The sequence below is a fragment of the Ischnura elegans genome, chromosome 6 (genome assembly GCF_921293095.1).
Source record: "Ischnura elegans chromosome 6, ioIscEleg1.1, whole genome shotgun sequence".
In the NCBI taxonomy this organism is placed as follows: Eukaryota; Metazoa; Arthropoda; class Insecta; order Odonata; family Coenagrionidae; genus Ischnura; species Ischnura elegans.
The window spans coordinates 34,519,478-34,637,702 of NC_060251.1; the positions used below are offsets into that span (position 1 = coordinate 34,519,478).

General features: G+C 38.0%; 2 protein-coding genes and 2 non-coding genes across 9 annotated transcripts; 1 reads left to right on the top strand and 3 right to left on the bottom strand.

Moving 5' to 3' along the window:
- The first annotated feature begins 22,939 nt into the window (after positions 1 to 22,939).
- LOC124160561 (cuticle protein 19.8-like) lies at positions 22,940 to 43,390 on the top strand. The gene is made up of 3 exons (XM_046536428.1): positions 22,940 to 23,246; positions 25,285 to 25,395; positions 42,430 to 43,390. The coding sequence occupies exons 1-3, from the start codon at positions 23,232 to 23,234 to the stop codon at positions 42,976 to 42,978; spliced, it is 675 nt and encodes a 224-aa protein (XP_046392384.1). The 5' UTR covers positions 22,940 to 23,231; the 3' UTR covers positions 42,979 to 43,390.
- Positions 37,226 to 37,312, bottom strand: Trnastop-uca. The gene has a single exon. It is a non-coding gene; the product is annotated as a tRNA-Sec (tRNA).
- Positions 43,391 to 48,046: 4,656 nt separating the features above from the next.
- Trnastop-uca lies at positions 48,047 to 48,133 on the bottom strand. The gene has a single exon. It is a non-coding gene; the product is annotated as a tRNA-Sec (tRNA).
- Positions 48,134 to 59,490: 11,357 nt separating this feature from the next.
- LOC124160329 lies at positions 59,491 to 112,855 on the bottom strand. Of its 6 annotated transcripts, none has more exons than XM_046536162.1 (19): positions 112,838 to 112,855; positions 111,761 to 112,176; positions 99,840 to 100,775; positions 97,416 to 97,649; positions 96,291 to 96,381; positions 91,602 to 91,760; positions 86,867 to 86,969; positions 85,950 to 86,192; positions 83,096 to 83,269; positions 82,781 to 82,957; positions 79,388 to 79,539; positions 79,211 to 79,302; positions 74,501 to 74,617; positions 73,347 to 73,580; positions 72,870 to 72,988; positions 66,617 to 67,116; positions 63,372 to 63,490; positions 61,993 to 62,212; positions 59,491 to 61,298 (listed from the first exon to the last, which is right to left on the bottom strand). In XM_046536162.1, exons 2-19 carry the CDS (start codon positions 112,024 to 112,026, stop codon positions 60,552 to 60,554), a joined length of 4,683 nt encoding a protein of 1,560 aa, XP_046392118.1. In that variant the 5' UTR covers positions 112,027 to 112,176; positions 112,838 to 112,855; the 3' UTR covers positions 59,491 to 60,551. The 6 variants fall into 6 exon arrangements, with proteins under 6 accessions (XP_046392118.1, XP_046392117.1, XP_046392119.1 ...); XM_046536161.1 differs by lacking the exon at positions 112,838 to 112,855 and adding an exon at positions 112,656 to 112,805; XM_046536163.1 differs by lacking the exon at positions 112,838 to 112,855 and adding an exon at positions 112,533 to 112,805 and having other exon boundaries at positions 79,211 to 79,290.
- Positions 112,856 to 118,225: the final 5,370 nt, after the last annotated feature.

The window sequence follows — 118,225 nt, forward strand, 5'->3', positions numbered from 1 at the left end:
GCTAAAACATATATCAATGAACTATCAGAAACACTGACTTACCAGCCTCAGTGGCATCCGGGTACAGTCGCCGCCTGTCAAACTGAGGGTCGCGGGTTCGGGTGCCGTCTATTCATACATTGTTATTTGTTGTACCCTCTGGTGTACAGGCCAAATAGTGCTATTTTCAGGATGATGAAAATAAATAAATATCTATGCACTGGATAGATACATATTTTCACAATAATTTCATATCTGGGCACCATATCTGGGGGGCACTCGAACCCGAGACCTTGTATTTCGCAGGCAAGGGCTGTACTCAATCGCTACCGATGCCAAATGTCCGTTTTCACAGTTATATTGAAAATAATATTATATAACTTATAATAAATTTTTAACTTATAATAAATTTTTAACGTATAATTATAATGACTAAGGACACATTTACGCTTAGGCATGAACATCTTAAGCAATTCTGACCACTCATTGAAAAAAAAATTGAGAACAGGAATTTTATTACATGCGTCCATTTAAATATGTATAGCTTTTTGAATACCATTCAAACATTCTTGCTTTATAATTTCCCAAGAAAATAACTGGACTCAGTACGCAGCATAATAATTTTTCGGAAAAATGGAAAAATGCAAAAGAATAAATTATTACCATAATTAATACAATCTTAATGAGAGCATAAGACTGTATTATGGGTAAAATGAGAAGAATTATATTTGCTAATAATGAATTGAACGAAGAAAGAATAGATGAGAAAATGTAATAGAAAAGTAGATCCACAGTAGAAAATTTCCGTTCAATCGAGAAGCCGGATCCAATTTTGATTTAGGAGATTTTTTATTCCCTTTCGAATTAATTATAAAATCAAAGACACTAGAGCGTGAAATATATTCGATTCAATTTTATTAAAATGTTGTTGCTTAAAACCACTGGTTCCAGGGCAAATTTTCATTATTCCACGATGATGCACACATGAATCAGCAATGTTTTCACTGACAACTCCTGATGTTATCATTCATACTGTTGAATCGGAATAAGAGAACTTGGATTATTAATGCGAACGAGGCAAAAACCGTTGAGTGTCGGAACAGTCGATCCGAAAGGTGCGGAAAAGTGAAACTACCGCTCGGAAGTCGAGCGAGCCTCTTCATTAGTACGGAAACGGAATTGGCGAGTGTTCAAAAACTCCCTGTCGGCAACATTTCACCTCCCTCCCTCAACAAATATAGTCATTCTGTAACATCGACAGCCGATTGGTTCGCTATATCGCTTTCATAAGATGATGAGTCAATCGATGCCATCTGGACATGAAAAATCTTCATCTCTAAAGCGGGAAAAAAACACACTCAAGAAAATTGAGCGATACAAAACATCTGTCGGGAGGAATGTAAAAATGTCTTTATGAGGAATTTCTTTACCTCCCTCTCGACCGGTTGAATTTTGTCTTAGTTGGTAATGGATTACTCTCATTAAACGTGAGAAGTTACCTTGAAATATTCGCGGTAAATGAAGTAGGCCCTGGTAAACATTTTCCTGTCTCTATATTATAAAACTTTTGCGTCTAAAAAAATTATGGCATAGTATCCAAAAGATGATGTCCCGCTTGAGATACGAACATACGTTATACAGGGTCTACTTTATATACCGTGAAATTTTCAAGATAATAATGTAAGAATTATGCAAATTGCCAAAAAAAAGTCCGGTCAAGTATATCTTTTGCCATTTATTTATCAATTCCTTCAGAATTAATTCCGAAAAAGTACAGCCATGCAACGTATTTAATATGTGACTATTTTATTCCGAATAAACTTTAAAATGCAGCATAAGTCCATTAAATGAGCTAATTTTAAATTTAAAGGGGGCAACACGAAGCTCAATCAAAATACATAGACTTAATGGATAATGTAACTATTTAAGGCTACTATAGTAGAATAAAAAATAAGTAACATAACAGCAATATCTTCAAGTAAGGAAATTTAGTATGTACCTATGTATCGTAGTACCCTTTAGCAGCCTTCATACCAATCGAGGTAAATATTTCCTTTTTGACTCCTTAAAATAGATGTATGCACAAAAGAATTCGAGGTAAAGTTTCCAAATTACGAATGCAAGGGAATCATTAATACTCTCGATATGATATTTTATCCCAATTATTGTAAATTAAGTAATCTTGTTAGTTGTATCTGTAACGAAAATGAATCCGGGGACCTGTTATGACAAGGACTAATCCATCAAGACATCCGTGCATCCACAACCGTTATAGGTTGAGACGATCATACTCAAGCTTCATAATCCCCCGCTAATCGCATGAAATGGCTGCCTTCAGCATAGTCTTATTATATGTATTGATACACTCATGACCTGAATAACAATCGGTATCGTGAACTCTACAAAATGCTTAAGACATTTTAAAGCCAGCTAAACCAAATCAAAAAGATCACTATCACTAAAGGGGTTACACATGTACATATTTCTCTGTAATAAACTGATAAAATCTGGCCTCAATCTAAAAACTCGTGAGCACTTGGCGGATATTATGCAATTCACTGAAAATCGAAATTGTGCAAATACTACTCATACAATATACGATTTCAAGCGGTTTCACCTTCAGAGTCCCCCAGCCAAAAACATTGTTAAAGTAATAATAAACAGATAAATAAGACCAACCATGTAAGTTTCCTCAGGTACGGTGGTATGATTACTTCCTTCACTGATTCTTTAGACTTTCAAAAGAACTAATCATTCTGTTTTTCTCAACCTCAAGTTTAAAAAACATAAAAATCAAATTAAAAACAAATTTTACCCTATTATGAAACATCTTAGTTATACCAAGAAAAACTAAACATAAAATAAGCAAAGAAATTTATGATCATACAATTAAACACTCTCGGAAAATATTATGTGATATTATTTCAAGATATTTATTGAAACAAGTTGAAATTACAAGGAGGTATAAAGGTAACTAACGCGAGATTGCCAAAGCATAACGTTGCATTATTTTTGCATACCTCCTCACGGCACATATCCTGAAACTGTATTATAATATTACGAATGAGTTAGGAACCTGAATCATGGTATAAAATTCGGTAATATCAAGCTTGAGCATATGAAACAGATTAAATATTAGAGGAGCACATTAGAAGAAAAGGATACAGCAGTAAGGGTTATCAGGATGAGATTTCCGCCAGTAAAGGAGTCGTTCACGATTGGGAGGAACTATTGGGGGGATTATTGGGTAAAAATATGAAGAAAAGTTAGTGAAATGTCTGTTCCGAAGCGCGGCGCTTTAGGAGGACGTAAACGGACTAAATGCACTCGAGATGTCGAAAAAAGGAGAATAGATAATATGAGATGGAGAGAGAGCAAAAGGAACCAGGAAGTTGCTCACAAAGTGAATAAATAGTGGAAACTTCAAGAGGATGTAATGAAGAGAATAGGGGTTTGAATGGAACGATTGATCAGCAGAGAGTGGATGCTAAAAACGTATTAGAAGGAGTGGTGTACTACAAGCGGCGAAAGAGGGAGAGGGTAAGGGATATAAATAGAATACAAATTAATAACCCCTCTAATTATTTGAAGAGGGATTTTTAATATGGGAGGGTGACAGGCCAAGTCAATTCATTCGATTTTCCATTAAAAAAAACCTGCTTGTACAAGCACAATGCCTTTAATAATTAAGAATAACATGTTGTTTGGAGTAGCTTTAACAGAGCCCAATTAATATTTTCATAGTTCTAGTGGTGGATCCAGGATATGGACAAAGTGGGGTCTAGGTAGAGGGCCTAAGAGGTTAACTCACAGATGGTGTAGGGGTCCAAAGAATTATCATATTATCTAGTGTAAATTGGATACCCCAGGGGGGGGCATGGCCCCCGTAGCCCCTCTATGGATCCGCCACAGATTTGGACTAGCATAGATTCCCTTATTTTTCTAGTCCATTCACAAATACACGCTTTACCATCATTACACAACGCAGAAATGAACTAGACAATGATAGAATATTGGTTCAGTCATAACTCGGCAGCCTTAAAAACCCTCCTTTCTCACGTGGGACGAAATGAAAGGCCTGGCTTACTAAATCCATTCGCAGGACATTCCAATGTTCCGTGGGGCTTATTACCATAACTATAGTTACTGGCTGTCTGTCCGACCAGGAGGAAGGGCTCGGTCCTGAAAGCGACCGGCATGGCAGTCGCAGTGGGTTCACTCGTACGTTTTTCGAAGGACTTAACTATAAATCTGCACGAATGCCCTGGCCTGCCGGGAGCACAATCAGCACAGAATTTTCCCAGTTAGCACGCTTGAGTGAATACAGAAATGCGTCGGTCGGTCGCTAGCACGAGATCGGAAGATGGCGTGGCGAAATGGACACGAAAAACGCAACTTGTACTACCTCACGAAAGAGATCGAAGATTGCCAACACTGGCGCTCTCCACGTGCACGCAATGGAAAAAAATACACACGTCAGAACAGGAGGCAGTAAAAATTATGCGCGCCTAAAGGAAAAGGACATTTTTATTCTCTTTCAAAATGAACGGAAACAGTACGAAGAGATTACAGTTATAACAACAGTGGCTGAGACATAAGCGATATTGTGAAATTACATCTGAAATTAATGAAGAAGAAAGATGGCAATTTTCCACGAATTTATTAAACACATTATAACGCAATGTTGCTTCTAAGTAACACCAAAAATGTATACATTTTCAGCTCTAATCAGGAATGATTTAAACGACGTATTTTTTAATGCAAAGTTTAATGGTGAAATATGTAGCTGCTACAATAATTATGATCGAGTGGAAAATTTTCCCTCTTTAAAAATGTCATAATTACTCCCAGAAACAGCTCTGGATAGGAAAGGGTAAGTAATGTGCTGCTCCTGATTTCTACAATATCACATTGTACTCAAGAATGACCTTACGGTCGAAACGCGTCGTACATTATTACTCAGCTTTTTTTCATTTACACTACAGTTTTAACTCCTCATTTGGGGCAGAGTTCTATTATGAGTCAATTTAGTTATTTTTATTCGCGTTTCTTCAACAATCCTTTTCCTGTTATCACAAATATCGACTTAAGGCCTAGTACAATTATAATATTTTCCCCTCAATAAGGGGTAATATCGGAGGAGCCATTAATGAAATCAAAGAAAAGGAATTGGGAGTGAATATCCATGGAGAAAAAATTAGCATGCTAATATTTGCCGATAACATAGCCGTTATAGCAGAAACAGAGAAGGATTTGAAAAATATTCTGGTTAATATGGGTAGGGTAATGAGTAGATATCAACTGAAAATAAGCACGAAGAAAACCAAGATCTTAGTGAGCAGCAGAAGAGAAGAAGTCAAGACCAACATTAAAATAGGGAGGCAAAAACTGATAGAGGTGGATGAATTCTGTTATTTGGGAAGCAAGATAACTAGTGACGGGAGAAGCAAGAAAGAAATTATCAGCAGAATAGCCCAGGCGAAGAGAGCATTCCACCAAAAGAGAGACCTTCTTACAGCGGGAAACTTAAATATGGAAGTAAAGAAACAATTTATTAGAACCTACATCTGGAGTATGCTCCTATACGTAAGTGAGGCATGGACAATGACCGCAGCGGAGAAAGCAAGGATAGAGGCCTTTGAAATGTGGTGCTACAGAAGAATGATGAAAAATGGATCGACCGAGTTAGTAACGAGGAAGTCCTAAGAAGGGTAGGAGAGAAGAGAAGCCCCATGAAAACCTTAATAAGAAGACGGAACAACCTTATAGGCCACATCTTGAGACATGATGGCCTGATGAAGACAATCGCCGAAGGACAAGTGGAAGGCAAGAATGGAAAAGGAAGACCTCGAACAAAATATATGGAACAAGTAAAGAGAGATGTGAAAGAGAAGAAATACGTAGGTGTGAGACGATTAGCTGATAGGAGAACTGAGTCAAACCAATCCTAGGATTGTTGACCAGTGATGATGATCGGAGGAGCACCGCGGATGCCGGCAACAATTAAAGGCCAATTTTAAATTCAGTAGTCTGTGTACTGTGGGCCATTTCATATCGGATGTTCCCATGAACGGGGTCGCAATCATTGCTAAGGATATATGGCAATCTTCATATGTTTGAGCATCACAATCGTGCATTTGAAAGTTATATCAAGCTATGATTCTAAAGTAAAGGTTTTTGGGACTCTTTAGGATCATTCAATGTGATTTCAACACGTCACTCAACTCAACTTCAATTAAAGTTTCCCAGTATCTCTTAATGTAGGCGTAGGAAAAACGACCAACAAGTAGTTTTTTACGATGATGAAAAGTGTTACAAGGCATTTTCAAAAGTAGCAATTCCAGCACAAATAGGACACAACCACCATCGGTATTCGAGGAGATGTCAATATTGGCGGTGGTTTATAATACTAGCTCACAGTGTTTATATCATTCCATTGAATATTAAACTTTATTAAGCACTACAAATTTTCCCCAGCTACATGTTTTAACTGCAAGTGAATACACTGGAGCAATATCAGTTACATTAACTTAATCGCTGCCATCCAAGGAATGGTACACAATGTATCCCTACATGACAGATGTGATTAGTGGATGAGCCAGTAATTCGCTCAAGGAATCTTTTTAGTGTAGTTAATAATAAGTAAATTTCTTTTATGCTGATTCTGCCAATTTTTCCTAACGATATTCTTAAAACACAAATAAATACACTGGAGTGATAGCATATTTTTTTAAATTGAACCTGTGTTTTCTTACATATCAAAGACCAAAGATTAACTCGATGACCTCCGGTTTGAAAATTCTTTTTTTTACTGTTTAAATAATTATAATAATTAAATATCATTTTTGACATATTATGCTATACACCATTTCCTTTTCAAAAGTGTATACTTAACTCCTTTTTTTATTTTTAATAGATGAGAAATATTCATTCATCGATAGATAGACGAGCTTTAATATCGCAAAATTTCCTAACTTCAGTGCCCCGTAACTTTCTCATTATTTGTTTAAAAACTCTACTAATGCAGCACGATACAAATTAACTAAAGAGAACCCTCACACCATTAGCAATGAGATTACCTGATAAAATTTAGCCGAGAATACGTCATATATGCGGAAAAAGAAATATATTCGATTTTCCTGTTTAGAGAAAATCCGGGTGAAACATAATACATCCTTTAACTAGATTCCTTTGATCCTACTTCAGACTTGCCATGCATGAAGCTACGTGAAAGAGGAGTGTTTTAAATAATGTGATCAGAATACTTAAATTGAGCATTTGAATAGAGTGACGGACTCACAGCGGAAACGACATCTTCTCTCTTCGAGGGGTTAGGATTAAGGGAGTTATTATTTAACCTGTCTCCTCAGAATGGGCAGGATTTTAGGATAGATTACATTAATGGAGATTTCGTCGTGATGACCACAAAGAATCCACGATTTAGGATAAATTTGGAAGGCTTGAGAGGGGAGAATATCGCGTCATCGCTGAGGTGGCGCGAACTGTCGATAGAGACATCAATTATTCACTGATTCGACAGAAATGGAATGCTTTCCATGTGAAAAATATGAGCGCCGATATTTCTCTCAATAAAAACTTACTCGCTGTTTAACCTCGTTGTCATTTATTATTGATAAAGCTTTGTGATTTAAGTATTTAGAAAAACAATTTCATAAGTTTTGATTGAATAAGCGGATTGTATTTGTAAACGGCTGGCAGGGAATATTGAGTCAAATTAAAACAAAAATGGAGTTGCGGGTCCAACAGCGTCTGACGTCAAACATAAGTGACTGAAGACAATACGAAAAATTGCGAAATTATAACGGAATTCCATTATTTTTTCCCTCAGAAAATTAAATATGACTCCTCGAAAATGAAAACTAGACTCACGAATATTACAATGGAGGATCCTCAAGTTGGCCTCTGAAAGTGCTGTCACCCACCGCGTATCTGTCCAGTTAAAGACAATTTTAAATACCAGATCGTTTCGGAAAAATACCTTAAAGGTATTATCGGATGGATACTAAAAGGGTATTTTTCCGATCCTCGTAACTATCCCATTGTTAAACCATGAATTTTTGCAATGAATCACTTCTGTTCGGATAATTTACCAAATGGGTTTTTCTCCATTCCTTCCACTCTCTGATCCCATTTTCACACTAATGATTCAGTCATCCACTCTTCCTATGACTGAATATGACCTCAACTAGGGAAACGTACCTCCCACGTGGCAACTATTATCTTCTGTGAATGTAACCACAAATACAATCACACCCAAGCCTATGAAAACATGTTCGTGAGCTCGTCATGGTGCTTGGCATATAGGTCAGGTCACATGTGCTATTACTGAGCACCCAATAGCACCCAATGAGACGTTATCGTTGCATCATGTATAGCATTCATATGCTCGGAAATGGCTTCCTACCAAGGGAAAAAACAGTGGAGTCCGTTATCGGTCCATCTCCTTGTATGTACACCACCTAGAGCGACAAAAAGGAAACGCATTTTCGGAATATTACTTGAGGAATTAGTCATAGTATGCAAAGCAGCGATCGTGATCCGAAGGAAAGGGAGATATCGGTATGAGAAATGCTTAAGGCAAATCGCACGCTGTGATAGATAGATATATGTCTTTATTCGGGCGAGGTTGAGACTGAAAGTCCCTTCTTCCAGTCTCCTAGTTAGCGTCGTTGCACAAATACATTTAAACGTAAGTAAACATTTACAATAGAAAAATATACAATTACAATATTCTCTATTAGTGGAATGGCACACCAGATAAACAAGATATTAAGGATGAAAGGCTAAAATTTCACTTGCATATGTGGAATTTTTGTGTAAAAAATATTTCGGTTTGAGGGACAACATGAGGATAAGGGAGAAATATTCTTCAGCGAAAAAACTTGCTGCCGAAAAACGCCCACACAAGAAAAGAGGTGTGAAAAACCCGCGAAAACCTACTGAGTGAAAACCAATGTTATAATACGCACAGAATACAACATAGTCAATAAAATCCATTGTATACACGGGAATACACTAATAGAAGGCACACAAATGAGGGGTGTCTTCAGGGACCACTGCATGATTGCAACATAAGAACATGAATATGGATTACAAATAGCTTTTATTAAATGTTTTCTACTTGTTTTGGTAGATCTGCGAGAACTTTACGATTCACCGCGGTCCCTCCGGATAGAAATTCCATCTTCAATCCACAGTAAGGCCTAAATGAAATGATACACAAAGATATCCTACTGCCCACTTAATTTTATTTCACAGCACGCTATTACACACGTTTTGATTGGCTTGCAATCATCATCAGGTACAAAGATACTCAACAACTTAATTGAATAAAATAAAGAGGGTAATACTATACCTTTCTCTATCAGTTAATATGCTGTTCCACGTTATCTTTCGGGAAAAAGTTGCCCTTATTTTAACCAGGGCTTATCGCTTTCATTTTGTCTATAAATCATTTTCCTTTTATATAAAAATTTGCAAATTTCGCACAAATAATGATTTTAGATAGCCACTTTTCCAATTCATTTCCTTTTTGTCGCCACAGGTGGTGTACATATACAGTGATGAACCGATAACGGACTAAACTGATTTTTTTTACCCCGATCGGAAGCCATTTCCAAGGATTAGAATTGGATGCACTAAGGTTTTCTCATGATGAATAAAAAAATTAACACATAAAAATAAATGTACCAAGTAGACTCTTGAATGAATAAATTTGAAATTATCCTGCTGTATTTTTCTCAGGAAACAAAAATCCGAGGACTCTTTCTCTGCGTCGGAACTCTTAAGCGATATTTCCATTGATATCGTCTTAATGCCGCTGTACAGGGATCACGTATTTTTAATCACCTCTTAACGTAAAATTAAAATATCCGAAAATAATCCGGTGTTGCCCAGGTGAAGTTCCCTTAACATTCTTGCAGCAAAGAAAAAACATATTTTCACCATTTCATTATTTCTTAAAGAATATAAAGACAGATACTTGATAATTATTCGACTGTATTCTTGCTCATTTTTCTATAGCAGTTGAACCCGCTTTTTTAATATAACATTACCATTTGGTTCCTCGAATATCGGTAATATATGAATGCTTTGAGATGACGATGAAAAATAAGTCATTTCTTTTCCAAAAAAATGTGAGCCTACTGAAAGAGCAATTAACTCGAAAGAGAATGGTAAGAGAAAACTTATCAACGAGAATCGTCAGCCATCGTAACACTCAGGAGGCATGGGGGCCCAAGTTATGACATCAAAGGGCGAAGGATGTAGATGGAAAGAAAAGGCAAGTTCTCTTAATAAGGGCGACTCGTTAAGGGCTTAATCAGATAGGTCGACAGCTGTGACATATTGCATTGCTCAGAGACTCACCATAGACAGTATCTCAGGTCTTGCCCAAGTTAGGCACTGATTTGTGACTGCAGTAGAAACAATGAAATGCAGCATGATTTGTTGGAGAAGAGGGGGCACGGAAGGCCCTGGGGCACGGAGAATCGCTTGAGTGAGTACGAAATGACAGGATTTTGAAACAAATGCGCCACGTACCATATATTAAAATAAATATAGAAGTAACATAATCAGCGCAAGTGTTCGCCCAAGTGCCCACAAAAAAACTTTGGGAAAATGACGCTAGAAAATCGACGGAATTATTGGGTAAGTGGAATAATTTTATCATGTTAAGACCTCACTCGGAGTAAGCTGCCAGCATTTAGGATCATTACTACGTGGGCCACGAGAAAAGTATGGGAAGCTTTTCGAAAAAACTCGTCGCACTAATGATTGTTATATTAAATAACCACAACATTAGTAAGAAAACCTTTCGATCAGCAATTATTTTAAATTCATCCACCCAAATAAATCTTAATTATCAGCAAAATCCGAAGTCATAATAAATTTTCTCCAAGGGCAAAAATATAGAAGCATTTGATTTTTTGGATCATAGTAGATTATTTAGATTAATCATTTTGATTTTGAATTTTGAAAGGCATTATGAGTATTTTTGTAGTATATATTCTGAGTCAATAATTTTTAATACCAAATTTGAGAAAGTTTGCTGTACGGCCGATAACCTTATTCTTGTAATAATCTGCCAAATTTTATTGATAATTATTTACGACCGTATCGCCTCTAAGGGCACCACCATCATTTTAAAAGCGATTTTTCTCAAATTAAAGGGAAATTATCATTAATAAAACTTTTTAAATCTCTTATGATCTGCAATCACAGTAGGAAAAAAGGTCGTTCACTGTTGTATCTTATTCATTTTATTAAGAGAAAAAATCGTAACTAACCGAGCCAAAAAAGGATATGCACAAATTTATCTCAGCTCTATAATACAGCATGGTTAACATTTCGTGGCACTTCAATGGATATTTTGTAGAAATAGCAAAGATTTAAAGGTTAGAGAAGATATTCTGAGTTCGTCTGGCATGGAAGAAAAATATAATTTTCAGCCATGCCCATTTATGTGAGTGAAACTTCCCAAATTGGCTCACCAAGCCAAAACTTCGTTTGCAACATTCCACTATACTTAACTTCCTACCCTGAATAATTGATTTTTAACATGTAGAATTTGAGTTTTTCCCGGTGCATGCTCTGCAGGAATAGTTTTCGGGACCTGTGTCCCAAATCTACACCCGGTGGGAAACCCGAGAACTATTCCTGCAGATTTTTTTCAGTCCACCACCTATACCATAATGTTTACAGTCCAATAATAATGTATAAAAACAATTAAAGTGCGTATCACCAGAGCGTCATCGCCAGGTTAGAGCCTTCATTAAATAAATTCAGGCTACATCTAACTTGAAGACGACTACCTATCAGGTATTGAGAAAACATTTTCTTTAAGATGCAATAAATTAACATAAGGTATGTAACCCTTGGTTCTTAAACGTAAAGAATTGTTCGTTTACTTTTTATAAGAAAATGAAATTACTATTGTTATGCATTTTTCAGCGATGGAATGAGGAAAGAATGAATCATCAGTAGAATTTCCCAGACTAACAAGAAGTTCTTCAAAAAGAAGGGTCTAACAGCAGCCTAAAAAAGTACAGAAGTTAGGAAACATTCATCAGAACTTACCTATGGAGCATGCTTTAAAAAGCAATTAGATGTGGACGATGGCAGCAGCATAGTAATCAAGGGAGAGAGCATTTGACATGAGGTTTCACAGTAAAACAGTGAAAATCAAGTGGATTAACCGGGAGACTAATTAAGGACTAACAGGAGTCGGTTAAAAGATTAGTCTAGTAAAAACCTTACGAACGAGATAGAAATCGCCCCCATAGTGAGAAATGATGATCAGATGGTGAGGGACAAGTGGAAGGTATGAAGAGGAAATGAAGACCTCAGATGGAGTATAAGATACATGTGATGGAGGATATAAAATACTACAAAAGTGTGAAAAGATTAACCCAAAGAGCTATATCAAACTATCTTCGGATTCCCACTGGAGATGATAATGTAATTATAAGAGCGAATCGCTTGATAACCAAATGCTTATAAGCATAATATCAAAGAGGAAACTTAACGCCAATACCTAATTTAAACCATTTCGAAAAATGAAAGAATAAACTTAATAGGTTTACTAATATATTTCTAAAAACACAGCCGGGTTTCCAAATTATATTAGTGAACCAAAAAAAAGTAGATTATTTCATTCCCAATAATTGAAAGGACTCACGCAGTTAAGCCTGAAGTCATCAGTTATATCAAGTCATTCCATTTTTAATCAAGGCGTTCACAAGATGTTCACTTGATGACAATAGTTTCATAAACTGTTGTCACCCTAAGACAAACAACACGGCTAGAAGCCGAAAGATGGAGACATCGTCTAATCAAAAACGCCACGGAAAATTACGAGATAACAAAGCGTTCACTTCAACATTTGTAACGCAGGGCACGTCGAAGAGTAGGGAAGCTCAGAACGGAAGTTCAGAGGGAAAAGACATCTGCGGCAAGCCCCGCATCACTTTCCGTCGCTTTCTTTCCCGCAACAAAACGATTTGCTCGCCTTCGGGAATGCAAAAGTTGCGAAACGTCTCCTGAGAAAACCTCAAGAGTAACAGTCTTTTTGGCACTCTCCTATGACTGGGTGTATTCATGGGTGCGTGCCCTGCACTCTGAAACGCAACGGGAGTGCGTGGGAGGGTATGACCGATTGTGCTGGCTCGAACCGGGTGAGATGGCGGCGAGAAGTAGGGCTCGTCTGTGGGTGGGTGTGGAAGGGAACCTAGTCCATTACGCGTTCACTTGTCGACGCGTCTCCATAGGAGACCGCAAACACATGCTGCCAAGATGAGGCTTTGAGGCAATCACGCTAAAGAGAAAAGGATGATCGAATGGTCCGTATACTCACTCAGTGATTCAACCAAATGGTTGGTTTAGATGGGCGGGGGTAGAGCTCACCCAAAACCTAAGTCCGCGTACAATTAGGAGTCATAATACCTGCGATAGTTGCCTCTTTGATGGCTTCACTCAGACTTGATAAAATAGGGTCTACATGTACGCTTAATAACTTACTGAAATTTTAAATACTAGCTATCTGCATTAATTTCTTCGAATCTATAACTCATGCACGAATCACTTACTATGCTGACTTTTCGTTTTCCTATTACTAACTAGTATTTTTATTCGCATGGTGGTATGTTCGTATCCTTACCACTCTCCCAGTTTCTGGTCTGACAGCATATCGCTGTCCAGTGTGCTTAGCCGGTGTCCGCTTTTCTGATTAAGGCAAGGATGAGTGCTGCGTGCCTGGTGTATAATCACCCCATGCCACACACCTGGTGGTAGCTTGCACGGTACTTCGTAGATGTAGGTGTCCGCGCCTTAGACTTAAGGCCGGTTTGAAGAACAAATTAACGATAAATTATGCGTAGTTCAACTACAATGACACAACATACCTCAATGATAAAAAATATACTACCTTAGCAGTTGCAAAATATTATATTTTTCGAGTTTTCGTCGCGTCTGTGAAGACTAGTAAGTAGAAAATTAATTATAAATTACCTGTAGGGAACACTTAAAGTGAGATTCCAGTGCCCGTAAGTCTATGGCGACAATTTAAAAAATTAGCACGGAACTTGATGAAACTAGAGCTTGAGTTAGCGTGAGGTTATTTTCGATTTTGAATCAAAGGAAAAACCAGCGTGAAATTGTGTAAAACGCAGTGTCGAAGTCTTTTGGGTGTCTCATTTGCTCTTTAACCATGTTTTACTAATTCCAAACATACCCCAGTTCTTGCGGTCCCCCTGGATATGGCCAGATGGGCAACTAATTGACTTCACTAGGTGAGGTGGTATCAGTATTGCATTGTTTGGAATTCAGTGATGCAATGACGGCGACGGCGATCTAAACTCTTTGCGGTCCTTCATTTTCAATAGGGTAGTTTCCTTCATCAAAGAAAACGAAATGCATTGATTGCGAGTCGTTACCCACCGATAGTGTATTCATAATATACAAATTATTTGGTTTTATAAATCCCAGTTTAGACGAATGTTAATGGTCAATTTTTTCCTCATTTGAAAAAGGCCAGATTGGCGCCCATTCGATGCCACTCCATATGGCGTCACAAGGACTTAGTTTCTATACGAGTAGGTAGGAGTTTTATATCGTCTGAGATTACCAATGCATGCATGAGGCAAAGAGCTCAGGGAAACATTTCTTAATAACCACTCATTAAAATTGCGCATGGTCGAAAACGTTCCTTCATTTAATAGGATATTAATAATCTTTATTTAAGCCAAGCGCTACCTGCTAGCAGGATACTCTACGCTACCGCCATGTTCGGCAGCAAGCAGCCTGCATCGTAGTGGCGTTCATAGCCTGGCATCCAGGTGGCCTCACACAGCAGCAGCCAGACGTCACACGGGCTTTTCCCAGCATTCACACTTAGCCGTCGCGTTTTCGCGCGCTTGAAAATTTTCGATTTTCATTTAATCGCAAGAAATAGACATCGTAATTTAAAAATCTAAAAGCGTGAAATATGTACTCCAGGAGTAATAATCTTTCGATTTAGGCAATAAAACAATTATAGGAAACCACCCTATTCAAATAGGCTGGTCCAAATTAATTTTTTAGAAAAAAGGGAATAATTGGCAGGATTCATTGGTGCCTTTTAAATGTTTTATTTTGTTTTTAAAGTAAACTTCCACTGACTGTAATATTATGCTATTGGTTCAATTAAAGAGTTTATTATATAAAAGTATCTCCGTGCGACATCTCTTGAAAAATTTCCCTAGTATACCCCTAATATAATCTTGTGATGTTGAGCTCAACTTAACGTTAGACCTGATGCTTGCACCAGGCCTGTCGAGCCAGCCTCGACGTTGGACCGCAAAGGGTAAAAGTTAGCGAAGTTAAAACAGTTCAACTCCTAACGCAGTGGGAATGGAGAGTGGGTATGGAGATATCACGAGCGGATCAGCAACGTTGATTCAGCAACGGAGGTAAATATTATAGCTATATATGACTTTTTTAAATTTATTATTTACGTAGGAATAAAAATTGGGCAAAAAGATAATTTCATTTTCTCACAAAGAAGAATAAGAATATCATGAAATGGAGAAGTAAACTTCTTCTTAAAGTCTTCGATGCAGCTAAGAAATGACTTAACAAAATATCATTACAGCGCGTGCGACAGCCTGGAGTTAGTTCTCCAGAAGAATGATAGATAGCGTCCAGCGCGCGTTAACATTTTTTTTATTGACGCCGCAAAGCCAATACGCTTAAATTTTGTTCATCATCATCACTGGTCGTCAATCCTAAGACTTGTTTGACGCAGCTCTCCACTCAATTCTCATATCAGCTAATCTTTTCACACCTACGTATTTCTTCTCTTTCACATCTTTCTTTACCTGTTCCATACATTTTGTTCGAAGTCTTGTTTTTCCGTTCTCGCCATCCACTTGCTCCTCGACGATTGTTTTCACCAGTCCATCATGTCTCAATATGTGGCCTATAAGGTTATTCCGTCTTCTTACTAAGGTATTCATGATTCAAATTTTTGTTAAGTGATTATTTAATTTAAAATTTACATTTTTTAATTAACCAAACACCGTGTGAATTACGCGCAACCAGGATTTGTTCATTTGCATGGGCCGCTTCGTATTTTGAGGGCATTGGCTCGAAGTCTCCGAGACCCATAAGCCAACAGCAAAGCGCTCCACCCACAGTCCACAACGCTTCCTTAACAGCTGACACTGCCATGCTTATATGCTCTCGCATAACCTCACCCTCTAATTCCTTAAATCTGGCGGCCGTGGACTGACGTTCTAACATTAACTAAGCAGAGCAAAAAATGTAGAATTTAATCCTAATTCATCTAACATTCAGTTGCTAATACAATACGCCAGGCCAGGGGGCATTCCGTAGACGTGAACGGTGTAGAATATATCGGTCGGTATATAATTGCTGAATATCGAAAATAGGAGATAGCGTAATAAATATAGGGTATCTAAAAATATAGGGTAATAAATAAAGGATACCTATCGCTATATCGGGCCCTATAAAAATATCACTATAAAATGCCGTGATATACTCGTATCACCCGATGAAATATCGCTATCCGATAATATACCACGAAAAGTTTAATATCAGACAATTTAAACGAAAAAATGCTCACCGTGGACTCGAGGACTACATGGGCTACGGACCACTCCACTCCTAATGAGGTATTTCAGTCATTCTTTAAATTAACCGATCATATCCTCCCACCAAGGCCAATTACTTACTTCGCACGTACTCGCAATTGAAACTCACATACAGTGCGTTTCCAGCGAGTAATTTCAGTCGCTATTGCCGTGACCATGGCCTTTCTGGCTACAAAGTCTATAAAATTACGCAAAACGAATCTGACAATTCACGTCAAACGTTAATGAATGGCAATGAACGAAATACCTATGGATTTGCCTTTTTCCTGTTAGATCTTCTCGAATACCGATGTCACTCCGATCAAATTACGGTAGCAGCTCTAAGTAGTGACGTCTTGGCAAAATTAGCAGGGCCAGAACGCACTTTCCTATTTTTACTTTTATTCTTACTTTAACTTTTTATAGAAGTGGAATATTACTTTGTGTTTTTCTTACAAGTTGTTATTTAGATTTTATAACAGAAATTTTTGTTTTGGTTACGAATGTAGGTATATATTAGAAATTTTGAGGCAACAAAATTGATAATCGTGTTTTTTGACTATTATGCCTGTCGTTTACCAGTGCCGGAGTGGCGTTGTGTGGCACGTTCCGGCACCATGAGAACACTGGCTCTAAGTGAAACTGAGGGTAAATGAAAGGTAGTAAAACATGTTGAAATGCAATCAAGCTTGCGACTAAAAAACTTTATTATTAAAATACATGTCTGTCATACATTTGTTATCTGTCATACATTTTGCCCTGCCCAGGTCCTAAAACACTTTTTCCATCTATGGACAAAACCTTTCGCAAAACAGTTACGAGAAAAAGGATGCCTATATTAGGTAGCTGATCTATATCTGCGTCCATAAAGTTATTTTGAAAGACGATACCCAACGAGTAAAAAGTTTATGGCTAGTCCGGCGTAACCCCTTGGTTGAATAATTACCCCTGGCGTAAATCAGAAGCAATCTTGAACAGTATCCAAGTTCTTTCGTCAGTTCCAACGCAAATTTTGGTTTGACGTAGTAGAAGTGAGAGAAAGGAATAACAACAAGACTGAGGAACTTATTTCGCGTTTCACTGAGGGCCGTCCCATGCGTGATCACATATATCTCATTCTTCTATGATATTTGAACGCAACCTAATGAAGCCTTACATAACTAAACAAACATCTTATCTTGCCTTCGCATTTTAAAATATGAAGAATAAAATAAGCAGGCCAGTGTTGAGATACGAACTTTAACTATCGAGAAGAAGTCAATACTTTTGAAAAACCAAACGTGAAAATTGGCTGACAGGTGGGACAACTCTGCAAATTTTTTGCAGGTACATTATTGTGAGATTGATTTGATATTCCTGACGACAGTTTCGCCGGCATTTGTTAAACCTGAAGACTCCTGCTGCTACTCTAGCGAAACTGTCGTCACGGAAATGAACGGACGCGGAGGACAACCCGGAAATATAGCTGCTCCTACTGCACCACTCGATCAACATACGGAATATTAAACTGCTTTCGTCGAATACCTACTCTAAAATGAATATTCCGTATTACTGTATTCTTGTGGCTATTTGGCGATCCCACGGGGGATGAAAATGTTATAAAGCAACGCAAAAGTGAGGCCGATGGGCATACATGGTAAATAGATGATTACCAGGGTCAAATTACTAAATGGAAGGGGTCTTATTTCCAAGTACATTATGAGTTACTCTCACGGGCAAAATAAAAAGAATACAGGAATGCCATAAGATTGCAAGAGATCCATGAAGAGAAAAGAACGGTAAGTTTTAGAACGCATATTAATGAAAATGATTATGACGAAGATGAGCTATACTAAAACCAGGGATGGCAATAGAAACTAAACGAAATTCAAGACCAGTAAAGTTTCGATAGTTTCGTTCCCTGTAAGCGAAATGTAGAAACGAAACAAAATGGATCTAAACCCGTAGAGCTAAACTCAGGGTGGAAACGAAACCGGAGTCAAAACTACTTCCGGTCAAAACTAAAGTAAAAATCTAAACGAAACGCAGATAATGTTTAACACCGGAGGGACCACGTGCTTCACCTTGGAAAGGTTTAGTTTCGACCCACACACCGAGCACGAAGCATGGTTGAATTAAGTAGAGGTTCGGCCTACCGCCATTAGATGCATGGGGCACTCATATTTTTACCACTAGCAGGAGAAAGGTGACCGCAAACTGGCCATTCGATTTTTAAGCTCAAAGTTTTAAACTCTCTACACATATGTCAAACGTAATGTGTCGAAACTATTCTCCTTTATCCCCATCCACTCAACTTTTGGGATTGAAATTTAACTCTGAGCAGCGGAGTTTCGATTAATTTCATTTTGCTCCCAGGAGTAAAGTTTCGCCCCGGGTCAAAACTAAACTCCTTGGTGATTTTTATTACGTGAAGGAATGAAACTAAACCTAGCCCTCATTTTTTCGTTTCCCTCCTGGTCGAAAGGAAAGAATTTCGTTTCATTTCACTTGCCATCCCTGCCTCAAACCTTATATCTCATCAGGGGCGGATGCAGGATTTTTTTCTGGGGTGACACAAGGGTCCCTCGGGTCTTCTCATGTTTGAGATTAAAAACAAAATGCAACGATTACTGTAGAATATAATCTCTTTATTTTGATATGAAAGTTACAACTATTAAATTTAATCCTAGAGGCTCCGTAATACACAAAATAAAACGAACTTAATGACAACCGTATTAAAAATCTTGTATACTTTTTAAGCGTCTGGGGCGGGCCACGTGCCCCCGTGATTCCCTCCCCCCTAAATCCGTCTATATAAATCATCAATTATCATAAGTCAACAATCCTGAAATTGGTTTGACGCAGCTCTCAGTTCCTCTTTCCTATCCGCTAGCCTTTTTATAGCGATGTATTTCATCTCTTTTACATTACAATTTTAATTTACCTTATAATTACTCGTTAAAAAATTCATTCATTTCCGCCACCCCTGAACTTTTAGTCGCGCGGACAACAAATAGGTGACTCAGACTTCAAAGCTTTGTCGCGCGAACCATATGCATGGTGTGTGGGAGAGAAGACCGTGGAATCTTGAGAGAGAAGGTGGGGCTGATTCCGTGAAAAGAGAAAGGTAGGGTAGGGCTGTCCGTACGGGGAGGGAGGAAGCAAAGACTAGCGGGGCTGTAAAAGCGGCAGGAGAGGGAGAGGAGTGATATGTATTAAGGGGAAATTAGGGAGACACAATGCCCCTTCAACTCAAAGGAGTGCGAGCATGGAGCACGTCGAAGTTGACTGCCATAGTAACACTATTATTAAGCATTAATAGTGCTACAGAAGAATAATGGCGCTAAGCTAAAATATCACTTTTTGTTTTTAAAGAATTCAAATTCCCAGGTTTGCAGGAGTCAATTGAGAATATCACTTTTAAATTTGATTTTAACTATTTAAATATGTGGTGAAGTCATGGCATAGATTCAGCTAAATAGGAGAGCGAATGTGGTTTTGGGTACTTTGCTTTTGTTTGAGGATGACGGGGTGTAATCCCAAAGGGAAGTCAGCAATTCATTATTTGTGGAGTGAAAAGATTTTGAAGAGCGTATTAGTACAGATTTCTGATTGGTCACTAATGGGATTAACTACAGGTTTTTTATGATATTTTATTACTTATTAACAATGAATCACCTAGGATTCTACTAATAATGGCTGCCGAATGAAGACGCTTGAGATGACTTGCCGCTTCGTGAAGTCAGCCGGGGGAGACGTAAGATAATATTGGTCTGATGCAGCAGCAGTTTCGTTTTAAGAATGATGACAATCAAATGGATTGACCGAGTTAGTGATGAGGATGTCCTAGGAAGAGTAGGAGAGGAGAGAAGACTCGTGAAAAACTTGATAAGAAGACTGAAGAAACTTATAGGCCACATCTTGAAACATGATGACCTAATGAAGACAACTTTAAAGGGACAAGTGGATGACCAGAACGGAAAACGAAAGCCTCGAATGAAAAAAATTGAAAATGTAAAGAATGATGCGAAAGAGAAAAAATACGTAGGTTTGGAAATAGTAGAAGCTGATAGGAGAATTGAGTGGACAGCTGCGTTAAACCAATCTTAGGATTATTGACCAATGATAATGACTTACAGCAGCGCAAGCAGTTCAAGCCAGGATGAAGGCCGTGCGTCTCCACCAAACATGACAGACTACCATGTACGGGGTAATGGGATATTGCGAAAAATCCCATTGAAAGGACAGTGCATGTTGAAGGGGTAAAACTTTCGTGTGGGATATGAGGAATTTAGTTTCCAAGTCGCTATCGTACTTTTTTTTCAAAATTATAATGCCACAATCAATATTGCTATATTTTATTTAATGATACTGCACATTTATCAACTGTATTATACTGCCGCTGAGTACCAAATTATTTTCAATCGGTTACAATGCAAAAAAATTATTTGTATTCGTCATTTACACGTGCATTGTAGTGTGGTAATATAAGTGTTATCAAGAAGTGTTTTTAATGAAAAAAAACTTCTCAATGGCATCCCAAGCCGTAATATATATCCCAAAAACATCCAAACGACTTTGTCAGCGTTAACATATGACATCCGTACAATATCCATGTTAATCCAATTAACTTAGTATGGATATATTTTAAATATCCAAAGGAACCGCCAAAAAACGTAGCAGCGATGTCCAATGGTGGACATGGAGATCCATATTACAACATCTCTTATTGTTAGATGTCTTTACAACATCTAATGAGTAGATAATGGGTGAACTGAAGAATGATCGCAGGCTTTCCCGGCGCATCGAATCGTGGAAGGATATTCGAGAATTCCACCGGGTCAGGTTCTTCGACTCCATATCGGCCGACGTTTCGATGAACGATTTGATGTCCATCGTCACCAGGGCACGTCGAATCTTTGATTTCGTCCTCCTTACATACGCATGACGGCCTTATCAACCGGGGCAGGAGTTACGTGATTGTACAATTGAGTTGGAGAACCTGACACGGTAGAATTCCCGAATAGCCTTCCACAAATGGGTGAACTTATTATAGTTTTGGTAATCCCCAGACATACAAACAAAACATTTGTGCTCTTCAATTCTATACAGAACATATGCCACCTAAGGATACCCTTTGGTATAACAATATTTTTAATATCACGGATGTTATATTTTGGGTACCTGAGCAACGTATTTTTTACAATTTGTCGCGGATGTTACAAATAGGATATCTATATAATCTAGTTAAAATATCCATCATGTTATGGATGTATGAACCTTGATTAGATGAATCTTACCCGATGGAAATCGTCTGATGCTAGGGATACATAAGTGTGTAATTTCAACAACCTCATCTCAAAAAAATTGCTTATGGATGCATTATACTTTAGTGGTGGGAGAAGGGGAGGGGCGAAGGAGGTGGGGTTCGCAAGTTGATCTTTGCACCCCCTGATAAAACTCCTAGTTCCGGCTCTGGATTACACGTAATATATAGACAAAGGCGGATCCAGGATTTTTTCTGGGGGGGCACAAGAGTCTGACAGGCAAGCGGTCCTCTTATATTTGAGATTTAAAAAAAACGTTCAGAAATTACTATATGAAATATTTTCTTAATTTTAACATAAAATTTATCTATATTATATTAAAATCTTGAAGCTCCGTAGTACATAAAGCAAAACGAACGTGATGATAACCGTATTAAAAATCTTGTCTATGCTTTAAGCGAACGACGAAGTGCTGGATATGGTTGGCGAGGAGAGGCAGCTTTTAGATGAGATACGGAGGAGACAGAGGGTATAGATAGAGCGAGTACTTAGCGGGGAGGGGATGTTGAAAATGGTGTTAGAGGGTAGAATGTTAGGGAAACGAGGGAGGGGAAGGAAAAGAATAGGTTTTTTTTTTAGATAGATTGAAAGGGAGTAGGCCTTACAGTGAATTAAAGAAGGCAGTGCTGGAAGGAAAGGGAGGCTCCCAAATCACTTCTTGAATATTCCATGGAAACCTACCTTAATCGGTAGAATACTACAATAATAATGCTTTAAGCGTCTAAGGCGAATTTAGGGGGGCACGCACCCCCGTTCTCCCCCTTAAATTCACCTATGGATGTAGATGTTACATCTACTCAGCAATTCTGGCCACTATTTTAAATAAGAAAGGGAGGGACGAGAGACTATAGGCGGCTGAAGGAGAAGACTAGCACCAAGGTGGGGTAGAGAGTTGGAGGAGAAAGACCTCCCCCGTCGAGTTGGAAACCACTGGGAGGTGTCCCGCGATAATATAAAAGGGACCGCAGTGAGAGTGAATGGACTCAGTTTCGTATTGGTGAGCTAGCAAGGCACAGCGTACGTATACTGTACCGACGATTCGTGTCTTCTCCAAAATTCACCCAAAGACAGACAACCCGGAGAGGAAGACGGGACACATACGGGCAGAGGTTGACTCAAATCATTACACGAGGATTTCTCCGGACACATCATAATCACCCCTGGATTCCTGGGTGATCGAAGGGACTTCATCGACATCATTCTACTTTTTACGGAGGAATTAGTTCGTCGAATTGAAACGAAGGGAGTGCAGAGATTTCGAGTGCCCAATCAGCGGGGAGCGCGTAAAATAATCACGATGGACGTGATGAAGGTACGTGAGTTTCTAAAGTAAAAGCAAGTTTCCTAAAATAGGGAAACTTCAATACTATACGGACTATGATTTTTGCACCTAATATAAATCATTTTTAGACCTGAAATATATTCATATAGCATTACAAAGAGCAAAACATTTTTTTTCTTTTGTGAAAAATTCTTTGAGCATACGTGTAGAATTAAAAAGGACTGTTCCTACAGTTATATAATTTTCAGAAAACGACTTTAAATCGTAATTGACATGAAACTCTTCGTAACCAATATGGTAATAAAACGTAACTTATTGGTCGAAAATTTTACTTCGCTTAATCAACCACATCATAATTTAATAAGTAGTTTTAATAAATGGGCATTTATTTTCATAGTTTCACAATGAACTTAAACATGTACCTATATGCAGTAAGTACAAGAAGATCATCCAGAGGTGATGCTTAAAACCTTTGAAACCCGTCGGTGGCAAATTCTACGCACAATTTGTGAAAATTTTCAAATGATCAACTCTTTGACCTAATAATACTGCAATAATACTGAAATTTCGGTATTCATACGAAATATCATTTATAAAATCGCCAGAAAGTTTTACGGTAATAATGTCTTTATGCCAATCAATAATGCTTAAATGGGATGAGAAGAGGCAGATTGTTGTCATCAACCAACTTTGTCAATGCTACATCACTTAGTAACTTAGGTCTATTGGGTTCAGTGGCGCAGCGAGGGGGGGGATAAAACCCCCCCTTGAGCTCAGAGAAATTTTTAAGTTTAATCCATTTTACTTATTTGGATCAGTATTACTCATAGAATAGTTTTAGAATTTATCAAATATCCCTCAGAAAGCCGTAAAACTCGCCATTTTGAACCATTATTTTTCAATTTTTTCTGAAGGAGGGCTCCCGCAACTCCTGCTTACCCTGGTGGGTATGCAATACCCCCACACCCGTAAGTATTTGTTGCGCCTAAAACCCCCCTAGCCTTAATTCCTAGCTGCGCCCCTGATTGGGTTAATTGGTTAGCAATCCCCAAGAGTATTACTGAAATAAACATGAATCTCTGACACCTAAAAAGCGTTCGTGAAGCACCCTTAAATCGAATCATTGGATATCTACAGTCAATAAAGAACTTATTCAAAGGATTTTCAAGAATTTTTCACTCTTCAATGCGAAAACTACCGGAATCTAAGGATTGCGATATCATTACTTTTTTCCCTATGACAGTGGCAGATCCAGGACAGGGACAAGGGAGGGCTAAGATTACGATTCTATTTAGTGTAAATTGGATACCCAAGGGAGAGGGGGTTGAGCCCCCCTATCCCCTCTCTGGATCGACCACTGGATTGTAACATACCAAAACCGTGTAAAATAGGACCTAAGTTTAGAGCTAATTTGTATTTCAAAGCCTTAATGTAGGTAAATATGTAGGAAAATATAGCTACATACTTTTCTACAAAGTGATAAACCCCAAACACTTCGATTTTATTTGGTGTGTGTTCCTACACCATGAGGGGGCTATATCCCCCCATATATTCGCCTCTGCCCAAGGGTTACAATACCCATAACGACTTCCACCAATATGAATCATATCGTATGCGAAAATAAGTTATGCATACAATTAGGTTATTCAAACTTCTGTTACCTATATGATATCAAGGCGTTTGGATTAACCTGCGTCTGGTGATAAGTTTAAAAGTGCATTTGTCCTGAAGAGTTCCTCAGCAGAGGGGAAGAAACTTTGAGTTTTGGACCACCAGATGCGAGTTAACCGAAAAGTTTTATCAATTGACAACACGTATTCAATTACATATTCAATGTTTTTCAATAATTGCAAGATTGAACAGGAAATCAAGTCAAGTCTATTCACGTTTTCCCTATATAAGCTATAACAGACCTAACCCTCGAGACATCCGCTTTTACTGATAAATAATCATAGTTATTTTATACTTCAAATGGGAAAAGTAAAGGTTTTGATAGCAACTTTCAGCATGGGCAGAAAAATTTTAATAGCATACTGAATTTCTAACGTTTTTACCATTATATTTGCAGAGTATAGCATCATTAGTAATCGCCGTTTTATTCCTTGGAACGGTAAGCGGAGAACCTGGGCTTGCCCTATCACCATACCACCAGTTCAAAGCTGAGCCTGTTGATTACCACGTAAGTACCTACTGGAAAACTTCCAAAAAAAAATTTTTTTAATCCCCCAAATATCTATCACCAAATATAACAAAAATAGTTCATCATAAATCATAGAATTGGATTTACGGCATAATCATTATGAATGTATGAGTTACAGGGACATTAAATTCAATGTTTCAGCAACGCTACGGATAGCATCTTCAATCACAGGAAGTTTGAGATGTGTTACTGCATCTTTAACAATGTATAAAGTTCACCCCCTGCCACTCGCGATTGCTTTGCAACACGTATTTGCCAAAGAATTACAAAATCTTAGCCGATAAAATCCATCAACGACAAAGAGGTTAATATTTAAAGTATTGTCTTACAATACAGGCGTTGTTATTCGTTTGCAACTGCTTCTGTTCACAATAAAAATCGTTGAATTATTTTAGAAACAAATCTCGCATCATTTACCCTTTTAACGCGGCTTTTTTTCTCATTTATTACTACCACCGAAAACAACTCTATACGGCCTTTTACATCGGGGTTATTAGCATGCTAACAGTTTACCGTATAAAAACAACCATGCCTCAGGTAGTGGTAACTTACCCAGGCGGGACTCGAACCCGCGACCCGGTTTAGCAGACTAGGACTTTCTTCCGCCGCCACCGAGGCCGTCAAAGACCTTTCTCCAAGGCGGTATCATGTTTACTTGGTCTTCATCTTTCTAAAATTGGCATATATTACAACGAAATAACATATATTCCCTGAATTGCACTCTAATACAAAAACATTAGGTTTTTACCCTCTTTTTCCAAAATAGAGTGGGGATGAGAAAAATGCTCCGTGTAAATCTCGCCCGAGCCTCGCTACAAAGAGAACGTATTAAATAAAGTCGACGCGGCGAAAGGGAACTTCCAAGCTAATAAGTTATAAGCAATTTTGGAATAAAAAAATAGCGTAAAAACAATTCCAAAACACATTTATCAATTGCTGATTACTGATTACGGTAGACTTACAAATACCTATTTGCTTGAATATTTTTCACAAGGATGGTTAATTAAAAGCCATAATCAGAAAAAAATAATCATTGGGGTTGAGGTTTAGGGGGGGAGGTATTCTGAGGGTAGTCCATTTGAAAAGGAGACACTCTGGACCTCTGCTGAGAACTTTTGGGAGGTTTGAACCCTCAACCCCTCCTCCCCAATCGCTTGCTACGGCCTTGAGACGGTTGGTGTAAAACCAACTCTAAAATTTACTGTACCTATTGAGGACAGTGAAAGATTAAACAAGGACGAACTAAAAAGATAGCCTACAGTGGTGGAATCGTCAGGGAAACGTACAAAGCGATTTGCATGCCTAAGTTCTCGTTCGTTATTAATGCCGAAGTCTGATCAGTCAGGCCATGGTGCTTACTTAATAAGTAATTCAAGTTGCACGCATACGTCACAGTGAACATTCGTTTTCGACCAACCGAATACTAGTATCTCGCGGAACGCAAAACTAGCGGCACTAAATCAGTTAAAAGTTCACTCTCTTTAACAGATTTAACGTTGAAAATTAAAAATTTAATCACCGGAACTAATGATTTGCTTAGACTGATTGGAGCCAGACGTGTTGAAATTTTGTTGGCCATGAAAGTCGCACGTGTGAGTCTCTTGAGTGGTTTGTTCCGGTTAATGAACCTTAGGCGAAATCCCAGGAGAGCTTGGAATATTTACGAGCACATTTTATGATTTTACCGACGCACTGTGATTTAATTATTCAGCCCACCCAAATTTGAAATGGCAAAATTCCCGACTTAAAATTCGTTAGTTTAAATTCTTAGTTCTAAATCGATAATCAAAGCCTTCTTATTATCTTCTCCACTTATCCCTTTAATCTTATCTTACTTTTAACTAGCCGAGATTATCTTTTGTCAACTTAGACAGAGATTCTGTATTGTTTTGTCCTCATATTTTGACTGCTGCGACTCAATATTACCTACAATACGAGTTAACAACATGTCCATTGTTTCATATCGATCTACTGCTACGCGTAATAATTTATTAAACTGTGCGAGGACAGTTAAAATATAAACATCAATGCTACAAAATCAATGAATAGAAGATATGAGGAAATTTCAGCGCAAAAATTAACACGTTTTCTGACAAATTACTACTCCAATCCATCGCTAGTTAACCGTCCTTTAAACTTTCTACAACACATGTTATTATCACCAATATTTAAGGATAATATTTCTAATGCATAAAATTTTACACGATACCGATGCGTACTATGGATGCTAGTTATCTTTACAACAGGGAATCATACCCCTAGGCAGAATTTAACTCAAGTTTTAGAAAGTAGAGATACACCATGTTCCAACTTTAAAAAAGAATCGCTTGACCAGTCTTTCTCGTATAAAAATAAAGTGCATTACACCCCTTGTAGAAACAGCGCCGTAGGACCTACATCGTTCCAGTTTTACCATGACGTTCCTTTCAATTCTATGCCTTTATATTATCAAGCAATTTTATGGAAACCGTCAGAGTCGTCTAAAAGTACATTCGTTGTTGTACATAAAACACATCAGTGAGGACAATAGCTCTAGAAAGTCAAACGATTTCCATCCTCTAGCGCGAATGGCTTAACGCATCACTTCCAGCATATTTTTACTCAACCTTTTTGTATTCATCCTCATAAATTTCAACGCTTTTCCTATCAGATAATCGACCCCTTCTTGTCATAGCATCAAAAATGCCTCACTCGTCAGAGGCTAGGGCAGCAGCTCAGATAAGTGAAGTAGAATGATTCCTCGGAATTTATAGTTTCAACGAGATCCTGGAAATATGATTTCAGGGCAATTCCCTCACAAAAAAAATTAGTACCTACTTTCCCTAACATTTTCCTCCATTCGAATGACACTCAGTATGTAGAGAAAAATGTATGTACACATGAAATAGAATAAAACACACCTTTGTCACTGTAACTCATCTAATCTACTGACAAAGTCATGAAGTTGGGACGAAAGTGGCATAAATATACCTTGCTTTCCCGAAAACACTGAATAGCAATGTAAAATAAATTTCGACTACCTACCAATTTATAGGCCTCCGCTTTGACCATTTTTCTTTAAAACCAAGACGATTTACCATGGAATTTCCATGATTTAGTAGGGTTTCTCATTCCCGAACATTTTTCTGACTTGCAGCATCCCTGAATATTATTAAAAATTTAACACGAGCTGATAAACCCACTCTTTCAGCAACATTTCGAGCAAAATTACTCCAAAACCTCAATTCTTAAATGATGACTTTGCGTAGCTCTCATTTTTCAATAATAATGAACCGAGGTTACCTCGTGCAGACATTTTAGGGACATAAGACCATTGAATTTAAATGCATAAGTAAAAGCATCGGAGAAACTAGTTTTAAAAAATGGTTAATAATACTAAGTATCAAAAATATTTCTTCTGAAGTAGGTTACCACAATCACGTCACTCACATTTAGGAAGATTGACGTTGTATTTAGGCTTTATTGCAGGTTTGTTCCTGATTAAATTTGACCACAGCCCTGGAATTCATTTAAGTAAAAACAAACTTTTTAGTAATATAAAATAAATACAACCACCCACAACGAGTGTGTAGCAATCTGCTGCAGTGCGTAGTTAATTTTTCAAATACTTATATTCCGTTATCCTTCAGGATATTTAAAATTTTGCCTTGATTAGTGAGAAAGTAGACAGGATACTGGAAAAAAATTCAAATCGGCAATTGTTACCAATATTAGCTTCAACACTTCAAAAATACGTTTATACAATAGTATTCATATCACTTACTCCATATTCCCCATTGTAGTTACATCAATGATCTCAGATATCAATGCTTCAATGCTTGCGGCATGTATTAGGAGAAACGAGGCACAGAATCGTCTATGGATTCAACTACTTCTCTTCTGTATTCAAACTTTCATTCGCAATATCCGGTACAAATAAACAAGGCAATGAAAGTGGACGATCGGGAACAAAACCAATATTAGGGTCACAGCAAATATCGCTGATTTGTCCGTAAAACAAGAATCAACAAACCGAACCTACGTTGACAACACTAGTTGCATTCTTTCCCACAGCGTAATAATGCGTGCCTATCGACGTGCGTGCAGGACGTGGGAGGGCCGAAGTTGACTCTTGAAGAACAAACAAAACTGCATATTTCTACTGTGTCACCGTGACTTTCGCCAAAGTCAAGTCGTATCGACCATCTGCCATGCCGCTCATGAGAAAACTCGGAAGTAAAAATTTCGCCATTGGAAAGTCAGGGCTAAATTGGCATCGAGCGGACCGCTCCTAATTTAATGCGCTCAGCCTCCCTGGATTCTTCCACGGCCAATAAAATGATTTTCAACGAAAAAAAAATCATGATTTTATTTCAATTCGGACAACTTTCGCCCTTAAGATTGGATCTTCGAAGCATTTTAATGGCGGAATGAAATTGTTGGGATTCCTGTGGTTTGCGATATGGCACAGAGAGTATGACGGTGTTTCACGCGCAAAATGGGTCCAATGAAGACATATCACTTAAGATTCATCTTCTTCATATTATTTAGAAAACGTTTAATCTGCATCGTATTAAATTGAGTGGAAGAAGATTCCAATTCTTTTTAAGTAAAAAAAACAAATACCACCACCCTTTGCGAGAGTTTGCCTATCTGCCGCAGAGGGTAGTTAATTTTTAAAAATACGATATTTTTATTCCGTTACCCTCGAAAAAACCTATAATTTTGTTTTAAATAAAGATAAAGTAGTCAGGATACTGAAAAAGTTTTTAATGATTAAATAATTCCTTGAGTATAGGTCATATAATGCAAAAAGTTGTTTGCCAACGTTTCGGTACTACAACTACTTTACTATACTCCAGGAATTATTTAATCATTAATTAAAAGAGGTTAAGACAAGAGAAAAAAGAAAAAGTTTTTTCAAATAGATCGGCTATTGTTTACAAATTTTAAACAATATCTGGAATAAGAAGCAAATAATTTTTGAAATAACATTTAAAAATTATTAGCTTCAAAACTCAAAATAAGTTATGAGTATTTTAATTAAGAATTTTTTTCTAACAAGCTGGTGACAATTACGACAATACCTAACGAAAGGATCAATCTTAAATCATTTTACAAATGGCCCTCTGTATCAGATTAATATCATTAATCGAGTGTCAAATGCATAGTACCATACTCCGAAGTGGTGATGTCACCAAAGAATCTTCTTTTTGTAGGTTAGAGTCGCTATTCAGCCATCTAATGTAACGGCGGAAGAACGGTTATATGAGCCTGGAGGAGGAGGAGGAGAAACAGGTTTTCGACCTTCGGCCGGGACATTGATCTCGACGACCGTGGCCGTGGCCTCATAACAAACGCGAAGCTTCTCAGAGAAAGCAAGAGTGATTCCGGAAATAAAAAAATAAAAATCGTAACAATGCTGACTCCTTCCAAAACAATTTAACCTTCAATTCAGGAGCACAATCGAAATTCTCCATGAAACAAGGGAATAGTACGTAGTGATGCGTACAGAAACAAAGCTATTTGCAACAAGAATAAAATTCGCTAAGAAAATAATTATTTTTTTCAGCTGGGAATTGAACCCGGATCAGTTCATTGACCATCAGGTACATTGAATTATTGGTGTACCTGATATCATACCAGAAAGGAGAATAGGTGATCAGAGCGAAGCCTAATGATAGTTTTTGCAGTACACCATTGGTGTAAATAACAACCAAAGTTAAAACGACATGTACCATAGGTTCTTCACACCCAGAAAGAACCAATCAGTAGTCACCTTCATTGAAACTGCGATAATTTTCATGCAATACTTGAAATGCCATACGATAAATTTTACAAAGCCCAGAATAAGTTTCCTACAATAGTAGGCGCACCTATAACTCTACAGTGAGACTATCTATTTATTTATCGTTGGATTGAAGTTTTAAATTCAACTATTTGCTAATTAAGGTCACATTATTCATCCGAAATTGCACATTTCAAGCAGACTTTCTAAACATAGGCCTATGATTATTGATATTCAAAAATGATTGATCGGATTTATTACATGATGTTGAGGATAAATGGTCATCTAAATCAGCGGTAATATTTAGGAATTTAAATAAGGTTTGAAACATACGCGGTGCGTGAGCCGAATAAAAGAAACTTATTGACCAACAGCATGTAATTTTATTATAATTATTGAAACATCGCATTCATAGTTATCTCTATAGCCTCTAGCCTGAACGTTCTTCTAATAATGTTATATGCTGACGGAGGTATTCCAAGCAGGGTTAAAATGTTGGATGGAAGTGATACTGACATGGTGATTGGGATTTTTGGCATAATAGATCGAGCTAACATCAGTATTAGTAGCAAAAAATGTCATCCAATTCCCATTCAATACAACCAATAAAAAGCAATACAGATGTAGAACAAAAAACCCATTCCCCTAAATTGAGGTCGTCCCTCTTCAGAAACAACTACCCTTGATAGACGCAGGAATCTATTGAGTACATATAAAACTACATCTACATACTGCTCCGCAAGCCGCCTAAAAAGGCGTGTGGCAGGGGGTTATAAGACACCAGCCGTCTATTTATAAAAAGCACATGCTCAAACAAAATTAAGAATAGCATTTACTAAAGTCCTTTATGGCTCGGAGAAAAAACGAAAACTAATGATTTTCTAAAGGCTTCTATGTCTCTCAAAACTTTTATAAAAATTTGATCGAGTAGGCTTAGAACTTAATCTCACATAGCTGAAGTTGAGAATAAAAGGAGACAAACGAAAGATGAATTAGCAATAGTTTACAGGCGTGAATTCGTAGAAGATTTATCAAATGCCATTTATTTTGAATTTAAAAAAAATAAATATGGCCCTCTTCATGATAGTCATGGCATATGACTGAGCGAATACCTAAGATGATTTAGCACTCTTTGTCAGTATAGTATTCGGAGTGCTTCCAACTCAATAGCGATCAACACCATGCGAAGAGAACAGAGATGAGATTCATAACCTCAAAAAAATGACAATAGATCGTACGGTATTGGGATGCAAGCCTTAAAAAATGGCCATCTGCCGTCGGAATCCCTCGACTCACTTAGAAGCTGAAAAAAAAACTATCAAGGAGGAGGCGACCGTGGAACGTCAGTCATTACTCGCCACAGTGGTCGTAAATTGACAATGAATTAACGTATTAAGGTACGCACCACAATCCCGAGTGACTTTGACTTTAACGGAGAGAAAGCATAACTTTGTGAAGCCTACGTAAAGCAATTAAAGGCTCGGGCCACAAAGAGGGAAAGTATGAAAATCTCCGGGAAACTGGGTCAAGATTCAGTCAGTGAAAGGATTCGGGCGAGAAGGGAGGGGAGGGCGTAGGAGATAACAGCTGCTCTTCGTCGAGGTAAATTACGAGCCAACAAGGAAATGGGGGAGTGTACAAAAAAAAGAAGACTAAGGTGAGCAACCTCATGGACTGGAGCGTTTCGAGAGCTCATTTCTGCTTAGAAAGATGACAGAGAAAAAAATTGATCTCCTATATTTTCCATAACATGGGCTGATGGAAAAATATTAATCAAAATCAAATTTTCGAGCAATCGATTTTTAATCGAAATGAAAAGTTCGACTTTTCAATAGAAATCGAAACGTCGATTAATCGAAAGAGATCGACGTTCTTTCTTGTGTACAGTTTACACAAAAACAATTATTATGATTTCAAAAAACACTCAAAATTAACATTTGAGATTTATATAAAAATCCCACGAAAATCTACTTAGAATACACGCAGGAATTATCAGTGGTAAAATTAACAAATGCACGCGCTTTGAAGTTTTAGGATTGGCGCTTTGAACCATTCGGCATCACTAAATTTTTTTATAAAGGTCAACCGAATATGGTGATTTCTTGATGGTTGAGGGCGTAACTTTTTCAATTTACCGGACTTTGAGAAAAGTACATCACAAGGGACAGATGAGGTTATCATAGGCCGGTTGGGACGCTGCCGAGAAATGGCCAAGATCGAAGTCGAAAAAACGAGTTTTCATTGAAACTCGAAGATTACGGCACTATCTCGATCTTTTCCATTTAAAATTCGATTTCGATTTTAATCTAAATCAATTTTTAAATTCGATAAAACTCGATTTTCTCGTCTGGAATGATTCCATTAGCGATATTGGTTATAGACTCAATGACTAAAAAAATCAACTGACACCGTCATCACTATTCAATTCGATACCTCCATTGCATAAAAGCTCAACAATTGCCCACCGAATCAAATCGCTCATCTACGAGGTAGCCCTTATAATACTAGATGAGCGGATTTGATTCCAAGAGCGATTGTTGAGCGTTTATGTAGTGGAGATATCTAATTGGCACCATAACTGCAGGTACATCAATCAATACGTGAGGGATTCTTTAGAACTATTTGTCAATAGAAGCTGCTTGAAAATTCTGTAGAACAATATAGGAACTGCTTAAAAATTCTGATGAATTTCTAAAAAAACTACTAAGGAATTCAGTTGAACAAGCACAGAAAATGTAAATAATTCTTTCACAAATTCCATTAAAATTGTTTCCATATTTTGAGGAGCTCTACAGCAATTTAGTTCAAAATTCTAAGCACCTTTTCGGCAAACTGTTTGAGGAATCTTAAGAAAATTTTCCACCGGTGTAGTGCTGATTTTGATCAGTGAATAAATAAACTGAATTCTCGTGATTCACATTTATGCGCTCAGCTCAAATTTATTTCGAAGATTATATTAAAGACCACAAAGTAGTCTACAGACAAGGTAAACATTTACATTCCGTCTATATAACAAGTATGTAAAGAAATATCGGTGGTTATCGTATTTCGCGGAATTTTGGTGCCTCCATCAATGAGCAGACGATCTGGAAATTTTGGCCATTGAGGCTCTTTGATGTAGAGAGTGGAATTAGTATTATCTTCACCTGAAGACAGGGACGGTCTGACCTAGTTGGTGGGGATCACTTGAACCAAATGTTTTTGGAACTATGAAATTCTGCGTTCACATTACTTGCTTCATTCACAACATACTCAGTGTCAAAAGAGTTTTTTTTTAGATTTGAATGAAGTGCCAATGAAAAAATTCATTCAATAGATAATAAAACCATAACACATTATTAAATTTATAGGCTGCGAAATTCTCACTTTTCATAGTATTTTTCTTACACAATTGCTACTTTTATTCAATTTTATCTAGCTTATAAGAGCCAAAATAGCGTCAAAATCCATTTTGGGGCATGCATTTTCCTGAAATTTTCCGGAGAAAGACCGCATTATCAGCCCTAGCCGAGAGACCCCAATCACCCCAGTCCGTCCTCGTCTGAAGATAATATAAAATCTATTTAAACCGCTCGTGAGGTGAAATTAAAGTGTACGTGGAACATTGTCAATGATATTCGATTTGTATATAGTAGCTTATCTTGCCCTTCTATCCACCGAATTCTTTTAAACAATTTTTATTGTCGAATGCTTTGAAACAGTAGCCAATGATATTTAACAACAAATATTCATGATGGAATGATAAGAAGTTATTCCATTAAAAGAGAATGGTTAAATGGCATAAGATTTTGTATTAGAAGTGGCTTATCTTTCACTTCAATCCACCGAATTCTTTTAAACAATTGCTATCTCGTGTCTTATAGAACAGGATCGAATCAAATAGATCAGGGAGAGAAGACGTACCACAAGATAGTTATCGAGAATGAAATCTGCGCGGCGGGACCGAGCGATGAAAATTTCGATCCCGCTTTCATTCCGAAGACCTCCTCTCTCTTTCAATAATTCGGACCGAGTGGACGGGTAGTGGACGTGTGACCCACCGCGAAATTAATTTTCTGCCCTAATCTGCACAAGTGAAAGTCACATCTGGCATCTGAAGCTATAACTATTGCATCGAACGAGCCACAAACGTCAACGCAAATATCGGGAGGACAAGATATTGGATCGTAATTGAAAAAAAATAGCAATCGAATCTAGGCGAATAGGAATGGCACCAAAATTTCGCAAATCTCAAATGGCTCCAGTGTTTCAGTGAAATACAAAGATATGCGCAGGCTCAGATAATGGAAATGAAGGCCACCAGTGGCGCAGCGAGGGGGGGGTTTGGGGGATAGAACCCCCCCAGAACTCAAAGAAATTTTAAAATTTAATCCATTTTACTTAAAAGGATAAATGTTAGTTATAGAATAGTGTAAGGATAATAAAATACTCCTCAGAAAGTTATAAAACTCACCATTTGGAACTATTTATCTTGAACATTTTCTGGGGGAGGGTACCTGCACCCCACGTATTCTATACCCCCAGTATTAGTTTCTCCTAAAACCCCCCTAACCTTAGTTCCTAGCTGCGCGCCTGAAGGCCGCTGTGCATTAGTTCAACCAACGTTTGGGGTCTTCCAATGTAGTCACAGAATATTATTAAGGCCTCCGAAATTAATATACACGATATAGTAAGCTATTTTATTAAAGGAAGCAAAATGAAAACAATCATTTTAATATATATGTAAAGAAATCAAAAATAATTTTGAGTTTTTTTTGTTTTAACCTTTTAATTTCAGTTTTCGTTGCTATTTCTTCTGTTTCATAATTTTGTCTGCATGAAGTACCGACATAAGTTGTGAAAATTAGCCTATTCTTCATCTCTTTATTCCCAGGATCTCCCTATCCGAGCGCTCGCTTTTAAATCGCCGCTCCTCATTCCCTCCCTCCATTGATCATATTTGCTTGTCATGCAAGAGTTTTACCGCGCAGGCTTTGTCCTATTTTCAGCTAATTAATTTTTTCCTCCATCCTCTGGTTTATGCGATGCTAGCTTTTTATTCATTATTGTATTTTGTCCCATTCATGTTTTGTTAAAATTTTCACTGTAAATGGGCTTAACGGCTGTATTTGAAAAATTATTTGAAATTAATTAAATGAAAAAAGATACACGCAGACCTAGATTAAGGAAATGAAGGCCCCTAAGTCGTAGTTTCAACCAAGGGTTGGGGTTACATAATATCGTAAAGTCAAAAATTATCTGAGAGTAGGATCTCATTCATTAATAATAAAGATATTATTCATTGATAATTAATTGATATTTGTTGATGAAAGATATTAAATTTAACTAAAAAATCATAAGGAATAAATATAAAGATATCAAAATCATTTTGATATTTATTTTTTATTTAAACTATTAAATTTTACACTTTCATGGCTATTTTTTCCTGGTGCCGACTTGATGAAGTGCATACAGATTTAGACTGTGCATCAATCGGCTCCTTCACGATGTATCTTACGTCTTCAATAGTAAGACCTTATTTTGCAGAAATTAGAACAGATACTTTAGAAAAAAAAAAGTGTGTTTCAATCGTGTCAAAGGAGAAGATGCTAAATTTTTATTTTTCATTTCAATACATGATATCGGAGCCGAGTCGATTTTATCAATTGTCGAACTAAATCCTTTTTTTGAAGGCTCGATTACGATTCTCATAGTGAATCTTCCCTATAAACAAATGTCTACCGCGGAGTTATGCGTCACTGCTCATGTAAGGAATTATACCCTGTTTTAGCTAAGAGCAATATGAGACGCATCTTTCTTTACCTGAATCTTCTTTTTTCACAAACACGAAATTTTCGGAGGTAAGAATAAATAAACTAAAATATAGTAATGCTAAACTTGTGTACATATGGCTCATTCATCGGATGGGATGGTCGTGTAAATAACGAACTATTGCAACGCAAATATAACTACGCGGTAGCGCAATCCAAGGTAGCGGCGCGAAAAGTCTCCTTCAAGGGCGGCAAAAGAGCGCATTAGGCCCGGCACGAGGCTCAAATGCATCGCCCAACAGGTGGAATCGAACCACTCTGACGTTAGTCAGCTACAGGTTTGAAGCCTGCACCCCGGACCACCGAAGCTCAGTTAGGCATCAAGATGTGTGCTATTTATTGGTACATATACGATTAACATATGGTTTAATTGTGCTAGTGAGAGCTAAATATTAAATCCAGCTTAATTATTAACGGACTAATTATGCGTTCTTTTTCATCACATTATACACGTTTACACTATTAAACCTGGAAAACTATAATTAAAAATTGTTGCAATTGCTATTTTTATGCGTCATTAAAGACTATATGATGAAAAAAAAACCTTACGTAGTCGCAACAAATGCCACAAATGGAAATGCTGAAACATAATTTAATTTCTCTTCATTGCCCATAGGTAGAATTTGTGGAAGACATTCAACTGCAAATAGTAATGAAGTCATAAATAATTATAATACCATTTTCGATGAATTTCTTTTAATTAACACAGAAGTCATGTTGCACAATTTTTAAGCCAGCATAAGTGTCCTACCCGTTTATGTACTCGTTCGTATGACATGACCCTTATTCCTACGAATAGCCAATTCAAAAGCGTTTATCGAGGAAAAGAGAATCTTTTCCATCGCATGTAATCGTCAAATATGCCAGAACACCTGTCCTCGTCGATATCTCATATTAAAAAAGGAACAATATTGTCTCTCGGTGATGTAGGCAAGTATGGGCACAAATCAATATTAAGTAAGAAAAAGGCCGTGACTTTGGGGAGTTCAAGACCCCGTACAAACTGTGGAGGGGATCGAGTAGGTGTGATGGCAAGAGAGCTGGCCACCCACCCAGTGAGCGTGGGTTCAAACCCCAGCGATGGTGGAGGCACTTCTGAGCGCTCAAGTGTATTGTGGAAGGGACTTCAAGTATAGCAATACGTCCATTAACATGGACGTTAAGTCCGTGGTCCCCTTGGCGCCTTTCGTTAAGAGTAGACCAATGCCGATGCCGGGTTTTATCTTTGTTTTTCCCTCCCTGCAATTACATATGGCGCAAATTGCCTGAGCCATCAGTCGCTTCCTCCAAATACCTACCTGTCAATGTTTGAGTGATATCCTCTTCAATATTTCCACTTTAAATAAACCCCTCCCCCCGAAATGTACTCGCTCTTCGTAAATATTCCGATTTTTTCCTGGCTCCGTCCATGAACCACAATTAATTAGACACGAATAAAATATCAAAGAGATAGTCGAACAAATATACAGATACCTTGATTGAACCCCCAGATTTTCCCTCTTGCTACGTTTTTCTTATATAATATTGATTTTTTCACATACCCACATCACTGACAGTCAATTACTGATTACTTACAATCATTACTGATTTTGAGGCATTATCTAGGACAGGTTTTCTGGTATACTTGACGATTTGGTGCGATAAAAAATGGTTCTCTTTTCCTCGATAAAAGCTTCTGAATAAGTTATCCGTGGAGATCAGGGTTTCATGTCAGACGAACGAGTAAGTTAGCGGGCAAGATATTTATGTAGGCTTAAAAATTGTTCAAGACCTTTACACTGCATCAATAACTCCTCTCTTTACTCCTTGACACTGAATCATAAAAAAAATGAGGATTGTCCATCAATTGTAGTTTCTAGTGCTATCGAAAAACAGGTTGAAAATGAAAGCCCAATTCGGAAGTATTTCCCATACGAAAATCGATGACCAAAAAGAAGCAGCTGATATGACACATCCCTACCATCAAATAGAGTAATACGCTCTAGCACTTCGGACGTTGGAAAACGAACAGCGCAATTGGAAACACTTTCGCTGAATGCTTTCACCAAGATTCCAGCGTAAACGACGCAACAGATGTTAAGCAAGGGGCAGTCGTAAAAGTTGTGCTTGTCCTTGATATCGGAGATGAAAATTTTTCCCATTAAATATTCTAAGAATCCATTTCCCTTTCCTTTCAGAGCCAGTTCAACTGACTAATCCTTCTCACTTTGGCAACACTGCGTTTTACGACAGTCGAAAGCTTTGAAAATTAACATTTCTCTCACATCGTCTTTTATGAGTAACTTAACACAGAGGAGTTGGATTCCCATTCAATTAAACTAAATTAAACTTACTTGCGAGACTAGTTGAAAGTCGATTCTCTCTGGTATTTGAGGGTAAGTACCCACTGCAATCATGAAAATCTCATAAGTTAGAGTCCCTTCGCAATCACTTCGATTCAATCCCAAATACTCTGCAATTTCTCCAAATATTCTTAAATGAAGATAGATTTTGCTTCAGAGTAACATCATCAGAAGTCTAAAATGATAATTGTGGTAATTTCCAAGAGTTATCTATCCAATTATTTTTTTAGAATAAGGAGAAAAAATCAAGACATAAAATGTTCACTCACGATCTGAAAGTTCATTGAAAATTTTTATTTCCCTAGTAATTATTGAGTCCAAAGGATTAATGTCGAGTGTGAGTAGCAAATTCAACACAGATCCGTAGGAAGTGAAATGATTGGAAATATATGTATAAATTACGTTTTCTCAATCAGATTGGCCAACGGTGTAAGTATAATAAGCATGTGGGAATGAGCAACCTCGGGACCTTACAAGATATACGCAAAGGCTTTATCACTGATCAGTTCCATGTGAATTTCCGGGAGCTTCCGTTTAGTGATAATGGAATATCAATTTACGAAAGAGTCAAGACGAACAAGTCCATTACATTCTACAGAAACTTGGAGGGATAAAGTTGGTTCGTACATTTTCATCTGATGATAAGATATCTTCGTCAGCGAAGTGGGGAAAGGAAGCCACCAAAATGGGTTAAATTCTGATAGAAGATAAAGAGTAATTTCTTATCAATCATACGTTTTGGGGAACCAGATTTAATAGTGAACTCAACTCACGAGATTCGAAGTCGGATATTCTTTTTCATCATTAATTAATGCATTATTAGTAGAGATGCGTGAAAATCGCAAATGCGGTGCGCAAATAAATGTGACATAGATGCGATTACTGGACTTTAATGATATTTTTACGCAAATTTGCCTTTTCCACGGCAAAATTCGTACATTTTGTGCCGAGTGCAATTTAAATGCTCCGCCGACTGCTAGTTGGCTGGGACTCTACGTGGCCGCGAACTATAAGTGGGCGCGAGCAAGCTACACCTCCGCCATTATATATGTCTTATTCCTTAATTTATTATTGTTCTACAGCATAATTATTTAAAATATTCTGTATTCTGTCATATAACTGCGTTTCACTCAATTTAACGTCATCTACCTCATTATGAAAATAAAAAAATAGACGCTACAAAATGCGATAAACTGTTATTAAAATTTATGATAAAATAAAAATGAAAGTGCGACTTTCACGTATCTCTAATTATGAGAGAAGTACGTTAGCGAGAACATGAACCATCAAAAGTAATTTGTCTTAAATTTTCAAATTATGGGAAGCTACAATAAATATCCCGCATTGTTCATTACTTTTGGACCTATCCTCACTTTCAAAGCGCCTCGATTTCAAACTCATGGAGAAGTTATCAACCTAATTTGAAGTATCATAATAATAAAAGTAATTTCATTTCTCCTATTGGTTCCCACTCTTGTGCTGCCCAAATTTCTGAACAGCTCCTCTTGCTCAAGATTTCGCCCATCTACTTTTAATGTATACATATTCACTCGTATTTCTTGCTTGCGACGCTTCACAAAATCTTATTGCTTTGATCTTCTTGTGACACGTAAAAAAAACTCAACACCAAAGAATAATGTTGATGGAGACATTCGCGGGGTGGTGCAGCATGCGTATCAAGGTTTTCGGGTTGACCTCCGCGTCGTTTCATCTTCATGACAACAGTTTCGCCGGCGTTGCAGCTAGCGTCTTCAGGTACGAAGTATTTGATGCAGGTTTATGCCCGTCTTACATAGGCCTTGGTTTGGGCTAGGTGCGTTCTGATTGGTCCGTTTGGGTAAGAGTTTCTTCCGCGTGTTTGAGAGCGAATAGCTGTCCTCCCTGTTGAAAGTGGATGTTTTCGCTATTTCGATAGCCTCTCGTATGAGTCGGGGAAAGTTATGCTTTTTTGCAGAAAAAGCATTACTGTCGTCATAAAGATGAAACGACGCGGAGGTCAACCCGAAAACCTTGCTACGCACACCAAAGAACAAATATACCACAAATATCCTTCTATTCCTCCCAACAATTAATAATGCGAGGATACTCTTTCTCTCCATTTGCGTTCAAACTTTTCATTCATTTGTACAATTTCTTGGATGAAGCCATAACATCAAACTGCACAAGGGGGATTAACCATTATTTAATCATAACCTTAATCCATTACACATAATGATCCCCGTATCAATTCTTTCCTATTCGCTTCTAATATTCCTACGATTGTATCATACAAAAGTTAGAAATTAATGCGTTTCTAAGGGAGGATAGGTCTAAAACATTGATGAGCAAATCGAGATTTTTATTGATTTTCACCTTGATTTACTACTATAAGACAAATTATTTTAGATAATTAAGGTTTTCTCTAACTTATTTCAATCATAATGATTAAGCGCCTCTCGAAATCTTGCTTGCGTAATTCTCTTCCCGGCTGCTATGAAGGTTTTTCTAGCGGCGAGTATGAAAGAATTTCAAGGGAGTCATTACCTGCATGGGCGTACCCAGCGAGGGGCAGGGGTGGGCTGCTGCCCCCTCCCCCCCCTCCCTAGAAGCAAAAATCGCAAAAGTCATTAAGCAAAATCAGTACTGGATTGAAGCGAAAGTATTCAGAAAATTTTCTTTAAACCCACGAAAAATGATAGATATGTATTAATATGAGATATGTAAATTAAATAAAACTAATTTTCAAGGAAATAACCTCATAAACTAATAAAGCGCTAAGTAAAATCTGATGCTTTCCCTGCGAATATATTCGTAAAGGCTATTCGGTCTTCCAGCCGGGTGGTCTCCTTCCATTCTTCCGACGTTTCAAACGTATTTCCTTCCGAAACGTCGGCCGAATGGAGGGAGACCACCCGGCTGGAAGCCCGAATAGCCTTTTTCTAATAAAGCGCTGTTATAATTTTCTTAAAATGTTGGTTTCATTCTCCTTGTTCGTGCTAAAATGTCACAACTTGGCTGCCCTCCCCCCCCCAGTTATGATCCTGGGTAGGCCCTTGATTACATGACCACGCAGCTGATAGAGAGCACGGGACTAATTGATCCATCTCATTCGCAGGCACACCCGCGCTACCAATTCAAATACGGCGTCAAGGATCACCACACGGGAGACTTCAAGAGCCAGTGGGAGGCCCGGGACGGCGACGTGGTCAAGGGAGCCTACAGCCTCGTGGAGCCCGACGGCAGCGTCCGGACCGTCGAGTACACTGCAGACCAACACAACGGATTCAACGCGGTCGTGCACCGCACCGGGGCATCGCTGCATCCGACGCACGCCGCACCCCACGCCGTACCTCACGCCGTATCTCACGCCGCAAAACCCGCCTACGCATCCTTCTACCACCACCAACCGGTGGCCGCGCCTCTGCACCAGCACCAACCGATCGCTGCACCGCTCCAGGCTTACCAGCCGGTGCCCCAGAATCACCACCGACAGCACCATCCCCTGTTCACCATTAACGCGGGCAGCTCTCTTCTCGGTGCCACGAACCCATCTGGTCCCATACAGTTCCCGCCATCGCCGGACGAGGACGATCAGTCGTCCGGGTATAACTTCGGAGGTGGAGCCGGTGCTGGTGGTGGACTGAATTACGGGAGCTTCTTCTGAAGCTAAAAAAAAATGAAGACTGCACTATATCCGCGGAAGCATTCAAGCTTTCAAGTCATGGAGGCTAAAAAAAACGTACAAATTCCTTAAAAAAAAAATAAGTCAGTAGTTCTTTAAATATTCACTCAAGTCGCCCGATGTAGGCGAGGAGAGGAAGTTTCCAAGGACTGCAGTTCTAAAAATGGCCAACTTCCACTTCTAAATGCCGTTCTGCGCGGGGCACGTACTTTAACAATTCGAAGTGTGTATGAAGGCGCAGTCAAAATTGCATCGTATAATGTGGTGAGTTGCTGGAACACATGTGAAAATGCGTTGACCCGAGATGCCAAAATAGCTCCTGTTCTAAAGTCTTTCTTGCATTTGCGCAACTCAACGATTTAAAGAGAAATTAATGCAGTTCTAACCTGCGCAATTCCGTGCCCCGTGTTAAACGCCCTTAAAATTCTTCAATTTTTTATGGCCGTTTTAAATTGGACACGTAATTGCGCAATCTGACGCGTGCACGAAGGCTCAGTCAAAATTGCGTCGCTTAAAGCGGTGAATTGCAACAACACAAGCGATGATGCGTGGGTGCAAGATAGCAAAATAGTCCCTGCTCTAATTCCAAGTTCGCATTCTCGTAATTTGAACATGTTTACAGTACTAACCTGCGCAAAGATGTGCCCCGTGTAAAATGGCCTATACAGTATCACCAGGTGATAATGATGTGGAAAAATGCGTAATCAGAGGTATTAAAAAAACTTTTTAAGTGGAAGTTACATATTTTTATAAGAGCAGCGATGCATCGCTTACCCGCCATTTCACCTAAAGTCTCTCATAACTTCTACTGGATATACGAAGGAGACAAGTAGATTTGGATGGTGTGAGTACTGTGTGGATAGGGTATGCTAAAAGAGGAGGAAAGAATGCTGGGTAAACGGGAATGGGGGAGGAAGAGAATAGATTAATTGATCGAATGCAATAGGCCTTGGAGTGAATTTAATAGGGGAATTCAACTGAGGGATAGGGTCGAGTCGCAAAATTCTCCATGAAAACCCACCTTAACCTGTAAAATATCTTAATAGTAGATTATAATAGTCGTTCGTCGGATGAGGAATATCAGTCATCTTTGAGGAGCGTGTGGTTGTGGAGGTCTGAACTACGAAAGCATGTTTAGAGTTCTGGAGGTTTAAGAACTTAGGTTGACGAAAAGGGTTGTGCTCTTTGCAGCAGGAATAGAGCTCCGAAAAGAGGCGGATTTAGGGGGGTTCAAAGGTGTCAAGACCCTTGTGACGCCCCCGACTAATAAAAATGAAATTTTATTTAAATAATTTAATTTTTATTAGATTAACAGTTTTTTATATCTTTATGAAAAGGAATAAAGGGAGCTTATAAGCAAATGTATGGCTACAAGTCCCAAACGTGAGAGAAATTTGAGTTGTATTTATCCAAGAGTGTAGCACTCCTAACAAAAAATTATTTTACACGGATCCCCAAATTAGTTCTCCATGGGGAGCAAGGACTTCACCATTCCTACCCCCTCCCTCATCTAGGTGGGCCAGCTTATTAAGGGGCCTATCCCGTCCAAGACTATTGTTTATACTGGAGTTATTCTGCTGTATCATTAAATATATTTGTAAATACAAAATCGTCACGTAGTTAATAGCACGATGGGTTTTTCAAAAGTGGAGTCTTTAATATTAGAATAATATATTTGAGATAGTAAGTGGGTAACAACCAGTTTGGGTGACTAGATAATAGCGTGCCCATGGAGGACCCCACCAGCATTAGGCTTGACAACGGACATGGTGTGTCTGGACTGGCCAGATTAAGTGAACAAAGAAAAGACACCCGCGTTGAGAGTTGAGTATTCTGCTCCATTTCTAAAGTGTTTGAGAAAACTGCGATGCTTAATCTTTCCATAAACATTAAATTAACCCAACGACTATGCATAACAAATTAAAACAAATGAGCAACGCTAGAGAAAAATGATGAAATGACAATGGCATATTATAGTCCAATCTTGAATTCAGCGGATAAATGAAAGTTGACGATAAGTTTTACCAAAAGCCCACGGTGTTCATATCATCTAAGCACTCGCTAACTGACAGAGAAGAGATTAGCGACTCTTGCAACGACTGTAGTTCTACCTTCTTACCATCCTCAACCAGTGGTGTAGCTAGAAATCCCCCCCCCCCCAGAGCTCAGAGAAATTTTTAGTTAAATCCATTTCACTTAATTGCATTAATATGACTTATAGAACAGTGCAAGCATTTGTAAAATACCCCTCAGAAAGCCGTAAATTTCACTATTTATCCTAAAAGTTTTCTGGGGAGGGCCCTCGCACCTCCCGCTTACCCTGGCGGGTATTCTATACCCCTAGACACCCGAGTATTAGTTGCGCCTAAGACCCCTCCTAGCCTTAATTCCTAGCTGCGCCCCTGTCCTCAATTGTTAGCTGTATCTAACCCTCAGAGACTAAACATTAGAAATAAATGCCCAGGAATGACACAATTATGCTCCAACTGACTGGCCTGTCCACAGGTAGAAAAGTTATATTTGTTTCTTATACGTACGTATTTTTTTCTAGTATAGGAGGTAAAGGAGAAAATGCGACATATATAGCTCCATGTAACTATAGCGTACGGTACAGCGCTGTGTATATCATTGCATGCGTAAAAAGTTACACAACCTTTGCTCAACATTATATTTTTGTGAAAAAGTACATAAAGATACGCGCAGGTTTTGCATCACTGCGTTTCCCCGAAAAAATAAAAGTAAAGTCGACCATTTAAAGCTTAAGGTCAAAATGGAGGCGTTATTGGAGATGCAACGACAGCATGTACATATTTGACTCTTATAATTTAGCCTCCACGTATTTCATCAATTAATTTAACTTTCTCTCATTTTTTCCATCGTCATTATAAAAACTGCGTAATTTTTTTCAATAATTGTTCCTTATTGAATATTGACTCTTGATTTGGTAAAATCACCTAATTCAATACCCTTAAATGAACATGGACATCTACCTCTTTACCTATTTTATTACCTATTTTTGCTGGACCTCATTATAATATTATGGTAATACAGAAAATACACCTCTGTTTTACCCATTTGTAGCCTAAAAGATAAATATAATGCTCTTCATTGTGTATAATATCTGTTATCAGCATTTAAAATTGATTTTTATATTCAAAATTACCACAGATCTGAGCAAGGGTCTGTGATTGTGTATGAATTCTTGCTTTATCTGTCATTAGTCCGAGAAAAAATTTACTGCTCTAAACCAACCCATAAAAAATGGCCCTTTTTGCCGCATAATTAATACACAAACACTACCGTTGCTTTAAAAGGCGCGTTCTGGTGTCTTATACTGTAATTTATGATGTGCATGTATGTAAGAATACGTAGAAGGAGATGTATTCATTCATTATTCCTGATGCCTGTGATGTTTTGTAAATAAAAATATTCTTGAGATAAATGGTCACAATGCTCTTTCTACCTCAATTCCTACTTGTTCACCATCGGTTCACAAATTGGGGAAAATTTTAAACTTCCTCTACCCGTTTTTCGCATCCCAACGCGCAAACGTATGCATAACCGAGGTGTAAAAGACATACTAGCTAAATTAATTTGTAACCAAAGCTCCAGCGAGTTCCCTAATGCCGAGCCAGACATTGCTGTGCTGATCACAAATATTTTGCTAGGGGGGATGGTTTTTCAAGTTGTAGGTAAGATTTAATCATGGAAAAAGGTGAATGAAATCAGCATTTTAAGGAAACAGCTCTTTGTTAGTTTTGAAAATTATTTGCTTGAAAAAATATTATTTTCCTTATAGACATTTGCAATGTTTGCTTTTCCGGGGGGGGATAAAACCCACCCAGGCCTCATAGAAATATTAATCCATTTCACTTAATTGAATAAATATTACTCATAGATTAGTGTAAGGATTAATAAAATATCCCTCAGGAAGCCGCAAAACTCAACATTTTGAACCATTTGTCTCAAAAGTTTTTTGGGGGAGGGTACCCGCACCTCCCGTATTTCAAAACCCCAATATTAGTTGCTCCTAAACCAAGAGCGTACCCAGGATCAAAATTAGGGGGGGGAGGCAAGCCATGGTTGTTCAAGTTGTAGGTAAGATTTAAGCATGGAAAAAGCTGAATGAAATCAACATTTTAAGGAAACTGTAAGAGCCCTTCATTAGTTTTTAGAATTATTTGCTTGAAAAAATATTATTTTCCTTAAAGACATTTGCAATGTTTGCTTTTAGGAGGAAGGGGGCAGCTCCCCCCTCCTGACCCTCGCTGGGTACGCCCATGTCCTAAACCCCCCTAGCCTTAATTCCTAGCTTCGCCCCTGTTGAGACATGATGGCATACAATCGTCGAGGGACAAGTAAATGGAAACAACCGAAAAGGAAGACGTCGAATAAAATATATGGAACAGGTAAAGAAGTATATAAAAGAGAACAAATACGTAGGTGTGAATAGATAAGCTGAGAGGAGAATTGAGTGGAGAGTTATGTCCAACCAATCTTAGGCTTGCTGACCAGTGGTGATGATGATGACGTCAAGTATGATTTGTGCACTTCACTCATAAATTAATGCTAAACGGTCTTTTTTAAATCTGAAACTATCACCAACAAAACATGGCATTCCAGCCCGAGAAAATGCAATGTATTTGCCAGTGGTAGTGGCAAACCCCCCTTTCTCCCTAGGCAAAGTCCCTTGATGGACCGTGAGTCCGGAGTCTCCTTCAAATGCGGCAAAACTGCACACGTCGCTCCACCTCACGCTCAAATGGAACGCCCAACAGGTAGAATCGAAACACTCGAAACCCGGGTCCATGGTCCTTACATACCTATATGAATACACACAAAATTTTCGGAGGTCAGAATCAATATACTAAAATACAGAAGATCGTTAATGTTGGCGGCTACTGTGAATATGAGATCGTAGTGTAAATAACGAACTGTTGAAACACGAATATAACTCCGCCTTGTCACCATCATAGGTAGCGGCGCGCATTGTCTCCTTCAAGGGCGGCAAAACTGCACGGTATCAGTTACACCACACAGTCGTACACATCGCCCAACAGGTGGAATCGAACCACTCTGACGTTAGTCAGCTACAGGTTTGAAGCCTGCACCCCGGACCACCGAAGCTCAGTTGGGCAATATGGAGGAAGGTAATAATTGGTATATATACCATCCACATATGGTTTAATTGTGCTAGTGAGAACTAAATATTAAATCCAGCCTAATTATTGAAGGACTTATACAGCAATCTTTTTCATCATACTACGCCTATTTCAACTATTTAAACCGGAAAGCTATTATTCAAATTGCAGTTCTAATAAAAATGTACAACTTCCACTTCTAAAGGTCGTACAACACGGGGCACGAACTTGCACAATCTGACGTGTGTATGAAGGAGCAGTCATAATTGCGTCGTGCAATGCGGTGAATTTCTAGAAGGCCGTTTTACATAGCGCCACGTCTCACGTTTTGCGCAATTCAACCCAGTTGTCTCACGGCGTTATACTGTTTATTGCGGAAAATAAATTACGTGATACTTGCCAAGACCCTCCCCCACGTGAGATTGGGTGAGAAACGGCTGGACCCCCTCAAGTAAAGCCTCACGTAATTAATGGATGGCCCCTAACAGTGGCGTAAGTAGGAATATGCTTTGGGGGATGGGATGGCCGGGGGTGGCGACCCAGGCCAGTGGCGCAGCAAGGGGATAAACCCCCCCCCCCCAGAGCTCTGAGAAACTTTTATGTTAAATCCATTTTACTCAATTTCATTAATATACTTATAGGAGAGTCTAAGGATTAATAAAATATCCCTCAGAAATCCATAAAACTCACCATTTTGAACCATTTATCATAAAACTTTTCTGGGAGAGGGTCCCCGCACCTCCCGCTTTTCCTGGCGGGCATACCACACACCCCCCCAGGTAAACCTATGTTGCCTAAAACCCCCCCTAGCCTCAATTCCTAGCTGCGCCCCTGACCCAGGCAAAGGGATGCTCGGGAAATTTTTTTAAAAATGACATGTCTGGATATACATTTTACATCATTTTGGCAATAAAAATTAAATTTAAGCTGATGCAGTCATTAAATCTCAAAAGTAGACAATAGTTTTAAATATCTTTTTTATTTGTCTGAGGCTTTGGGGGGATCTATTGCGAGGGAACTCAAATAACCTGGATTACGTAGTGGTCTGTACAGTGGTTCGGAAATCCAATAATCCGTGGTTCGATTCCCGGTTCTGGAGGAATTATTCTTATAGCAATTCTTGTACATTTCACCGCTGTTCACGCAGTAGGCTCGAAATATTACACCTTAGTCTGAATGAATCATTCGCGAGGATATGGCCGCGGCATGAAGTGATATTCCGTAGTATGCATCATCATAAGCATTTATTACACACTAGCAGGCCACCCGACGTTGCTCGAGAAGGATAGTACCCAGAAAAGTGAGAAACTTGGATTTCATGATCAAATATGATTTTTGTGTTTTCTCTTTGAGCGTGTCAATACGTGTGCCTATTCGTCAGGATGCCCAACCGCAGAGGTTATACGACGTGACATCTCAGGTAAAAATTTTTGCTTTGCACAGCTTTGGAACCGTTTTGAAACTATTTTGAAACATCAAAATCTGTCATGGAACTGCTGTGGAACTCATTTTAACTCATTTGTTCCAAAAATTGGAAATATGAAGAAATTCGTAACTCATTTGTAATCCTTCGTACTCTTTTGTACAGTGTGTGTTCGTGTGGAACGGCTTCCTACACATTTGGAACCAGTAGCGGATACAGAAAAAACTCGAGAGGGGGCGCAAAAGATATCTTGAGCTACCTTTACTTTCATCGTAATAAAAAGATAATGAAGTCACATGCAAAGTTTTATTTAAATTGATTATACACGTATATAAGACAAAGCCATCTTATGAGATAAAAAAGTTATAATTGTGGTTACGCATTGTTCGGCAATATGGGGACGCGTGGGAGGAGCGCGCCCCCTGCGCCCATCATATGTATCCGCCACTATTTGGAACTCCTTTTGAACAATGCGATAGGATTTCTAGAAGTCATCATTCGTATTTTAACTGCTCTTTACGGAGAAAATTACTGCTTTCCACACATTTGCAATTCCTTTTGATCGACTTCGTGCTATTAATAGACCTCATTATTTGTTTTGGAATTGGCCTCTACTCGTCGCGCCGACTATACCACGGCGAAGTTCGGTCCGATTCGTTCGCTCGAGAAAACGAAAAATCTCTCTTATATAATCAATATAAATGTGTTAGCGGTTAGAGAAATAATCGTAGGTCAGTTAATGGAAAAGAAACTCCAAAATAATCATTACAATGAGTTTAAAAATAATTATTCTCTATTCCTTGTTGCTTAAATCGTATTTTTGGGAACGTTTTGAACAGGTTATCATCATTACGTACCGAGAATCAACTTTTTATTCTTGTACTATGTGATTAACAAACGGTATTATAAAACGACACTAATGACGAATCGGACACAACCGAAAGTAGCACCACGGGGTTCGATAGCATGAGATTGAGAGCAGTGGCGCCGACTCCATGGGGCCCGAGCCCCCTCAAAAATTCGTCATGAGTGTGAGGAAAATATGTGTCAGGCTAGTCGATTTTCCCCGGTGTGTCCAGATATCGAGATTATAGTTATCAGGGTTGTAATGTTGATCATATGACTCCTCTAAAATACTTAAAAAACTTAAAACTCACCACCTATAAAATTTCCCGGGACAAGATCCCCGATTTGGGCCCCCCAATATTTTTTGTAAGTCGGCGTCCCTGATTGAGAGAGTCCGAGATACATAACCTCGGTACTACCTACGGTCGGAATCTGTACAGGCGTATGGAAATGTATCGCGGACAGACAAACAGACATAATTTTTTATATACGTAGATAGTTAGATAGATGAAATATCATTTAGAATCCTTATTTGAAAAGAGTTACCTAAACTTGAATTGATCTTGCCTCCGAGAACATATCATCTATATTCGCCAATGCCAAATGGGTTGAAAGAAAACCGACTCCACCTCCATTTGGGTACAGCCGTCAGATACCGTCCTCACTCTCTACTATTGATCGTAAATCGTCTCATTGATCGGAATATTGTCTGCCTCTCCCACTGGACATTAATATGAATATTAACTGGACAAAAATTAAAATAGGTCACGCAACGGATAGGAGCAATCCTGGATATTATTTTTGGAGGGGTGATTTAAAAATAAATGCAAGATCCAATGGAGGCTTGAATAACGATGTCAGAAAATATGAAAGTAGGTACATACGCGTCTTTCGAGTCTCGTAAAAGAAGGGCACATGCTCATCGCGACAAGAGCTCCACGCTGTTTTCGGGTGAAAGTACCTCAGTGCAAGATATATTTCGGCTTGCCAGTCTCCATTTTCATTAACTCAGGTCCTGCGAGACAAATGCTTCGTTTCGGGAACGGGAAAACGAGATGATTTCACTTACCTATACCCTGGCAAGGCCGTGAACAGATGAAAACTTTAGGGGGTGGAGTATGTAGGGTACACTCAATTATGGAGCTGTTTTTCGTAAGATCGTTAAGTTCCATCTCTATTACCAAAGATAAGCAAGATTCACTACGCGCCACAAATATCAGATCCAACGAGAATGCAGCAAGAAATTATTTTTGGCTGCGTTACACTGTAGACAAGGATCGGCCGCCGAAGCAATTTAATAGGACCGAACAATTAACTGTTAATTAAGAACAATTTTATACTTGAGTTTACGTCACTGAAGTTACGGGCGCTAATAATTATCATTTAGTGTTCTACCGATTAGGGTAGGTTTCCTTGGAGTGCTTAAGAAGCATTCTGGGAGCCTTCCTTTCCTTCCAGCACTGCCTTCTTCAATTCACTGTAAGGCCTATACCCTTTCATCATATCTAAAAATCCTATTCTTTTTCTTCCTCTCCCTCGTTTACCTAACATTCTACCCTTTAACACTGCTTTCAACACCCCCTCCCCGCTAAGTACACGCTCCATCCATACCTTCTGCCCCTCCCCCCGTACCTCATCTAAAAGCTGCCTCTCTTCACCCACCATATCCAGAACTTCGTCCTTTCTCCTCCTTTCCGTCCATTTCACCTTCTCCATTCTTCTCGACACCCACATCTCGAATGCCTCCAGTCTTCTCTCGTCGTCCTTCCATTTTTCAAGTGTCCACGTTTCCGCCCCGTAGAGAGCTACACTCCAGATCAAACTCTTCACCAACAATTTATTTAAACTCTAACATAACGATCCCCTCATGAGCTCCTTCCTGTTCACGAACGTCTCATTTGCTAATGCAATTCTCTTCTAATTCTCTTACTACTGTATCCGTTTTCCTCTATTGTGCAGCCTAAATAGTTGAATTGCTCTACCCAAGGGCGTACCCAGGATCATAACTAGAGGGGGGGGAGTAAGCTAAGTTGTGACATTTTGGCACGGAAAAGGAGAATTAATTCAACATTTTAAGAAAATTATAACAACGCTTTATTAGTTTATGAAATTATTTCCTAGAAAAAATATATTTATTTTAGTTACATATATTATACTAACACACATCGTTTTCCGTGGGTTTAAAGAAAATTTGTTGAATACTTTCGTTTCAGTTCAGTGCGGATTTTGCTTAAAGACTTCTGCGAATTTAGCTTCTAGGGGGGGACAGCTGCCCCCCCCCCCTGACCCTCGCTGGGTACGCCCATGGCTCTACCTGCTCAAGCTTCTCTCCTACAAGTTGAATTCGCAGCCCATAGTATTTCATACTTAATGGCGTCAGAATGGACCAAAAGATGATGTTAATTTGATTTAATAGTATCAGTAATAAAAAATATTCCACCTGTTTCATACTGAGGTTTCTTAACCTTAAGTTGCTCCCGGAGTAAAGGCCGTTTCCTTTTGCTGGAAACCGTCGGTGGTGGGTTCGGTACATCAAATAATGTAGGCACTGCATGGCTGTGAATACGGTTTTTCAAGTCGTTAAGGAACATAATATCCTCAAAATGGTTGCTAAAAATTTGGCAATTATTGTATAAATACACAGCAGATTTATCCAACAAGCCTTACCGGTATGTAGCAATAACTCACTTCCTAGCCCTAGAAATAAAATAGACTCAGTATGACTTCAAGGTTAATGAAGCACTTTTGATCCGAAATATCACCCTGGTAATTAATGCTGGCTTTTATTACCTGCTCTTGTCCTTAGGAAAACGAAAGTATCTGACACCTTGAGTTTTCTTAGAGGAATTCCTGCAATTTACGGCAGAACACCAATTTCCAGCGCCAAGCCGCATTTTTAACCTCATTCCTCAGCAAGCAAGATGCCAAAATTGAGGTTTTCAATAATTAAAAACAGGAAATTCGTTTTTAATCCTCTACTGATGGGACAAAAACACGGGAAATCTCTTCCGAGCCCTTTTATTAACTTTCGCGCTGCTCAGCATGGCTGACTTCACGCATGCGCAGAAAAAAATGCCACACGAAGTCACCAGTGACCATTCGTTAATTTCTATCATGGCCCTTGGTCCTACCATTCTGACTCTGAGGACCTAGTATATATAAGAACTAATGTTTCTATCATGATGATAAAGGAGTTTCTATCAAGGGGACTCCAATGGTTTCTATTCGATTTTGTCCCGGTGGACATCTTCTATCGATGGTGATTAGCGATTGAAGTCGATAGCTCGATAGTTATAAATCGCCGGCGGGAGTTCGAAAATCAGCCCTCAGAATAGGAAAATTCAGACTGATAACCTGATTAATATCTGCCACTGGGAGAAGTACTTCATGTGATCCATCAGTGGATCACAAATAAGTTTTTAAAAATTTCAAAGAGTGTTGATGCCTATAGGTTTTTTCTTGTTACTTTCAGTCGCTAATGTCTCAAAAAGTATTTATTGTTGGCAACTGAAACAAAAACTACACCTCATGGGTAACCTTTTTCTATCACTCAGCAAAATTTTAACGAGATCTGGTGGTGACACTTGAGGGACTTTCCATGTCATTACTTGAACCAAATTTTTTTTGGAATTATAAAATACTACTTTGTCATTAGATGCTTTATTTACAACATACTTAGTGTAAAAACATAGTACAAAAAAATAAAGGTGTCAGAAGATGAAAGAGAACCTTATGCTTTTATAAAAAGGGTTATTCGAAAAGGTCATTTTAGAGGATTCTTTAAGATTGCTAGATATCAGATAGGTTACACCACAGTAAAAAAAGATTGAGGAGCTGTGTGAAAAACGTGAGCATTTATCAGCGGTGGATGTGAAATAAAACCGTTAACTTGTCCTACTGTTGTGACATGTAGTGTTGGGCTTAACATGTTGCGTACTGGGGTATTTAAATGCCTTTTAACCCTCTGTTCCAGTGGATTTTTAAACCTCAATGTTAGAACGTACATAGCCATAGAAAAAATTCCATAACTTATTTAAAAATTAATATTTTTAAATGCGACTTCGAATGTAGCAATCTCAAATAATTTCAGGATTACTTCTTTGTGTGATATTCCATAAAACCCTTTCCTTTGAGGAGTGGAACGCCGCAATTTGAGCATACATACCTAGTCTCTTTCCTAATTTTTCTTGAAGCACACACTTAGCATCTTCTGGTGTGTTATTTTTTCTTCCCCATTTTCAATGATAGGGATGAGATGTCTTCCAAGGTCTCTCGAGAAGTGCTGTGGGTGATCTCTTGAAGGGACATGCTCTGTTGGCTTATCTTTGCCGTCTTTGTCCAAGGATGACTCAACTGACTCTACTCACTGCCCTCTCTTTGACGATCTGGAGCAAAAATCCTTGGAAATAAATGCTCCTTGAAACGTTTAGTTTTATAAACCCTAAAAGCATTGAAAAGAGCACAATTTATGAGTAACAGTGCTATTTTCTTCGGCCATTTCATTGCTTTTCTCATTATGGAGTAATAGGATAGGTCTATCTCGGTTATGTCTACTCCTTTCATACACTCATTGTATTTCAAAATAAACGTGGGTTTTTTGATTGCCAGTCCTATAACCCTATCCTTTATCTTTGAGTTACCAATGCAAGCATTGAGAATAGTGCTTATTCACTCACTTCCCTTTTGTCTCCCAAAACCACAAGAAACACTTCACCTTTACGAGAGACCGTGCTCTGTCCCTTTTTTAAAGTTTTTGCCACACTTCAACATGACAGGGAGTCCCTGATTGGGCCTTATGGTTCCACAAACTTACTTTATTCTCCAAGAGTAGTTCTGCTATTTCTATGCTATGATGATATTTGTCTTGATGTATATGATGCCAAAGATTGAGATGTGGCCATAAATGAGAAAGTATAGTTCGTTCTAATTTTTTCCTTCAGCTGAATATATTTCCAAATTACTAATGTAACCAGAATCACTTATACAAACCATTCGAACTAACATCCCATATTATAAAATTTTACCGGTATAATACGTTTTGATTTTCAATCTTCCTCTCCATAGAATCATGGCTTCATCAAGTTATAATTCCTGTTTTGGTTTATTAGGTCTAAAATTTTTGTACTAAGTATTCTAGAGCCGGTCTTATTTATAGTCTATCCGTAGTATCTAAAAATTCTTCATTATCACTGAAGTGCCATGCTTTCCATATCTGCTTGAATCTATTTCTCGTCAATAGTTTTCTAAATATGTTGGCTGCAATGAAAGGATCTGTGCTCCAACACTCCTATAGTATCTTTTCTCACTTGACCCATCAGAATCAAAATAGCAAAGAATTTTTTCATCTTAGCTACTGTTACATTTGACCACCTTTGGCAATTCTTTATATATATGTTTGTTTTGACAGTGATACAAATTGGATAGATAGATAGATAGCACATCATTTCAAAAGAGTCGTTACCAACAAACAGTGAGACTACGCTGAGGATACTGGTGGAATTTTCTGGTAATTGCTTCACTCCAGGTTGGCCCAAAAATTGCTATAAGTTTCTCTCTAAATCTATTTTTTCCCATGCAGAAGAATTTCCTGCAAAATTACTGTCTATGTGTGCACTCATATCGGAGTCATTTTCACTGATCACTACAGGAATATATTTTCTAGTTTTCATGTTCACCACAATATCAGAATCGCTTTCACTCTCATCGCTCTCTTCATCGTACTCTAATGGTACATCTGATAGATCATCTGCAAACAGATCTAACATAATTTCTTCTTCATGCAAAGCACTGCCTTTCCTAAGCGACGCCATAATATGGTATATTCCTGTGAATGCTTCTTACGGTACGAGTAGAGATACGAACAAACCTTCGTGGCAGAAAAAGCAAATACCAAATTCACTTTTCACAGAGACTCAAGGAAACACGTACTCCTCCAGGCACAAGGGAAAGGAACCTAACCAAGGGCCGACAAAGAAGTAAGAGAGTTTCGTTTTGAGTCCCCAAGCTCCTTTCGTCATAAATGTATATGCTGACGGAGCAGATAGGTCCACTTGCTGAGAGTGCATTTCAGAGGAGCAGCAATAGAGACAAGGTCCAAACTTGCCGCCTGAACTAGGGCCATATGACTTAACTCCCCGAAAATTATGGGGAAAGAGTGTCCTATACCCCAAGAACCCAAATAAATAAAATATCAACAACGAAAGAAGAGGGAGGATGCCTAAGAGTGCAGCTGTTGAGATTGACGTTACTTGACATTACGGACAAACGGCCTCAAGTTAAAATATAGTTTAATGGCTTAATTTTATAATAACACACTACCTTTTCAAAAATTATGATACATATACTCATAATAAGTAACAAAAAGCAACTGAAAAATCAGTAAGGAATATGCATATCATGTTACATAATTGTTAATGTTGACGCATATAAATGACGAGAATTCTCGTCATCCGTCCAGAATGCTTGGGAAGACAATGACGAGAATTCTCGCCATCCGCACACAACGTGTTAAAAGGGTTATTAAATGCAGGAGGGCAAAAGACAGTAAGCTCTGAAAGGGAACAACATAAGTGAATATGCACCAGCAACTGGAGGTACTAGAAGAGGTGCAGACTACAGGATGCACGAAAGACGGGGATGAAAAGAACTGTGAGAGTTGCTATTACGAAAATTCAATTTTTCACAGTACAAGTTTAACCACTGTAAAATTAAAGGTGGGGGATTTTCTCCATCAAACAAGAAATATGTAGTAACATTAAGGCAGCAAAAATCTATAGGCAGAAAGAGGATCGATCACAGTCATGATGTGTCCACAGTGGTCGCAATGGCAACCTGGTGGAATCTCAAAGGTCTCGTAAGTAGTCTAAATAAAGTAAATGCAGCAGACTCCTGATTATCTGGGTGCCCATACTGCGGATTATCCATGCATGATTTTCACTCTCGCTCAATATTTTCCACGATCTTCAAAAGAATAAAATCAGACGAAAAAGCACCGGAATTACTGTACATATGTATATTAATGCTAGGATACACCAGGTTTATTATTTCCATCCATCCATAATCCCCATAGTAAAACAGAAGCAATCGCACGCTAGCAGCATTCACGGGAGCTCTGTGTTCCTGTTTTCGAAGTGTCACAGTGAGGGATCGCACTCCGTGATCATGGACACATCCCGTAGCAGTTGCAAACCTGGCAACTTGTTCCAAACGTGACTACCTGGATCGGTGCCTAAAAGTGTTGTTTCCGAAATTGTGCGGTGGCTTTGAAGCACTCGTGCCTACAACTTTTCTGTATCCGTGGTCACACAGCTGCGGATGCTAGGTTTTCGAAACCAGTTCTTATATGGAGCCGTAATGATACGAGTAAAACCTTATTATTGCCGCGAAAAAGATCGCGGACAGGCAATAAAAAAGCTCTCAATGAGTCTGGGAAGCACTCTAAAATAACAGAATAACTGTATAAATAATTATATATATTGTTTGTTTTACATAAATTATGAACATTATGAGACATTTTAGTGAAAGTTTGGGTTATCTGTGTTTTCCTATTATCAGTACCGTCTCTCCCCATCATTAGCCCGGATAATCGGGAGTGTGCAGTGTTCTGGTAAAACATGAACCATTACGTTCTCAGTTTTTCTTATGCTACTGTAATTTTGAATGGATAGGTTCTCATACTTAGCATAACAAGGTGCATGGTTTAATGCCTCATTTATAAATCTAGCCGTTTCCTTTTCAACAGGTTCACATTTCAAGTTTTTAACGAACAACATTTTTGCAAGTTACTATAGCGATAGCCATATTGACTTGACTCAAATCCAAAATTCAGGCATATTACAAATGAAAAGCTGGGATTATTGAACAGTTTTATTAAAATCACGACAAACCAACCACACGGACCTCACCATTTTCGAATCAGTAGATATGCTTTTCCAGTCCTTTGCAATTCATAGGGTGAAATTACAATGAACCACATGCCTAATTTGGAACTTGAACCCACTTTGTTTAAAATAAGAAACTATAGTAATTCACTAGCATGCATAGCCACCAATCAGTGTAAGTAAAAAAAAGATACTTATGGGAACTGCAAATAAAAATATATTACTGCCATAACATAATTTTAAATTCTGGACTTCAATATAAGAATCTTAAACCCTTACAAGAGCATAGCCGAAACATAAATTCACTAGAGAAAAGTAAACTATTTCATCATATATTCGTGAATCCAAACAAAGTGTATAACATCTAGTGGCCAAAAGTCGAAGCTTTGGAAAGGTGGTCTCGTGAATAGAGTTGTTTGCGCACACGAGGATTTGGTGATTTATGAGTGTCCAAAAAGATTACAATTAATTTTATCAATATTTTATGAGATGGCCTCCAAGAAATATGCTCTCATGAATTAATTGTTACTAGCTAACTTTTATCAACTGAAGTTTTGTCTAAATAACACTCCGTACAAGCATACTTTTAAGAACTGTCCCGGGAAATCAACACCATGTTTACACCTTCCTGAACCAACATTGCATTGAATTTTCATTAGATATCGCACGTAAGCTGGAATCCTATGATAAGATTGAAAATTTATCCTTTCCAGGTTTCCTAATAGATTCACCCAACAGGAGTACAACCCTGTCAATAGAGAATCCTACTCAAACTGTAAGTTAAGAACTTTATTCAAATTAAACTATTTTTTTCTTTTATTCAAAAGCTTTCAGCCAACATAAATATATTTAAAAAGCTAGAAGACTTCAATAATTGCGGCCATTGCTTAATTTAAATACAGGGGCACCAGTCGTAAACACACTATACATATGGTTGTTTCCCACTGATCATCTCTCCACAGGTGAAGGTCCCTCCACCATCTGGCATTGGATTCACGAATATGTGTAAATGCATATACTATAAGGCTTACAAATAAAATAACATACGGCTGTATGCATGGCCATTCCATTTAAAATACATCATACCATTCAAAATTTATCAAGTTGATTCATTGAGATTCGCAACACTTCTGTGAAACCTCCTTAATTTGCAACTAATTTTTCTCATCATAAAAGTTTCCTCATTAATAATGCCAGAATCATGAACGCATCGAATAGGGTGCTTTATTCTAGATCACATTTATCAACTGTAGCTTCAAAATACAGTAGGTAGTATTCACATTGTAACTACTCAACTGAAAAGACAATTATGTATGAATGAATAAATCTACAAACACAGCCTGCCATTCCTCCAATTTCATGCATTCTCTAGCCTTTAATCACAAAAATACAACTTAAATGCTAAAACTTATGGTCATGTGAGATAGTCAATCCAAGGGCACAAAAACAATGACCAAAAGTATAATGGGTACACAGCAATTTGATCAATACCTTGATACCCTAAATATTAAGTCATATGAGCCCAATGTGGGTCAGATTTCATACTGCGCTTGATATTAAACACATATATTCATACTAAATATCAGCCTATAATTCATCAGTTCACAGGAGAAATGGAAAAAAGTGAAACTGTCACAAGTATACAACTCCAGGAAAGAATGAGAATGGACACGAAATAATACGGTCAATTAGCACAGCTGAATCATACACACTCATCATTCATTCGCTCTTCAAATAAAAATTATCACTCACATCATTCGTGGCTAAAAAATAAATCAAGCTTTACAAAACAAATGAGTAACAAACTTCTGAGGCTCTGTTGCCTTTGTCCTCAAAATACATCATAGTTGCTTTCTTCACTGCATTTAATCCCCTGGTGAACTTCCATCACATCATCACATTTAACTATAACAAATCCTTGCTCTTTGACACATTCTTTGTAATTAGTCAAAAAGTAAGTTAATACCTTGCAATTTGAGACACGATTAAGCAAAAAAAGAGCTCATAAAAAAACCAACCAAATGGTTTAACCAGAGTAAGTGGACAGTGACTCTTGATGCAATGCCATCATATTCTAAGTAAGATACTTTCTCACCTTACCTGGAAGTTATGCAAGGAATTTGAAGAAAATAAAGTGATTTGTGCATAGCTGCAGAACACCAACACATTAAACCACATATTTATATGTACACCACAGACACATGAAATCATGCTCCGACACCTTCGGAAGAGGAAGAAAGTGGAAAATATCTTTTTTTTATCCTTCTAAGACTTGAGTTTTTTTCCTGCCGACTCTGACTCACAAATTTCCATTTCTTGAGAACAATCAGGTAATTCCTTGTGGACCGATTTCCGTTTGTTTGCCTGGTAAGACCGTACCACTGGGTTTACCTGCTTCCGGAGAATCTCTTCCTCCTGTTCCACCTTCTCCTCTTCCTTCTTGTCGACCTCCATTTCCTCATCTTCCAACTCCCCCTCCTCCAAACCCTCCGCTTCCTTCGATGGCACTGGCTCTTCCACCTCCCCTTCCTCCTTTAATGCCACTGTCGGCTCTGCAACTGGCTTCACCACTGCCTTGCTCACACCCCTATCTTCCACATTCACACTGTACACACGCTCCACCCTCATTGGCTCTCCATTGCCCATAGTCTCGAGCACCACTTTCACCTTGTCGCCCATCTTGTTGATCGCAATCAACCGCATGCCACCGGTGACGGCCCGGTTGCCGCTTTGGTCCGTTTTCACAATCAGCGGGCCCTGTTCCTGTGCCATCTTTATCATCTCTCCGATGTCCCCCTGACTCACCACAACTTCTTCCTCCTCAGGGGGGAAGTTCACTGTTCGGCTCAATGGGGATGGAAGGATAATCTTCGGAAGCTTCACGGTGATGTTCTGATCCTTCATCAGCTTGATTATAAGCTCATGAATGGCCTCTCTTTTCCGGTTGACGACCTCCTCAGGGAACCATTGCGTGAGGGAGCGTATTGGAATGCGGTAATCTTTGATTGGATTCTGAAATACCAAATAACAAGAAATACCAAAGTAGTGTTACTTGAGAGATGTAGTGATGTAGACACATTTTATTAATGGCAAAAAATTAGAAGTAGAGCCATATTTAAGTTCTAAAATAAACATAAATGGCTTAGAATTTCAAATAATTCACCCACAATACAAAAAACTAACAAATACACATGCAAGCCATTTAAATATGCAGAATTTGCCATTGATTTGCTACATAAGATTTTACAAAACATGAATTTCATAATATTAGACAATAAAAATATATGTTTTATAGTGAGACAACTCATCAACGAAATATACTGGTATTATAGGCAAGTTTGAGTCATCGCTGAAAGATAAGAATCCTTTGCAAGAAAACAAAACTTGAAGAGATCTGAGACCCAACCATCATAATATCTAGGGTACAAAATTATATGCCCCGCAGGAAAGAAATGTATACTCAGAAATGCAAAAAGGCAATTTTTTTAAGTCTAGACTTATAAACTTAAGAAGCCTGAGCACACTATTCTTCTTAGTAATCTTATATTTATCATTACTCAACAAAAAATTAATTATTCTGTCTGATAAATCTACTAAATTTAGTTCTTGTCTACCATAGACATCATTGCAAGCAATCTATTATAAGATCTTAAAATTCATTCAATGTTTTACAAACACCATTGCACAAAATTGTGAACACACTCACCTCAAAGAAGCTTTCAACATATTGAAGAACATAAAGCCCGCAGTCTACAAAATTTGTTTGCTGAGGAACTCTGGGACAAGCACCTTTGATAGTGTCCTTTGAAAAATCACGCTCAGCACCTTTTTTAACTTTATACTCAATTCTAAGGTAATCACGGAGAGTTGCCACAACCCTTGAGCGACTTGTGCCAGCAAGAGAATCAAATATTAAAATGCAAGGCCTGAAAAGGAAAATTTCCATAATTACATTATATTATCACTATATATCTACTAAATCACAGGGACCCTTAATCAGCAGAGGAATAAGTTATATCATAAATTAATGGTTAATTACTTTTAAAAATTGTTCTACTTGTATTTCAAAATGCTGCTTCACAAAATAATGCCTCAGATATAATTGAATTGCATGCTGTTATAAGGTTTTGTTTCATGCTAATAAGGGGTTGCATTCACTAAGTATATACATACGCAGGTATACTTAAACCTAATACCCATACATACTTCAGTTATGCATAATTCTTACTTAAGGCTCAAATTTTTTGATGAACGCACATCTATAAATGCATATACTACAATTAACAGAAAAAAGTGATAGTTAGAAGTAAGATCCCAAGCATTTCATACAATCAATTATTACCTTGAGTGATATTCTCTAGGCATTACAAATAAATGTTTGCTACTTCTCTGAGACAAAAAGTAACACCAACTTAATTGAGTTTAATGTCAAAAAACATATGCAGATTTAGGAGGGGCACATGCCCCTCCCCTCCCCCCCACCCCCAGATGCTTAAAAAGTAGACAAGATTTTCAATACGGTTATCGTTATGTTCATTTTACTTTGTGTATTGCAGCGCCTCAATCATTTAATTTAATATAAATGACTTTCATATCAAAATAAAGAGAATATTTTCTACATTAATTGTTATATTTTATTTTTAATCTCAAATATGAAATGACTTGTCAGACCCTTGTTGCGCTCCCCCACCACCCAGAAAAAATACTGGATCCGCCCGTCTAAAAATGCAAATATATTTAAGGATATAAACATAGAGAGTACACAATAAACTTGGTCACCACTGAACTTCAACCATGATACCGTCCAGTTTACAACCATGATACTGTCCAGTATTATAATGCATAGATCACAAAACTTTTACACTTGCTGAATCAGAATCAGAAAAGCAAATGTTTAAGGAGCATACAAACTCTCCCCGTTTAAAACCAATATCATGCCCACAGGTTGATATCCATCACTATATCTCACAAATAAGCTTCCATAATGATATCATTAAGTGTAATGAATCCCTAAACATATAACCCAGAATAAAAGTCTAGGCGTGAGAATTTCCAAGCTGGACGAGGAGTAGTGATAACACTTACTGTTTTATAGGGTCATTGGGTGAACAATACTCGGTGTTGTCACCTTCTTCACTTTTCACAGCATTGGCATCCTCAGGCTTTGGATCCTTTTCCTGCTTAGTATCATCAGCCTTGGAAGACTAGAAAAGTTCACACAAGAACAAAGGGAGATGAAACAAAATTATAGAACTGAAAATTGATTAGGAGATCAATTTTAATGGAATAAGCCCATAATAAGAATTTGAAAACAATGAAATCACAACTTGCTCAGATACATAGAGCATTATTTGGCTTTTGTTACTCTTTTCTGTTTTCGTACTATATCTGCCCTTTACAAATGGTTAAAAAGCCAAAGTGAAAAATGTTTGCATTAAAATTCATAAAGATACAAAGCTTACACAAATAAATTAGGATAACCTTGTACGAGTAATGGTTTAGCAAGAGGGAATTCACTAAGAGTGTATGAGCTACATTTATAAATACCAACCTCTATAAACAGATAATTATTAAATTAATTACAGTGAGTCCTCGTTTAACGTCACTTACCGTTCCTGAAAAATGTGACGATAAACGAAATGACGTTAATCGAAGCACAATATCCCATAAGGAACAATGTAAAAAGTGAATATCGGCTCCTAGACCTCACAATTCCTACGCGAAAAAATTTTAGCGTATCATATTTGGGCCATTTTTTACGATGGGAATGCCAAACTATGGCATATATACGAGTCCCTGTCTTCATCGACGGCAATACCAGCAGCGACGTACATCCTTCTCCATTTTTGTATCTTCCCGCATTTGTTTTTTCGGCTTCGCTATGGTGGTCACCCGTTCGAGCGTCGCCTGGGCATCATCATCGCTGAAACATCGTCGCAGTTACAGGAACCAAGATTATTGAGAACACGGCAAAAAAGTGACTACAAATACTCCGAGTTCTACACGGGTAAATTCCTAGAAATCACTTTTCAGGTTCCAGAAAACCGTTATGTCAAGTAAAACTTGCTAAAACTTTACTTGACATTTACGCACCTACCTAAGAATTCATTTTGCAGAAAATTTGCTATAAACGTAATCGAAATTGACATTAAACACACCGTTTTAGACTTCGTTTAGACTGACTGTATTACCGCCCACAAAACGAACAACCTGCAACGCCCGCCGCTTCGCATTTTTTCTCGCGCGAAATTTAAAAGACCTGACCAGACCTGACGTTATCGCGAAGCAAAGGTGCGATAAACGAATGACGGTCTCAAAATTTTCGTGACGTTATCGCGAAATGACGTTAAACGGGGTGACGTAGAACGAGGACTCACTGTAATTATAATTTCGAGGGATTTCCATATGATATAAATTACTAAAATGCCCCACTTCACAACATCATGATAGCATCACCTAATACTGTCAACATATAATAAACACTAAAACCAATGTAAGATAATTTCAAGACTCCTAACAGAAACAATCCAAATCAGATACACTAGAGGTTGAGAGGAGATATTTTGAAAAGTTGAATTAAAATTAAACCTGGCCCTTCGATTTCTGGTCGGGTGTGTTAACCAGTTAATCACCAAGCCATCTTCTCCCAAAGCTAACCTCAAATGCGGTTTACCTGAACAAATTAATGACGTCTCACGTCCACACTGTGGCCCAAGAGACAGAGGTTATAGTAATAACAATATTTTATTGGTCATAGAAAAGATATGTATATACATATATAGGACCCATCAGAAAAATGACATAAAAAACAAAATGAAAAATAAAACAAACTCACCATATATTACAATACATATACAGCAATTGCGGGGCATCCTCAAAAAATTCATCAATTGAATAACAACAATGATCTAGAAGATATTGTTTTAATTTGGCTATAAAAAGGCCAGGTCTGATTTCCTCTTTGATTGCTTTGGGTAATTTATTATAAATTTTAATACTCATATTGATAGGCCCTCTACTTTAGAGAGAAAGATTTTGTTTCCTCACTGTGAACTCATTTCTACTTCTTGTATGATAATCATAACATTATTCATGGTAAGACACAACTTTTGTTTAAATTCTCTTATTAACATCGCAGCATAAAAAATATATATACAAGGTAGGGGAAGGATCTGTAACCTTTTGAAAAGATTACGGCAGCTAGGTTGTTTTTAAGCTTTGCATAATATTCTTACTGATCATTTTTGTAATTTAAAAAGATGGGGAGTGACCCCAGGCTAAAATACCATATTTTAACCTACTATAAATACGTGCATAATAAATTGACATGGCTCTTTCTATATTTGTACGCTGAGTCACCCATTTAATTAACTAGCAGCCGGAAGCCACCGAGGATGAAATACAATTAATATGGGAATCCCAGTTTAGGTTTTCATTTATGGAAATGCCTAGAAATTTGGTATTATTAACCTGCTTAAGAGTGCAATCTGAAAATTTAATGTAAGGGCTGTAATCAATTTTTTCTGAGGTTGTGCTTAGTAAGCCACTGCAGGAGAGAAAAACCCTTCATGGACATTTTCAAAACACTGCACAAAACAAGTACCGTATCTTTCCGAATATAGTCCCCCCCCTTATTTTGAGGCTTCAGTTTCCAGGAAAAAATTTAAAAATACGTTTGAATATAGTCCCCCCTTCACTTTTACCACAAGCATTTTTGGAAAAAAAGGGGGGGCCTATACTCGGTAAAATACGGTATTTTTTTACACAGCCATGAGTACATGTATGAACCTACATACAATAACATTACAGTACACCTTGTTCAGTTAAATCATCTTGAGATTCACCTACGAAGAGGATGCCTTGGTTGTTAACTGGCCAGCTAAGTAGTTCTCTCCAGCCCTGGTTCGAAATTTAAATGCCAGAAAAGATATGGCACAGCATCATTCTCTTCAAGTAAGCTCATATGTAACATCAACAAAATAACAAGCATATCAGCAAAATAACAAGAGGCTGAAGGGAGTGATGCCATACAAAATCTTAACTCACATTTATCTCATGAACCCAGGCCTATGAAAGAAAGCCATGACACTTTTTCTACAAATTCTGTACAAATCAATATCTGACCTTTCAGTATGAATAAGAATTGATCGAATTGGAATCGAAATTCGATTTCAAAGAATCAGAATTGGAATCAAAATTTTTAAAAAAGTGAAATCGACTCATCCCTACTATATACATATTTTTTATCTCACCTTTTCACAATAGAATCGAAATTTAAAGAACTGGAATCGACCCATCCCTACTACATATATACATATTTTTTATCTTACCTTTTGGTCCTTTTCCTCAGGAGCATCCTTCTCCTCTGTCTCGTCCTTCTCTTTTGCTTCCTCTTTCTCCCCCTCCTCCTCTTTCGACATGCTCTCCGCCCCATCCCCACTTCCCCCCTCTGCTTTCTTCGTCTCCTCTTCCTCCTCTCCCCCTGATTGGCCCTTCTCACAATCACCCTCCCCCCCTTCCTTTTTCCCCTCGCCGCCTTCTTCCGCCCCACCCTCCACGGCTCCTTCGTCCTCGCTTTCGCTCGGCATCTGAATGTCCTCCTCCTCGCCTTCGGCCTCGTCTCGATCCGAGTAGTCGTCCCCAATCATTCCACCGTCCCTCTCGTCAAGGTTGATGGTGGCCACCGGCAAGCCCAGATTGCTACTGCCTGGCTGAGCTCCCGCCACCGGAGTTGTGATTGGTGTGATGGTAGTGTTGCCAATCTGTATGGGTTTCACGAGGCAAGCCGCGGGAATCATCTCCTCCTTCTCCATCTCTTGCTTCTTCAGTTCTGTAATAAAATTGAATGCACCCAATTTCATTGAGTTTACAGGGATATAGATTGGAACTATCTTCTGAATGGAGCTCTTAAATATTACAGCGCACACATCAACACACTTAACTATTCAACCAGATAGTTGGTGGGGATAGATGAGGGAGGAGCTGATAAGTTCAACAGAATGCCATCCTATCTTTAAAATAAAGGGTGTAGTAGCTACAACACCTTAGGATAGTAACGAGGAGGTTTCCCCTTGTCTTCCACATTGCAGTACTACAGCTGTTAAAGTAAGTGTTGCCACGCGTGCTGTGAAATGGAGGGTAGCAGTACTGACCACATTGGTCTCCACTTTCACTTACATAAAGAAAAGCTACTGTCCGGTATCGAAGATGGGTAAATAAAATTAACAACAAGCAATCCAAAGTAAATTATGATAGAAGTTACAGATATTTAGAGCATTTAGTAGTTCTGAAACACACATACTTAATTTTAATTCGTAGACAGTAGTTGTCCATAGAACTTTTAAAATTCTATACACTTATTAGCAAATCATAAAAACTAAGATATTAGCATCTAAATGGAAATTTGGGGATAGATTTAGTTTTAAATTACAAAATTGTAGAGTGGGAAGAAATTTTTTTAGATAGAATTTTATCAGCACTTGAATTATTTCTGATTTTATAATTCAAAATGATCTGCTATCTGAACTATCAGTTCACATAAAAATTTGTACACAATTTTTTTTTTAATTTCATTAACAAACAGGTTAAAATTTAAAATAAAATATGCTTGAAAAAGTTTATATGAGCAAATATAAATTACTTATTATTTCATATTGCATGAGTGAGGTTTTTAAAAACCAAAACTCTTTTACAAGAATTGCCAATAATTCAAATTTGCCTTAACCCTTCTGCAGCTAGTTATTTAAGTTATTTCTATATTTCTTGTTATAAATTTAATTGATAAAAATTCATTTCAAAACAATGAGAAATGACATTAAACAGGAAAACAAGAAGAACAACTGATAATTCACAAAGGGGGTTAAGATATTGAGCAAAATAATTCCTTGGCTTTACCCCACTAAGTCAGACAGATTCAAGTCTTAATTGGTCAGAATACTAAATATTCAGATTGAATAAAGGAGAATACTTTAATAATCACAGACATATAAGCCAATTCTTCACAACTATTCAATAACCAGCTGTTGGTACCATTATTACGTAATTCTTCTATGACACACAAACATCATTCTCAATGCCAATTTCCATGGCATAGCAGTTATCCTGTACACTTCTGTAAGATGTTGATCACACACAAAGGCAAACTACAAACAGTACTAAGTATTCTGAGCATGTGGCTGAGCATACAATATATCTAAGCTCAGTGACAGATCAAGATAAGGGCTAAGGTGGCTACAGTCCCTCCCTCCCTTGATATCTAATTTACATAAAATAGTAATTTTTTTTGGACCCCTAGGAGGTTAACCCCCTCCCATCCCGATCCTGGATCCGGCGCTGGCTAAGCTAAAAAACAAACTTGAGAAAACTTCAAAAAAAGTTTTCTTAAAAAAACTGAAAAGGGGAGACCACATAGCTTGCTCCGCCTTTTTCAATGCTGTATTTTTATGGCATTCGGAATGGCGAACACATCTCTGAACTGATAGTGATTCCATTGAATGGGCCTTAGTTTGGCTGTAATTAATTAATTTTCGAGCAGTATTTTTAACGAGCGCTATATAATCCCGAAATAATGCAGCACCTTATGGATGGGTTGAATGGTGTAGTGGTGAGCCATCTGCTAGGCACTGCGTTATTTTGGGATTACCGTATAAGCGTGTGTAAGAGGCGCACACGTGTAAGAGGCGCACCCCTATTTTGAGCATCGGAGCTATGAAGAAAAAATTTTGCTGCATTTTTTTAATACTATCGCGCGGTGTTGCAGACGGACGCCTGGAATTTCGACAGTTATCGAACTTTTCTCTTTCAATATTAATTAGCGGTAATAGCGGTATAAGAGGGAGTAGAGAGAGTTCCGATTCTCTCTACGATGCTTGTCCTATTCACGAACAATTTTGTTTAAATGCTCTCGCAGGAGTATTGCAATAGAATTGCAGCCGTGGAAAATTTTAAGGCAAAACACGACAGGCACATAGCATGAACCTTCCCAAGAGCTTGGACAACAATCGGGACAATCTCAGCGCAGTAGGATAATAACCACGTCGTAGATTTAACGGAACCACAATCGGCCCTCCATCAGCCAATGCCTCTGCCGTTTTTTTTCCTTTCCGAGACCCCACAGGAAAATAGGAAAACATCAAGTTACAGGGGAACAATGGAAACGTGTTTCATCCCTACCCCGTCTCACCAACTGACCTTGATCGATCTCCCAGTTTATGGAGGCCAAATGCTTGGTAAGTCATCTACTGAGCCCGAAGATATCTCGATAGCTTTCAATAATTGTATGACACGCACAACGTTCAAATAAAGAAAGAGATCTAACGCGACGCATATCTGACAGAATTTAAGTTTTTTAAGCTTATTCATGCTAGCGCATTCAAACAAGACGAGCGGACTGGAAACTTTAGGCAATACAAACTGCGTATATCACATTGCTGCGCCTTCGCCCCTTCGCTTTGAAGGTAACGACGTCACATGCAAGATCGGACGTGTTCTTCCCGTGCTCCTTCGCTCATAGCCCCGTAGCTTGAAATACGGAGGGGAGGGAGCGCGCTCCTTCCCCTCCGTGTTTCTTTGCTTGCTTCCTTCCGCGCTCTTCACTTATAAGCATTTCTGATTTCTTCCATCCACAATAGGGAAGTGCACTAGTGTTTCAAATGCACCAAACACATTTTTTAAATTAGAGTTCAGAATAACATAATGTCATAAAACCACAGTTTAAATCCTAATAGTGAATACTTGATTCGAGATGACCGTCTGAAATATGGAAAAATTCAAAGGCCGCGAAAACGGGTGTCCATGTTGAATATTGGCCGTGACGTCACAAGGCAGTAGCAGAAGGCAGCTTCTACACCGTTTAGTTCTACCACTATTATTGCATAGAAAAATTACAGAATTTGAGGGTATACGTTTTTTGCTGTCATAAAATATCTTCAGATTATATATGTGGCTGCTTCTCTTTTGAGTAAACGACTTCATCATTGCGTAATATATTAATATTCATTTACGTGTCAACTTCAAGTTTGGAAAGAGTAGTACGAATAGCACATTTAATCTTTAATAAATGCATGATGGCTTTTATTTTTCGCTGGGTATATTTTGGCACAATGCCGTTAATCATGCCAAAACTTTTTTTGTAAGAACCGAGTCAAACTAATAAACCTATTTCAGACGTTTGCTGCAAGACTTATTCGTTGCGTATGTATTCACGCCGGCCGGAACGTTCGCCCTTCGCAACTAGAATCATGGGATGTTAGCCTTATTTCCGAGCTGGCTGGTTGTTGCAATGGTTCGCTGTCCAGGATGGGTTCAAGAAAAGATAATCTTGGTTGGGAGAAGGAAAATTCCAACGATTTATAAATGGTATACCAAACTTTGATGTATTTATGGTTACTGAATTTTTGAATAAGGAGGACAGGTTCAACGCTCCATAGAAATGCGAGACGTTAAGGCTAACAAGGGGAGACCGCGTACCTTGCTGCATCTCTTTCAATTAGGGCGTTAGTTAGGCTGTAATTAATTAATTTTCATGCGTTACTTTTTACAAGTTATATATATATATTTAAAATATCTTCAATTTGCTAATGGGTCGGTTGGGGTAGTGGTAGAGTGCACGAGTTAAAGGAATGGTTTTACCCGAAGGTCCGTGGTTCGAGTCTACGTCGTGGCATTATTTTTTGTTGCCTTCATTGTGATCATACGGCGTCTAGTTTATCATTAATTATAATTGCAGCAATCATTGATATGAGACAATTTTTTTATCGTCATTATGGCGTTGAGGTATTTTAGCAGTGTCATTACAAACGCCGAGATACGATGACTACAAGGGTTGGTGTGCGCTAAAATGTTAATTTTTTCTTTGCTTATACTGACCAACTTCCACATTAAAAATGAAAACCATTCTTGCAAGAGCACATACCATTAAAGGCTCGCGGCAAGCAACAATATGCGTACAGGCATAATTAATAAGAACACAAAGCGAATATAAAATGCCATATATCTCGAACACTTGTAATTCACATTACTCCAAAGGGAGTTTACTTACTCAGTACATACCTCAGTACCTTGTACTCAGTACCTACCAGTTAACCTCAGTAGCAGTGCTAAAAGAACCATTCTGAAATATAATTTCAACTAACAAATAGGATGAAATAAAAGTTGATAACCCTGGACCGGGCGCGCTGGCGTATAAAATACGTCAATCTTTGAAAACCAAGGATTTCGACATTGTACGTACATTCTGGGCTATAATGGTCTCGTGTATTCTTACAATGTACTTTGACTGCCTATATCGCGAGTTTTCAAAGTTCGAGGTATTGTAGCTAATTTTTTAGATCAGCAAGATGAACCCGTCACCAGTGGAGTACAAATTACGCCGCGCGACCTGCCGTGTACCTTTATATCTGTATCACCTATAAATGTACTAATTTCAACAAATAAAGATTAACTTTAACAAAAATAGTTTGTTATCATATATGCACATATCATGGGCACAGTACGCATTTTGCCCGATCGTGTAAAAAAACAGTCGCGCCATAATTCTTTAACCAAACTACTTTCAGTTTATAAATTACGTAGGTCTACGCGGAAGATGCTATATTTTGACTCAACACACTTTCTGATGTGACTGAGGTACCTACCTGTTAAGTAAATTATTATAATATAAATATCAATTTGATCTTACAATACCTTCAAATGATCTTCAAAACAGAATATCATCGATAGGTAAGAGTCAGGAGCAGCCTTGAACCATTTATTCCGTATAGCTTGTGCTTAAGGCACGGGAATGAATATCTTCTCCAGGCTTTTGTTTCGACGTCGAGATGAAATTTGGAACAAAAAATCATTTATAATTCTATTTTGAATTCGTGTTTTCGGTACTAGACGACATTTTTAGGAAGCAAACTCCACCGATTCCCGGAAACTCTCGCCGCGCTAAAGAAGGCGACGGAATACAGCGATAGTCCACTGGTGACTACTGCCTTGTGACGTCACATCTCAATCAAGATGGAGGCACTGTGTTTCAGCGCAACATGAAATTTTCCGACTTTCAAAACGTTTTAAAGTGCATACCCCAGATGCAGAAAATAAAAGTGACTATACTAATGTTTCTTTTTTAGGCTAAACTTTCAAATTCAGCAATAAAAAAAAATTAGTGCACTTCCCTATTTAGTCCAACAATGAACAAACTCGTTCGAATTTTTTAAAGCACAGGTTTTGACACCAATATGACACTGAAAACCAAGGCCACTCAGTTCCCCTTAGACTTGCGACCGGTGAAGGGGAGGGGGGAAGATAAGAAGTTTGTGTAAGAGGCGCACCCTCATTTTCGGCTGCAATTTCTGCAATCTCTTACACGTGCTTATACGGTATATAGCGCTCGTTAAAAATACTGCTTGAAAATTAATTACTTTCGCCAAATTAAGGCCCATTCAAAGGAACCACTCAGTTCAGAGATGTGTTCGCCATTCCGAATGCCATAAAAATATGTCATCGAAAAAGGAGCAAGGTACGTCGTCTCCCCTTGTTAGTATGGCATATGCAATTTGTCAGAGACATTTTTTATGCTGTTATCCCAACATTAATTACCTTTACTCTTTCTGGATGGCTTGGGCTGACTTGGGGGTAGTTTAACAGGTACACCATCTCTCATCCTGACACATCCTTCCAGACCAGGAAAGCATATGATGGCCAAAAACCAATGGGCACTGTTGATGAAGAGAGAGAAATAATGTTAACTTTGAAGAACTGAAACTAAGTATTAACTTATTGAAAATGAACTAAAACAAGCACTAAGATTTCTGCATATAACTGAATTACCACCTAAAGGCAGAAATATATATCCACATAAAAAATAAGCCTGCAGCATAGCGGTGTAATTGGCTCAATTTCTACACTGCTTAAGACAAAATAAGTTTCCCCAAAACACAACATTTTCATAAAAAATTTAATGTGAATGACAGAACAGCTTTCCATGTGCTTTGTCAAGTGTCAAGTGCTTTGAGAGAAAAAACATTAGTCTGAACTTCGTTAATGCTTTGAGAAAAAAAAGTTTTATATGCTCACCTTTCATTGATTGGGATCACTATAAAATCTTTCTCAAATATGTCAACATTCTTAGTCCAGCCCTTAACTCTAGCATGCCTCTTCTCTGCAGGAGATGTAGAACCATCCATCTCCACAGGGTGATGTCGACGAGCAGATCGCACTGGCCTCGTAGTCAAGCGTTTGTAAAAAAAGGAACTGAATACATGGGTCCGGGATTGGTCTACCTCAGAGAGGCAACTCTGAGTTAAATACCTGGAAAAGGATGATGAGAGACATTCTTCAATTCTGGTGACCATTTAAGTCTCTATTTTAATGGAGGTGTATTTTTCAACTATCACATCAATACACAAGTTTCTTTAAAATAACCATTACATTTTACATAAAATTTGTAGCGCGTTATCTATTCCCCACCCAAATATTATTACATTGTGTGTACTTGTTATGGTGGAAGTTTTTTTTGGTTTCAGTGCATACATTAAAATGAAAGACTTTACCACAAGGGTCTTCAACCCAAGGCCCCTGAGCCGCATGCGGCCTGCCGGCTAATTTCTTGCGGCCCCTAGAGGCTGGAGAAAATATTTAACCACGCCACAAAATATAAAATATATATGTATCAACACACTCGTCAGAAATAAACAATGTCAAAAATCTCATTAATTGATTACACCTTTTAACCAATAAAGATTATTGCACTTTGAAATTATGTTCTTTTTTTAATTGTTTGATGTGGTGGTTAAATGACACGGAGCATTGAGGCCCTCCCGACAATGTCAAATCGATTTTTGGCCCTTGCATTAAAAAGGTTGAAGACCCCCGCTTCAACATGTAGCTGTACACCATAAACTTATGGAATACACTATTACTCTATTATGACCTACAAATAAATCCATTAGGTGCATAAATTATAAAACTAGGTTCACTTCAAATATCATGGTCACTCAACAATGTCCTTTTTCATCAGCTCCCATTGATTCAAGACAGAGATTTGTGAATGATAATGACAATTACTATCAATGTAATTTTGTCAATTCCACGAATTTTCCTTCCTGCCTGAGAATCAACAAGAGCTGAGAAGGAAAACCAAATTCTTAGCTACCAAATCATTTGAAATGGACAATACTTCGTAAAAATTTTGGCATTTTCTGCTTTACTCTGTATGTTTGGTTACTTACTTGAGGTAAAAGTCAATGATGACATCATTTAGGAACTGCTCTTCTCCCAAACACAAGTAGTCTTCGGGATTTATGGTGATGCCCCCTTTAGCAGGTGGAGGAGGATAGATGAGGATTCTAAAAAAGAAAATATACATGGGTTATACTAAGCCTCATTCAATACAATAGTCCTATCCTCTTCTTCTCACATCCACACTCATACTTCAACCCCCATCATAAATTTCAATGTGCCCTGTCTGCTTGGTACTTGTTCCATCTACACCCTTTGTCTCCTCCTTATGTCATCAACAAGTTTCTTATCCTAGTATATGTGTCCAGCCAAGCAAAGCAGACAAAATCATGCAAAATTCCCGGATTTCCAGGGAAATTTTACAAAATTCCAGGTTTATATTCTGAGATCAACACGTTAGATAAGAATTTTAAAACACCAAAAATTACTTCAATGTGTACTTATAAATAATATTACCATTATGTATTATTTTACGTTCCTAATATATAGACATTATTCATATTTATTCAATGCAAGCCTAGATACTGCTTCGACCTCATAAGTGGATGTTGACATCACCTGGCATTCTATTTTTCATGCTTTTGAATCTTGAATCTTTTGAGTCCAGAGTGGTAGACATTTCGATTGTGTTGTCTTGTCTGACATTCCACGTTTCAATGTGGCTATAAAAATTCTACTAAGCTACTGCACTTTAAATTACAACAAACACATTTTAGGCCAGAAAATGGGTGTTGAACTGGCAAAATATTACTTGAAATGAATTTGAAAAAAGAGATTTTGAAATTCCAGGCGGGAGCAAAAATTCATAAATAATTCATGCTTAATTCCAGGGACTAAATATTCATGCATGATTCCCAATTCTCCCTCTTTTCCCAGTCGCAGGATACCCTCTAACTAGCAGATAACAGCCATATCAAGCATTCCCCATTTGCCAAAGCTATTCCCTCTCATTCTAATATCCTTTTACATGTTTCTATTTTCCTCTAATGTACAGCCCAAATAATTAAATTGTTCAACCGGCTGAAGTTCATGGCCATCTACCGTTAGCTAAAGCCCAAAGATCAAGATACAAACTCATATTGATGGCTAAGTTCTAACAACTCGTATCTGAAATTCGGCCGATTAGAGACGGGTATCTTGAACAAAGTGTAATGACTAGAGGTCCGTGAAAGTGGTTTTATTTTTTGTTAAAATTCATTTTAAAACCCTGTGATTTCGGTGTTATAGAAAGTCTTGGCAGTGTTATTATAATGCTACAATTTTCCCACGTTTACAGGCGTTTTATTATTTTATGGTACACATTTCATGAATACTTATACTTTAATAAGCATTTGGCATAACATTTAACACAATTTCGACTGTACAAAATTTGTCATAAAACTAAATGAAGGAAATGGTTGAAGTTATATTGGTTAAAGGTATATGAATGGTTCAAGTATGTAGTCTTGGCGAATATGATCAGCAAACGGCAAATCCCCACTAACTTATTTGTGTATACTTTGAGAGCCATTCCAGAATTTTTGCATTGTCAAGTTTCTCTACACTAAATAAAGCCTTTAAAAATGCTTCTGTAGTAGCAACAACAAGCTCCTCCTTTGCTTTCTTTGACTAAGTGGTTGTGAGTTCAAATGATAGCTGTCGTTTTGCAGGTCCCCATTCTTTCGCACATTTATGTGTATCGCTACTGATGTGCTTTAACAAAGCGTCACATCTTTCAAATAAAAATTTTTTAACGCAAACTTTGCACAGTATTACTCTATCTTTCACATAAAATCCTTCTCAGCTGAATTCAATTGCCCTGGTATGAACAGTATCACTAGCTTTTGGGATTTCAAAATTCCTATCCTTCGTTTGATATTTAAAGCTGGAACTACAATAAAACAATCAGTCCAACCACAAAACACTCACTCAAAGCACTCAAGATGGTGTTTTCAAACTCAGTGCTGGTTAGCTACAGCATAACCATAGTACAGTATAGCTTACAAATTGGCCGAAATATTTCATGCCATGGGTTCCCTTCCGATACCCCTCATCCAGGTAAGGTAGGGCAGCAGCTAGATACAACAAAATCGCTTAGTTTTTACAGCTGTTGCCAATTGGTCAGGAAAGGCAGTGAAAGAAGCACACTTAACAAAACATAATCAGATTCAAAGAAACTTGAAAAATTATTTCCCATTTATCGATCCTGAAACATCTAGAATGAGACGCTTTCTCACCTGAAGAATTAGATATGTATTAGATTTGGCCAGTGTTGAAATAATTTTTTTGCATTGTAGCTCAGATCCGACGATCCGTCCGCTAATGAGGGGAACCCCCTCTCCTCCTATCCTTTCTTTTCCTTCCTTCCCTTCCCCCAACTGATAGCGCTTCATGCTTTCAAATAACCATACGTGTCTATGGATGCAGTTGACGACATGGCGCCGTTGACGGCCGCCGTGATCACGGCGCCCATTTCAATCCGGCCCGGTGGTGCGCTGTCTACGGCGTGAAATACAGGCATTTCGCTACATTGAGGCCGCTTTCTGACGAAACGACTTTTTGCCGGCCGCCGTTCACATCACGACACCACGAAATTCAGGCCGCTTTCAGACGAGACGACTCTCTGTCACGCTGTGGGCCGTGCTGTGAACGGCGGCCCGGTCCCAGCCAGCAGCCGTGTTTAAGTCAACGAAATTGTTACATTAGACCCACACTCAAGGTTTTCCTGCAAAAAGTTAGCCAATAACGCTGTCTAATGCATCGCGGTGAGTCACCGGAATTACTGCTCGGCATTGACGCGTACCGGGTGCGTGAGCTTGTATTTCCGCTCTTCCGCAGCCACGTTAAATTCCTTACTGAACATTTTTTATTCATAATATCTAATTCTTCAGGTGATAAAGCGCCTCATTCTAAATATTTCAAGATTGATACATGGGAATCGAAGAAAGAGGCTGTGATAAATTTAACGGCAAATTCTGGGGGAGAAATCACTTCAGTGCGCGATATTACGCGGATGCGTTATGCGCGAGACTAATCAAGCCAATTGACCTTGGAATCGTTATGAGATAGAGCAAATGAACGTCGGCAGCGTTAAATAATGAAGGCTTAGGCTTAAATAGATTATGACTCATTAGATGCGATTATTTCGCTAATACACCAAAAATCGCAAAAAATGCAAAATTTCGTTTTTATTTACCGATTTCGCATTATTTCGTGTTATTTCGCGATAACGCATCTCGCAAAATTCACAGACCTCTAGTAATTGTAATGGCCCGAAATTCGGGGGCCATTTGCAAATTATTTCGCAAAGGACAGGGCTGTTTGCGAGGCAGAGGACGATGCACAAACAGCCCTGTTTTTCATAAAATGGGAGATCCGGGAGGAGGAGAAGGAAAGGCAATGACCGAAAGACTGGCAAATAAGAATAAACACCATTAATGGAACGCTCACGGGTTCTAACTTTTCGAAGGGGGGGTTTAGTTTAAAAGATATGTTTTCGCGGAATACATATACACCCGGGCTTTTTGAACGTCTCTACGTCTTTCGAGAGACACTATATAAAGGTAAACCGGGAGATACTTGAGGTCTTCTACTTCGAGTCTTCGACTACTTCGGGGTGAAGTTTTGATCGCGAAAGGTGTGATTGTGCACGCCTTGATTATTGTAAACTCTTGTCTCGCACCTGCTTGGCTCGTCGATACCCGCTTCCCGGGATCTGGTATTTTTGCTTTCACTCTCTGCATACCTTGCTTTTAGGCCCTCTCTTGTGGGCCATTTTTGCCATCAGCTTCCGTTACTTGCGAAATCTAGACTTCATAATCCCTTCCCCCTCCGGGAACTTGGGAAATTCCTCGCGCACTATCCATCGCTAGGCCAGTATTTGCCAGTCCATCGCTCGTCGCCACAGCGTGCTGCCGCCTTCTCCTGCCTCCAGCCTCCCAGTGTGGTTCGTGCCGTGCCGAAACAAAAGGTAGAGTTCCTTTTTCTTTTATTAAAATGCAATCCATGTGCTATCATTGATACCCGACGCAAAGGGCAAGAGCCCACGTTAAAATAGTTCGGATTCGAGTCCCGGCTTATCCGGGGCCGGGTCGCGACATAATGACATTTAAAAAAATAAAACTCAAGCAAAGAACAACTCTTTATTTCCTAATGAATGCTTCTTTTTTAGTTTTATGAACTTTTGGTTTTTAATTTTAGTGTGCAAGTAAAAGAAATTAATCGTTTTTATTTTTGCTCTCCTGAAAAGTTTCTATTTTTGAGATACGTGCTGTTAGAACTAAGCCATCGATATGAGTTTCTGCAGCCTGTGTAACGAAATACTGGGGTTGAAGCTAAGTTGGAAAATAGAAGCATATACTAAAAATGCTTCAAACATTTACTATAAACCTTTAATCCAATTTATAAACGTGCTTTCATGATACGTGTCAGTCAAAAGAAAAACAACAGCATTCTGAGTATATTTTAAGCATCACCTGACAACTGTCACCACAATATCACTATCACTTTACCTAGGATTTTACAATTCATCAGTTCAATTAAATTGTAAAAATGAGGTCTTTGGACATTGCAGAGGAAAAAGGTGAAAAGTTAATGGATTATAAAATGCTGTAGCTATCCTTAAATGAAGCAAATTATGTATCAAGTTATAACACTAAAATTGGTAATAAAAATTTCCAATCAATCATCAGAGGAGTTGAGGGTTAACACTAGTGACTCACTTTTGATTAAAATCCTTGACAGGTTTTGCCACAGGCGTTGTTGGTGATGATATTAAAGACTTCTTGATAGTTTCCTGCACCTGTAATATCGTCTGAGTCAAGACCATAAATGAGAATGTAAACAGGTATAAACATTTTCAAACACTACTAGACAGCACATACAACATTAATTCTTACCTCCTTGGGTGAAGCCCTCACCAGGATGTCATTAGCTTCTTTACTATCAAGTTCTCCAAGGCGATCTTTGCCACAAAATATTAATTTAAGTCTTGATTTCGTGTCTTCAGTCATCCTTTCGGGTAGGAGAGTGATTCGCTTCTGAGTTTCATCTTTTCATGAAATAAAAGGCAAGGAAATTAGTGAGGGAAAGTGGATAGTAACATTAGCACTATTGAAAAAAATGATCTTTTAAATGAGGTATTTTACCATAACATAATAACCTAACACATATGAACCCATAAACTATTGATATAAATCGGTTCTTAAAGGGGTGGTAATTCATTCATAAAGAAGAAAATCTAAGAACAATCTTCAAGAATGGAATTTTAAGTTTTAACTTCAGACTTTAATTAGAGTAAATCCATGATAACACAAAAATAGATACATTTATAAATATGAAGTGAAACACTTTGCACTTTCCACATAATAATTTATTAAACTACAGTCGACATGTTTCGCTGATAATGCTGCAGTGCAGCAAAACATGTCCACTGTAGTTTAATAAATTTTTATGCGGAAAGTGCAAATGTTTCACTTCATATCTCATAATGGATCTCCACAAAGTATCTGCCTCATCCATCCAATTCATACATTTATAAACTTCCACTTTGTTATTAACTATTGACCATGTTTTCCACAGCAATACAAAATAGCCTGACTTCCTGGAAATATTTGAAATTGTGCATTTTGCCAAAAGTTGGGATGAACTTTTAAATGAACGAGTGTTCCTTTTCCGCTCCCGCTTTTTGGCCCTAACACATTCAATGCGAAGCACGCCCATTGATGTTATCCCACCCACACTGATCAATGGACCACATCAATTAACTTATCCGTTTTCTCAGCAGAGTATTCTTTTGAGCGAAAGATCCACAGAGAAAAAATCATCCACCTTGACCGGGATTCCAACCCGGATCCCCCAATTTCCAGTTGAGTGCTTTAGCCAGTTATTTTTAGTGCGATTCGCTAGAAGGTACTCTGCACTTACAGATACTTTGAAAATACTCTCTGGTACGTTTACTTCCGATGAATAAAAGGAAGATGCTCGCTTGCGCCTTGGAAGTCTTCATATCCGTGTGTCTAATTAGACCAATTAAGTTCATGCCAGGGATGGTGCGACTCGTTAAGAAATCACCACGACTTTGTCTCGCCTCTAAGATTCAAGAGGGCATGAAAGCATCCCGAGGTAACGACTAGGGTGAAAATTGTTAGGTCATCCCGTGATATCTTACCTCTAATAATAACACTTCGGTGTCCTTGGCCATTGCACAAGACTGAACACACACACACAGAGGTGTCATTCTTCCCTGTGGATATATTCCGGCTAGTCCCGGTATACTTTAAACGAGTATTCTTTTCTTTACAATAATTAGTGGCTATTTCCCTTTCGAAATACATTTTACCATCAGCCGGATTTGTTTTCCATTGCCTCCACTTCAAAATCAAAAACTTGAATTAATTCTGGTGACTTTCTGCTAAAATGGTTCCACCAGTGGCATAGCCGAAGGGGGAGGGGAGGGTTTCCAGTTAAAAAAAAGCATCCGAGCCTTTAATAGAAGCATCAAAAATGCCCCTTTGCCCTGGAGTGTTTTCCATACACCCCGGAGGGGCCCCCAAAACAATCGGTACACCCCCCCTCCCATTTCAAAATCCTGACTATGGTACTGGGTTCCATGCTAAATGTGCCGTTTCCTTCCAGCTGATTCATCCGCCTCCCATTGCAACAAACCACACCCCTCTTATTTCCCACAGCTCCTTTCAATACTATTTCACTCAGTCTGTGAAGTCTCGCAGAGGGACCTCAAATCAATACCTCCACTGCACATGCACTAAACAATCGCCCACCAAATCGAATCCGCTCATCTAGGAGTCAAACAATACAAATGCGCTCAGCTGGCAGTAGCCGGAGCATAAACGCTCGCCTGCAATTCTCCAAGCTTCGGAGGTGAACGTTTGTGCTCCACAATTGCCAGCTGAGCATATGCATATTGATGGGCTCCTAGATGAGTGAATTTGATTTGGTGGGCAATTGTAGAGTGCTTGTGCAGTGGAGGTATTGAAATGCTTCCCCAGAATATTCATTTTTGATGCTTTGGGATTGGTGGAGCCAGGGGCGGATCCAGGATTTTTTTCTGGGAGGGGCACAAGCAAGGCCGTATCCAGGATTTTGTTCTGGGTGGGGCACAACGATACCTCGTAATACAAAACGAACGCAATCATAATGGGACCGTATTAAAAATCTTGCATATTTTTGAGGATCTGGGGGGGGCACGTGCCCCTGTGCCCCCCCCCCCCCTGGATCCGCCTATGGGTGGAGCCATTCAATTTTTTTTACTTTTTAAAAGTCCTTTCACTCAATTCAGAGGGCTGGGATTCATTTTATCCGAAAGGTGAATTGAAACATTTTTCTACGAAATCAATGACAGCATGCTTCTTTGACAACCAGTGATAACGCTATTTAGTAAAGACACTGAAGATTTGTGTGTCAAATTGTGTTGACTCCTGGATGTTTACACGAAAAACGCAGTCTGCATGCAAGTGATATTCTATTCCTCTCTTGCTTAAAGCGCAAAAAAAAAAAAATTCACACAATTTTAAGTACTGAACACTGAAAATTGTCTCAATGCCACCCAAAAATATTAAGCACAGAGAGAGCAACTAAGTTATGAATATTTCCAGAGAAAGATCTTCAAAATAAAACAAAAGGTAACATTGCTTGAAAATTGGTTACATTTAAAAATAAAGAAACAGATAATAATACGGAATTAACCCATACTTGTCCCCGACAATCAACAAGATGCATTCCGAGACCTTGTTCGTAAATTGAATTTGTTTGCAAGTTGAAAAGCCTGAGCAAGGCAACGAAAAGTGTAGTTATCCTGTGGAATGCAAACCATGGCATTACCGTTTTCCATCAACTCACGATTACGAACGACTGACGAACTATTTTTCCTGCGCGTAAGAAGTGGCTGGAGCCGAAAAAACTTCACAGCTTGCGGGAAGGAAAAACGCACTATATGCTGAACAGTTCCAGACTAATACAGAATGGTTTCATTGATAATTTGTTTAAGTTCTGCCCAAAAAGCAAGTTTCTCCACGCCACATCGCGTTGTGTCAGCCAACCTCAAATGCATCAAATTCGAAATTTTTTAAACGCTTCCATTTTTTGAGTATTCATATTTCCGAAAGTTTGTAAGTTGAATGCTCGTAAGTGGAGAATTTATCACATTATTACCTGTTTCTATCTACAGCAATGAGCTTACTTCTCACTTCTATCACCGCTACTGAGATCAAAGAGATTTTTTATAGGAAATACATATAAATACCCGGTAATAATACAACAGCTGTACTCACCTACAGCACATGGATCATAATATAGCCCATTTTTCGAAGTCATTCCAAGACAATTTCGAAGCTTAACACCACACTGAAAACTTGTATACAGGAATATCACAGGCATTGCTCTGCCAAAATGTATTAGAGCCTTCACCACATCTCTTAATGGAAAAGTGACAGTGACCGATTTGGAGCCTATTAAACAATAGAAAACAAATTAAAAAACCATTAACACTCTGAACATCAGATATTGACACAATTTATTAAAAATCAACAATCACTTGCAAATCAAACTGCAAATGTAGGAAAAACAAAGTATAAAAATATTCTTACAATCTTCAATATCAGGTACACGAATCCTAATTCCTTGCTTGCAAATAACAACACGATCCTTTGGAATAGCTTTATATGACCCAATTCTAACAGTCCTACAGGTGAGAAACACAGGGCGTATTTTATCCCGGCAATCATCACTTGGCATACCATTTTGTGACTCTTGTAATCCTTCTGAAAGTAAAAAAAAAAGTTATTAACAGGCAATATTCAATGTAGGTTATACTTAGGCATAATCAGCATATAGGTAAGCTATAACATAAGCTAAATTACAGAATATTACATTGTGTGAAACAATAAATCTCACTCTTTTATAAGAGTCTGTTAATATAATAATTTATTACTCCTACATTTTGTTATTATATATACAATATAAGACACGGTCTCAGGCGTTACTTTATGGAATTGCTTCATCATAGAATAAAACAAAATAAAATTACTTTGTTTCGTTCAATCAATTCTCGTGCTCTACACTTGACTTGACTTGACACTTACAATAGAATATGTTCAATCAAAGAGTTAGAAAATAATTGGATAAAATTATTTCCATAAATTTAAAAGCTTATTTCACTACAGCCATGTTTATGCAAATGCTCACAGTGATCATTCAGTAGAATAAAACTTCACCCAATCTTAACTTTTTTCAACAACCAAAATCAAAACATATATTTATTTAACTACAAAGCAAAATATATTCAATTACTAGAAATACATAGCTTTGAAAAGAATTCCTAGAAAGCATAATCAGCGATTCATTACCACCAAGAACATATCTTTATAAGACATCAATATCAAAGATATTGCTGGGCCAAAAAGCATCAGTTTGTCTACATCAGCCATTGGCAACTTTTTTCAAACATATTTAAATGACTTAAAAGTTAGAAAAGAAATTTCAAAGAATTAGGCTATATATGTAGTAAGAGATGAAGTGGAGCACTACGTAAAGGCAGTTTTTTCCCAGGTGCCCATGACAGACGAGTTAGTAGAAAAGGTTTGCACGAGGCAGCAAGAAGACGAGATCACTCAGAAAGTGATAAAGTATGTTAAAGAAGGGTGGCCAGAGCGGAAAGGAGACGTCAGTCCAGAGGCCAAGGACTTCTTTGAATACCGAGCCAACTTGGCGGAAACCGACGGATTGCTCATGCAAGGGAAGAGATTAGTAATCCCGCGGTCGCTTCGCCAAGAAATACTGTCAAGATTGCACCGAGGACATTTGGGAATAGTCAAGTGTAGAGTATGAGCAAGAGATTCCATTTGGTGGCAAACAATTTCACTTGAAATCCGACAGATGGTAATTAGGTGTAAAGAATGCATTGAATGATTGTAGCGGAACCACTTATTCCGTCTGAACCTTCCAGATGCCCAATGGGAGAAGGTAGACATAGATATTGCTTCGATTAAGGGAAGTGAGTATCTGATAATGATTGATTATTTTTCACGATACCCGGAAGTAGCGTTGCTACAGCAGCAGCAGCTGTAATTGGGAAAAGGTGATATTCGCTAGATTTGGCATTCCAGATGAAGAGAGAACAGATAACGGTCCACAATTTCGAGGAGAGTTTAAACAATTTGCTAAGGATTACAACTTACGACTAACTTCCAGCAGCCCCTACCATGCACGAAGTAACGGAGAGGCGGAAGCTGGGGTGAAAATTGAGAAAAATATTTTAGCCAAGGTGAGAGATCTTAATCTTGGACTTTTAGTTTATAGGTCTACGCCGCTGGAAACCGGTCACAGCCCATCGAAATTGTTAATAGGGGCGTAAGGTCCGGAAAAATATACCAATGGTGAAAAAGGTGCTGGAACCGAAATGGCCCCACCTGAGAGAGCAGAGGATGAAGTAGCGGACCAGGAAAACAAAAGAAAAATACCAATTGGATCTATGCCATTTCACTCGGGAGCTGGCAGATCTATTGGCCGGAGATCGAGTTTGGTTAGTAGATAAGAAATGCTATGGGACCGTGGTGAGAAAGAGAGCAGAGCCGCGATCTTATGACATCAGAACACATGAGGGCGAGTTACGGAGGAATCGAACATATCTTGTCCTCGCCCCAAATAAAGAACATTACAGTGAAGACGGTCGACCCGAGGACGGGGGCCAGTCGTCGACGGCAATCGACCTGGGGAATGAAGGAGTCCAAAGGAGTCGCTATGGGAGGATAATCAGACTGCAGAAGGATTGCGGGACTTGCGCAGCTAAGACGGTGGTTATGATTAAGAATGGGAGGGTGTTGGGGTAGGCACAGGGAGTGTCGAGGAACCCATCCTGTTCCCTCTTTCGTTCCCTCTCTTGGGTTTTTCCCCTCCTTCCCTGGGAAGGTTCCCTCCCTCCCTTCTCATTCCAGGTATCCAGCGACCGAGCATATATAAGGCGGACTCAAGCCAGACGCGGGAGGAGAAGCACCTGATTGTGTCATGTAATGTCATTGTGTTATTCGACGTCACCGAATAAAACCCCATTGAGAAAAGCTTGGTTGATTGATTGACCAAAAAACCCAACAGAAAGCTAGCCACCAAGTGAGATACTTTACACAGTAAGTAAAAGTAGAAACAAAATTGACATATGATACGAAATTAGGACATTCAAAATGTAATTAAACAGAAAAATAACGATCTAGTAATTTCAGCACCGATATTTTGCAATAAAATATTGAGCATCAATCATGCCACTCAAATATTACATGCAAAAACTTCAACTCCTATGATTACTATGTTAAATTTCTTTTCCATGGTTTAATTGGAGTGAAATAAAGAACTTTGCCCAAAATTCATGAAGAATCCACACAGTTATCAGTAGACTATTACATTATTACAAATAATCTTTCACTTAATTAAAAATTGAAAAGCTCAAACCTTCTATTGCTTGTGCTATGTTCCGATCCTCTTCAGGAGCTGGTTCACTGCTTGGATTTTCCTTGATTACAGGTTCTTTCTCAAAAGCTGACAGACTGGATAAGGGAGGTAGCACAAGCTCCATACCACAAGGTAGCAAGCCACCATTTTCAAAATCAAAATTGTTGGCTACACCATCCTTCAAGCTGTCATCATTTCTTGGTTCTGTTTCCTCATCTTCATCAGAAGATATCGTAAGGATTACTGAAAAAATGGCTTATGTTACTATTTACGTCTTTAGTTACAAGAGATAATACATGAAAATATATTGATAAAATTGGCAACATGGCCCATCACAGCCCATTTGCTGATTTGATGAAACCCCAACCTAAGTCCACATTAAAATCTAGCCCTTTCAAAATCTAAGTCTGTTACTTCAGAGATTTATAAAGGCTCCTTTTCAAAACCCATTGTGGTGCAGAAAAACTACATATGTATGTATTTTCCAAGCTGGTCAAGAGTAGTTGAAAACCTATGAGCCATCCATGTTTGTTCACTTATACTCACAACAAAACAACAATAGAAGAATTTCATTTAATAAGGAAGACATGAAAAGCAAATAAGTACTGTTAATTGTAAACTTTACTGTAAATGAGTACTTTGTGTCACATGACTGAACTCAAAATAAATGCAATAGCACCAATAATACCATATTTCTCCGAATATAGTCCCCCTCTGAATATAGTCCCCCCCCCTAATTTTGAGGCTTCAGTTTCGGGAAAAGTTAAAAAAATGTGTTTGAATATTGTCCCCCCCTTAACTTTTACCACGGGCATTTTTGGAAAAAAAAAAGGGGGGACTATATTCAGACATATACCGTAACATTAACTTAAATAACCAAGGAACATCCAAAGACAGAAGTCCTGCCAATATATTACCTGGCTCTTCAAATTTACGAGGCCTTTTTGGCCTAATATTGCGGTCTGGTTTGGGCATATTGTTGTCACTCATTCCTCCTTCTCGTATTTGTTTGTAAAATTTCTGTAACAGAAATTGCTTCATTAGTTTAACCGTAAGATTCAAAATGCACAATTCACTCAAGAAACAACAAAAAGACTTCACAAAATTGAAATAATATACAACCAAACACTTGTGATACAACACCACTGAAAAGTAAAGGAACCAAGTCATTCCCATAATTCTAAGAAGAAAAATTAGTTTGGCCCTGGAGCAGTGAAGTTGTTTTTTGTTTCCATTTTTGTTTACCTCTTCATCACTCTTTCCTCATTGCCTGAGGACTATGGCAAACACATGGTTTTGAAATTTGGTTGGTTTATTTGCACATGGGTTCACACTCACACAGGTTGGGCACCACAATCAAAGGCAGATAAATATTTCTAATAGTTGTGTCATTTCAATTTTTTTAACAAAAATATGTATTATACCCATTAGATTAATTTATAAACCTTTATATTTATTTATAATCCTTTTGCAACAGGGCCACATGTCAGAAAATGCTACTTCACTAACAAATGCCATAAAATATTTTTTGTATTGCCAGTACGGACCTATCACTACGCTAGAATCCTCGGTACCTGTTTCCCTAACTTGGTTTAGGGCCCAGAGGGATTCGAACCTTTTTCTCCGGCACAGGTCCCAGATAACCTCCTCCTTTTCCCACGTGGGGACCCCTTAAAAGCATACTGTCACAGTCAACTATGTATTTGTTTCTGCGAGGGTTTTTCTAAAATCATTGTTGCTACAGCAACAATATTAAATTCATTTGAAATTAATTTAGTTTTTACAATACCTTTACAGATTTTAAATGAAATTCTGCCATCAATATTAAGCTCTCTACAACAATTTGTTTGGAGATTCCCTAACACACAAACTGTGATTAAAAGAACAGTAGAGCTCAGATTGAAATTTGTAGTTGTAGACCTAAATATAAGCAATTTATGTATGTATAATGCTCAATTAGCCAATTACACAAAAATTTATAAGTTTGTTATTCCACTGCACCAACCAGCAACTCATCGCAGACCCCTGATGTGAATGTGGCATGCACTACGACAAAGGGTCAGGATAATCCTCTGCCGTGGACTGAGAAAGGGTACCTAAGGCATTGCAAGGAGAAGGCCTTTATGACACATACGTTTTACACTTGCCTGGAGCTAGCTTAGTGGCAATGCCTTTTTAACACATTGTTCGTTCAAGCAGAAAAATTGAGGCTGTTTTATAACATTGTGCATTAGCTTAAATAGAAAAATTTATGACTTGTTAAAACATCATTTGTAGCAAAAGGGTTGCTGGTGTTAGGGTTTGGTGGTCTCTTTAGGCATTTTGTCAATTTTAGGGAAGATACAATGTCTTCAAAAGTAGGGGTGGGATAATTCTTTGAAGGCGGGGACGTGAGATAATTTTTAATGCCCTGAAGTTCATGCAGAATGAAGGAGAAGAAGAAATACGAATTCCAAAGATGAGTGCACACTAGCGTGCAACGTCTGCAGCTGGTATTACAATGTGATCCTTAAAATGGATTGGAACGGAGAAAGCTGACAATGCCAGCAGATCCAAAGAATCACTTTTGAGTCTCAAGGAAGAAAAGACCGCAGAATAGCCTAAAATCCACTGTAGATGATTTTGATGAGCAGATCATTAGAATACCTTTTCACAACTTCCATTATGTAGAGAAAAAACACCTAATACACTATGCACTACTGCCAATCGTTAGGGAACACTCATCGTGCAATGCAGAACTAGCTTCTCTTCAAATTTTAATGAAGAAAATTGGATTCAGGTAATATGAAGACAAATATTTACTTTTGTAATGTTTTTCAATGTGCATGTTTATCTAATCATCATTTATTTTTTATTTTAGGTGGAGAAGAACAGAAAATAATAAATATGCCTTACAAGAAAAAATTGATACATATTCAGATGAAATGGATGGTGTACATAGTATATAAGGTATAAAAGTATAAGCATAGAGCGAGGCTGTTATTTAAAGATGACACAAACATCCTTTCATCCCTCTTAAAACTTTTCCAATGGAAAAGCAGAGATGAAGGAGGAATTAAGGCTTCCAGATCAAAAGGACAGCGACTCATTATTGTTCACTTGGGCCAGAATTTTTTAAGAATTGCCCAAATGTTATTTCTCATTTGGTGAGAGTTAGGAAAATACAGTGAACATTTCAAATAATGCATACTTTTTTCCCAGGTGGAGAAATGAGATTCATACTGGGAGCCCTCCTTTTAGTGAAATCTGGACTAAAAACAGGAGACTAGCAAATCAACATGAATCATGTAAATTGTGGAATGGAAGAAATGTTGGTAAGGAATCGCTTGAATTCTGTGGCTATGTACGACAATGCAACATATCATTACATCCAAAATCTCAGGCCATTCAGCAGCACGAAAAATGAGGAGATGAAGGCACGGCTGATCGCTAGAGGGATTATCTACGGAGAAACAAAGATAGAATTGTAAGAGAAAATAAGAAGGCTGAGGGAGCCAACAACGTATTAAGTTGACAGAATATTCGCAGATAATGGTGACTAAACTGTGCAGTTACCCCATACAACTGCACCCTGAAAAAATAGCTTAGTATCTTCTCCCCGTGCATGACAATTTTGCACATCTCATGGATTGCCTAAAAGATACTCAATGCCCACGGAGCTGGAAGTCATTCCATGATACCCTACGACTCAAATGGTGAGGCAGTATCTTGAGTGATTCTTTAATTCACGCACAAACAGAGATATAGTTTTAACAACATAAAATAATCACTCAAATATGTAACTCTTTCAGTATCATGATGAATTACATAATTTTAAACACAAATTGCCTGGCCAAATATACAGAGAAATGCAGACCTTATGAAACAGAAGTCTTTAAAGTCATTTATGTTTCAAAACAATTTTCTGAATATTTACTGGGTATAGAAATTGTTCACTTCTTAAAAAAGCAGTCTTCACTCAATAAATTAAGCAAAAAACATAGCAAAATTATATTAAAGAAGAGCTGCCCACGGTGATGCAAAGAAGTTGACAAAAATTTTTCAACGTGACTGAGAGCAAAATTTGCATTTGCAAGATTAACAGAGCCTGGCATGCAGCAAGATTACTTCTGATGAATGAAAATTGACTATTTCAGTGATGCCTATAAAAATACATACATTCAAATATTATCTTCCATTTTCTCGTAATCATAAATTTCCTACAAAATTTCTGAAAAAAACAATGAGCTGTGCCCTTGATGAGAAAATATGAAGACCTAAGAACAAAAAATTACATGTATTCCACCACGATACAGCAATGTGGCACTGGATTTATGCTAACTCATTTCAATTTTTCAATAATTAAAATCAACTTTAATTATTCTTCCTCTTTAATCCTGCAATTGTGGAAGAATAATTGGTGAAACTTCGAAGGAACTACAGCATTATTAAGCTGGCTTCAATTGACCATTAAAGTGAATTGAAAAATGCGAAAAATTATGATTTCAGCACATCAACTGTCAAAACTAAATTAATGCTCAGTTTGGAAAATATTTGGTCTCACACATTTCATCACACTTTGAGCCCAGGTTCAAACATCAAAACACAATCATTCACATTCATGTGAATCTCTGTCTTCTGGCATTATACCATTCCACAATGCAGCAACCAAATAAATGTGTAGTTATCTTTTTCTCCAATTATTTACCAAGATTATCTAGCAACGGATCTTCAAACTCTGACAAAAAAGCCATGCCTAATAAAGAAGAAATTCAGATAACACCAAGGTCGTTACATAAGTGCAATTAAAATTGAATTCATTAATTTATAGCAGGAGTAAATAAATATTTAAATTTAACATCTCACAAATCATTTCTTTAGTAATAAATTACATCGACATGCATTTTCTGAGATAGAAACATAACATTTCCAGAGAATATGAAGCAATCAAAACATGTAGCTTAATAAACTTTGAAAAAATAATGATATATAAAGAATGAATGCATGGAGAGGACCTAGGACAAAAGTTGAAATTTTCTTCTGATGTTTCCTGCCAGGTCATTTCCTCCATAGTGGCCAACATTCTGATACATCACTCATGCATTGAAATGATGGCAACTAAGGACAACCTAACTTGGTGGAAGGTCCAAAAATTTCTTCAGCACAAAGATTAAGAAATAGTGATGAAAGGAATATGATAGCCATCAATGCCAAAGGTTAGATCTGCTATTCTCTAAGACAAAATCAACTTTCAAAAATTCCCATTAGTTAAGAACCAATCACCAAAACTAGCTACACGGAAAAAATAATTTGAGAACATGATTGGCTTTATTTAATATGTTATAAGCAATAACTGATTAAAAAAACAGGACAATTACTAAAATTGTAAATTACGGCAGGTACACGATAAATACAATGATTAAAAATAAGACGAAACACATTATTTTCCCTAAAATAAATATTTTCCAAAACAGATAGGGGGAAGTGGTGCTTCCTTTAATTAAAATAATACAATCAGTTCAATGACTCTACTTTTCAAACAATTTTTGCATTTTTTTCCAAAATATTTAATGTATTTAACACAGAACTGACGCTTCTTCCTAAACCAATCAATGGGAATATTTTTCATTTCATAAGCTTCGGCCATTACAGGATGAGTAGTAAGTTACTCACCTGACAAGATATTCCATCCTTAACCTTGGAATGTGAAATGGGCATTTCTTTGCAATTAACGGGTACTTTTCTCCGACATCTGTCACACCTGTTAAAATCTTCAGAATGGTATCCACAATATTGACAATGAGCTACCTTTCCAGGCACCAACTTCCGCTCCTACAAACATATGACTTCAGTGAGCCAATGATATCAACAGGAATCTAACTTTGAACATATGACAAATATCCGGAAAAATAACATGTTTCATCAAATAAAATAAAAATGAAAACTATAAAATTAAAAATCCTGTGGATGGCATTTTTTTCCAAAAGAATTGAAATATTAAAAGTGCCAGCAAAAATGAAAAAAATAAAGAGACACCAAATCCATATGGTTCTTTACATGAGCCTAATGAGCATAGAGAATGCTTATAACTTTAAAAGCATTAAATCATTTGCCAAAACCAAAAATATTAATTAGCATAATTAGATATTTGAAATGACTACGGCCAGTTCACATGTACAGTCACGGACAAAATTACTACAACACCAAACACTTCCATCTTTTACCTTGAAATAAGAAATGGGCATTTCTTAGCAATTAACAGCTACTTTTCTCCAACATCTGTCACACCAAGCATGCAAACATTTTCATGCATTATTTTTGACACAGTGAAGATCCTGAACTGGTGCTGAGGAAGAAAACGTGAGGTAAGGGACCTCCAGCTGCTCATAGATATTGCTCGAAGAAGTCTAATTTTTCCTGGTAGATATGGGTACATGGGTTTGAGAAAGGGCCACACTCATAATGCCAACATTGCTGTATTACTTTTGTCCAGGACTGTACCTGGAATCGCAGGTAGTATCCCATCACATCACATGAATTGAAAGAATAATTTCCACTACCACAGTAATAATATATCAGGCAAAATGGATGCCTATTGCTCATCAAAAAATCCTGAACACAAAAAGTCAAAACAAGGTCTCATGGATATGAAAAATCAATCACCTTGGACCTTGTGGGAATTCCACCAGGTCAGGTTCTCCAACTCCATCGTCACCAGGGCATGCCCCGGACAACTCGTGCATTGAAAGGTCTGCCGAGATGGAGTTGGAGAACCTGACCCGGTGAATTTCCCGAGTAACCTTCCACGATTCTATATGCTGGGAAAGTCTGTGATCATTCTTCACCTTGGAACTATTTAATGTAAAATATGATTAAATATATTTCAAGCAATTTATTTCTAGGAGCAAAGTGAGTAATAGATTTCCAGGAACATTAGGTTAATCAGCAAGCTGTGGGCCTTCAAAAGGAAATGATAAGAGTTTTATATTAGGTAAGTCCATTATAATGAGCACTGATGAATCACAGAAAATTTCTCCTAATTCACTATGGCTGATATCTATAGGTATTTTGTTAGTTACAATAGAACAAGTGGCATATTTAGATTTTACTATGGATGGGTTGGTTCAGTACCTGGTTCTCAGTACTGCCAGTTCTAGGCCTGCGGAAGTGGCATTGAGAAACAATCGTATAAAGCCAATACTATGGAACTGGCTCGGAATGGTGGCGAGGATTTGAATTTTGGCATCCAAATCCGAAATGGTCTGCAACGTATTAATGGCCATGGCCAGCATCTTGCATTAAATTTTTCTTTTTCTCCAGTCACAGCTTAAAATGCAGTATTTTACAAGAGTATCATCAGGAATTCCTAAAAACTTCTCCACATGTTCTATTACGCGGTTGCAATCTCAAGATGCCACCAGATGGCATGGCTCTACTGGTGTGTTTTGCAATGTTTTTCTGAGAGATACATAATTTATTTACTTTTTAAATCCTCAATATAACCCTTAATACAAATAATTAGATTTAATTATATCACTCATATCATTGAAGCTGTATTCCACAGCAGCTAATGGTGAGCTCTGACTGCTGGTGGCATTAACTGCCGCATATTTCGTGTGACTGGTCCGTTAAATGACCAAAGAATTATATTTTATCAGTTACATATAATATATTTACCGTTGTTGGAATTCAGTATGTATATCAATCTCTATGTATTTTAATGTATTCCCAGTTAACTTTGTCCATAATTCTGAATACATTTGCTTTAGAAGCTGCCTAACTACCTTCGTGAATTAAATTTCACTACTGTGCCTGTTAACTGTTTTTAAACTATAAACACAAGAAAATAAAACCTTTTCTATGACGGTTTTTCACAAGCCATCATCCTCTTGCTTTAGGAAAGAAAACAAGTGAAAGACTTACCTACAAGGTCCCAAAAACCTCTTATCTGCTACTCATAAATCCACTTAATAATGGTGGTGATCATACATACCCACCTGTCAGTGGTTGAGTTTGGGTGTTCAGTTTAAGAAAAATGGTGGATCCAAAAACATGCCTTAACCTGATCTCATTCTGAATATAATGACTACAGTTAATAAACAACACTTGAATAGTGTATCAAAACTGGATGTTGCACTGCAAACTTGCTTAAAAATAAGAGGAAAATTGCATGTTATTCACCAGGTGATGGAACAGTTCCACCAGATTCAGCTAAGTAACTTAACCCTTTTACTGCCAGCCCATTTCAGGTGGGATGTACGAAGACTGCCAAGGTTTTTTTTCCGGAATTAGCAACATTTCAGATTTTAAAAATTTTCAGCTACTTAATTTTATTTAATATGTCTAGATTTTTTTCCCAATTCTTAAGATATATTTACGTCTTATAACCATAGATAGAAATGGGGGTTTACATGAATTACAGCCGTTGAGAAGGCCACAATCATTAAAAAAAAGTGAAATAATTTGGGCCAATAAATTGGCCCCTAGCAGTTTTCGGTCAACCAGTGAGGGCCGATATATCGGCCCGGTGGCAGTAAAAGGGTAAAAATAAGCATATGAAATAAAAATAGACTTCCTCAGACTTTTAGCAAAACTTTGACTCAATCAGTTTCAAGCATTTTAGTCATCATGTCAAATTTCCAATAAATTTTTTCACTATTAACACTCAAATTTCTTGGACCAAATTTAGAGGGTCCATTGAGAAATGTACGTAAGTAAATGGCTAGGAAATTCAGATTAAAAATGAACATTTTTCCTGGTCCCATGGAATTCTCAGATTTCTAGAAATACACAGTCGGTGGTAGACACCACATTATATCGCTACACAGGAAGATCTGTTCAATAGTTTTGCGTAGTGTGGTGACAACCACTATTCCACCAAGTACCTAAACTCAACCACTGATAAATTGAAGAATAACCACTTATAATATTGGTCGATTTTTTGGAGTGGGAAATTTAAGGAAGATTTTGAGAAGACTTACAGAATAATTAGGTAGGTTTTCATTCTCTCAGATACCTAGACCGACACTTTTTCCCTCTTGACGCTGAATATCCAGGAAAACGGCAAAAATCCTCTGCCTATCTCTACCATCTCCAATTCAACTTGCCCCCTAACCAATCATGGATTCTAGTCTTGTTACCTATGATTCTCCTTTAAAAATCTTCAAATACCAAATCAACAAATGATGTATATGAGCACCATAAGTTGGAAGTATGGTACACACAGAATGATGCCATTACACAAGAATTCATTGACAATGGGCTGCTCTCATAAAATTAAAATAGCCATTTTTTTACATGCATGGATAAGTAAGTTAAAGTTATCAACGTATGCAAAATATGACTTTATTACTCTCAATATTCTTGTTGCTACAGAGCTTTGAAGTTTGCGAAAATTACTAAATTCTTTCGCGCTACAAAAATGCCCTGTAACGTCAGAAAGCGAGTAAGCAGATTCACTCCATGGCAATAACAAACAGTTACGACCATAACAAACAGCTGCAACGCTACTGATTCATAACTTGAAGGGTGTGTCAAAAACAGTTTTTAATGCTTTTTAATATTTTACGGTGTACGCATTTTGCGATTGCTGACTCTGACTTCATAGAGGCTCATTTTGGGAACATTCTGACGGTAGATTAATTCATGGTTGCTGATTTCTTCTCCGGCAATGAAGATGTCATGGCGCGGAGTTGAGAAGCCACAACATTGAAATGTAACATACATTAAATCAACTATCTCGTTCACTAGTAATCTGGAGCTCAGTTTGTATCTCATTTTACCACTGTCATTTACTCATTACTTTTCATGTGTAATGGGTACAATATTAGAATACGTGAAGTTAGCATTTTGGATAGATACAGAAGATATTTGACGCCGATTTACTCAGCATTCTTAAGGTCTGGAATACATATACGGTGATTCAGCCATTGGATATGTTCAAGTGATAATAAATTCGAGCGTTTGCAGTGTTGGGGCTAAGGTAGCACCAGAACGTTAAGTGAGAACAATAATCTTATACTGTAGAAATTGCTGTAGATGAGGAGGATGAAAAAGTAATAAGCCCTATTTTTGAAGACTGTGCTGCATCTTCCAGTATGCATACATTCTTTAAACCTGTCAATTATTCAGTGCAAATCTTTCACATGATTTATGATGAAATTAATATGTATTGCTATGAAAAAAAAAATTGTACTCAGAAAAAAGTGCAGAGAGATTCATGTGTTTTTCTAAAACTGGGACAAACAGTCAACTGGCACCATGCAAACGTATTGTTTACTGGACTCTGGCATCACGCTCAGCTCACTATGGCCATGCCAGTCTGCCTAGCTATAAGACACATCATAAAGCTTAAAAACTTACCTCCATGTGTTGTTTAGTCAAAATAGGAGTAGTAACAAAACTGCCGGAGCTGCTGCTGGTTTGCTCAAAAGTTCCCTCACAGTTGACAGCTCTAAAAAAAAATGAAATTTTATTACTTGCCATTCCAGTAAAATATGACAAAAAATTACCTCATTTGCCCTCAGTAAAAGATAAAAACCAAAGTCAATATTAAGAATAATCATTCCCACTCAAATTCAGCAAAACTTTCAAAAATAAAATCTGTGGTACTGACAATAAGGCTCTTATAAGTTGATACCTTCTAACTCTATCAACGTTGGATAAAAATATAAGCTTCATGGTAATGTCTAATCATAGAAGCAGCTAACAAGTAGAGCATTTCTGAGGATTTTTTATATAAAACCAAAACATACATTAACCCTCTCATAAAAAAGCAATTCAAATATACCACATGTTTCAGAGAAAAGGAGTGAAAACGATGTGGGAATCAACTAGTGGGAAACAACAATCATCTGCTGCAGTGGCACATGTTGGAAAATAAACACATCAAGTCTAGGGATTCAGATTTGTTTCTAAAAGGAAATGGTAATACAAAGATGGCCAGCTGAATTCATTTCACAATTTTGGATGGTTAACAAGTTCCAGAAGAATTTTGTAGGTATATTCTTATTTTAGAAAGACTTGTTATGATTGCAACCTGCGCACTTCGAATTCTTGAAATCACACCTTCAAAATCAGTGAATTGCAAACTGAACATGACCGAAGTAGCTCACGGTTTCCAATTAACAATAAAATATTTCCAATTGACCTTTCGAAAATGATTGAATAGCAGTTGATTACATCTGCTGAGCCATAACTTATACCTTGATGGTGAAGATCAGGTGGCCTAATTAGGCACCATGTCGCTTGTGCTCGAATTAAGGAATTAATCATTTTCTCCCAGACATATCGGGAAAAAAGGGGGACTATGCTCAGAGATACACAGTATCTACTAAGGCAAAATAAAAAGACAAAAGTCTGGGGGAAGAGTCCACAGAGATCCACATTAAAAGACTGAAATAGTTTTAGCTCACATCAACAATTTCAATGTCAACAGGGAAAGAAAATTTTTAATAATATCAACTAAAATAATGCAATCAAACCAACCTTGGTTGAGTAATAACATTGCCAGGGGAGGTGCTGACTACTCGCGGCTTAGGAGCAGGTCGTGAACTTTGACGAGATGCAATATCTTGACTGGAGATAGGAGTCCCACCCGACTTCACATCATTTGTGGGCACGGTGACAGTCAACATTTGACGATCTCCTATCCCACCAGGAACAAGCATAACAACCTGCCTTGGTTCTTCTGCAGCTCCAAAATGATTTATGCATACATCACTGGAAAATACATAGGCTTTTTTTTACAAACATAGGAGAATCCAAAGAATATCACTGTTTATTGAAAAAAAATGTTATACACTTATCCCTCATACGACTTTTTGACACATATGATTAATTATACAAATATCTCAGACCAATTCTTCCAGCAGACAAAAGTGACATTTAATTATTTCATAATATTTCTTCTACTTACAGTGATCACTCCTATTGAGAGGCTGAATGAATTGATAGTTATTGATGGAAATGCTGGTCAACAATCAGGAAATAAAATAAAGAAAATAATGCCGATTATTATGAAAAAATCAGCCGAAGTGGAGCAGGATATTTGTGAATGGAGTCGATACTCAGTAGACTACATATGATAGAACTACAAAATGTAATGCCTCAACATTTTTTTAGGCATTCTTTCAATTTTCACAGAACCTGCCTTCTTAAGTCTAAAAACGTTGATCGTCAATATCATGGGAAAAGGCTTAGGTGATTGTACAACAATTTGATTAGAGAAGTGAAGGGTCCAATAATTCTGAATATTTTCACATAAGCTAAGTCCAGTTCATGATCCCCAAAAATATCTTGGATTCATGGAAATTCATGGATGATGAGGCATTGACAAGCCTGTATGAAAAGATTTCTGGTGGGTGCATGACGTGAATATTGTGATCAATACAGAAGGAAAATCAACCACAAGAGGACCAAATTGATTTGATTTTGAAAAGTTTGAATAACAAGGATCCTGAGGCTCAATATAAAGTTAGACAGTCGAAAAATTAAGCAGACAGCAGACAAAGACAGCAGTACTTAAGGATGTCAGGAAGAGAATAATACTGGGAAAGAAAATCTTTATGAATAGGTTAACAGTTGATGAGATGATGATTGTGTGTGTTATGAAAGAAGAGGCTGGCAAAAAGTTTGACATGGAATATTATGCCTGATGAGATGGAAACATTAATAAAGTACTATGTAAGGAGGAAGATAAGAGCCTTCAAAACTTTTTATTGAGAGAAAACTGATATTGAAAAAATCACCATATAAAGAGTCACAAGCCTGCTCACTATAATAATCTTTGGAAGTAAGGAAATAAAACTTTGTAAGGTTCACTGTTATTTAATTATGGGCACGACCCGGGTTTCGTAACTTGGTTACATCGTCAGGTGACTGATCTTGCATGCATCATACATTTATACACAAAGTACTCAAGTGACAGTGAGGGCATCTATCGGAAAGGAAAAGGACTGGATGAAAGGGCGGGGGTGAGGGTTAAACACGGAATGGAATAGTGAGAGGGGAGGGGGGGGGGTTAAGGGGGAAAGGGGCAGCCTTGATTTGGGACGAGGGTTTTTCCTGTGAGGATAGGTATCTGACCAGCCAGGGGAGGGCGGGGTTAAAGTGGGTGAGGAGACGAGAGCTAAAGAAGGTGGCGGTATAGTATTAGTTATATAATAATCTTTGCTCCATTACCAAGATAATCCTTACAATCAAAATTCAAATATAAAATATAATGGAAATGGTGCAAAATTGTCACACTAAACTAAGGTGTCTATTTCCAAGCACAAGGGTATGCCCAAAAATAACCAGAATCACCATTTTAAAGCTTGGAGTTGATAATAAGCCTTTTCATTTCATTTCGTTAAAAATGGATTGCTCGGAAAATCGATTTTGACCAACATTTTTCCATCACTAGTCTACAGGTCTCCAAGTGTGTTAATCTGGCTATGGATGGAGTCACACTTTACAGCAGGGTCTATACACGTGATTCTTATGGTCAAGTGTAGCAAAAAGGACCATTAGCATTTGAGTTAGGCTAGGTAAAATAGAGGTGTTAAGCCACATGAGGCAGGCGAGTCAGATTTTTCACCCTACAGGGTTTTGTTACGATCCCCTACTGTCGGGCTTGAGCTCTGTATGGTATGTTTCCCTTCAGGCCAGGTTGAAGGACTCCTTATGTGATACAACTGAAGTTTCTCAATAAGATATAAGAGGTTTAGCAACTGAAATAGTACTAAGCGAAGTCATAAGGATGGAAAGGTGTTCACATAAAATTTGGGCTGGCATTATAAATCCAGAATCATTTGTCACTATGGATGCACTATAATACCTAACCGTATTGATGGCACAGGCATCTAAATGGAAAAAAATCTGGCAAATATGGGGTTTCATACAAACATAAAATTACCAGTTCCAACTCACCTATTCGACCCTGGGCGTATTAGTTGAGGAGGTTCCGGCTCCTGAAGGATTTCACCTGGAAGTGGGCTATCCCTCACTAACAATAAATTTTGTTCTAATAAGTCTCTCCTTTGATCTAAAACGATCACTCTGCCAGCAGGCACACTGTTCACAGGAGAACCACGTTTCATGGGCCGAGGCGTCGCAGCCCCACGCCTTGGTGCCCTTTTCACTGGTTTTGGTGATGGCCTATTCACATGCAACGGGCTTTCACCTCGTCCAACACCTTTCACTGTTTGCCTAACTGGGGTCTGGGATTGCGGCTGCATTTGACAGAACTCTTGAAGAGATACTGACTGTCCGCCAGGAAGAGATACTTGGGTTGACGACAACCGACAGTTTGACTGCACCTGTTGCACAACTGAGGAGGGTGATACGGACACACTTTGCTGAGGAACAGATAATGCAATCAACTGGGTCGAGGGGAGTTTAGCTTCAACCTGAGAAGCAAGACGGTTCACACTGTTCGGTACACTCCTCTGAATCATCTGTACCTGAGAACTGGATAGCACTGATTCCTGAGCAACTTCTTCCAATTCCACTTGTTCTTTCGGCTCCAATGATGCATGATTTTCCTTATTTACATTCAAATTTTTCGTGGGGGAAGATGAATTGACTACTGCCTCTCGAAGTACTAAGCCAGTTTTTTGGGGTGAGTTGCCAGGTATACCAGACGTCTCACTCAGTTCACTTATTTCATCAGCAGAAACACTGACATACGTCACACTAGGAACAACAGGCTCAGAGGGTGCTGTAGTGATGTAAATGGTCTGAACTGGTTTTGAAGAAAATGAAGTGGTGGAAGTAACTTGTTGCCTATTTGACTGACTGACTTCATTGGCTTGAATGACAGCTGAAGAATTACTTGCAGGGCCAACACCTTCTAGGACATATACACTGAAACATTAAGAGTAAGCAATAAGATAACATCATCAAGATACTAAAATTAAAATCAAATACAATGCATAATTATACATGTTACACCTCAATGCTCACAGGGTCCCCTTGTTTTGTCATTTTTTTCTCTAAGCCAATAGAAATATGTACACTGCAAAAATTAACAACCAGTAACCCAATTAAATGAATTTATTTCTTGATAATTTTCAGACATAATTTAGGTCTTAATTTTCAAAAACAAAATCCCTATAATTATTTGGAAAGACCAATTTTTGATAAGGAGTTGGCAGCTGTGGTGAATATTGTCATTAAAACCTTAAAATTCCAATTATATTTCATTTCTCATCAAACAGAGAGTTAAATCAGTGCCTCAAGGTGGATGCAGGTAGATCAAGGACCCAGGACAGACTCGCGGGGTTACTCTCCCAAGGGCCGGGTCTACAAGCCTTCGCTTTTCACCCACACGCCTTGGAAGATGGAGGACAGGTAAGGAAATAAGGATAGGAGTTGCAGTAGCGATGAGAGCCCGACTACACCTCCGGTATGGTATGATATTTGGAGGAGGCAACCGACAGCTGAGGTCATTTGCGCCATGAGGGAAGGGTGGAGAGAAACCCGGCATCAGCGTTAGCCTGCTCTTAACGAAAGGCACCAAGGGGACCACGACTTAACGTTACATCCGACGGACGGAGTGCTGCGCTTGAAATGTCCTCCACACAACATTCAAGCAGGGATAGGGCAGTCTCTGAAAATTCTCTGCCACTGCCAGGATTTGAACCCGAGCCCACCGGGTGGGAAGCCAACACTCTAGCCACCACACCAACCCAATCCCCCCTACACCTCTGGGGAGAGGATAGGGATGGAAGGGAGGAGATGGGGAAAAATATGCACTGTCATTGGGGAGGCTGGGCCCACTTCTATTGGAGGCATGCTTTGCTATTTCCACCGAAAGGAAACATTCCCTATGAGGAATTAAAATCCTCAAAAATGACAAAACCACATTTCCTTCCACTAATTTATTTTTTGGCACAACATGTTTCAACCTCAAGAGTTAATTTTCAAGTACAAACATTTTTTGGCATGTCATGTAACTTTATACCCAGAAGGGCCTTGGGAAGGTTGGAGGGGGGGAAGTGGGTGTTAGGAGGGGGGGAAACCGGCTAGAGGTGACCTCTTGGGGTTGAAACATATTGTACCAAAAAAAAAACCTGTGGAGGAAAACAAAGTCGTTTTGTCATTTGCAAACTTCAACTTGCACTAAGTTTAGCCGGAAACCATTGAATATAAGAAAAATCCTATTTTCCTTAGATACTCATCAAAGGCAGTCTACAACCTGCAACACAAATTTGCAGTTTTGTCTCTCTACACCTACTGCATATAAATCAAGGAAGACAAGTTCTCCAGTTTATGCCTAAGAAGTCAAGCATAAGAGGCAAAATGAGACACCTTTATGTACACCCCATATTGCCCACACACAGTTTTCACAATAAAGAGTTGGCATGATACCATACATAAAATGAGACCAAAATAAACACAATCAATGCAAAAAAAATAGTTATTATAGCTTCACTCATAATTGGGTCCTAATTCTAAAATGGTAATAAAAAACCTCACACCAATGGATAGTGTTCCACAAATCATGGCAAGGGGGAGAATACTTAATTAGCGGTTTCAGAAGGTCCTAGAAAAAATATTTCAAGAACATTTTCACAATGTTTTTTCAAATGCTTAAATATTTTAAATAATATCTTTAATAAATGGATTTTTAACTATGGCTTTTGGAAAATAGTTTCTCACTAAATGCAACAGATACTAGCAAATTTCTATTTATGAGATAAAAATTCTTGACACCATCATTAACAACGTAGGTCTCATGGACAAAACAATTCTTGAGCAGCCATTTCATTAGAAAGATTCAAGCCTAGAAATTCTTTACTCTTCATTTTGTAATTTCATTAACTAGTAAAGAATATTACATAGGAGTTATGGGTCAAAAATTTTAGAGAAAGGGTGGCAGAGGACTAGAACAAAAATAGTAAAATCAAGGGGTCAATATGATTTGCTGATAGTGAAAAAGGAAAATGGTGCACAAGGAAATGATTAGCAAGAAAAGTTTCAGAAAAGATGGTTATCACAGCAAATAATACAAAAAGGTAAAAAAGTAACAGGGGTTATCCACTCCAAAAATTAATTAAGTATTGCAGGATATTCAGTAATTGGGATGAGGTTAAGAAGATGCAGCAAAAATATGTGAAGGAGTATTAGTAACAGCGATACATAATAGGCAAGAAAGATTGAAAATTAAGGAGGGATTTTAAGCATAAAAATAGTGCCCTTCTGGATATTAGGTCAAGAAAAGCAGTCGCATTTGATGGCATCCAATTTGAACTTCAGAAGTATTTAGGAAAAATGGAGTAGTAGACTTTTCTAAATTATCTGTAAGACATGCGATGAAGAATATTGGTCTGAGGATTTTGTGTGGATAAATCTTATTCTGAAAAAAGAAGAAAAAATCTAAAAAAAGAAGAAATCTGCAGAACACTGAGACCAATAGCCTAATATTGCATTTATTGAAAGTAGTGCTGGAAATTATCAATAGAAAAATAAGGGTGAGGATAAATAAGAACTTGGGCGACACTCAGTTACATTTCAGGAAAGGGAACTCAACCTGTGATGCAGAAGTGGTTACAAGGTCTCTTGTGCACAGGAATCTAGAATATAACCAGGGCATGCACGATAGCTTCATGGGTTTTTAAAAAGTATTAGAAGGACTGGACGTAGTAAAGCTAATCGTAATTCTTCAGAAAATATGTGTAAACTAAACATCATTCACCAGTATGTAGCTAAAACTGCAGAAGTAAGAGAAATCTGAGAGAGAACCAGGGTGGGCAATTATTGGCCGAGGGGTAAAACAAAGCTGCCCCATATCACTGTCGGTACTTTACATCCATGCAGTAGAAATGCTGTGCATTTTAATGGAGGCAACAGAGGAGCTAGATGTTGAAATTAAAATTAAAGAATTGATGTTTAAATCAGTGAGTTTCACAGATGAAAAGGCATAAATAACCTGGTAAGAAAATTTCTTGCAGGCACTAGCAAAAGTACTATGTGAACTTATTGAAATATGGCATGAAGATTAATAATAAGACTAAGGTCGATAGTTTGCAATATTTCAAGAGTAAGGAATCTGAGGCTATTATTAAAATAGAAATACTCAGAATAAGGTCACAAAATGAAACAGGTAGAAAGATAAAACTAATATGGCAGCACACTACCGGAAAACATACACAGCATTATTGATATCAGGAAGGAAATAGCTTTAGCGAGGGAAGCATGTATGATTTGGAAAGGGCTAGTGAGAGGATCATCATGTAAGACTGAGAAGAAAAGGAGAGAGAAGAGTCTATGAAGCTTGAAACAAACATCTGTCCAAGGAGGAAGAGAAAATAGGATGTTCTCATGATGTAAGCTTACAGAAGAATGAAAAAGGTGCAACGAACAGAGAGGCATAAAAGGAATGAGGAAATGCATAGACATGGAGGGTGAGAAGAGAAAAATTTAACAGGACATTTAGGGAAGACTTAGGGTTAAGATGGAATGAGTACTGAGCAAGGAGGGGACGCTAGTAACTGTGTAAGAGCAAAGAATGTTAGGTAAAAGTAGGGAGGGATGCATGTGAGAATAGGGTTTATGCATACAATAAAAGGGAATGGAGAAAATTGAACAGTGAGTTAATTGTGGGAGGGGGAACAGACAGAGGTGATTCATGAAATTTCTTACTAAGTAAACCTACTGCAATGGGTAGGTATAATTTAATGATAACAATTTGCGCAAATAATAAAAATTCACATAAAAATTTAAAAAAATTTGCCGTTCTTTTCAATTAGCTGTAACCCAAGTGACAGAAAAACATAAAAACACATCATTTACCTAAGGAGAATTTGCCAAAATGTATATTTGACCCATCAATGGCTAAGTTTTAACAACACGTACCTCAAAATTTGGTTGGTCTGACACAAGCATCTTAAAGAAAGTGTAATAACAGTGAAAAATAAAATTCAAGCAAAAAACAACTCTTTGTTGGCAAATGCGTGCTTCTTTTTCTGTTTTATGAATTTTTGGTCTTTACTTTTAGCGTACAATTAGAAAAAATAAATCATTTTTTGCTCTTTCTTTTGAAATTTCTATTTTCGAGACACGTGTTGTTAGAACTTAGCCATCGATATGCACTGCTACATTGAGCGTACCAGCACACAAGCACTGACTAAGTTGGAGTTGTCAACTACCGTAACTCAATATTCAAGGTAAAAAATTTCACTGCCATAAATAAATTCACTATCCATACAAAGTAATTTTATTGACATAACTCAACACCTTTTAACGATTACGCAAGACAAAGCTTAAGGTATTAAGTAGGTATGAGGACCAAGTAAGATGTACCTTACCTTTGTTTTATTAACTTTATTCCTCAAAATAAACCAACAACAGAACCCATAAATCACACTCAAAACATGATTTTTCATCCCAAGTGAGATGATAGACAAGAATTCTGAGTTAACTGGAGATATTATTTCAATTCCCTAAATACCAAAATCCATGGGGCATAAAAGGAATTCCGTAAATAACACAGGCAATATTTCATAGGCAACACAAATCAAAACTAATGCACAAAATATATGATAAAATAAAAGTAATTAAAAAGGGAATCAACAATCATAATACTTCATGGAAAAGTGACCAAACTAAGGAACTTAAAAATAGCCAATTATATTTTAAACAACTATACCTACAACTCACTAACAAAACAATAACAAGTCCATACATATATGTATTCACACAATAAGCTACTAAGAAGTCTACGCCAAAAGAGTGGATCATTATGTTCTTTATAAAAAACTTAGAAAAAGATTCACATTTCTGCAGGGCTATTCTGCTAAACGGGGCCATACCTATGGCCGGCAGTAAGTTTCGTATGGCCTGACCCAAAATTACGGCCTATACCTATTCCACTCCAAAGAGGCCATATCGTATGGCCCAGCCAAAAGTCTTAACGCTCTTTCTGCAGGCGAGTGTAAAAATTATATTTGGTACTATAAGTTCGGTTCACTTTTTTTAAACACTTAATTTTTTAGAAGGTGGTTTAAATGTGGATAAAAATTAATTCTATAGTAATTAAGGGAAGTGGACTCTTATAAAAAGATAAATTTGGATTTTCTTTAAACACTGGTCTGGCGGCATATGCTGGAGAGCTTCGAAAAGAGATAAGAGCAAAAACCACGAATGAGAAGAAGCAGAAGAATACCGTGCAGTATTTATAATATTAATGAATTCTACATGTAATGAATAGAATGAGGACGTGAGATCCCCTTGTAGTTCTAACCCTCTTCCTCTCCTTCCAATGGTGTAACTATTGTCTTATGGGTGCAATCAATTGCGCCCAAAAGCCTTAGAAATCTAGCCAATACACACTATCTACAGATGGAATTGAAACTTTAAGTTTCGTTTATGAAATTTATTATCAGGGGCTTAAATTTAGGTAGCTGTATAAAATTCTAACATCAATATGAAATTATAATTCTCTCCTTGATTTGAGGATGGCATATGTTCTTTATGCATCAACTTACTGAAGATTGTGTTACTGCCAAAAAAATATTTTGCCCAACATTTCTCTTATTTCCTCCCTCGTGAACCGTAATGCAACAAGAACCTTAAAATACAAAACATTTCAGAGTGGATATTTCAGGATACCTACAGCTTGTCGAAACCAATTAGTAAAAAATCATCAGAATGAAAATATTATCATCATATGCAAACGGATTACACAAAAGGGTGGTTTCCTATTATTTTTTATTGCCTAAATCGAAAGATTATTACTCCTGGAGTACGCATTTCACGCTCTTAGATTTTCGAATGACGATATCTATTGTTCGCGATTAAACAAAAAGTGAAAATTTTCAAGCGCGCAGAAACGCGATGGCTAAGTAGAAATGATGGGAAAAGTCCGTGTTACGTATTTCTGGCTCCTGCTGCCGCCCTGTGAGGTGACCTTGAGGCGAGACTTGAGCGCTTATACGACGCAGGCTGGTAGCAAGTAGCAGGGTACCCAGCTATCAGGTAGCGCTTGGCTTAAATTAGGATTATTAATACCCTATCAAACAAAGGAAACTTTCAGAACTTAGGCAATTTTAATGGGTGATTATTAAGACATGTTTCCCTGAGCTCTGTGCCTCATACATGAATTGGTAATCTCAGACAATGTAAAACTCCTATCTACTCGCATAGAAACTAGGTCCCTGTGAAGTCACATGGAGTGGAATCACATGGGCGCCAATCTGGCTTTTTTCAAATGAGGTTAAAATTGACCATTACCATTCGTCTAAACTGGGATTCCTAAAACCAAATAATTTGTATATTATAAATATACTACTGGTGGGTAACGAAAAGCAATCAATGCATTTTGTTCTCTTTGATGAAGGAAACTACCCTATTCCTCCTCCTTTCCATATGAAATCGACATCTTTCTTTTATATATCTAGCCAATGCCTGTTGAATCCGCATGTGCTCTAGCACACTATTCATATATTTCTTGTAATAATTGCTATATAATAGATGACACTTCATAAATTTCTTATATAACTCCTTAAGCGTGCAGTGTTATTTCGTATGGCCCGTGATATGACTGCCTCCTAGGCAGGTCAAAATATTACGGCCTTTAGGCCTTAGCTACCGCCTGACTTATGACCATTCGCTCAGAGGAGAATCGCTCGAAGCCATACGCATGTCCTGAGGCCGTATAGCCTATTCACTTTATGTCCGTGGCTGAGCTTTCGTGAGGGCCCGGACACTCCAAACGTACATAGCCACCCTAGTTTGCCACTGAAAATGAGTACATCATGGGTGGCCACAGGTATTTTGTCCCCGGCGTCGACACAATGTACCCACTCATTTGGTAGGTATTGAGGATTATCCTTTCAAAGAAGCCCACGACATAGCTACCACGTGGAATGAGTCAGCACTGTGAATTAAAGACATACAAGAAGAACGTATGAGGTTTGGCAACACTGCTCCAAGCAATTCACCACGTCAACTTGACGGAGGTCCGAGAGCGACTGACTGAGGCTACACCTGCTGTTTGCTGATTGGCAAACGGAAAGTCACATGTAGAGAAACTTTCCCTCCTCTCACCTCCCCCTTCTCCAATACTCGCGCTCACTGAGTCCCCTTCACTTCCCCCACCCTCCCTCCTGCCAATGACCTTAGCTCCCCTCCCCCCTGTCCTATTGACATTGGTTTCCTGTTCATCTATGTTTTCCAATATCGGACTTCTTTCCTCTTCTTCATACCTATTTGTTCATGTACACGCCACCCCCACTCTTTCTCCATTGATCTCCCCTTTTAAATTCCTTTCCTATTTAAGCTAGGTTGTCCTCCCTTTCCTTTTCACTTTCGACTACTTGTTGGAAGAACTTATTTCCTTCAGCTCACTGAAGAGGGCTACTCTGTAGCTGAAATACATATTCGATTTTCACCATCGTTCGTTTGTGTTAGTGTTTAGGTTATCCTCACCAAGCTCTCTTCGAGCAGTTTACCAGAAATTCATTACCTAGTGCTTGTGTGAGTGATTGTGTTGAGTGCTTGTGAGTATGATTGTGGCAAAACTAGGCATCCTTAGCAGAGTCCCTTCAGCTCTGTGAAGGATACTTCTGGGTAGTGTGCTTGTGTCTATGGTAGTCTCTAGCATGGAAGTAATTCCCATTAACTGCCGAAGGTGAATTCTGGTGAAGAAGTTTTTGTTCATATCTCTGAAAAGTGGTGTCAAAATTTTTACGGCCATTTGGAACCCCTTTTGAATCTCCTATCTAAAAATCTAACTTGCTTTTATCTCATACATGCCATCCATTGGATTTAGTAAGCATACAATGATCTACCCTTGTATTTCATTTTGTCTTCTCTTGGTGAATTCAAACTTAAAAGTATTTTCCTCAGTGAGCTCCCTGAATAATTAGCAATAAAATAGTTGGATTTTGAACCACTGGAGTGCTACTGCATTCATTAAAAATGAAAAAAAAATGAATTAACACCTAAGCACATCACAAACATAATTATGAATCAATATATATCTGAAAGAGGATCTCTGTTTGTCTGTCAGCTATGCATTTCCATGCATGGATTGCAACCAAAGTTAGTGCGTAGGGACATCTCATGCACCCAAAGCCTGTGATGCTACTTCTGGTTTTGTCCCACGTGTCCTTTGCATCATTCTCACCGAACTCTGCAAGTGCTGTCAGTGCCACCTAGCACCCATTCCCCACCCTCTGCTTACTCTTCCACCTTCCATTAAAATCCCCATTCACTCTGCCAACTTTGTACATCTTTGTGTGGGCTGTTTGCGAAATGAAGGCCAATTTGGCAACTTCCAATACCAATACTGCCTTTTCTCGCTACTTCACCATTCACAGGTAAATGGCCCACAAATAACCTTGCAGTCCTTTTAAATGTGCATTCCAACAAATCATGTTTCTTCTCATGTTCCTTTATAATAGCCAATTGAGAGGTCAATATGACCATGAATTCCAAGTTCTAAATTTCCTTCTCTCGGTACTATCCTTCCCACGCAACACCTGGTGGCCGGCTAGTGATGCATAAAAGAACTAAAATGGGGAAAGTAGCCTTCATAAATAAGAGACCAAAACAAATTACCTACCAATAATTAGCAGGAGGAAATAGGGTATTGGAGATGTTGCAATGAAAAAGAATAAAGGACGGATAAAAAAAGCAGTCACCTGATAGTTCAACATATAAATAACTAGTATTTGGCCATCATGATACATTATGATCTTTGATGAAATCAAAACCTGTGAATGAGTCAAAAGAACACCTATTTTTAGCTAATCATGAGCTTCACTCCCAGCACAGTTAAACTCCAAGCAGCAATCCTTTGAGAAAATGAATTGAACCAAGCCAAGTATTTAAATACCATTATGTCATTCAAAAGACTGGCAAATTTTTGAATTCATAAAACTCTTAAATTTCAGTTATTTTAATAGCCTATGAGCACTGAACAATTATTTTTCTTTACATCAAAGACAAAGTATCAGCAGGAAACTTTCCTTCAAACCACGATTACAAATCTATCAATGCTGTATACTCACTAAACACTGACCAAAAATTAATTCTAATTTCTCTTTCGATTTCTCCTATACACAAATTTGTCACGATGAGAAAAAAATATATACCCCCTAAAAATGCTTTACATCATTAATCTAATAAGAGCATCTTATTCACCGATGAGTTTTACCTACAAAATGTGTCACTCTTTGAGCTTCATTAATTTGATAATTCTATGAACACTTTCCTTCATGATTACCATATTACTAAAGTATTGTTGTAGCTGAAATTGGGCAGCCAGCAGGGTGCCTAAGGGCCCCACAGTGACAGGAAAGATAGGTTTTGGAAATATAAAAAAACTATCATGCTTATTTATTACATAGGTGAAAGGTAAGAGAAAGTAATGTAAATGGGTATTGACTCCATTTGTAACTAAAGCACAGTTACACACCAGGGGGAGGTTTGAACGAATTACTTCATCTATCTAGGTGGCCTAGAACACAAAGATACCACTGCCTGTTGAACATCATTTCCAGATAGGAACATACGAGGAAAAAATATCATTGAAACTGCTTCAGAATCTGTGCGTAGGTTTGTCTCCAAGTTTTTTTCCCACTTCAATAGACTAATCACATAAATTAACTAAGATAGTTCCAAATTCAGTAATCCACAACTTGAGTTATGAATCTTTATGAAGCAATAATTAAATAAGTGGATACCAAAAGTACCTAAATTTAAAAAATGTAGTAAAAAATCATGTAAATATACAGAAAACGACATTAAGTCTTCACTGTACACACTTCGCAAGACTAATTGAAAAGTGGCTTTTCTACAAAATTGGATGGATATGCATGCAGCAAGTTGAAAAAAAACCTAAGCACATGCACAAGAAGATGTAAACAAATGTTCAATTGCAGTACATAATTAAAGGAGGAGAGCAGTAAATATATTATAATAATCAGAGCACTCATAAGGCAAGCAAAGAGACCCTAACCACAGTTAGCATAAGCCTTCCTTTCCACTCACTTCTTAGGTTACATACAAAACTCAGCATTCATGGACTCCTGATCACTATTCTTTGGCTACTACGACAGATCAAACGTTAGTACAGAAGCAGCATATTAAATACATGCCGCTGACGTAATGAATACACGAATTAGGCTGAAGAAAACGCACATCTAATAAAGACAAGATTCAAATACTTGGCCGGTAAATTTTTTCCATCAACTTAAGATACAATGATCCCACTGCACGGCAAAACATTAAATTAAAACGATCGTAAATTAGATATTGTGGCCACCAGTAAAATTAAAAAAAAATAAAACTGGAAAACGAAATACCTCTTCCGCTACTACGGCAGTTAATGTTTGAATGCCGAGTGTGAAGCCATGGGGCTTATCATATACAAAGCACAAAAAAACTGTGAAGGAATGAGAAAAAATGTTTCACGGTAAATTGAATAACTAACCATTCATTCGGAAGAAATATATGAAAACCAAAACGTGGAGAAGGCATAAAGGTAAATTAAGTGATGAGGTGTGCAAACATCACCACAGTCACAACTCGTTTGGAAAAATAACACGAATGAAAAACGTGAGCAAGAGAGATTGTGAATGTACATGGTTTGCTAGGTTTTAAGATTCATAAGGACAAATATGACCAAAGCAATCTCAGGTTTCGGCTACGGAAACTGGTGAAACATGCAGTCATAACCAATGACAAAAACCCGACATAACACAAATAGTAAATACAAATCTATTCAGATAGTTTTGACATTCAACCTCATTCAAATTCTACGGCACATATCGAACCGATCAATTTGTCAATACGAACCACCCAACTCATCTTTCAATCATTTACTTCAGAGAGGTACTTACTTATTTGGACTTGGGTTAGCATCCTTGACCGACAAGCAGTACTGCCCATTCAAGTTCTCTGCCTTAACCACAGATATGCAATTGTTAGCTACAGCACCCTGCCTTCCTTCATCCTGAACTTGTGGATTGCTTATCTGTATGTTATTAAGCTGCTGCTCCTGATTCTGGTTAATTAGTGCATACTGCACACTGTCTTCTCCTACTGTTGCCAAATCAGGAAAAAGCTGCTTCAGCTGATCTAATGAAATCTGGAAATACTGCGCCATTGTTTCATTATATATCTCTCCGAAACAATACTAGCTTCAAAAGTAGTGCCATTCCATGCCATTGACTTAAATTCCTGCCCAGAGCCGCACGTTGAAAACGGACCACGACATCTTTTCGTTAATCAAGTCTCGCTCCGCATGTTGGACATACTGAAAGTGTTGCAGGCACACAATGAGCATACCAAACCCAAGTTTAAATGTGAATACAACCTCATGATCAGTCTATAACGATACGTATGCTAAGTAGTGCAATGGCTACAAAAATTCCGAGAGGGAACCGTAACCCCGTAACTTCTTTGACAAACAACGTTCACTCATCAAAACGACACCAATACTAAACGAAAAGTACTCTTTCCAATAATAAACTCTTTATCGTCAATTATTTTAATAATAAGTTATGGATGAAACAATCAGGATATTACTTTCATACAATAGAGTCGGGAAAGAGAACACAATATCGTAACATATAAGGGTCGATCGTCTTCTTAACGAGCACTCATACAAACCTCAAACAAAAGCATTACTTCGATGAAAAATTTACTGCATACAACGATCAACGATTTTCACAATCATAAGGAAATTTAGAAATCTATCTACATCAAACGCGAACAAATCGCCACACCACTCACTAAAATTCCACAAAATCCAATTCGAGGGCGATCATGGATGCCAGAGCTACTCCATGATGTCTCCGTTGAGTGAACGTTAAATACCGAATTGATTACTGTAATCCGCGAAATTTGGCGTTTTGAGAGATTATGTTAAAAAATAAACATAAATTATCTTCTTAAACTTCAACAAGAGTACATACGTATGTAAAAAATAAACTCTGAAGAATTTCAAATCGATACTTTCAATCGAATTTCGATGGAACAAGTTATCACCCGGGAAGGTTAACTTTCGTTACCAACCGCCCCAATCATTTCATATTTATTTAATTTTCATCTGAATTGAAACTTTCCTCTAAAAGATGAGCACCTCTTGGTTTTTATTGAATTATAGTCGTAGAAATCGGAAACTGTAAATAAGGCGTTTCGAGCTTGTTTAAAATTACCAAAATTTATTTACAAATATTCAGTATGAACCAACTAATTCACAGGGATGTCTGGAAAAGCCCTCAAATCGGTAACAACTATTTCGATTCTCATCATAAATTTATTATAAACAAGCGCTGTACTCAATTCCAGTCATAAAAGCTAAATCACAGAACCAAAATAACTTTCTTTTGTAATTTGTTCCAATATTTTTTTTGCATCTAATTCTCTTTATATTCCTTCTTTGTTATTTTTATATTCTTCTCTTTAGTCATCTCACCATATGCATTTCTCAACACAACTTAAGCGCCTACGCCTATTACAATTCTATTTTCTCATTATCCATTTTCTGCCCCACATATATGGAACACAATGTGTTCCATACATATATATATATACAATATATATATATATATATATATACATATATATATATATATGTACAAGATCCTTCATTGCCAGCCTTATTTACTCTCTATGTGAACAAATTTGAGCTGAAATTGATGTTGACATTGGCAATCATTATTTCCTCTCTTTCGTTCCACAGTCACAGCCCTCACGATGATTAATTCCTTCTAGCCCCCCATCAAACCCAGGGACACAACAGCGATGCTTAGGTCGGATTATTACTTTAAGTATTACTGCACAAACAAAAAATCTACGGTTTTAACTCATGAACACCAGTGAAATAACAAGGATTCACATAGGTAAACTCAAAGCAACTATAATTGTGGGGTCAAGGTCGAGACCCCCCCAAAATATATAAAAAAACACTATTACTTTCCTTCGTAAAAGGAAACAAAATATGTATTAAAAATTCATGAATTCACAAGAGATTAATTCGACAAATGAAGTTTTTTCGATTATGGAAAGTGTTAAAATTAGCTTAAAACCCTCTACTTAGTGTTTCCTGTTGGACCCTCCCCCCCGAAGCACAAAGTGTCGTTTGACATTGTGGAAAAAAAGGATATTGAATGAGGAGGATAAGATTATCCCCAAAAGATCTGATTTCTCCCAGGATACATTCAAATCCCTGCTAATAAAGTCTTGATAAACCAGGCTATTCTTCAAGATTTAATTAAACTGTATGTTACTGATCTCCATGCAATTCTGGAGGATGATTGAGAGTGGGGGGCAGGATGATAAGTAAGGTGCTATTCCAGAATTTTCCCCAGGGACTGTCAACCAGTATGAAATTCCCCATTTCTAGTTTGATTTTTTCCTCTTTTCACCCAAAAATGCTGTCAACTTCTTATATGTTGTTTCTATAAGTGAAATGGTAGCATCTGCCCCATCCAGTGGTGGCGATGAGTTCCCCACAGACATAGCAGCACGTGGAGCCCCGTGATGAGCAGGGAAAAAGTAATAACCAGTTTAAATAACTTGTATATAAGTTTGTAAGGTTTCAGAGGATCTCAATGATTAATGAAATGAAATATAGCTTAAGTAAATCAAGAACCATAGTGTAGTTTTATTTGACTCTATAACCTGCTACAACAACTGCGGCCGAAAGAAGTTTTTCTAAACTTAAATTAACTAAGTCATACTGGAGGAATACCATGACTCAAGCTTGGTTGAGTAACTTTTATTAAGCATCAAACATGAAGAAATTATGAAAATCTATATCAACAAAGTGGTTAAAAAGTTCTTAGCTGTGAAAAAGTGGAGATTTCTCCACTTTTTCACAGCTAAGAACTTTTCACGGCAAACTCAAAGAATAAACTTTGTTCGATAGATAATTTTAGGTATTTGAGAAAACTTTCTGTAACATATATTTTTCAATATATAAGTACCTATGTAGTTTGATTTTTCAACTAATTTTAAAGCCCCCAAAAAATGACAATATTTTAAAATAATTATTAATATATATGATAGAATTGAATACATTTTCAACTCTTATGATGCCGTTAACTACAATTTCTTAATCATAAAATCATATGATGGTTTTTAGAATAGGAGGCCTTTAATTCATTTCCATTTATGCAAACATAGCTTATATAGGAAATGTTTGCAGTATGGGCCCCTGAATCCTTAGCACTGCGACTGGTCCCATCCTACATGCAAAATAAGTTCAGGCATTTTACTCAAGAGCTGTAACAATATTTTTTCCAGGTCCTATTCATATGATTCCACTCAGAGTCGCAGTGAGGGGGGGGGGAGGAGTTTGGGGGATAAACCCCCCCCCCCCTCCCAGAGGTAGAGAAATTTTGAAGTTTAATCCATTTTACGTAATTGTATTAATATTACCTATAGGATAGTGCAAGAATTATTAAAATCGTCTCATGAAGCCATAAAACTCACCATTTTCAACCATTTATCTTAATTTTTTTCTGGGGCAAGGCCCCCTAATTACTTCCCACTTACCCTGGCAGGTATACCACACCCCAAACCCATCAGTATTGGTTGCACCTAAAATTCCCCTAGCCTTAATTCCTAGCTGCGCCCCTGGTTGCACTTAAATAAAAATAGTTCCAATGCCCCTTTGCATAGTTTATCTAACACATCCCCAGTAACCATCCAATATATTGGCCGATGGCATCCCAAAATTGGTTATATATGTTGGCAATGAGATGAGAACCAATGAATAGCCAATACCTGATTTCAAGGGGGCCTAGCCCAGTGGGGTAGCGAGGAATTTTGTTCAGGTGGTTCCAAAACTAGGGGGGGAAATTTTTGAAAAACAGGGTACCAAGTAGAGGGCTTTAAACTAATTTTAACACTTTTCATAATCGAAAAAACTTCATTTCAAGTCCCACGTCTACCAAATGAACCCTCACCTTCATTGCACATCCACACCCCCATACTATAGGAGTTGAAATTATTTTCACTTTACAGTGGAAATAAATCATACCTTCTCCGATTGGCAGTTTTTTTGAGAGTGGCCTTTTGGATTTGACATAGCTGTAGGAAAAACAAGAGTGTAAAACGACCATTTCTGACCTGTTCCCCGTGGTCAGTCTTCACTTTGTGGTTAAAACTCTTTCTTTCGTGAATGGGACAAATGCTAACTCTCCCTTCTTGCCCAAACCTGTCCCTCCCTCGCTTGTTAGCAGTTGCTTACCTCATCCCTTGTGGTAAAATGTAGTCTGATCTTCCATCATCCTATCAATGCACTGGAGAGACTGGATACAAGAAATGGGATGCATATAGATGAGTTCTGACTAGTGAGAGTAAATATAAAATGATTTCACTGACTTGCTGAGTTTGGGTTCAAATTTAACAGAAATTAAAGTGAAACGTCCTGTAAAAAGGTTTTTGTAGAGTTTGGCTGATGAAAAATTTCACAAAATTATCCGAAGTTCCACTAATTCGTCCTTTACTGAGAGGAGTCCTTCCAACAGTCCCACAGGTTAAGGGTCAGGAGTGGATTGTAAGGGTCTTATGACTGCTCTGACCCTACTTTCAGAAAAAACGATGTGGCCTCCTTGGCAAATTTTCCTGCACCAAGTGAAAGATTTGCAAACTAGCAACTGCAGCTGAGGGGTTAAAGTCCCGTATCCCGCCAACGACATTCCCTGGCTATGTCCATGTATGAACACCTAAATCAAATATTACTGAGTTTGTCAGAACCCAGTTTATCTAGATTAGGATTGTTCTTTTATTGTGCTGGCAATATGCCGTCACTTTTCCTCAGGATGAATCGAACTCCGACAATATTCTATTGATTGCTAGAGCAAATGACTTTACGCCCATTATTAGAGAAATTGTCTGCTACCATTCACTTGTTATTGCTCACTCCTATGGAGCCTATCCAATTTCCCACCATCTTGTACTATATATATGGAAAAAAAAGCTGAATTTATCATGTCTTGTTGTCTTTTTCAAGGTTAATGGTGAGGCTGAATTTTCAAGGATGGATAGAGAATTTAGATGGATAGAAGATTTAGAGAGAATTTTGCTGATTCTGCAAAATTCTCTCTAAACTTAAGGTAAGGTATTTGATATTGGACTAGTTGTCTAAATCTCCGCCATAACAGCCCTCTGTTGAAATTTCTGCCTCCCTACAGTGGAGGTGGGGAGTTTTAGTAGCTTAGCATTGGCTACTACAACTTATACTTCTAAAAAATATTGCAAACTTTATTCTAAAATGCAAAAATTGGAGGTACCAGGACTTACCTAAATCTGCGACCTTCAGATTGGGAGTCAAGGTAAGCTAATCACCTAACCACCACTCACCTCTTGCAAGTCTTAAAGTGCTGTAAATAGATGGGTTTATGGCACAACAAGTTTTTGTATTACAGCACACTCCCAATTATCCGGGCTAATGAGGTGGGGGGGGAGAGATGGCACTAATAATCGGAACAAACGGATAACCCAAACTTTTACATTAATTTCTTGTAATGCTCATACTTAACATAAAACAACCAATTTATTATTAATGCACTTATTCTGTTATTTTAGAGTGCTACCCAGACTCATGAGAGCTTTCTTTGCCTAACCATGATCTTTTCAGCAGTGATAACATGATTGCACTCATATTCCTACTGTTCCATATAAGACCTGGTTTTGAAAACCACGTATCCATGGCTGCGAGATCATTGATGCAGAAAAAGGGTTTGCATGAATGGTTACAAACTACGCTGTCGGAAACTACACAGCATGGCACCAAGCCATGTAGTTGCGTCTCCCTCAAGTTGCCCGGGTTGCAAATGCTACTGGATGTGGATCAGTGATCATGGAGCGCAGTCGTGCACTGCGAAGCTTGGAAAACAGGAGCATTGAGGAAGGATCTAAGGTATTCCCTGGTGAATAGACTGGAGGAAGAGTTCTCGGGTTTTCAGCCGGGTCCAATGGTTTTTCAGCACCAACGTTTCGAGGGCGAAGTCTGCCATCGTCTTCAGGATGAATGGATTAACACATGGACACATCTTGGCTAAATCCATTCACCCTGAAGACGATGGCAGACTTTGCCCTCGAAACATTGGTGCTGAAAAACCCTTGGACCCGGCTGAAAACCCGAGAACTCTTCCTCCAGGAACATGGAGCTCTTGAGAATGCAGTGATCGCACCATCGTGCAACAGCGGTTCTAGGCTGTCCACGCTGGAGAGTGCCTGGTTGTGATTAATACGATCTCTACTTCCTTAATCCCTGCTTCCACTTCACCTGCTGCCTTCACTTCTACAAATGCCTTCCTCTCCAGTTTGACTCTGACTGGTCACGGCGT

Excerpts from the sequence above, each read along its gene's own strand:
- LOC124160561 (XM_046536428.1), top strand. Across the intron at positions 25,396-42,429 it reads CTGAGCCTGTTGATTACCAC|GCACACCCGCGCTACCAATT; the intron begins GTAAGTACCTAC and ends TCTCATTCGCAG.
- LOC124160329 (XM_046536162.1), bottom strand. The coding sequence starts at position 112,026 with ATGGCGCAGTATTTCCAGATTTCATTAGATCAGCTGAAGCAGCTTTTT. Across the intron at positions 74,618-79,210 it reads GTCAAGGATTTTAATCAAAA|AATCCTCATCTATCCTCCTC; the intron begins GTGAGTCACTAG and ends TTTCTTTTTTAG. Across the intron at positions 62,213-63,371 it reads CCCAATGACCCTATAAAACA|GCCTTGCATTTTAATATTTG; the intron begins GTAAGTGTTATC and ends TTTCCTTTTCAG.